Source organism: Egretta garzetta, unplaced genomic scaffold (assembly GCF_000687185.1).
Source record: "Egretta garzetta isolate BGI_Z169 unplaced genomic scaffold, ASM68718v1 scaffold1038, whole genome shotgun sequence".
NCBI lineage: Eukaryota > Metazoa > Chordata > Aves > Pelecaniformes > Ardeidae > Egretta > Egretta garzetta.
In genome coordinates, this window is record NW_009260420.1 from 44,722 (window position 1) to 152,260 (window position 107,539).

The 107,539-nt window shown below is 40.7% G+C and overlaps 1 protein-coding gene across 1 annotated transcript; it reads left to right on the plus strand.

The window, feature by feature from the left end:
- The first annotated feature begins 31,115 nt into the window (after nucleotides 1–31,115).
- AMPH (amphiphysin) lies at nucleotides 31,116–98,782 on the plus strand. Its single transcript, XM_035899245.1, has 21 exons — nucleotides 31,116–31,190; nucleotides 46,332–46,386; nucleotides 53,058–53,152; nucleotides 55,726–55,821; nucleotides 57,211–57,318; nucleotides 57,717–57,802; nucleotides 59,745–59,820; nucleotides 60,717–60,799; nucleotides 63,399–63,537; nucleotides 65,051–65,179; nucleotides 70,062–70,169; nucleotides 73,341–73,364; nucleotides 75,008–75,031; nucleotides 77,664–77,696; nucleotides 79,071–79,121; nucleotides 81,186–81,302; nucleotides 87,870–87,926; nucleotides 92,061–92,210; nucleotides 93,466–93,732; nucleotides 95,494–95,595; nucleotides 98,675–98,782. The coding sequence occupies exons 3-21, from the start codon at nucleotides 53,060–53,062 to the stop codon at nucleotides 98,780–98,782; spliced, it is 1,851 nt and encodes a 616-aa protein (XP_035755138.1). The 5' UTR covers nucleotides 31,116–31,190; nucleotides 46,332–46,386; nucleotides 53,058–53,059.
- The last annotated feature ends 8,757 nt before the right edge of the window (nucleotides 98,783–107,539 follow it).

Below are 107,539 nucleotides of genomic sequence, written 5' to 3' on the forward strand. Positions count from 1 at the left end.
TTCCTGCAATCCTGTTGACCTCATCGTGCATGGCAGAAGAGACTGAATAAAAATGCCATGGTAGCAATCAAGTGGAAATAGTAAATATAACTGGAACAATTATGTATGGAGCAATGGTTTGTGTGGAAACACTGTGAGTCTTATGTTACTGTGGTGTGAAAGTTATTCAGAAGAGTTAATTTACACTGAATTACAGTGCTTGCTGCTTTCTTCCCCCCTTCTTTTTAACATCAAAGGGAAGTGAGTCAAACTGAAAGAGATCATCTGAATTAATGTAATCTTGAAACAACTATCTATATGGATATTTTCAAATGAAGATATATTTGCCAGTAGTTTAGACAACATCGTATGCCTCTCTTCAAATGTCCAGGTCTTCATTGATTTGGTTCATCTGAGTTTTCTTTCTGTTTTTAACTGAAAACACTAAGATTTCAATAGAAAATAAGCAGGAATAACAGGTCACTGGCAGGTATTGGCATTTTAAGGTACAGACATGCAGCCTTGTGTCAGCACTGAGCCTCCAGTGAGTTCTGACTGAAGCGTCTGGCTCTGGGGGTCTGGCATCTGGGGTACTGTGGCTGAAATCAGAGGTGTCAAATGCCAAGGCTAGAGCTGTGGTGTCTGTGGAGATAAGCTGAAGAGGAGAGTGTCACTTTCTACGCTCTCCTCATGTCACGTGCTTTCTCCACCTGGCATCGTGAAGTTGAAGTATCTGGCACCTTGCCACCAGTACTTTTCCAGGAGCTTAAAAACATCCAAGGATCTGCATGTGTCGAAGCATGTCTAGTAGGTTTACGGCTGGAAATCAGCTTTTGAACTGCATGCAGATGATTCCGTGGCAGTCTTTGTTCGACATCCATGTGCTTACTAGTTTCCAGAATGGGTGGTCCAAGGTGGCCCTTGGCGATATGTGCGTACCAAACATGGGAGTCCAAGCATGGTATTTCAGGAGTGCCCTCCTAATACCTGCTTGGCATTGCTTTTCAGTTCATTTGCTTGTTTTTCTTGATGCATTGTTGGGAGAGTTTTAACCCAAAACAGGTATTTTTAGCTCAAGGTTTCTTTTGAGGAAGCATCTGTGCTGGGAGAGCAGGTGAATGGGGCCATTTGGGTGTCTCCGCTCTGCGCTGTGCAGCATCGCGCAGTGGGATCCAGCTCTCTGAGCAAGTGTCTGGGCACCTGCAGTGCTGTGGGGATGAGACCCCATGCTTCTGGTCTCTAGGTTTGCTGAAATACTTCTGCATGGTTCTGCATCACGCTTGGTAGGTGCACCCTTTCTGTACACAGAGGAAACACGCTGTTAGGCAAATAAGAAACCTCGGACTGAAATTTGTCTTTTTGAGCAATTCTTACCATTTGTGGCTGAACAGATCGGACTGGAGTTACACAGCTGCTGGTATATTCTGGTTAGCATAATCCTTCACTGCTGAAAAAAGGCTTAAATTTTTACAGTATTGGCTCACATCCTCTATAAACTCCCAGAGACAAAAACTATTATCTGAAAGTATATAAATTTCAGTCATGGGTCTGGTTGTTTTTCCTACCATCTCTTCCATACTGCTTCAAAGCTTTGGACTCCAATGTGCACTGCCCTGTGAGACACTTCTCTCACCTTGCTGTCTTCCTGTTGAATAGCTTTTTTATTAGATTTTGGGTTACATGAAGGAAGAAAACATGCTAAGGAACCGTATATGCATTCCTCAGAAGAGACTGAACACTTAGGCCCTAAATGTAACTATATATAAAATGTTTATAAAAATACAGTATAGGAAAGGCTAATGCATAGATGAACTAGTCACATTACCAACAAACAGCAGTATTTTTATTTTCTATTTTAAATGGGTTAAGATAATCCTCTGTGTTTAATTTAGGTTGCAGTTATATTTAAAGAAATAAATGCTTTTTGAGGAGCAATTTAAGCTATTTAATGATGAGATAGTAAAATGTTGAGATGAACAGGGAGCTGAGATAAGTTAATTGGAACATTTTTTATTATTATGAGTTACTTTTTCCAAGCTGCTACTGACTGATTTGTACACTGCTAATAAACATTTCATGTGTTTAACTAGCAGTTAGTGCTTCATAAGTTGTAAATAAGGGTAGAAGCTGTATGTTGCTACCAAAGATTTGAAAGCATGATGAACAGCCAGCCTTCATCATTCTGAGGTCTGGTAAGTTCACATAAAGAGCTTCAAGCTCTGATTTTATTTATTCATAGTCCCATCTTCAGAGGAGGAAAAAACCAAAATGGTGCAGGAAATAAAAAATAATGCAAATCAATTCTTTGATTAAAGTTTTCACCACAACTTGTAACACAATTTCCAGCTCAGGCAGTTGTTGCTATTATTTGCTGCTGCTAGGAGTAACAGGAATATTGTGTACTGATTGTTGGTTGAGGGGGATGGACACTGAAGCCGTTTTCTTTTATAGTTGTCTCCTCGGTCCTACTCAAAAATCTGTTGGTTGTTCGACCATATGGCAAGAGATGAACAGCAAGAAAAGCACTAAAACAGGATCTTCCTCCTGAAAGTTAACCAGCTCAAGCAGTAGCAGGCTATTCCTGCAGAAATACAAGCCTCCTGTGGCTTATTCCCAGGAGAGGCCTTACGAATATGAAACTGTTTACCTCTGTTGCATAAATACGGGAGTGATTCCCAGCTCTAAGAGGCTGGCTAGTGCTGCTGTGACTGCAGAGGGAGGTCTCTGGGTAGTTGGAGATGATGATACCAAAGCATAAGGAGGTGTCCAGTTCCAGCTGAATGAATTATTCATGTGGAAATAATGTGTATTTCTGAATTTAATCTGATTTTCTTCTTCTTTTACATTTTTGAGCAGATCGCAATTTTTCCAAGTTAGTTATTGCTCTAGTGCACTTTTAAAATATCTCTTCAGTTATTTTTCCTTTGGGTTTGCTAACATCCAAATTGAACTTCTCTTAACTGTTGTATTCTGTGGTCATTCACTGCCTTGTCTATACATAGGCTGTATTTTTTTTAAGAACAAATAAAAAAATAATAATAGTTGAACTAATCATGCAGGTATTTTTATCATTATAATGTAGTTTAAATAAATTATTGGCACAAAATAAAAATATACTTACTTAATCTGGAAAGGGAAGCTCATTGGGCTCATGTGTAACTAAGAGCTAAAAAATTACATGTCTGGTCATGAGCAAGCTTCTGTTTATTTGAGGCAATGGATCTTAGAGGCTATGCCAAGATAGGTTGTGCAGTGAGGTTTTAGTTGGAGGTGAAGAGTGCCTAACCTTAAAGAAAAGGTGATCACAAAGATGGTGAGGGGAAAATGAGTTGAGGAGGAAACATCCTGAGAGAGAAAGGAACAAGAGTTGGACTAAGGACAGAGCAAGAAACCAGAAATCTCACAGATGCTGGTACAGAATAAAAGGGGAAAACAAAGAGTAAAAGAGAAAACCAAAAGGGAACATTTGAAAGGAAATGAGCAGTGATAATCAAGCTGTAGGTGGAGAGAAAGGGGCAGAGAGGAGAGCTGCACATCACTTGCACATCACTGATTAATGTCTGTATGCGGGTTTAATTTGGGGGAGTAGCAGTTGTTTTCTTTCAGAAATGCTGACTAGTTTTGTTGTTTTCTTGCATGATATACCTTGGGGGTTTGATGAAATGTTTCACTCTTGCACAGGAGTATTTATAAGGGGACAGAAAATCCTAATGTAGTTGGTGGGATTTTTAACACACGAAGCTGTGATTCACAGAAGCAATTTGACTGTCCGCTGTACTGTTAAGGGCTCCCTGAAACATAATTTTCAGAGTTAGCAAATGTTACTTAGCTAAAATCTCGGTCATCGTTATTGCCTTAAACCTGCTACAACACAGAAAGCCTCAATAAATTTACCCAGGTTTTTCGTACCTGGGTAAGGTTGCCCCTGTTTTTATGGCTGCCAGTCTTTTCTTCAAGTACTTCTATTGCTAACATTCAACCAAACTTGTAACCAAGTGTGCCTGTGTGATAAAATAAAAGACAATGCAGGGATACCAAAGCTGTGTCTCCAAGAGCTCTACAGCCATGTTAGTGTGCCCACCAGGGCTGAAGAGGGGTTTTGTGAGCCAAACTGGAGCTGCTACTCTAGCAAAGCCATGCAAACCCACCCAAGCCTGGTGTCTTTCCACACCCCTACGCTTATGCTTTTTGATAAGCCATCTGGTATTCATTTAGCTCTCGTATCTGCCTCCTTCCTTTGCTGTAACAGCTTCCAAATCCTTTAAGTCAAACAACAACTTTAGACATTTGACAGCAGGATAATTAAAATATCAAATGATAAGAAATTAAAAAAAAATTTGAGATCTTTTTTGGATTGTAGTTTTCTGCAGCAATCTGTTCTTTCCAATAGCAGAAATGAGTTTTGGGTGTTTTTTTTAATAAGAAAACCAAGGGCTCATTTAATAGGCGAATATAAACTGAATACTACATATTGCTAACAGTACAGCCAGTACATTTTTTCAGGAAGAAAATACTCCACGTTATTGCCAAAAGTCATTGTAAATATTGCACCCTGTGGGTCACTGGTATGCATGCCTATGTGTATGGAGACTCTGAATATATGCCTGTCTTGGCGCTCTCCCGTGCTATATTAAATAAAACCTGAAAAGCAGGTAACCTTCAGCGAGGACTTGAGCTAAGCTAAACTGCTCATAAGTTTTCTTTCTGGCAGCATCCTCTTCCCACAGCTTCCTCAAGCAGTGACAGTGAGTGTGTGTTTCCATTCCCATGCTCAGCCTTTTCCTGAGCTGGCAGCGACGGGACTCACCTTGCCCAGGGACGCTGTGAGTCAGCAGAACAGCTCAGCACAGAGGAGCTCAACCAGAGTAGCAGACCCCAGACGAGCGTGGTTGTGAAAAATGTGTGTTTACAAAAAGCCCTTTTCTTTTTCAAGAAGGAAAAACAACTGAACGGATGCTTCAGTCCCACAAAATTTCTTTTCCAAGAGTACATTTTTCTCAGAGAAGAGACAGCATCTTCCTATCAGAGACTATATCATTATCTGGAAAGCATTTATCTGATCTCTAAGGGAAAGATTAAGAAAATGAAGATACACTCTTCTGATACCAGCTCAACCACTACAGAAATATCAGAGGATCCTTCTAATTTGATGACTGCAAACAAGGTCATGTAAATTACCCAGTAAATGTTGAGAACACTTAATAGAGGCTTTATTGTGTACTCATGTGCTTTCAGTTTTTCCGTAGTGTTCTCCCATATCTATTTTTCCCCTCTACTGTGTGAAAAGCTCCTAAATTTGGGATAGTCTGGAGAAGAAAGAAATTCTAGAAATGACACAGTTGTTCATCACACTTCTCAAGGGTCAAGGGTCTCAATTTACAATTTAAAAAAAAAAAAAAAAAAAAAAAAAAGAAAAAAAAGCCACAAAAACTTTCCCGGTCTGATATCTTGGCGTACACAACCCAAAATCTAGGAATTTAAGTTCTTGCTGTCATATTCATTGATGATAAAATAGACTTTTCAACCAGAATTCCTTTCTCAAAGTCTGTGGGTGAATTTAATGTAAAATACAATCCAGTTCTCTATTGGCACAGCAATTCTAACAAAATGAGGTATAATAATTGTATTTTAAAGGCCAACATTAGACCCACTCCTTGAAAGGCATTGGAAATTGTTCTGCTAAGTAAGGAGGTATTTTTATATAATGGGTTTTAATCACACAGGAGCTGCACTTCTTGAATAAAAGGTCAATGTAAGCAGAAGTGGACTTCAAAAGGGCAAACCTTGTAGATAGACAAGAAAAAATAATTTCTGGCTTTGAATAGGGGAAGTCTGATTCTCCATAGTTATGGACTCTTGCTCAGTTTCTTGCTAAATTGTATGAAAGTGGTTGACTGAGCAGATTAGTTGTTCTCAAAAGAATTTAATCCCTGAATTGCTCATCTCTCACCTCAAATTGCAGTTAAAATTTGGAGAGGTCAGTGTAATGGCCTCTTTGTGCAGCATACAAAGATGAGGCTCTCTGGATCCCACAGAAGAAGATTAAAATCCACAGAGATGAAACAGCATGGGTTGGGACTGCAGGGCAGCACCGTGTCCATCATGTCTCTTTCACTTAATGAAAATTGTTCCATCCTTGTGTTTTAGAGACAGAGGAAGCTTCTTTCTTTGCCTGTGATTTGCTTGATATGTGACAGCATATTTATATTTGATCTGTGTAGTACTTCACAAGAAGAGAAAGGAGGAATTCTGGCTGCAAAAGGAGATCCAGGACCTGCAGGCTGAAAGAAATCTCAGCACCATTGGTGTACAAGAGGCAAGCTTGAGGTTCTGATGCCCTGCCCCTTGGTACAAGTAGTATAGAACACTTTCTCCTGACGTGGAGCCAATCTTGAGGAATATACATTTCCTTTAAGTTAGGCCAGGTACAAAGTGGCAACTCTGAAGAGTTGAATACTCATTGCCTTTCATGTCACAGTTATTGCTAAGGCTCGTCAGCTATTTCAAAGCTATATGTGAGTTTCCAGATTTGTGATTTGGAATGATACAGTACAGAAGGAATTTTCTCAGATAGTAGTTTTTTTGAAGGAAGTGTTTTAGACTGGCCCTGTTGGGTTCAGATTAACCCTTGTTAAAAATCTGTGGTCACAGACTATTAACTTTTTTCATGCCTGGTTATCTACAATAAGTCTTACTGAAGTATGTTCTGAATTGAAACTGGTAGAAAAATCTTTTTGAGGGTAATTTACCTCGTGACATAGGAAACTGGCAAAAGATGTTATAGCTTTTGGACAGGCTGCAGGTTTCCAGCTTACCCAAAGGTGAGGTTTTTCTGTCCATAAGTAGAAATTGAGGTACCTCACAATTTAATTTCTAAATATTTTTTAATGCAACTCCATTTTAGGGTCATTGAACTGTGGCCATATGAGTGTCTAATTATCGTTCAGTCCTCATCCCTTTCTGTTGGCATCTTTACTCTATTAGCATCTTTTTGGAATGTAAAATCTGCTTGGAGGAGAAATAATTGCATTGAAATTAACTGGCAGTGATTACATGTTTTTTTGGGGTAGAAACAAGATTTCTTAGGTTTGTGGGTAAAATGCTGTGAAGTTAAAGCCTTGCATTTTATGGCACGTTATGGAAAATACATTGTATTCCTCTTTTACCTGTGTAGTAATTCCTCCAGTACTTTTTACAGTGAGGGTGGTAAAACACTGGAACAGGTTGCCCAGAGAGGTAGTGGAGGCCCCATCCCTGGAAACATTCAAGGCCAGGTTGGATGGGGCTCTGAGCAATCTGATCTAGTCAGCAGTGTCCCTGCTCACTGCAGGGGGGTTGGACTAGATGACCTCTAGTGGTCCCTTCCAACCCTAAACATTCTATGATTCTATGATTCTATGATTCTTGGGCTTTCTGTCCTGTACAGGGTAAATTCCCCTGTGGCTACTTCAAACATTTCTCTAAATTATCTTGGCAGCAGAGTTAGATGTTGCATTCCTGTTCTTAATGTCTTTGATTACTTGATTGACTCCCTTCTGATATCACTTCAATTTAATAGTAATGGCTTTCCAAGTTGTCCTAACTTGGAGGTGAAGTTTTGCAGGGTCCCCTCTATGCTAAAAATAGGTTTGCTGGTTTTTTGCATTTCCTTTTAAGTTTAAACAATATCCCTTTGAGATTTTTCCCCCTTTTTTTGTTCTTTAATAGAATGGACAGACTCACTACTATGAAAAAACAAATATTCTTTTTTCTTTTTTTTCATCAGAAAGGGTGTATCAAGAAGAGAAGAACTCCTAAGCATAGAATAGCATTGAATGTGCACTGCATACTGGCAAGGGGCGGTGTCACGGTGGTGTGAAAATCCTCTCTGTCCAGAGACTAGCAGATTTCCTAGGGGTTATTCAGCATATCCGTGAATATACCCAGCACTTTCCATCTGCTCCTGAGCAGCACGGGCTGGGAGGTGGGACAGCAGAAGAGCCATTTCTCTCCCAAAAGAGCCCCTCTGACGGACAGGGCTCAGGCTGAGCCTGAAATACATAATTGCGGGAGTAACTATGACTCTCTTAAGACAGGCTCATAGTTGCTAACTGGGCCTAGCTGCCGAGGTCACACCTCCTCATGGTACGCTGGGTAGCCTTCAGGGTAACTAAGACGACCTCTGCTGCAGTATGAGGGGGTTATAGCTGCTTCCTCCCTATTGACTGGCTTCACCGACCACTTGATAGTATCTATAAAGGTGAAACAAATTCTGGCATCGAGTGTGTATTGTTGCTCAGAGCCTGTGCCCCTGGGTATAGTTGGGCCCAATCTGACAGCCTTGGACGGTGGTGCTGTCTGGCTTTAGCTCACCCTCACGTTAAATTGACAAAATGGTTCAGCCAATGCAGGTTATGTTCGTATCGGTGGCCACACAGATATGTCCTATGGACTTGTGTGATAAAATGGTCACATGTGCCATCAAAGACCACAAGAAACTGGTGGAAGAGAGATTAAATTTGTATGGATTGGAGTTTATTAACTCAAAGATTGATGGATTGCAATGGTGTCATCCTTCCACCTGGACTGATAGGTTGGCCATGTTTCCAGAGGTGTATAAGGTAACATACATTTGCTAGTCAAGCAAGGACTATTTTAATATATTAATGAATTAATTGTAATTGTATTAATTAATGAATTGTGAATGAACTGATTCTATCTATCTATCTAAGGCAGGAGCTGGACCCCCATCAGTGTCAAGGGCGAAAGGCGGAAGGGCAAGAGCTACAAAACCTTTTTAGAGGGTATTGATAGTAAGTAGGGACATTAACGGGCTTGGAGTTATGACACGTCGTTTGTCCTGTCAAAAGACATTAATTACCACTCTTTAGCTAGGTGGACAGGCCACTTTTACTTAACCTGGAAAAGGAACATGTATAATATTACATATGTTCGATAAATAGTCCAGGTGCTCTGGATATTGATGGTATTCCATAACCCAAATATGGTACAAAGACCAGGATCTATCTTTATTTATTAAAATTTTTGCATGATCACTCATATTGCATTTGAAGTGCAAATGCTTGTGGTACTGCAAAATCTTACTGTGATTCCTCATATATTTGAGGCTGCTTAATGCTATCTAGGATTCAGGGTCCGGCATTCTGCAGTAAATTGTTCTCATCTCCACACTTCTTTTCTTGCACTGTTTCTCGATGAATGTGGTTTACTCGTGGTGATTTTTATGCAGTTGCACAGTCATGAGTTTCTTCATCTGTCCAAGAGTTCTGCACTGAAGAAAAGAAAAAGAAAGGCAGGAAAAAAAAAGAAAAAAGAAAGGGGGAAAAAAGAAAGGAAGGAAAAAAAAGAAAAAAGGAAGGTAAAAAAAAAAAGGAAAAAAAAAACAAAACAGAAAAAGAAAAGTCAGCAGCTCTTGGGATCTCTCTTATATTTCTGGTCTGTTCCACTGATTCTTTCTATTGTTTCAGGCTATTAATACTTGAGTGTGGGTGCTGTGATGTGGCGGTCCTGGCTCAGCAGGATGAGGAGGAGCAGGTAGCAATGGGAAGGTCGCTGGATGCCTTATGTAAGGCTCTGAGCCCGCAGCAATTTGCATGCAGCAAAGCTGACTCTGACTTACACCATGTGAACAAGGAGCCCAGAGTGGTGCCCAATGTTGCCTGCAGCAGCAACGTAACCTTGTAGTGAACTGTCAGTGTTTTCCCGCTGTGTGGACAGTCTGGTGGATGCAGAAAGGTGGTTGTAAGAAAAAAATAGCTTTTTGGGTGACAAATCTTGACTCCTGTTAAGGATAACTCGTTTTTAGAAGGATGTTGCTTTGAGCAGTGTATGTCTATTTACTTGATTTCTGAACACCCAAGCTGGATTCTTTTGTGTCTTTCTCCAGGGGTTGAGAAATTCTTCATCTGGTCTGTGAATTTTTAATAGATTTCATATAGTTTCAAATAATACTTTCATACCTGATAAAAACCTTCCTTGTCCATATTCATAAGGAGTCTTATATTGCTGTGGTAAAACTGTCTATTTTTTTTTTACCTTAACATGACCCTGAAATCTCTGCAACATTTATATTTAGACCTGTGTTGTAATCCATGCACAGTGATTTCCCCAGGAATCTGCCACCGTGGCACTGAGAGAGATCTTCAGGCATTCACAGATGTGTATTTATTCTGAAACAAAATAGTAAATAGCTGAAGGTTAGAGAACGACAAATGCTGTACCAACATGGTACTTTGAATCTGAAAACCTTGCTTTAAATAGCGTCATCCTAATTTCAGAGCAGATTTAGAATCAATTAAGTTAATTATGGAAGGAGAAAGCAGAGGACTCGTATGTTGTAGCCCTGTTAATCACACTGACTTGCACTTAATCATGCAGTCTTACATTAATCACACATCTTTGTGTTTATACTGTTTTATCGTCCGGGAGGACTGCAGTGTTTTATGCAGAAACCATTTCAGGCACTACTGAAATGCAGCTTCCTTTTGAAGATGTGGCAAATGTCTCACAGCCCATAGCACTGCTGGAAACGGCTGAGGGCAGGAAGAGAAAGGAGAAAGTTAAGGAAGGTGGAACTCAACAACTTGAACCGTTTTATCCTTACTGCTGTGAAAAATATGCTGTGATCAATACCTGGGACTAACAAGATTTAGCTTCTCTACTTTTATGAAAATGTAGCATCTCTGATGGCCTCCTCACCATGTTCTGAGGTGCTGGGATTAATTTAAATTTGAGGGAGAAATGGCATCTACTGAATAACTAACATGATATCTTGTAGCATCCAGGATTTCCATTGTGGTTATCAGTTTTAGTAGATACCTATTGCATAAAATTCATCTCCCAAATCAAAAAAAAAGGGTTAAAAGTTATAAAAGGGCACAAAGCTAAGAATAATAACCCTGTCCTGTTAGTACTCTGCATATTATGAGCTTTTGATGTAGAGCCCTGGGTCTTTATAAAGGGGAGAATGTGGGTAACTTGACAAGAGCAACCCTCAGAGAAGTAGTGTCATTATTCAGGCAAACTTTGTTTTAGGTTGCATCTTGTCAGCTTTCATTGCCTTAATGCTGTCACAGATTAGGAATACCTCACATGATCACCTGCCTTTATTTTTATCTATTTACCTGCAGGCCCACAGGAATCATAGCAGTCAAGAGCATTGCATGGATGGGGTATAAATAGACCAGGACTGCTGATAGAAAAGTCTTGTCCTAGAGTTTTATTACTCAGCATGACATGAAGTCTAAAAGAAGTATCAGATTTTAATGTGTGTTTTTAGTTTAGATTGCAACAGGATAGGTCATAAGTAAATTTAAGGTTTCTGTCTTCTAGCTCTGGGATCGTTATTTAGAATTAGGAAATTACATCTGTAAAATTACACTCACTAACAGCAATTCCTTGAGTTTATAAAGTGTGTTTTAAAGTGCTTTATTTTCTGACAGTGTTCTAATTTATTAGTGGAGTCAAAAGAGCTTTGTGCATGGTACTTGATGATGTTACATTTCCTTAATGCTGTGGTTCGGATTTCGATACAAATGGAGTTCTTTGCATTGTAAAAGAAAGTCTGATACACACAACAGAATTAGACAGATTTTTGAAAAATGTTTTTCTCAATTTAGTGTATTGATTTGCACCATATATATTAGTGGATTTTTTTAAAATTATATATTTCAGGGAGATTTGAAAGAATAGTTTTAAGATTTTAATTATTTTATAATTATGCAATTTTATTATTTATATTTTTATTTAAACTATTTCATTTCTGTTGTAACATAAAGGATGAGTAAAAAAATAGTCTTTGAAAACAGGTGGGCAGCTAAATTGTGGTTATATGATCCACACTCATTTGCGATTTCTTAACGCTTTTAAAAAAAAAAAAACAACACCAAAACTCCAAAATTGGGCATTCATGGAGTACATGAGACCTGAATGGGGCCATACTGCCTACTTGTAGGAGAGGTGCTGTGTAAGATGGGGTTAAGTGATGCCATACCAACCAGATGTGCCCACCTCAAGGAGAGATTGGTCCCAAGACTCTCCCGTTCAGGATAAAATGGCACACAGTGCAATTGGTTTTGTCTTTACCAGTTCCCTGGAGGCCAGGACACGTGGGCTGTGTCTACGTTGGGATTGTGAACTGCTGATGGTCTAGCTCTAGACCAAAACAGTAGGTGTTTTGAGGACCTGGCACTTTACATGCTTCTGTTTTTTTTAACTTGGATTAACTCTAGTACCATGGATGAAATGCCTGTCTGAGGCTGCAGTGTACTGGAGAGGATATATATGTGTGTGTGCACAGATACAGATACGGGGTGTGTGTGCACAGATATAGATATGTACATGTGTGTATATATATGTGCCACTGGGCAAACACACACATACATATATGTGTGTGTACACATATATGCTATATATATATGGCTGTGTATATGTATGTATGTATGTCCCCCTGGGCAGTCTTACCCATGGATGCCTCATTGCCTGGAGTCCTTGCAGGCTTATAGGATTGCAGTGACAGTGGGCATCCCATACGCAAGGTCAGAGCGGTGGTGATACTAGTAGCTTGCTCCAGAATAAGGATTTGCAGTAGAGCAAGTTGACTGTTTAATGTTAAACTGCTCTTGTGACAGAAAATCAGTGTAACGGCCCCATTCTAAAGTTTGCAGACATACATATCTCTCTCTAAAGTAGCTATTGTTTTGCTGAGGAGAAAAGATAGTCTCTGCCTAAAGGCAGCAAATGCTGCTTATTTAGAAGGAAACTGGGTGCCAGAGTACTGCTGCAATACTTGCATTTTGTGAACAAGGCAGGGGTTAGTTAATTTGGCAAAGTCTACTCTACAACACTAACAACTTGGTACCTTTTCCCTCGTGGGGAAAAAGCTGGCCGGACAGCTTTTTAAAATCTCTGGTCCATAGTCCAAGGATGTAAACCACCTGCAGAGTAAGCAACTTGATCACTGCAAATATCTGGCGGGACTTTTTTCCCCATAAACAGGATTGGACAAAGGATATGCCACGATCACACTAATTGATGGATTGGGGAGGACTTTAAGGACTTTTGTTTCTAAAAATTCATAGATGTGGGTACCATTCTTCTTTTTTTACCTCTCATAGTCCCCATGGAGAACTGCAGTTATTTTAGCTCTATCAGCAATCTCACTGTCTGTGCAGAGATAAGCATTGGGCAAAATTTAATAGACTACATCTTATAGTGTGTAATGTAATACTCAGAGCTAAATTATAAAACAAGTAAAGTATTGACCAACCTCCACAGCTTCTAGATGTCAGCTATTATGGGACTTTTTGCTGTGGAATGCATTAAATCTTTCTGTTCAAGTATTTTGTTACTGTTATAGTAGATAAGAGGATTCTGAAAATAATCATCTATTTCCCCGGAAACCATAGTCTTTTTGGGAGCTGCTGCCTTCAAGTACCATCCTAATCATCTTGTAAGAAAGAAGTGGGGGGGTTGGAATTCAGCAACAGGGAGGTGCTGAGACTCAGACTGAAGTACAAGTACTTATCATAGAATCATAGAATGTTTTGGGTTGGAAGGGACCCCTAGAGGTCTTCATAGGTATGTTGGATCAAGGGCAGGGGGGGGGCCTATGATACTCCTCTCCTATATTATAATAATTCGGAATCATGTGCAGAAAAAGGATTTGCACACCATGGTGCAGGGCACATCTCCTTCCTTTTCAGCCTTTTTGTAGCTATACCTTCTTCTGTATACCTCAGCAGCCAGCCATAAATACCTTCTACCACTGAGCAGAAAGCTGGCTTTCTAGGGACAGATCTGATGCTCAACTATGGTATATACATTGCTGCCCTAAGTTGTGTGTCATACAGATATTTCAGATAAAAATAAGACTGATTCAGTAGCAGTCTTCACCTTGACATTTAAAAAACATTTCATCAAACTTCTCACAAATCCTCTTGATACTATGCTTCATAGCACCTGGAGTAAAATACCAGATGAAGACAGCAATTATATTTGGTTATAAAGGGTGATGCTTCCATCCAAGCTGAAGGGGACCTCTGGAGATCAGGGAGTCCAAACACGTTTTAGGCTGCAATCTGGGGAACTTTCCACACCACACAGGCAGGCAAAACAGAGACAGTTACAAGTGTGGATCACTTCCATTTGGTTTCAGACTATACTTTGCAGGTTCTAGAAGGAAAGTTCCTTCCTTTTGTAGAGTTGTTGTTTGGATCCTTTTTCATTGCAATACTCAAAGTCCTAGATGTTGTTTTCCTGTTACCTTGCAACAGCATAAGGCATCAAGTAATCAGAATATTCACCCTGAGTGTACATGCTAGAAAGTCTTTGGCGTCAGGCTGGATTTTCCAGAAGCCCTCCAACGAGACTGGCGGGCTTTGATTCTGCTACACATGGGCCAAGGCTTAAACACCATAGTATAGTTCCCCCTACATTATTAATCCCATTGGCTTTGAAGGGATTTACAACATTAAAGATATGATCTTGCTCAGCCAAGGGAATCCTGAAGATACTTGAGATAAACATTCCTGGGCAGACAATTTATCCCTGCAACTTTAGTTATTCCATTTAACAAGTTTCTGTGCTATTACAATGCATGAAGCAATCTTTGTTAGTCGGAAATAATGTCTCTATAAATTTAAATTAAAAAAAAACTAGTATTTTTTTTTAAAGACACCTAAGAACATTATCGTTTCCTAAAGTACTCCTGTCTAACATACTTCAGTACCTGTGGGTGACAAATACTTCTGTATTCCTAGAAAAAGCTCCTTTATATTCCTATAAATGAACAAAATGTTATGACTGTGGTGCCTTTCTAATCTGTTAGCAGCTGCCAGAGGTTAAATGTGTATTTATAAATGCCTACAGTTCTGCTTGCTGTTTAAAGCCATTATGGTTCATTATGTGAAAAGCATCCCTTATGAAAGCATAGAATCAAAATAACTTAAAAAGTGTCTTTGTTAAGAAATTACTTGCTGCAGAAGCTATTTTACAGAGCTGAAAATTTCAGGGACTGCATTTGATACAAAGGAAAAAAATCAGGCTTTACACTTACAGAAATATTCCCAGTAAGCTTTGATTTACTTCGTTTTGCATCAGTATCTTTGACTTTTAACTTTTTTTGCTACAAGAAATGTGACAGCTTGAGTAGGTATGATAGACAATATTAAGTAATTGTTGCCATATGTATCACTTTATTTTGGGGAATGATAGAGAAACTAATCCTGCTTGTCTTTCTCACACATTCAGATCCACAAATCTAATTACCTGAGTGAAATAATTGAGATTTGGACCTTTTCATATACTTGTACTCTGTTACATGTGCTTTTTTAGTTCTTTGTGTTGCTCAATAGCTGTTGAGAGAGGATTGTATAGGCATGGTGTTGATGCACAATATCTACATGTTCAGTTTAAAGCTCTCCTTTTGGCATAGTGCATGATTAATACAGGCTACTTAATCCCTGTGCCTCAATTTCCTCCCCCTAGAAATGGAAGTGTCATAATCCAATGCTGGAGTGATTTAAGAGGTGCTTGGGAGATAGTCACTTACTTTAGTGATTGTGGTAGATGAGGAGTGTTTAAACTGACTGTACCTTTGAGTTCAAAATGTAGTGAGGCACTGAGGAATAAATATCTTTATGATGAGAGATGTGCAAAGTGGTCTGTTTTCATAGGATTTAGCCCTGAATATCAGATTGTTGTAGTTTAATCTCCTTTGCTCCTTCTTCACGTATGATGCCATTTTCAGGTCCGTTTTCACATGTAAGCTGATTTTCAGTGCTCAACACATTGCTATCTACTACTAATTTTAAAATACATTGAGTGTTTTTTTAATTATTTTCCTTCATATGACTGATTTTCAAAGCTGCTGAAAAGATGGGAAAATCAAAGGGAATTCAAGGACCTGGAGTAATTTAAAGAAACTCTAATTTAGACATATTGCTAGAGAAGAAAGGTACCTAGAAGCTGGAGAGACTCTAGAGAAAAGCCAGGAGAACAGTTGAACATTAGAAAACTTGAACACAAGGGAAGGCTGAAGTCATGGTATTTGCTCAATGTAGAAGAGAATAGACTGAAGGCAGGAATTATATCAGTCTTTCCATTTATTTAAATAAACAATTTTTTTTTAAAGTTACTTTAAAGAGAATGGTGATAATTTTTTCCATCTTTGCCACTGGATGCACGACACCAGCACAGCTGATCTTCAGAAGAAAGACTAGTGTTGTTTGCCACTGTCCCGTGCTGTCCATTGACACTTAGCGTCCTCTTCCCTCCAGCTGTACCAGCTAAATTCAGCTATGTACTGTATTCCTGGTGATTTTCGGCAGTAGCTAGCCTGTGCCTGTTTCTTGTGAAAGAAGTTCCTTCCAACTTAGGTGCAATGATGATTTCTGTTGAGCTGTTCATCAAAGCGTGGCTTCAGCCTCAGTGAAAACAGTTGGCTTCTGAAGAGTTTGAGATGCCTCACAGCAGCAGGACTGGGTGATGAAGGTTACTCCAGCTCGTCTTTGCAGTGGTTGTTTTTCCAACATGCCTTGGTGACTACGCTAACAGATCATATGGCCATCACACGGTTATTTTGCTTTGTCTCAATTCTAGAAGTGCTATTTTCTAAATTTCCTTACACTTACAGAGTTCATGAATTTTTTTTTCTTACTTGTCTTAAACCTCTCTCTGTATTGAAAACATCCTTTGTTCAGAACCTGAGTTCTCTCTCCTTGTTAATTGTGCTCTTACTGTGGTACCTTCCTCTGACTTGGTGTTTGTCTAAGTAAGGGCAGAATGTCACTCCATATGAGCAGCGACCCCAGAAGAACATGGCATCCCTCACAGTAAATCAGTGCTTGCATGCCATTTTTTTTCCAGCATCAGCAGACAGGCTCCTTTCCCGAACATCTTTTTGCCTGGAAACCATGACTGTTAGAGAGATCTTAAATGTGTTGTTTTAACAGAAGCACATTGAGTAGAACGGGACTGCTGTTGGCTTGGCAAAGAAGGGACTTCCCTGAAAAGTGTGCCCTACCTGTGCTCTGCATGCTGCTGATCTGAGCAACAACACATCTGTTTCCATGTGCAGCAGCTCTGAGCTGCATCCAGAAAGGGCTAATTCTGGAGTCTCATCCCAGGCCCTATGGAGGAGGAGGAAGCCCTCTTTGCCTGCAGCATCTCCTGCAAAATCTAGGTGTCAAAGCTGGAGGACTGACACTACCACTGCTGGTAGTCCTTCCTCATCTCAGATTCAGTTCAGAGGTTTTTTTCCTGTTGTCTCTCATCCTAAAGTCCTATTTCATTTGTGGTGTTTCCCCCACCTCAGGTGTCTGCATGAGTGTGGTTTTTCCTTGCTCTTGAAATAAATTCTAAATAATTTATTCAATAACTAAAAGGCCATGACCTGGGGTGAGTGTGGAGAAATGATGCACATAAACTCCTGAGAACAGGCAAGCTTATCCTTAGCAGCAGTCAATGAGAAAAGCAGAAATATGCTATGTTAGCTGAGCAGCTTTAGAACAGTTTAATGCTGTGAGGTACTGTTTGACCTTCAGTAATACGCAAAAATGCCGAGTAGTTCTAAAGAGCAATGAGAAGGAAAACAGGTAACTTTCTTCAGAAATATCCAACTAGCACATAATGCTAGCCATATTATGCTGGTTTAATTATTCCTTTACAGAGCTGGTCTTGGGAATTTTGTCACTGTAATGAGATTATGCCTTCACAAATTCTTGCAATAAATCAGAAATAAATCTCTTGTGGATCAATAAATTTTTAAAAAAAACTATTTTTAAAAAAGAAAGACAAACCTGGGTGGCCTCAAAGATTCCCCGAGTTGTTAAATTAGTTGAACCAAGTGTGTATGCTCTGTCTAATATTTCATACTGTTGGGAGATAATTTCATCAATATTTTGAAACAAACTTATTTATCCTTCCATCTAGAGAGGGGTGAATTCACCTGGAAGTGTTACATCAGTGTCACTGTCTTCCTCTGGATGGGGAGAGAGTAGAAAGCTAGAGCACCCAAAGGTGAAGAGTAGCTCATTAGCAATCGTTGTCATGTCAGGCACATCACTGATATTTTGTGTGCAATATATTCATGATCTATGAAGAAACAGTAAATTCCTCCACAGATGAACATCAATCTGGAAAATGTTTTGCAAAGTACTAGACAGTTATCTTCGTGTTCTGCGTTGCTATGTGTGGCATGACATGAGACTGTCTTAACAGGTGGTGAAATATTCTGTTGGCAAGCCGTCAAACCATGCTGGAAACTTTTGGATTTGTTTCCCCGGGGCTCCACTATCAGCCTGTAGTGAAGATTGCCCTGAGTCTGCAGAGAGAAATCCCATCCTTGCGGGACGTGAAGGAGCCTCAGGGTGGCCAGCATCTGCACTCAGTGTGTGCTGGGCCAAACGTGGGCTTCTTTTTCTGGCCTCAGCCAACACCTTTCTCAAGAAGTTGAAGTATCTGTGGAAATGTCACAGCTCAGACTGGAGGAGGCAGTCAAGATTAGGCATCTGTATTGCTAATTGAGCATATGGATTAATTTAGAAGCCAAACTGATAAGACACAAAAATACTAGTAGCCTGTCTTGTAGATGTAACGGTGAAGTGGAAGGAAAGTAAATTCACTTGTTGACTCTTTGAGGCCAATGAGGAATGTGTGAGCTCTGTTAGTTATCCATGTCAAGAATGGCTGAACTCTTGTCTCTGTCATCATCTCTGCATGGCTACTGATCTAACTGTAATTTTGGGTCTAAGGATGTGGATTATAATCTCACAGGCAACCATTAGAAAAATGTATTAAATCAAAATCCCTCTTTTGAATCAGCTTTTTTTTCTCCCCAGCAATTCTGATTACTTTTTTTTTAAAAAATCTTTTTCTGGTTCTTCCTCCAGGTTGAAGAAATTTCTTTCATTTGTAAATTACCTTTTGTCTGCCTTTTGTGATGAGAAGTAACTAGAGATACCTATAATGCTATCAAATGGGACTTACCAACTTCATATCATTCTTCTGTGGGGATGTTATATTTTGTCACTAACACTCTTTATCTACTTAGTGCCAAAATCAATTTCTTTTATTACAAATTGGTTCAGTTTGAGTTTAATCAAGACCAATATTGTCACTGGATCTTGGAATTGAGTACAGAAAATCAGGTACCACAATGTGCATATAAGGGGAAGTGGCCTGAAAAGCATCACTATTTAAAACAAAGGCCTGGTTTCCTTAAGTTCTTTGATCTGCTGAAAGCATATCATCAGAGCTAAATAAAGTCAACAAAAGTCTGCTATATATATCCTGTGGAACTAGACAGTAGGAGAATGCATGTGCATTTTAAATTCAAGGTCAGTTATATCGAATGTGATCTTTATTTTGGCCTTGTGTCTGAAAAGCTTTTTGCTTGATTATTTCTTATTTGACTCCCAGCAGACAGGAAGAACATTGCATACTTGTTGGGATAAATCCAGAGATACAGTCAGTAAAGGACAAAGTTGTCTTTTTCCAGGTGGAGTTTAAGTGTTTAATTAAGAAGGTGAAAATATGGAAGTCACAGATAGCTTACAATTTTATATTTGATAGCTGTCTTCTTGGTCCAGGAAAAACTTGATTTAGACATAACAGATTGCCTGTCAGGTACCACTGCTGAGGACTTTGGTGGGATAAATTATATCAGGTTCCTTGTGCAAGGATGAGCTTTAGTGGCCCTTCTGGAGACAGATTTATTTATTGCATTGTGGCTGCTTCCAGCTTAAAAGATTTTTGTGCTAAATGTCTTTGTGGTTCATTTTAATGTTCTATTTACAAGATCTCAGAATTTAGTTTTGAAAAAAGTTCTATATAGGCAATCTACTCAATATTTTTGTAATTATCCAAATCTAATTTGAATACTTAAAAGTTTTGTGAATGGTAATTATGTTACAGTTAGTTCTATGCAACTTCTTATACATTGAAAATATGGTGAAAAAAGCTTTTCAAATGGATGGTTTAGCCTTTTTTTCCTAGTTTGTAAGGACTAGGAGTATCAAGTAAATAGCAAAAAAACTAGCTGGTCACTGGGTGAATGTGAACATCAGAAGAGAAATTATTATTAATTGTGGCTTTTTGGTAGGATCTTCAAACAAATCAAGATGGTGGTCCCCTTTTCTTTGGTGCTGTACATGGGTAAAGGACAAGATGGTCTCTCCTTTGAAGAGCTTGTCGCCCAAATAGGGCCAAAAGTGAATAGAAGATTGCGTAAACAAAGTTGTCACATGAACAGAGTGAAATGTTATCAGGGCAGTAAATAAGAGATTTCTTCCATTGTTGTTGTTTTTTGGAGGGTGCTGTATTAGGAAAGTGGAGGAACTGGTAAGAAAGAGGGAAATAAAGCGATGAGGTGTGAGTGAGCCTGGATGCACAGCCAGTTTCTACAAGTTTGAGATGCTCTGGTCACACTACTAGAAAGATATCCAGGTGCTTTTCAGCTGGATGAGTAAATTAAGTACAGGCAGAAGCAACAGCAACTGACGGGATTTTTGCTTAATTCAGCATAGTAGCTTTTTTATTTATTTGTGTTACAGTAAAGGGCACAGAAATTCAACCAGGGATGTTATTGCTAATTGTGCAGACAGTTAAATTTAGTTTGTGTTCAACCGAAACAAGTGATCAATCTTTTCAAGAAGTGTGAGAGCAACAAGAGCCAGAGAAGGGCAAAGATTGTCTTTCCAGTTCTTTAAGATGCCGTTTGTTTCACTCTTCCTCTTCTGTATAGCTCTGATGCAGATAATCTGAACGCAGCAGATTTCTGTACTATGAATCTCCTTTTCACAGGAGGATAGCCCAGAGGTTAAGATGCTAGTCTAGAATAATTAGATTTGGTACCCGGCTTGTCATTAACTTCCTCTGTACTTGGCGTAGAAGGTACTTGCCTTTCCTGTACCTTGTTTCCCCAATGGTAAAGTGAGCAAGGAAGGAACTATTATTACATTAAGAAATTTTGTGAGGAAAAAGAATACTCAAAAGTTCGAGGATTGTAGATGTTGCTATGATATTAATCGCTCAGTTCAGCTGCCCACACGTAGGCTGCTTGAGTTGTATCCTGCCTCGCCTCAAGCTGCTATACCACAAGACACTTCCATAGGTCCTGTGTCATACTTGCCACCTGTGCAGAGATGTTTGAGACATCCTGTGCTGTCTGAGATGCCTACGGGAAGGCAAATGAATCAAACCCATGTTTTCTGAAAGTCAATTCTTTGCTTTTGGCTCGGTCCCTTAATGGTTTTTCTCCCTCTTAATTCTTCCTTTGATTTCTGAGACTTTTTTTTCCTCTCTCTCTCTCTACATCTAAGCTTGGTCTATGTTGTTTCTTGTTTCTTTCCATTTTGTTTTCCTCTTTAAGCTACCTCCCATGAAAATAATCTGCCATGGACCATTCCAGCACCTCTACCTGGCTGTTGTCCCCTGTTATACAGGCTAGCTATACAGAGCACACTGGGGAAAGCTAGTCTAACAGCTTGCCTCTCTGTAGTTTATTTTTTGAAGTGCATGGCAGTTCTTCGAAGCTGTGCCAGGCTTTCACATCCACTGTGGATAAGCACCTTTCAGATTACATGCAGAGAGTGTCTGATGAGCCACCCTACCACGTGGGAGACCCCTATAGCATTAAACCCTGTGAAGGTCCCAAGAGACAAGCAGGAGAAGTCCCTAGTACATTGTCATAGCTGTTGGAATCCCTTCCCTTCTCACCAGCAAAACAAGGCCTTGCAAACTCCAAAGCTCATCCTTCAGTCTCCTTAAATTCCTACTGCCCAGCTAAGCTTTACTGCTGGGCGCCTTAGGAGCTCACTTGCGCAGAACGATAGCCAGCTACTATTATGTTAAATTTTACAAGGGTGCCGACTTCCAGTAGACTGAAATTGCTGGATGTGACAAGGAAAGGATGAGAAATGGTCTACACACTGTGGTACCCTATGACGTGCAAGTCAGTGCTCTCTGTGCAGTACTTTCTGGTATTAACCAAAGGACCAAGGACTAATGTAGAAGTCTGTGGCTTCATTCTGAGAAGAATCATGATCTTGTTTATTTTGTGGATCTCTCTAGAGCATTTTTACATCATCTGGGCAATGTTGTACAATTAGATTCTGTAATTTGCAGAAAGGTTATTATAATCATCTCTCATAGCATAATGTTCACATTTGTCATTTAGGCTGTGTAAAAAGACCACATTTCCTTCTTTCAATTTTGATGAAGAGAACATATCTTACAGTATTCTGTGCTTGTCTGGATATTATTCAGTACTCTTCTCATTTGTTAGCAAACTGTTTCCAGGCATCATGGTATTTTACAATACTCAAAGCATCAGCAAGCAAAAGCTGACAAAGAATTAACAAAAGAAAAGCAGCCATGAGAAAAGTGAACCCTCATGCTTCTTGAACAGCAAATGTCTTACCCGAGCTTCACAAGCATCAGGACAATCCACCAATAAGAAAAATCCATCAGGGCTATAAACTGTAAAGAGACTGTGTCAGGAATTCATTGAAATGCAGTTTTTTAAGGGGTTGGGAGAGGGTTCTGCAGGAGTGTCACTGCACACTTGTCGTGTATCTTCCCTAGGCATCTTCTTTGGGAGGGTGCGGAGGGAGGTTGGTAGATTATATGGACAATTAGTCTGACCTGTAGTCTTCCGTACCAGAGAGTGCCTGGTACCTAGCAGCTGCCCTCTTCCTTTGCTTGGGCCATATTTCATGCATTAATACAGTTCAGGATATGACTTCTTGTTTTCTTTGTGACCCTGTACAGCAGAAGTTGCTTCTGTCATATATTAGGATAGCACTTGTGGAGTTGCAGTCCTCCACTAAATGGTACATTCCCAAATTGCAGTTTACCATGATGGCCTTGCTTCTAGTATATGATCCAGTGTGTCAAACTTCAGCAATGAAATTCAACTGTGTATGGTGGGCAAACGAGGATTATTTTAAGAGAAGACCTAAATGGAAGGCTGGGGAACAAATACCAGTACAATAATAGAGATATATTACATGACAATGAAGGTTGGCTCTAATTTATGGAATACTCGGGAGTTCTCTATATCATTAATATTGCAAGTGTGCACAGAAAAAAGGGGTGGTAACTACAGATCACCTAACGTCGTTCTGGAAACGTGAGTTAAGTTTAGTCATTTCTTAAGGTCAGTAATCGAAACAATCTGGACTGCAGATTCTGCTGAAGATGAGGAATAAGAGAGAGTGCTCAGAGGAGGGTGAGAGCATAGGTATTTCTTGCAAGTCTTCTGTTTCCTTCTAGGTCTGACTGAGCTCTTGTAAATTTATTGGCCATCTCCACAGCAATTCTTTCTTTTAAAAAGAGTGTTGCGTGTTCTGGGTTGGAGGGCCATTGCTTGCTGCTTAATAATTTAAGGCATGTTTTTTTAAATTGTCATCTCTGTGTTTTACACACCAGTGGATCTTCTTGAAACTTCAAAAACAAGCCACAGCATCACCCATTTTGACTTGGCTCCCATCTCTGCCTGGTGGCCAGCTGCAGTCCTCAGGATGCCTGGAGCCATAAAACAGCACCGCACAAAGCAATTGCTTACCAGTGAAGAGCTTTACTGTAGTGTCTTTCTGCATTTTCTATAGCCTTCTTAGTAGAAAGCTCAGTGTGCTGTTTTAAACAGGTTTTCAGACTTTTAAGAGTCTGTCAATGACAAAGGGAATTTTTTTCCACAGCCCTCCAGCAGATATTAATGAGAATGGAGGCTTGGGCAAACATTTGTCTCTGTCAGCTGTTGTTTCTGCAGGAACGCAATGGTGGAATAGCAGGGGCAGCAGCAGTACAGAGGCAAGTTTTTGGAAAGTGTATAGGCTGTATAGCATGGAAAGTATGAGCTTCCGTCAACCTCCTGGAAAAGTGAAGCAATTGACCTTTTTGCATTGGAGCTATGTTGGAATCAAAATATTCATAGCAGAATTGAAACTGAGCAATACACTGTGCTATTTCAGATATGTATCTTAACTGTGATAAAATGGTAATTTATACTTATTGGGTATGTTCTGGTTGCTGATCTACTTACTTTACAAAATCCTAGTAATGTTAAATATAGTATGGTTTCTGGCTAGGCAAAAAAAAAAGGAGCTTGTTTGGAAAGCCAAGACTTTCACCCTAAAAAAAAAAGTGTTAAATACTGGATTTTTTCTCCCTAAAGTGTTCAACTGAATAACTTCTTAGCATGAAAGTCAAAGAATGTTGATCTTTTGCTCTATTTAGTCAGAAACTTACTTCAGCACTCTCAAATGGAAATTCTTGGAGCAAAAAGCTCCCCCAAACCCCACCTTGTTTACCCCATGATTCACTTTCCCCAGCTATGATAATAACAACTGCTTTGCACACGTACCTGAGACTTTAAGTCATATTCAATGGAAATTAATTTCTGCAGAAATTAATACAATACCAAAAAGTTCTTGGACTTTATATTTTTAAAATGCCTATTGCTTATATACAATTATAACTTTGCTCAGAAAAAAAGCCACCTAAAAACCAAAGAGAAAACAAAGAATGGCACTAGACAAAATCTAACAAGTTTTTAAAGAATCTTTTATTTATTTTTTTTCTAGTTAGGAAATTCCATCTAATTTTTTTGCAATACATTGCACATATTTTAATTCTACCACATAACACCTCTCTGCCCATCTTCTTTGATCATATTTTGAGAGTTCAGTGCTGGAGTGAAATGGAGGCCGGGTAAGACTGTAGACTTTGACATAATGGTAAAAGAAAATTTGTTTTGTTTTGTTTTTAAATGCCACCCAAGTAGATCTTGATAGATATGAGTCTCATCTTTGGAGAGGAGACTTTTTATTAGGTGGACTAAACATGTAGGTCCATCAGCTTTACACCTGCATATCTGTAATCCAATTCACTGTGTCCTCTTGCCCCACTTTGCAGGGGAATGACCAAGTAGCATCCCTGTAATGATTCTCCCTCTGGTTTCACTTCAGCTACCCATGTGCTAACGGTGAGGAGGTGGGAATCTCATGTGGCTTCAGTGAGTCTTGAGTTTTTGTTCTATTTCTTGTGTTTAGCATCCTGCTCTAGCATTTGAGTGAGAGTCGGCAGCTACGTTTTGGAATTAGTTCTGTTGCAGATTTTGTACTTTGATATGTTGTCTTCCAAGCCGGCTTTTATTTCTGGAACAAACAGGGTTTCTTAAACTTTGTTCTTACACTTCTCAAATACCAGCTGGGTATCATAGATCATGCTTAGCTTTTCTAATGTGAAACCTGTTTATGGTTTTGTGATGTTTGGATGCTTTGTATAGTATCCCATCACATGAAAAATTTTATCCTTTTAAACTTGGAGATGCCTGTGTGGAGGTTTTTTTTGGGGGGAGAGGATTGGATTTTGTGGGGGTGGGGTTTTTTTGTCTGTCTGGAATTACCATCAGGCTGTGGTAAGCTTGGGGTCATTATATGTTTGCCCTATAAGTTTTCATATACTATTTTGTAGTTGGGTAAGTTGAAATGCAGTCATGTTTATTTCAAACTTATCCATTTTTGTGTTTCTTTTTTTCACCTCAGATAAGTGTTCTTGTCGTGCAACTTCTTTCAAAGCTTCTGTTTTGTATTGAGCAAATACTTCTTTCAGTTTTGTGAGCATTTACTGAAATCCATATAATGTTTTGCACATAGATAACTCTAAAATTATTTCTCCTGAATGGTCTGCTTTCATTTTAACCAATTTCTGCCCAGAAGTACCATATTGAAAATCCTTTAGAAACCTGCACATATTACTTATACAGCCCTGTCCTGGTTGTGGCTGGAATAGAGTTAATTTTCTCCCTAGTAGCTGGTATAGTGCTGTGTTTTGGATTTAGAATAAGAATAATGTGATAACACACTGATGTTTTAGTTGTTGCTAAGTGGTTTTTATACTAAGTCAAGGACTTTTTAGCTTCCCATACTCTGCCAGTGAGGAGGTGCACAAAGCTGGGAAAGAGCATGGCCAGGACAGCTCACCCCAACTGGCCAAAAGGGTTTTCCATATGGTATGATGCCATGTTCAGTATATAAACTGGGGGGAGTTGGCTGGGGGGGCAGGGATCACTGCTGAAGGGCTGGCTGGGCGTTGGTCAGCAGGTGGTGAGTGGTTGCATCACTTGTTTTTCCTGAGTTTGATTGCTTTCTCTTTTAATTACTATTACTACTACTACTACTACTACTACTATTACTATTAATTTCAGTTATTAAACTGTTCTTATCTCAACCCATAAGTGCTCTCACTTTTACTCTTCCAATTCTCTCCCCATCCCACTGGTGGGGGGGATTGAGCGAGCAGCTGTGTGGTCCTTAGTTGCCAACTGGGGTTAAACCATGACAAGCCCTAGTATTTCTTTTACAGGTTGAAGAAAAGTATGGTATTAGAAAAAAAGTGGTGTGGAACAGTGTTGTAGGCGCATGAGTTTGCATCTGTTGAGATGTGGAGCACATCGCTATTTTCAAAAGCTTTTGGGCAGTTGAATCCATGACAAGGTTTTGGATTCTCACAAGTGTTTGTCTTGCTTTTCATACTAGGGTTATTCTGTAATATCCTTAAATAGTGCTACTTGTGGCAAGTTAGATTAGCTTAGCTTTTTCAGTGTTTTAACAGTCCTGAGAATTTCTGATAAAGTCTTGTCCTGGGTAGTCCTATCTGATCAGTCACGTCTTCCTGCCCTGAGTGACTTTGAACGTGTTGGTTGTTCTTTAAGAATACTGATGCATAATTGAGGATGGTGCATGTTGGGATGTCTGTTGAGGTTACTGTCAACTCCTGTCCACCCTGCAGCTGCTTTCCAGGGAGCTGAGCCGCTCTTGAGGCAGCTCCTGGGTGGCTACAGTTTACATCAGAGAATCAGTTTCTTTAGGTTTGGTTGTTTTTTTTTTTTTTTCTTTTTCTTTTTTTCCTTTCTTCCTTTTCAATGTAATTAATTTTACTCAAGCTCATATGTCATTCTTTCCATTATATTCCTTTCCTTTCTTCTGCATGTTGCAGACATTTAACAACATTCACTTCACAGTCATTGTACAACTGATCGTTTTAATTCATGATCAGCAAATTATTGATTTCTTTCTTCCTAACACTTCAGATCCTCATAGAACTTAACTGTATTATTTGATAAGTGAAGGTACTTAGATGCCTTTAAAGGGGGAACTGTTTAGTCTTATGTTTTCCAAAAGGGTTACTCAAGGTACATCTCCAAATGGAAATATTATTGCATTTTGTGTCTAGACATGCTGTTGATGACATTTATGAATGGTATCAGACATGCTTGATGTCCTTACTCAAATTGTATGTGTTTGTGTAGAATCCATCATTTATTTATCTCACTACAATGTTGCCAGACAATTTGTCTATACCTGTATTCACTCAACAGCATCTAGGTTTACCATCAGATCAAATTTAGCTTTTACTGCATTCTCAATGCTAATTGGACTTAATTATTTAGTTCATATATTCTTATTGACATGCTGGGTCAGCACTGATATTCATTTTAGATCCTTAATGTAATTCAGTGCATTAAGCAAATCGTATGCTGTCGTGTTTGAAGACCACATATAAATCAAGAAAAAAATAAAGCAGGTGTTTCAAATTCTTCTCTCTTTTTTTGTTTGTTTGGGTTTGGTGTTTTTTTATGGAATTTTAAGAGAAGACTTACTGGTTGATGATTTAGTCTAATTGTATGAAATGGCATAGCTTTTTACCTATTTCTTTTTTGGGTAGGGTGGTCATGTTCACCAACTATTTTATACAGTCTTCAGAAAACTACAGAGTACTTGTCTGTAGAGTATTTCTTGAGATTAATTTCATGTTTGTTTCTTTAATTTTTTAAAAATTATTTCATTTTATATATTACAGGCTGTTCATAAACTTTGATAGATGTTCCTCACCCCAAATATTATTTCTCTGTGTGGGCATGCTAAGGAGAAAGAAAAAGAAAATGCTAGCCACCTGCCTTCTCTGAGTCCAAGCCTCATTCTAGCCCTATGGGCCATTGAATGTTCATCAACAGCTTTGGTTCCTATGCTCTTTCTTTTTCAAATGCCTGAATCCAAATCCACAATATGAGTTACCTACCACATAGACCTAAAATAAAATACTAGCCCCTTACCTGTCCATATCTCCTTTCTTTGGCACATTGTAGAGCACTCAAATGCTGTTGTAGAACACTGCCCATTTACCCCTCTGTCCTCAGGGGCCACCAATAAACTGATCTATTCCTGTTACTAAATCTAATCCTTCTCTAGAAGGGTGGTTGAACTGAGGCTTAAGGGGGAGGGAGGTTAGGCACTTGCTGCTCCTGAGCACAGCCTTCATTTTACCTTTGAGGGCCATCAGATGCTTTCCAGTGACCTGGGCATTTTAAGTCTACTTTCTCTTGACCAATACTTAAACCTAATGCTAGTAGGCTGTCTACTTTCCTTTTCCTAAACCTAGCCATAAACCAGACCCTGTTCTAATCTTGACCCAGGTACTCTGTATAACAAGATGAACAATGTGTCTAAAGTTTATTTCAGCTTGTCCACAAGAGGGGTTGGAGTTGGAGGAACCTGTGTGTAATGCAGACAAGCCTTCATCTGGCCTTAAGCCTATCCCAAAGACAGCCTATAGGTAGGAACCAAACCGAGCAAAAATAAACTACAAACATAGACTTCTGTTGACAAGAGACTTCTACTTTGAGATAGAAGTGCACAAATAAGTGCTGAAGGGTAGATCAGTTTCTAAGACTTAAACTCAGTCTAGTCACCTGTCTGGTTAGACTACCAGTGGTAAGGTTACGCTTACAATTAGGAAAAGGTTGGTTGTAAAAGGCTGCGCTACTTGTTGAGTGGTCCATGGGGCTATATGGATAGGATTGAAGGGGGCCTATGAGGAATAGTTTGTTCTATCCCCTGTCTGCTCAACTGTCTCTATATAGGATTGTGGGGTTAAGGTTAGAATTAGGATTGCATTTAGGAAAAGAGCAAGTGAACCCCAGTTATCTGTTTGTGTTGCATGGGCTACAGGACTTCCATGAGGACGAGTATCATTAGCTGATGCCAAGCCTCTGGCTTGCAACTTACAGTTCCAAACACGTGGCATATCTATAGTGAATATTTATGTTCTGGTTTGGGTTAGGATTAGAAAAATTGGGAAGCAGTGGTATTAGTGGTTATTTAATGTAACCCTGGATTAAGATCAGGGTTGGTGTTTGCAGAGGCCAAGTTCTAACACTGCATTTTAGTCTCAGTTCAGCTAAATACCTGTAGAGAAATTTAAAGTTGGAGATAGGATTAAAAAAACAAACCACAGGAGGTAAGTCCTGTAAGAAGTGGATTGTCCTCCTCTGAGTCTTGTGCTATTGGACCTGAGTACACATCTGGAGACATGGATATGTGCCATTAATATTTTGGGAAAGAGGAAAGAGTTTGTCATGACAGCCTTTGTGCTGTGGCTTGTTACCTCTGTTATGAATTGCTCAGACTCCAATTAACTATTGGACTTATTGCCTGCTGCTTGTTCCTGTGAACATTGCTTGAATGTGTTGATGTGGTCAGGAGACGTACCTGGAAGCCGCCTCTTTGAAAAGGAAATGTTGGATTTTCAGAGAGCCACCTGGTGTGGATCAAAGTCATGCCACAGTCGGGGGCAGTCTGTTTGGCTCATTGGTGACAAGGAGCAATGTGAAGGCCTGTGATGAGTTGAAATGTTAAATTAAATGATTCCTTTGTAAAGCCATATGTGATACTTTTTAATATTTTATCAAGAGATTGGTGATGAGGGCATATGAGGTCTTTGGAAGTAGTCAGCAGGCTTAAAAGCAACCCAAAATGCCCAAAAGAGACAGGGGAATGAAAAGCTAAAACACAGCTATAGGTAGCAAAAGGCTACCCTTTCTCTTTTTTTCCTCTCTGATGTCATTCTTTCTGTCTTTCTGCTGTAAATACATCAAAAATTCCTTGAAGTTCCACAGGCAAGGTCCACAGGTAGCATTGTATCACCTTCATGATCATTGTGACCCCCGGTTTCCACTGTGGCAATGCTCACCCCACTTCCGTGCAGCCTGGTAGTATGGTGTGGGGCTGGCTGGGTTTGGGAGAGGCGGGTGGTCAGAGAAAACATGCCAGGACTGTCTTGAAAAGAATAGGAGGGGATGTTTATATGTTTATTCATAGTACCAGCTAATTGCTACTGTTTTGATTTTGTGGGGTTTTTTTCATTTGGTTTTGTTTTTTTCTTGCAAAAATGGAAAGTTTGGACATTTTGTCATGGGAGACCAATCCTAACGTCACTGTGTGAGATGGTTCATCCCCCGTACAGTACTCTGTAAAGGTTTGAGGGTTGTTTGACAAGAAGGGTGAAGCCTATTTGCAACTACATATAAGTCTTCAATATTAAAATGAATTAATAGTGCTGGGATTTAATAATAGGATGCATTTGTTGTAGTTAAATACAGTGTAAAGTGTAGCTGAGTCAAATTACTTTTGAGATTGCTATTGCGTGAATAGCCCTTATTGCTGACATACTGCAGTATATTTATTATCTAGTGGATGACAATCCACTGCTGAATTAATGAGGGGAGCAAATATGAACACCAATAGCAGTTTTAAATAAGCATCAGCTGTAACAACTTCTCATGCAGCCTTACAGTTCTTTATTCTCACTGTATGACTTGATGTTGAAAATCATGCAGATAAGGATAATGTTAATACTGTTCAACGTAATGAGCCATAAACAGAAGAAAAGCCTAATGAAATTTGATTGTTTTTTCTTTCTCTGTCTAAATGGGAGGACAACTTGCAGGGCCAGCAAATTTCTCTCATTCCTTGTTGCTTTGAAACCCCAGGGTTCTTTGCTAAAAGAAAAGTTGCTTCGTTAAAGAAACCACACATACCCCACAAGGACTCCATACTTTGAGGTGTATTTCCACACACATGCGCACACCGTACTCCTACTTTCATCCTTTTTTATTTTGACAAAATGGTTTCCCATGTGAACTTTGGAAACAGTAGTGCATGCAGCACCCACAAAAATAAAATGCTATTTAAGTCTAACAGCAAGAACAAAAGTGTTGAAAGTCACAGCGGTTATGTTTTGTGACATAAATGTTGAGTTATTCCTTTTTCTTTTTATTTTCAATACAGGTACTTCAAAAACTAGGAAAAGCTGATGAAACAAAAGATGAACAGTTTGAAGAATACGTTCAAAATTTCAAACGGCAAGAGGTCAGTTACTGTTTCAGTTTCTTTAATTGTGTCTTAAGAAGAATGCAGTGTATGCGAACTTGCCGATTTTGAAGACGTTACAGGGTAACAGGTGAAAAGATTTTTTTGGGGGGGAGGTATAAGATTTTGTTTTCAAACAAAGAACAGTTGAATTTGTGCATGCAGAGGGCTAAGAAATGCGATCATAATAAAAGAATGTATTTTAACTACATATAACACCATCATGCTCAAACCGCTTGGGTTCAGCAGAGAGACAGCACATTTTCCCCAGTGTAACTGAGAGCAGAACCCAACCCCGACTAAATACAGCTTTGTAGTTGCCTTCTTGCAATGAAGGGATGTATTTCCTTGGTTTCATTTTGTGGATTGTTTTCATCAGTGGTATGTGATAATACCAGTTTTATGCAAAGTGAATAGATGAATAGTTTCAGACTGCTGTGCGCTGTTACGCTCCCTGGGGGTGCAGGGGGCAGTGGTGGCAGCGCTGACGAAGCGCTGCTGGGGAGCAGCACTTGATGGCTCTCGGTGTTGTGAACACCAGATGTGAAAATGAAGATGTCCTGAAGAGTTTATCATCTACTCCCAATGCAATCCTAAATTCTAAGCTCAATTACTCCTTGCTTTGTTAGACAGATGTTTTGGCTCTGAGGTGATTAATTGTGATTAATTATATAGTAGCTTTCTAATACAAATTAAGGCGTACCATGAGCTGCATAAATGCCACCAAGAAAATAGTCTCGTTATGCAAGTATGAACAGAGGTATCTGTCATCTGTGCGAGCTATCATTTAGAGCTCCTATAGAAAGGCACTGGAGGGTGAGAGAACTACGCAGTGTAAAAATTGGCTCATGTCAGTCCTATCCACCACATGCACTTCTGTCCTTTCCATGTAAATACGAACCCTGCACCCTAACTGTTGGGATGCTTATTAACAATTTTGTATCTTATGGTCACTTAGCCTTTGTTTTCCTCTCTTGGTGTAGAAGGGAGGCAAGTTTCATGGGCCACTGGCCTGTTGTGTAGATCTTCCCCAACAATGACAATGATGGGAAGTAAAAGAACCCATTTCTCTGAGGAGGGTGGTTCCTCCCTCAAATTTCTTGAAGTCAGGAAAAAGGTGGGATTTAGCAGGCCTGAAGAAGCACCCAGAAGCTTTGAAATTCTGCAGAGATGTTATATTTTCCCTTACCCCCCCTTCCTCTTTTCCAAGTATTCTGGGATATCAATGGAACATTTCTTTCTTCTTGATTGTCCTTATGCTGCTGCTTATCCTTGCTGTCAATATCCCAGCTGTTTGCACAGCTAGTAACTGTGTTACTAGAAATAAGGGGCGTCTGTAAGGTTCTTATTGCATGCAGAAGGAGCAGCTGGAGCATTCCTGTGAAGAAACAGAGTTTTGTGGGATTTTTTTTTTTTAGCTAAAGGTTCTGAGTGAAATTAAAAGAGAGAGATGAAAGACAAAAAGAATCTTTTTAAGCAAAATTTTGTCTCAAGTGTTTGTTTTTTCTGTCCTTTGCCAAGAATTTTCTGTAATTTTCAGCTGAAAGTCTTGCTAAGGAGGATCTTAGCATTTTGTCCTTTTTATTTCCTCCTCCTTTGATGTGCTGAGAGGCAGTAATAAGCAATAAAGGACTCTGCAGGAACTGCCTGATGCTAAATCTGGATGCGAATGTGACTTGGAGCCAGGGGAGGAATTGGGTAGGGAGGAGCAAGTGCAGAGCGAACTACAACTCTCTTGAGGGGCACATGCAGATTAGGCTAGGTCCACTGGCACACCAAATGAAAAAGGTTGTATATTTATTCAACTAATCACACGTTCTTGCTGTTCGCTGCTGGGCTCACTCTGAGAGTTCTGTTGTGATCAGTTCTTCAAGTACAAGGGGAAAAAATGCTGCAAAAGCACTGTTTCTGCCATGTTCACCAATAAGAAGCATATAAATTGCTTAAATTTTCCTAGTTTTGTCCATGCCTTGATCTACAACTTACTGGCAATGCAAAGATCCAAAGCATTACTATGTGCATCTGAATGATCGCTCTTACTGATTAGTACCTTGCAGAACTGATCAGTCAGCCGTCTCTTCTTGGCTTACATTCAGTCCTGCTTCCAAGATTATCTCGGCAACTCTAGAGCCTTTAGAAAAAGAAAAATTAAATCCTAGGTATTAAAGAATAAAAAGGTAGTCTGGGTGATTGTTCCTTGTGCTGAGGTTCCACCAAACTATTGATGTGGGCCATTCGGGTGACTTGCAAGCAGAACCATCCCTGTCAGACGCTGTTCCATCTTTTACAGTTCCCTCCAGGATTATTTGTCTCCACAGTGGTTGCTGACCTAACCAGGCCTTTCTATGGCAGAGGCAGTTTGAGAGAAGGTCCAAACTTTACTTTTTTTCTTGCAGTCTCATTTAGCAGTGATTTGGCTTTTTGTGGCCATCTCATCTACCTACCTTCGGTTTTGAAGAAGGTTGTCACTTCAGTTCTGTGTCTCTTTGTAAGTTGTTTGTAGCCGCTGGTGCCATGTGGGCTCTGGGAATCCTGGTAAACTGAAAGCTGTGATAATGGTCTGTTGTGAAAATGGTCTATTTTTCTTGTTTTCCTACTTTATTGAGCCTGCAACACTTGGGACGTCAACTGGTGTTATGGGTAGAATGATCTCTTTATTAATACTCTCCAAAGATAATAAATGAGGACTCCCAGTTCAGCTCAGGGAAAGGAAAGAGCATAGTGTTTATTACCCAGGAAACAGATAACCGAGAAACTGAAATCTTAACATGCTATTCCTTGCCTGAATACCAGATTGGATGGTGGGTATGTACCAAACTCATCAGAAGGCTCTGTGTAAGGGTATGTCCAGCAGACCTATCTGCAGGAAAAGCTCATTTAGGCTCCCTAGTGATCCGTTCCCATCTCTTTCTGAATACAGCTGGATAAGAGCCCCTTCTGGACTTGATAACCCAGAGCTGAATTACCCAGATGAATCACCATGGAGAAACTGAGTCATCCCATGTCTGGAGAGAACAGAACCCAGTGGCTGTTCAGAGCCTCAGGGCTTTCCCTATCAGAAGCTGCTGCAGCTGAAACCATCAGGAAAAACATTTTGATTTTTAACAGTGAATGCAACTGTTACTCACCGTCCACTTAAGTTGTAAACTGGAAATGCCACTCTAAATCAAAACTTGTGGAACAAACAAAACATATATAAATTCATATATGACACAGATATTCAGTGTATTGCAAGAAATACCTGAGGGAATTGGCCGATGTAGTTGCCAAGCCACTCTCCATGGTATCTGAAAAGTCATGGCAGTCAGGTGAAGTCCCTAGTGACTGGAAGAAGAAGGGAAACATGGTGCTCATTTTCAAAAAGGGTAGAAAGGAAGACCCTGGGAACTACTGACCTGTCAGCCTCACCTCTGTGCCTGGGAAGATCATGGAACAGATCCTCCTGGAAGCTATGCTAAAGCACATGGAGGCCAGGGAGATAATTCAAGATAGCCAGCATGGCTTCACCAAGGGCAAGTCCTGCCTGACGAACCTAGTGACTTTCTATGGCAGTGTGACAACAGTGGACAAAGGAAAACCAAGGGACATCATCTATCTGGACTTCTGCAAAGCCTTTGACACGGTCCCCCACAACATCCTTCTCTCTAAATTGGAGAGCTATGGATTTGATGGGCGGACTGTTTGGTGGATAAGGAACTGGCTGGATGGTCGCATCCAGAGGGTAGTGGTCAATGGCTTGATGTCCGGATGGAGACCGATGAGTGGTATCTGAAAAATAATGACCTTAGGGGAGCTTTGTTCCTCCTTCTCATGGGTCCCTGCTAGAAATAGCCAAATAATTATAAAAAGGAGCCAACTCAATAAACACAGTGGGAAGTATTGTGGGTGAACTGAACTACTGAACTACTGTTTTGAGCACATAGACTTCCCTCTGAACATGCGGTAGGCCAGACTGGGTTTTGAGTGCCTTGGTTTACTAGAGTATTATGTCATGTTAGAACAGGTTTGTGAGTCCTCATTTCAGCTAGCAGAGTGTTAACCATAACTGGGTAATCATAACTGGGTAATCTGATAAACTGTTGGAATGGGTCCAGAGGAGGGCTACTAAAATGATCCGAGGGCTGGAGCCCCTCTCTTATGAGGACAGGCTGAGGGAGATGTGGTTGGTCAGCCTGGGGAAGAGAAGGCTGCGGGGAGACCTGATTGCGGCCTTTCAGTACCTAAAGGGGGCCTACAGGAAAGATGGGGAAAATCTTTTTAGTAGGGCCAGCTGTGACAGGACAAGGGGTAATGGTTTTAAACTAAACCAGGGTAGGTTTAGACTAGATATAAGGAAGAAATTCTTTACAATGAGGGTGGTGAAACACTGGAACGGGTTGCCCAGAGAGGTAGTGGAGGCCCCATCCCTGGAAACATTCAAGGCCAGGTTGGATGGGGCTCTGAGCAACCTGATCTAGTTAGCGGTGTCCCTGCTCACTGCAGCGGGGTTGGACTAGATGACCTCTAGGGGTCCCTTCCAACCCAAAACATTCTATGATTCTATGAAATTTCTCGAGTCTTAGACATCTCTCTTTGCACAAGTAATTGTGGATCTGCTCAGCCTCTTAATTGACCCTAAAGTTCAAAAAGGGGGAGGAGAAGAGACAGTTCCTGCATATTTCTCCACTGTGAAAATACCAAGTCCATTGGGGTTTTACCTGAAATTTCATCTCTATTCTGTTGTTCAAGCAACTGTATCTTACACTTTCTTTTTCTGACAGGAAGTAAAGTAGCAATTCCCTTAGCCCCAAGTATATTGTATTGACTCAGTGCTTGTCTCATTTTTGTAAGATCAATATTCTATTTCATGGCTATGAATATTTACATGTAGTTATTTTTCCATATGTAGCTATGAGGCTTCTTTCATTTTACAGACTACAATTAAAATACGTTTTAATGTTTAAAACCATTATGCATCATATATGTACAGACAGATATACCAGTTGCTACTACAAAAGCAGCTGCCCATGACATACTGTCAGAACAAAGTAAAATGTCAAGTGCTCTTGCTGCTAGTTTATAGAATTAGGTGAAAATGAAGAGCCTTTTTTTTGCTGTTGCTGAGTGAGAAGAACCTGCTTCTGTGGGCTGCTTAACTTAATGTGTGCCTCACAGTAAGAGCTGCTTATCAGGTGTAATTGTTAAGGGTCCTGAAAAGTTTCAGCCTGGCTAGGTCTTCATTTCACACAAAAGTGCTTAGCTACCTTACAGCTGTGGCATGACATTGACTTAAAGTTGTTCTATGGGACAATTAACATTCATCAAAGCGCTCTTTTTGCATCAGATGTGCCACTGACTTCTTACAATTCATTAATGACCTAAGACACCAAAGATGAGATTCACCACCTACACATAGGCACCAGAGGAGCCTCGCAATGTCTCACCTGGCCCTCAGTGGTTTCTCCAAACAGAGGCACATGGCTCTGCCTGCAGTCCTGTGTCATAGCTGCTGGCTCCCTGGTCCTCTTGAGCACCACATAACATCTCCAGTGGCAACAGACGCAAGTTTTGCAAGCTGAACCCTGCCCCTGGAGGGTCATCCAGTTCCAGATTAAAACACCTGAATGTGGGTGTCTCTGTTTGAGTTGGGTCTTTCCAGATGCTTGTGCTGAACTGGGCAGTGTGGTCCAGAGGGCCAAGACAGATACCCATCAGTCACCTGGGGGCATCTGTGGGCCTTAATGGCTCTGATCAGCCCCTTCTGGGACCCCTAACCCTGCACATGGGCCTGGGAGTCTCATTTTAGCTTAACCAGTCCCCCCCAAGCCATATCATAGGTGCACAGGCGCACATGCCTGGGGAACCCCCACTTCAGCTGCATTTCCTGCTGCTTCCATCTGGATCTCTCAGACTGACCCTGGACCTGGTTCAAACCCCTGCCAGGTCAGGGGATGTCAGTGAAGCCTCTTAACCAGCCTCCCGGCCCAGATCCTGCAGGATGGCACCCGTCAGTGAGGGCATGGCTTGTGCAGGGGTCACTTGTGGCTCCTGGCACAGCCTCACCAACTGAGTTGAGCAGCTGCCCATGAGGGTTGCAAGTGAGTTGTCTAAATGTTAACATCTGTTGCCACTTGTAAGGCCCTAGTGTGTCCTCCCTGGCTTCCAAATGCTGTTCAACAAAGCTGGCAGGGCCCTTAGGACAGGTTGTGTTTGCCATTTGTGGATGTCTTGCAGGGTATCGCAAAAGACACTAGACAGCTATGCTGAATGAATGGCTTTGGCTTTAGAGTCTTTTTAATTGTCCTCCTGACTCCACAGGTTTCACTGAAGAGATCTACATTGGCTCTAAGAGGAGGAGAGGCACCCCACACATGTAGACAGTCGTAGGTATCTTAATCTAGAGTTGAATGAAGGACATGATGAAGAAGGGGAGCTTCAGTATGTGTTGTAATCACATGAAAATCAATGTGTTTTGCAACACGTCCTTTCCTCTGGGAATTATTAGGCATCCCACATACATATTTGACCATCTTTAAACCTACTTATGTCCTCTCCTTAGGCCCTTTATTTTACTGATGTTGTGCGTGGGCTTGAGATGGAAAAAAGAATCCAGGCAATAAACAAAAAGTGTGAGCATTAAAATTACTCTGACTGGGAGACGCCCTTTCCCTTAGCGGATACCCACATTTCCTTGGCTGCCTGGGGAATCCCATCCTAAACCGAATGAAAAATCTTTCCCTTAGCTGATACCCACATTTCCTTGGCTGTCTGTGGAATCCCATGCTAAACTGAATGGGATTCTTGATATTTCTGAGACTCCTTTGCTAAACAAAATTGATGACAAATGCTGTCGCTGATAGATCCTCTGAGGTAAGCCAGACATAGGAAAGCTCAATCTAGCCTAGTGGGAGGGAGCTTCTCTATTGCCTGCCAAGAAGTAGTTGCAAAGTGCAATCAGAGGGACTACCTCTGACACACCATCTCTTCGGGGGCACTCCCAAAGGATACTTCAGATACTGGATGACCACTAAGCCAAATACAAGCAATACAATGTGCAAAGTATTTTGGGGGCTATGAGAGGGGTTTCTCTGCTGATTACCATTTCATCCAGAAATGTAATAATTATCTTATGTTTGAGGGGCCATTTTTCCCAGGATTAGACGAGACATAGCGTGCCATTAAATCTCATCTCAACCTCACTAATTTCTAGTCAGGCAGGATACCCAGGAAGGTGAGATCCTCTTTTTTATGCTACAAAATTATCTCTGCAGGAACAGCACGGATCCATTCCAACTAATTCCTCACTTCAAAGGAGAAAGCGCTGATCCGATGTTTCACTTTTATGATTCTACCTATTGATTGCTCCAAATATAAATTCTAAACTGTTGTCACACTGGGCTGGTTTTGATTGCCCCTTGGATATAAACCATTATGCCTCTGGAGCTTTAGTAACTGTGCTAACTCTTTTCTCCTGGGCAGTGCAGTTGAATGATCAAGTTATTTCTGACTATTTTTAAAGCAGATTGGTATATAGTTTCTTCAGGAGCCCTGTGGGATAACCGGCCCCGGATATAGTTGACATAGCCCAGCTCTGGGATTTAACACATGGACTGAACATGATCCAGTTCACAACAAACAGTTCTGGACACTTTTCTACCAGACCTGTTAATACATAGCTTATCTATGTTATTTAGGAATATAGTTATGGATATGAAGCTATAGGTATAAACAGAGGCCTAGTTACATGTTCAGAAAGTCTGGCTTGCCATTTAATATGTATAGATTACTTTTAGCCATAGACTGGTAGACTCTGCCCTTTTTGTCTTTGCACACCCCAAATTTTCATTAAAACCATAGTCTAGGTCCTACTTTGAGGACGAGTATCCTTGTAGGAAGATGGAATAGGCAATGAAAGTAAGATCCTAGCTTGGGGAGGGAGAGGTTTAGTTGTGAGACAAGAAGGTTGGGATTTCATTTAAGGAGGGTGCCAAGTATTTTCTGTTTAGTTCTCATCTGAAACAGACACTGTTGGTTCAGTAAAAGTGTTAGGTAGTTAAGCATCACTGCAGGCACAGAGAGGTGCCAAGTATTTTCTGTTAGGTAGTTAAGCATCACTGCAGGCACAGAGCTTTCTCACCTGACTACTGTGAGTCACTACTAATGTGGGGCAGAGCTCCCTGGTCTTACTTTTAAAGTTCATCCCTTTTGGATTAGTCCAAATTGTCTGAGGAGCCTGTTTGATTTGATGTGATTCAACTCATCACATTACCTAATAACTGGAACGATGACATTCTTACTCTTGAGCCTTCCTAGTGGCTGGACCACAAGTTTGGTGCAGTACTGGGATGCCAAAAACCTCTGTGTTTCCAGAGAAGGTTGCAAACTCAACTTCTTTCAAGTGATGCACCAGACATATAATTCAAAACCCAAGGCTCTTACAGCTTGTAGAAAGAGAAAAGCAGCAATGTATTTCTTTAAGAAAAAGATTCCAAAATATGGGAGGCAGTAATAAGGAGACGGAGAAATGGTAAAATAGGGTACCCTGGTATGCAGATATATTTCATACTGAATTATGGACTTGTCCCAGTAGCCTCTTATTTTGTTAGGCTTCACTTAATGCAATAGTCCTTTGCATTCATACTTCTGAGTTCCCTAAAAGAGCTACCAGTAAATACTGCCTAAAGCATTCACAAACAGAGAGGCAGTGCTGCTTGGCATTGCAGCTAATAACTGCACATTACCATAAAGGATGTCTTCCAGGTGATGCAGCAAATGCCTTCTTTTGAGCTATTTCCCTGACATCTTAGTGATGGAATGACAAAATTCCAGTATTAGTCTTAGAGCAGCATTAATAATTATCTGGTTTGCATTTCTATGGGGCAGGTTATTAATTAGCCTATGCTCAGGGTTCAGCCCTGACAGTGCTCTTGACTCTCGCTGAAGTGGAGTGATTTATTTGTTTTTGGTATCAAGCACATGCGGTGCTGACCTTTCCTGTAAAGATGTATTGTGTTTACATCCTGTATGTGGCATGATAGAAAAATCAAACTCCTCTGTTCTTCTGGAAAACTGTGAATAAATTATGCCTTGCAAATAGGTCATCCGATTCCAGCTTTCATGGAGGCAAGGTGGCCTTTAATTTCTGAGTGAAAGCAATGATTTTTCTAACACATCAGAAAACAAAAGCTGGTAAGACACAAACCATGCTTTTTATGGTTTTAGTCATTAAATTTTTGTAGGTCTCGTCAGTCTTCCAGCCAACTGTGCTGTGGCTCCTTCTGTCTTAATTCCAGTGCTAAGACGTGCTTAAATACTATTCTTTAAAAAGAAAACCAAAGCTAACCATGCACAAGAATCAGTAGTACTGAAAAGGCTTAATGCTGCTGTAAACCTGTGTAAGACCTGTGGCTGTAGGTGACAAGATCCTGAAACACTGAGCCTCCTTTACCTCACTGGGTGCACGTGTTCTTTACTGGCTACATGACGCTGGTCATGTTGTAAGACCAGAGAGTATAAAAGGGGAGCTGACAGTGGCACAGACTGTGTGCTACAGTGTTCAGGGTAATTAGTGGTCATTTGGGACATCATGGTGGAGAGCTGTGTTAATTTTGCTCGTGAGGGATGTTGTTTGGCGTTGTTAGCATGCCTCCCTTGCTCTTATGTGCAGTTTAACAGGATTGCCTGACAGGTTTCTGGAAATTCTGGAAATGTTGAGTTTGACCAGATGAGCTAAGAGTAGTGATTTCTGGTGCTGGAGTCTGCTGAGAATGTGGCCGCTGTTATCAAGCAACCTGATTGTGAGATGTTTGCTATTAAGTATGCTACTGAGATTTCTCTCCGGAGTTTTCTTGCATGTTGCTTGGGGAGGGAGAGGTTTAGTTGTGAGACAAGAAGGTTGGGATTTCATTTAAGGAAGGTGCCAAGTATTTTCTGTTAGGTAGTTAAGCATCACTGCAGGCACAGAGCTTTCTCACCTGACTACTGTGAGTCACTACTAACGTGGGGCAGAGCTCCCTGGTCTGACTTTTAAAGTTCATCCCTTTTGGATTAGTCCAAATTGTCTGAGGAGCCTGTTTGATTTGATGCAGTTTACTTCAACTCATCACATTACTTAATAACTGGAACGATGACATTCTTACTCTTGAGCCTTCCTAGTGGCTGGACCACAAGTTTCGTGCAGTACTGGGATGCCAAAAACCTCTGTGTTTCCAGAGAAGGTTGCAAACTCAACTTCTTTCAAGTGATGCACCAGACATATAATTCAAAACCCAAGGCTCTTACAGCTTGTAGAAAGAGAAAAGCAGCAATGTATTTCTTTAAGAAAAAGATTCCAAAATATGGGAGGCAGTTCTAGAAACAATAAGGAGACTGAGAAATGGTAAAATAGGGTACCCTGGTATGCAGATATATTTCATACTGAATTATGGACTTGTCCCAGTAGCCTCTTATTTTGTTAGGCTTCACTTAATGCAATAGTCCTTTGCATTCATACTTCTGAGTTCCCTAAAAGAGCTACCAGTAAATACTGCCTAAAGCATTCACAAACAGAGAGGCAGTGCTGCTTGGCATTGCGGCTAATAACTGCACATTACCATAAAGGATGTCTTCCAGGTGATGCAGCAAATGCCTTCTTTTGAGCTATTTCCCTGACATCTTAGTGATGGAATGACAAAATTCCAGTATTAGTCTTAGAGCAGCATTAATAATTATCTGGTTTGCATTTCTATGGGGCAGGTTATTAATTAACCTATGCTCAGGGTTCAGCCCTGACAGTGCTCTTGACTCTCGCTGAAGTGGAGTGATTTATTTGTTTTTGGTATCAAGGACATGCGGTGCTGACCTTTCCTGTAAAGATGTATTGTGTTTACATCCTGTATGTGGCATGATAGAAAAATCAAACTCCTCTGTTCTTCTGGAAAACTGTGAATAAATTATGCCTTGCAAATAGGTCATCCGATTCCAGCTTTCATGGAGGCAAGGTGGCCTTTAATTTCTGAGTGAAAGCAATGATTTTTCTAACACATCAGAAAACAAAAGCTGGTAAGACACAAACCATGCTTTTTATGGTTTTAGTCATTAAATTTTTGTAGGTCTCGTCAGTCTTCCAGCCAACTGTGCTGTGGCTCCTTCTGTCTTAATTCCAGTGCTAAGACGTGCTTAAATACTATTCTTTAAAAAGAAAACCAAAGCTAACCATGCACAAGAATCAGTAGTACTGAAAAGGCTTAATGCTGCTGTAAACCTGTGTAAGACCTGTGGCTGTAGGTGACAAGATCCTGAAACACTGAGCCTCCTTTACCTCACTGGGTGCACATGTTCTTTACTGGCTACATGACGCTGGTCATGTTGTAAGACCAGAGAGTATAAAAGGGGAGCTGACAGTGGCACAGACTGTGTGCTACAGTGTTCAGGGTAATTAGTGGTCATTTGGGACATCATGGTGGAGAGCTGTGTTAATTTTGCTCGTGAGGGATGTTGTTTGGCGTTGTTAGCATGCCTCCCTTGCTCTTATGTGCAGTTTAACAGGATTGCCTGACAGGTTTCTGGAAATTCTGGAAATGTTGAGTTTGACCAGATGAGCTAAGAGTAGTGATTTCTGGTGCTGGAGTCTGCTGAGAATGTGGCCGCTGTTATCAAGCAACCTGATTGTGAGATGTTTGCTATTAAGTATGCTACTGAGATTTCTCTCCGGAGTTTTCTTGCATGTTATGAAACTCTTGACTCATTTTGCTGCCTTATGTAGAAAAATAAAAGAAATTATGAAATTATAAAGGAAGCATCAGTGCTCTCTTGGGTAATCTCATTTCAGAGGAGCACAACATCTGCAAAATGACACCTACTTTTCATTCTCCTTCAAGAAGCTGCATCTCAATTAACAAAATTGATGGCCTTAATAAAGATACTTAGAGCAGTGGTTTCAGAGCCACCAGATGCTTTCATCTGTTAGACCAGAAAGGAGAAAAAGTATATCAGTAAGCATCGAGAAGAGGGAGTGTTAAATATGTAGCAATCTTAAAAACAGTACTTTTTAAAACTGCTGTGGTTTGCCATGGTTTGCAAGGTATGCAGAGCCAGCAATGCAGTATTTTCATGCTGTGAATATTAATTAGTCAGTTAGGTGAAAAAAGTGTATCTGCATTCACTAATAGCAAGTTTACTGTAGTAAAATGTGTAGACCAGAGGCATGTTTTGCATCATTCACAGGGCTTGAGGACTTCTGATGCAAATTTTTATTGCTGGTGGTTTATAGAAAGGTCTAATTCTGTTGCTATTGAAACTGAGAGATTTGCTCCCAAATGCAATGGGAGCTGGCCCTTGCCCATGGGTGCTTTAATGTCACGTGCCATACAATGTTTGCTAACAGGGGAAAATTCATATGGCTCTGTGCTGCTTAGATATTTCAGTGGCTTGTGACCTGTTAATAACTTAGACTGAGGGAGATTCGTGCTAAAATTATTGTTCTGAATGGATTGTCAGAATTTATAACAGCACATATGGCAAAATATTTGCATCATGCTTTATTGCTTTGACTTTTTCTTCTACGTTTCCCTGAGCAGCGATTGCTGATGACTCACGATGCTAACCAGCCACAATAGATCTCATAGTAGTTTAGGGTACCAGTCATAAAACTACACAGCAGTACAGTTATAAACATGGTGTTTGAGCAATGCATGTCCCTGACATGCCATTCATGGTGTGCTAGTTAGTGACAAAATGGCGTGTGTATGAGTAAATATAGGCCTTTTCCTGGACATGACGACATCTAACAGGGTTCTGAGCCTTCCAGCTGTGGTTTGCTGCTTCTGAAACATCATAAATTCTTCAATAACTAAAAATTTCTATTGTGTGGGTACCTCTTCAGCTGGACCACAATGAAGAATTGAGGCGCTGTGAGTATCTACTTCCCATTTTCACCACAAGCTGAGAGGCTATACTAGTTAGTGCTCAGGCCAAAGAAGATGTGGATTGGAAAGACGATTTCTATACTTTCATGTGGCTTCTCAGAGTACCAGGCATCCTCCCAGGAGGACACTGGCATGCATGAAAGAGGAACTTCCCTCCTCTTTCTGCTGCATGTTTACCAATACTCTTCTTCAGATCTTAGAGAGAGAAATTCTGCCCGCTGGTTCAATCCCCTTTCCTCTGTAGCACTGTTGTTCACTTAATGCCTTGCTCTGTGGAAAGCTGACAGCTTCTGTCATCTCTCTACCTCCCATTCTAGCATGGAAAGAAATAGAAAAAGTCAGCTTCTGAAGTGTTAGGGTGCTACCATGCTATGTAGGAAAATAAAATGCGTTGTTATGATGCGTTAGGGTGGTACTTTTTACTAAACAGTATGAAGATGTACATGTGTATATTTTCTTAAGGGCCACAGCATCAAGCTACCACTACTTTCAGAACTTTCTGTTGTGTTGTAAGTAATTAAGCCTGAGGTTTAATCCACTGGTTACTCAACTGGTGCCTGTCTGGCTCCTGCTTTGATATATAACTTTGATCCTGAACCAAGGGAAGGATTTGCCTTTCCTTGCAGCATCAAATATGGTCCCAAACCAGAGACAGATTGGTGGCCTGAGGCTGCTGTGTTCTTGCTGCTACTCAGCAGCTTCTCGGATAATCACCCTGGTGGGTCTATTCCTGGGCTCAGAATTTAGTTGATTAATGGATTTCGGTTCGAAAAGGAGTTTTGTTTCAGATCAAATTAGTGCAAAAGCAACCTTCTCCTTGTTGAATCCATAAAGTGAAAACAGTTTGCCCACTCAGGGAATCTTACCTTTTAAATTCTTCAATATTTCCAGGACCTTAAAACAGTTGTTCTCTTCTTACTGTGCATTGAAATGTGGGGGCTTTTGATCCAGTTCTAAAAGCCTCCAGTTCCCTGCAGGGAGCTGGGAGAGGCAAGTGAGTTTGGTGGATGTAATCTGCAAGTGTGTGTACTGGGGAGGCAAGTGAGTATTTTTTGAGCACCACCATTTGGATTTACGTGGCTGCAGGTAAGATGGATTCTAAGCTCCAGACAGTCCCTTTCAACCTGAATTTCTTATGATCCTCTGTGTCAGAATGCTCTGAACATCGCAGCGGCTGATGGCAAATCCTTTACTGACATCAGAAGTCCTTTGACTTAAGTGGAGTTACAACAGCTTATACGAGTTGAGACTGCCTTCTAAAGTATTCACACATGCAGCCTCTTGGGGTCTAACTTTCACACAAAAAATATGAGAAGAACTCCAAAGCAGTCAGTCATATTTTGCAGCTGATTTTTCCATATGGTGTAGCTGTATGTGAGAAAATGTGACTGCAAGCATCAGCATTCCTATCCTATGGTTTCCAACTGCTTAAATAAATAATTCGAAGGATATTGGGAACCGATAAATGTGGAGTGTTTCCAAAATCTTCAGGCTATTGAAGGTGTCCTGGACAACAGCTTTTAGCAATAAAATATGTGCTATAGTGTAGCACAGATTTTATTGCAAATCCTAGGAGCTGTGAAGTCCAACTTGTTAGAAATAAAGTAAAGCAACCCATTTTGTTTTGTCTATTCTGAGTTTTTGAAAGGCTATTGGTATAAGATAAAGACCATCTTGATGTATTTGCCAAAGAAACAGCTAAGATTTCACAGCAGACTGCAAGATGCACTAGCCAAGCTAACAAAATAACTAATGCTATTGTTTTTTATTAGTTATTTGCTTGCAAAATATTAAAATGTTAAAATACTTGGGAAAATGTTTGCAAAAGTAGTAAGCCATTTATGCAAGGGCATGGATTTTCTGTAAGTCTAGACTGGCCTCATTTGAGTGGTTTCAAATGGAGGTGATTTTACTTCTTTGTGTTTCAGGTCAGGACAGTGGCCAGGCTGACTTGAACTGGACCTTGACCATAAAATATACCTGTCTCTCTTTAGCTGGAATTCTTCCCTGTACAGATGACTGATAAAATAAAACCAGAAATTTCAGCCTAGAGAGTACGCTATGCATAGCATCTTGGCCGGCCCACCTTTTCTGTACGAAACTGTGTATGCTTGCAACATGTGACACTATTAACCAGATAGCTCCTGAAATTGCTTTTTGTTGTCAAGTTTGACATACTGTATGCATGTTTTAAGGCATAAAATATAACTGATACGTGTTTTCACTTCCTTTCTTTTTATTGTTTTTTCCTTTGCAGGCAGAGGGTTCCAGGCTCCAGAGAGAACTGAGAGGATATTTAGCAGCCATCAAAGGTGTTTTTTAAGTTTCACATCGTATTCTCATAAAGCAAACTTTTTTTAAAAATTGAGACAAGTAGGCTTATTTAAAGCACAGAAAGACAAATACAAGCAATACTGCTTTTGTTGTTAGTACTCCACATTTCTGCTTTGGGTCTGGCACAGGCTCTTTAGCCTGTTGCTAGGGATTCTGCATCTTCAATGTCAATTTATGTGCGTACAGTCTTGCATGCATGGCTGATCCTTGGCTGTCCTTTGTGTGCAGGACTCCTGCCGAGATTCTCATGTTGCATGCATTTTGAGCACCCACAAAATCTACGCATCTTGTTACTCATCTTTGTAAATGCTAGAAAATTAAATACCCCATGCAAAGCAAGGGATTGCTTGACCTCCACAACTGTAGCATTTCCATCCAGATATTATTAGTTGGATGATGAGCTCTTCCCTCCAAAACTACATTCCCTGTGATGACATAATTTCTCATGTATTTCTGCCTGCTTAGTCCATTTTTTTTAAGTTTAAAAATCAGATATGATCTCTTTTGATACTACATTGATAATCCAAGTAGCAGAAGCTCACTGGTCAGCACTTAAATATCAGAGATTAAGTAAACAGCTATTTAAATTCTATTAGACATCTGTAAATCCAGCACACTCAACTTAGCACCATACACAGAATGTTCTATTTCTCATGCTGCCTCTCTTTGGAGGATTTGGAGGCCAGGTGCTAAAGGGAAGGGAATAAGAGTTGGCAACTGACAGAGAGGCAGTAATGGCTTCTTGAGAGAGAGAGAGAGATGTGATAAACATATATATGTATATGTGTGTGTGTGTGTGTATTTTTAAACTGGCTCCAGTCCAGTAGGAAAAATGTTACAAACCACTATTAACATCCCTGGAAATCACCATGTCATAATAAAGCTTCAGCAGCTGTTGACAGGCAGGGAAGAAACCTCTCTTTGGTGGAATTGTAGAATGGGGAACAAAGCAGTACCTTAATTTCTTTGACCATTATTTGCTGGGTGGGCTGGGCAAGGAAAATCCTGTACCAGGCAAGAAGTATTTTGCCTTGTAGGGATTTGAAAAATGTCTTTTGTTCTTAGAGGAAATTTCAGCATCGGTCATTTTTTTGGGACCCACTGGATGCTGATTTTGCATTCTTATTTTTCAGTCATCCCTTCCCCACACTGAGAAGCAGCGTGATGAGGCTGTTTGTTGGCCAGATGGCTTTTCTGTCACGTAGGCTGACTGTTTACATGCTGCTTTGATTTCCGTGTTGGTGACAACAATCCTCCTCTCCATGTTTCATTTTCTCTCTCTTCTTTTCCTAGTACTTTGCACATCTGTGGTCCTTTTGCTGGTTTACTGTCTAGTGGGCTACTCTTTGCACCGAGTTTTGGTTTTAAGTTGGCATGAAATTTTTCATTGTGCAACTTTTGCCTTTTTAGCTACGCTTTTCTGTTCAATATCTTTCTCTTGTTGCAGCCTGTAAGTCCATATCTAAAAATAATTTGGACTGACTTCCTTACTGAGAATGAAGAGTGTTTGCTAACACCTTGGTATCTTCGTGGCTCAAAAAAGACCCAGTCATAAGCAGCTTGCAAAAGCCTTACAAATGTTATTCTCCAAAGCCAACAAGCCACCAGTGGGCATCCTTGGCACACATGTTGGCACACCTTCATGCTGTGTAGTGGGAGGACAGCCCAAGACAGTAGTCCACAAACACAGCTCTGGCTGGGGCTTCCCCAAAGCTGACTAACTCAGCAGCAGCAAAGGCCCTTCCAGATTTTGAAAGGCAGAAGCAAATCCAACAACTGCTACAGCCTATTTGTTGCTATTCTTTGAAGGACTGCCATCATTAAAACATTTTGGGGTGGCTATGCACAAAAGCATGGGAACCCTTGAATTTAGGCACTGGAGTGGGATTTCTACACCTAGGACATCTGAGCCTTGGAGCCATGCTGTCATCAGGGGCTCATTTTGCAGGGAAAAAGTTCATCATATATTTGGGAAATAATGCACTTGACATCCTTGTACTCTTACAGGTGTGACAAAAGCAGTTCATTTTAAAGGGTTTCAGGAATTGGCCTCTAAAGGTCTCTTCCAACCCAAACCATCCTGATTCTGTGATAACTAACTTGAACTAAAATCATTTTATGAAGCTGGTTTGTTGTATTATCAATAAGTTTCATTTTGCCACATGACTTTTGAGTTACTGGATATTGAAAGTTGGAAGTACGAGATCTGGGCATGACTTAAGCAAGGAGTGGTCAACTGAGCCTTCCTGTGACCCTCTATCCCTTCATTTTAATATACTTGACAGTTTAAAGTTTAGTATCACACATTCTTAAAATAAAAGAATTTTTGTTGTATCCAGACTCTTCCTTTCACTCAGGGGTGGTTCTTAGTCTTAGCTGGATCTTGATCTTTACTGCTGGTTGCTCAAGGACTTGGAGGTACCTTGCGATAAAGCTGTTGAATGGCTTTTATGTGCTGTTTTATTTCACCTGCCATGTATCAGTGGTGTTTGTACTGACAAGACTGTGTACTGTTCCCCATAGCTGTAATCATCTCACGCCTCAGTCTTCTGTCTCTTCCAGTCTCCTTGGCAACGTGTATCTGGGTTGTCTACTTCTTGATTTATTTTTTTAAGCTTTTGAGAGGTCTAGGTGACTTGAACAGTTTTATGGGCCAATTGTTAAAAGAAACCCTAAATCAGCCTCCCATTCTCTGCCCTGAGCTCTTTGCAAGTACCAGCACAGTTGGGGAGATACAGACCTGGATCTGCACACAGGTGGCAAGGTGGCAGAAGTGAAAAGGAATCCTGCATCATGAAAAAGAAGCACCATAATTTTCAGGTGGCTTAATGTAAAGAGAAATAATAACCAGTCTACAGGAAAGGAAGGGGAGGTTTTGGAGGTCTGTAAGCAGTTTTGCAGCCTAGTTGTCAATCTGTGGCTGACACATGTCTAACTGCACATGTCCTCCAGACACACACATCTTAAAATCAGTCATGTAATTTCTTAGAGGCAATAAAACTATTTGTCGTCATTCTGTAAAATTTAGTAATGAATTATGAAATGATTGAGTTGTTCCAGTGGAAACTCTAATGGATAACTAGCAATATCAGATACAACCCTTATGGCAGGATAGGTCATTTCTATGGAGAACCTCACATGAAGCTCTCTTCCCCACTCAAATAATTAAATATCAAAAGCCAGACCAAGGTGCCTCACTCCATCAGGAAAATGGAATTTTCACCATGATTCAATCTAGATTTCCCTGCCAGGGAGTGAGGAAACCCAACAGTACATGTGTCCTACAGCTGACATTGAGTCACAGGCCAGTCTCAATCTCCATGGGAGCTTGAATATATTGGAATTGTGATGGCCAAGAGTCACCTACCCCCTGCTGTCTCTAGGGCAGTGTAATGGGAACGTCTCTGCACCAACCCCCAGGATCCCTACCACTTGGGGGCCTCTAGGAGTCCTTTGGGGTTCCAGGGACAGGGGATCTTCTGCAGAAAAAGAGGGATGATTTCATGCAAGAGCCTCAGCGTTCAGTAACTGGATTACTTAGCATAATTTTTCTAAGCAATTCAATTATTTTGGCATTTTTAGTTATTAAATAAGTGACCCAGTTACCAAGAAGAAGCACTACTAAATGAAACAATTCATATTAAATATAAATTTCTAAGTGTTCATCAGCAGTAAAAATTCTTTTCACATTTCTTTGTACTTTAATGACTTGCCTGAAACAACTCATCTTTCTCAGTGATAGCAGTTAAAAACATCAGAGACAGCCTGCAGTCTGTGGCTGACACTAATCCTCTTAACTTTAGTGCTGAATAATGCATAAAAGGTATCAGTGCGTAAGAAATAATTCTATGTGAAAACCAGCCAAATAAAAAAACATTGGACATAGTAAGTTTATGCCCACAGGCATGAAAAAGAATGGTAAGCCTCCAGATTGGTATTACCTATGCACTAATTTGGGACATTGCAGTAAAGCTGGTATAGATACAGTTTTAGGGGAGTAGGACAGATGATCTTGATCTGTGAAAATTTCAGACTGAAGCCCCTGGTGGAGGAAGGCAAGTACTGTAATGCACACTTGCCTCATGCTGCAGCTGGCTTTGATTGATGTTTTTTACAGGAATGTGGTAGAAGGAAGGATTACCAGATTCTCAGAACTGAAACAAGTGTAAAAATTGGTACAACTTTGATATGACTCAAGCGTGGGATAGTGTGTCTTTCACTTATTCACTTAAGCAAATATATATGCCCAAGTCCTGTAGTATTTAAAAAAGAAAGTCTGTGTAGGAAAAGGTGCTCTGCCCCAGCCTGGTCTGTGACGGAGCTGAATGCAAGCTGCAGGGGGGATTAGCGGGCAGCCGTGCTGGCGTGCCTGCCACGGGGACCTGCGTGGGAGGTTTAGCACGCAGCATGGTTAAGGGCAGAAGTTCAGGTATCAGAAAGGATCAAGCATGAGCAGGGATGCACAAACCTTCCCAGTCTGTGTGTTTGCCCTGAGTGGACAGAAGCAGCCTTCTTAAGCATGGCGATGCTGTGCTGGTTTTGCCTTACCTCCTGAGTTGATTAATTTGGGGTGGCACTAAAGATTTTAAATGAGAGCTGCCTGGAAAAATATGTGAAGATCATCTATATTCTACTGTAATCTGGCATATTCTAGGCAAATAACTCCCCCTTTCATTCAGGAACCCTTTTCTCAGGTAATGATGCATCATCCTAAGCATTATCCACAAAGGAGAAAAGGAAGAAATGCATCTTAAGTTCTTGTGCTATACCAATTCTCTGAGCTGAGCTCTGTCATTAAAAAGCACCCCCAAGACAATCCCTGAAGAGAGAAATTACTCTGTTCTGGCACAGCACCTTTGCATTTAATGGTGAAAGCTTGCACCCTCTGAACACCATGGTTTTCTTTGCACTTATTCTTCCCCTTTCCCATGCCATTCTCTCCCTTGAACCGAAGGTCTGAGAACAGCCATCTACTTTCAGCTTTTTCAGTGTCTTTTTTCCTATCCTACCCATTCCATAGACCACCATTTTTATATTAGGAAGTGTGCATCATTGCATTTATTTTCGTCATATTTGAGTGTGTGTTTTGGAGTGCATGGTGGAATAGCTACCGACTAGGTCAAGCCTGCTCTTCTAGCATTCAAGTTTCAAATGAATTCTCCTCTTCCACTCCTAATTATTTCTTTGTGCAGAGTACAAGAATATCGATGTTATTCTTAAATTCAGCCACTGAGCAGTTAAATCTGAAGGTCATGCTAGAGATATTTTCAAGACAGCATAGATGTGCTGCAGCAAACAGACTTTGGCTGGAGAGAAAATGTGTTTTTTAAGAAAAAAAATAATGCTAGATAAAAAAATAGCAGTCAATATTGTTCAGATTTTGCAAAGAAATTGAAATAAAGTTGTCATTTTAAAATTGCTGATTCTGGACTAAGTCTTCGCATGTTAGGTGAGATCAGTTTTGTTTCCCTGGATTCAGAACCATATTCAACATCTAATGTATTTGTGCTCCATCAAAATGGAAAGGCAAACTCCAGGGCTTTCCCTGAGGGCAGTGATTTATTCAAACTGATCTCACTGAAGATAGATTTAGGCTCTTTCTTGTAATATCATTGAAGCTGCTTTACATTTAAGCCAGCTCCTCTGTGTATTACAGACTTAGAACCATCAAGAGTCCCTGTTCTTGTTTCACCTGTGGTAGCAAGAGGTCCCAGGGTGACTGATGCAGTTTGGCTCAGTGCACTTCTCTGTAGACACCACCCTGCTGCCAGTGTGAATAAGCACGGGGCTCCACATATTCTAAACCTAGTGGGTGAGCATACAAGATAATCATTCTTCATAAAGCCAGGTCCCTTGCGGCACTCTCTCCAGGTTCAGGCATCTCCTTTCCCTAGATTTGTGGACACTGCCTCAGCTTTTGCCAGTCCTTTGCTTCATTATTTGCATACCTTTAGATCACTGTCATTATTGTGGGCACAAGAATAACAAGCTTCCTTTTCTTAACCACTCACTTAACATGTGAAAGCTCCTGAGACTTAAATATCTTTGAAAACAAGGGAACTGAGAGATCCTAGATATGTTCTGCCTGTGTGTGACCTCCCCCATTCTGGGGAGTGCTTTTGGTTAGCTCAGACCCCTTCTAGCTTTTCTCTTAAGTCCATTTTTACAGCCAGCAATTCCCCAAAATCTCTGCCATTTTAACTGTGCCACCCTGGAGATGCCTCCTCTTCCACACAGGTGGGCATGGTACTTACTACAGGTAAGGTAGGAAACTGTTCTGTGGGGTGGAAGAGCTGAGAATAACCAAAGGCAGCTTTCTATTTGATTACCTTCTCAGTGACAGTCTTTCAGTTAGGACTACCCTCCAAATTCTTATTCATGTTCAGCTATGTTTAGTTCAGAACAGAAGATGGATTCCCTAATCTGATAGAAACTCATATAAATATGGGTTGATCCTTCTCTGAGGGACATTTCTTGTTAACCTGAGGGAGTTGGGTGAAAATAAAGGGTTTGTTTCAGTTCTTGAAAACAATATTCTAAACATGCCAGAGAGAATAGTACAGTGCGTACATGTGGGTCAAAATAAAGATATCTAGCAACTGTTTCTTGCGGTTTGCAGTGATATGTTCCTCCTTCTGTCTAATTACAGGGATGCAAGATGCCTCAAAGAAGCTTACAGAGTCACTTCATGAAGTGTATGAGCCAGATTGGTACGGACGAGAGGATGTGAAAATGATTGGAGAGGTAAGATATGTGGAAAGAGGAAAAAAGTATTTTGGCTGCAAATGGATTAATCTGAGCTGTTGAGTAGAAGTGTACATCTGAAATTTCCCTTAATTCTTCGTTGCATGTTAAATCCTGTTTTCTGGGTATAGAAATGATTTGCCTTGCGAAAGGCAGCCTGCTGACCAGATGCCGCATTTGCAATGTCTATTTTACGAACTAGCTGACGTAAGCTCCCACTGAGGTCAACATCAGCGTGAGCAGAATTGGTCCTGATAGCAACTGATTAACAAGTTTGTACAAGGTATCTTACCTGCAGTTTTACAGTCAGGATTCTCAATACAATTGAACATTAAAAATTATCAAATCTGCTTAACCTTGTGTTGTTGAGCCAGTGGCACTAAATGGGATACCTGATGGGACAAGAATCTGGAATTTAGGGGTAAATTAGGCTGCAGGGCACTATTAATTTTGGCCTTTTTAGCTTCCTCCGGTGATTAGAGAAGAACAGGCTTTTCCAGAGGACAGTGCAGGAATTTGACTTGAGGTGCTCTGAACTGCCTGCTTAAACAGCCTTAATTCTGGGGGAAGTCTGCAAGCAAACGTGCTGGTGGTGACAAGAAAGTGCAAACTGTTATCAGTGCAGCTTTTAACCACCTGGCATTCAGTTTGCAAGGCCTCCTGGATAATATAGTTAACAAGAAACTGGAAGACAGAGCAGTCTTCCCAAATCCTAATAGATTGCTTTTCTTCTCTATGGATGCTTTCCTCTGCCCTTCTCTGCTGCTGAAGGCATGATGTGGTTTTGATTTTAAAAGCACCCAACTTCCATACTACAGAAGTTAAGATACTATATCATTTATATTGTTTTATGTTAAATAGCTGCAAGACCTCCTGCTGCATCTTGCTGTAGCACCTCATCTTGTATCTGTAGACTATTAGATTTTACACTCAGAAATTTGTAATTGTGTGTGAAAGGACCAAAACTTGGCTCTTAACCTCTATTAGATATAGGGATAAATGTTAGATGTGTTGTGTTAATAAGAGACTGATGTGGGCAATATTACAAAATCTCCGCTTCTGATTTTTTTCCCTATGTAATCACAAATGTAGATGTATGCATCCCCCAACATAGAGTAAAAAAGAATGATATATTTGTGCAGTCCAGGATATAAATGATCATGACAAAAGGGATCCACCTAAATGACCTTATTCTGTATGGTAGGAAGGATGATGGCTTAAAGGACTCTTCAGAAAGCTTTTTTGAGCCCATTAACTTTCAGAAAACCTCCATGATTTTGATTTGTCCAAAATATGCATCACCAGGATACAAGGGCAAATGCAAAAGACTGGCAGTTGCTTCCTATGATCTAATGCTATACTGCTCTGTGGACCTCTGTGATTAAATATTGTATTAATAAATGAGGTATTTCTTTTAAGCATGATTAATAGGTTGTAATAATTCATTAGGGACTCTCTTAGGGTAGGAAATGAATGAACTGAATGCTGGCATCACACAGCATTTATAATATGCCCTATAGTAGTTCATGATAAAACAAACACAAGGGAATAGTTTATCAGACTTGCTGGTGAGGATAACAGCTCTGCAAAGCAACACTCACCCCCTTTAGCCTCCCTCCCATCAAAGGAGGAAGTTCAGTGATTTTTGAAATGTGCAAAGAAAAGGGGGATCAGGATGTGTGCTAATGACTTGTTCAGTTGAGAACCCGGGACCTCGAACAATATGTCTCTGTGTTACAGGATTTGCTTCTGGCAAGGAATCTCACCCTGCTCCCCACAGGGTCCTTGTCACATCAGCTGCATTAACATGTTCTTAAAAAATGGAAAACTACAAGGGGTGTCTCTTGGTGGCTAACCCAGAGCTGCAAAGGGGACTGGGGAAAAGCACTGTAGCTTCTGGGGGGGAGTTTGTTTATTTTGCCTGCTGATGTTGGCGTGTTTCATATCTGGCATCCCTGTTCTCTAGCAGTGTGAGGTAGAGTTCTTGTCTGTGCATCAGCCATTTCATCACATGTACCTTAATGGCACAAGAAGTATGGGATGGGAAGACCTTTCTTAGGGTGGGTCTCTACAGCTTGTATTTTAAAAATGACCAAGCAAAGCTAAGCTTACAAATCCTTGCAATTGATGGGAGACCCACTTTATTTTTTCCTTTATTTTATTTACTCTTCTATTTTTAGCTGTGCTTCTTTTCTCTGTAAGGAAGGCTCATCATCAGTGAACATACTTAGGCGTAAGAACTAGGGCAGCTTCAGATTCTGCATTGTTGACCCTCAGCGACCTGAAACCCTGAGGAAGACCTTGAATCTATGATATCCTTACTTTCACATAGCAGTGACTGTTTGAAAGAATGAAAACACAACCTAGTTATTAAGCTAAATCTTCTTTTGTTGTGAATTTAAACTTGCAATGTCAAGGTATTCCTTTTCCTTTAAGTGCACTCTGATTTATTGCCATAAAGAACATTTTAAAACTTCAGACAGATTAATCTTTACCAATTACATTTGTATTTGTCCCAGTCTCGGAGTGAAGTTAAACTGCTAAGTGCATTTTTCTCTTTTCTACCTTTACAGAAATGTGATGAACTGTGGGAAGACTTCCATCAAAAACTGGTGGATGGGTCACTGTTGACCTTGGATACATATCTAGGACAATTTCCTGATATCAAGGTACAGTAATTATTTCCTATAAAGGACAATTTGTAAAATTACTGTTGAGTCATAAAATAAATAGAAAATGAGATTACAAGCAAAGAAAAACTTAAAAAAGGGGGGGGGGACACGGGACGGGACATGGAAATCATTCTCTTCTGCAATGTAAAAGATGTGATTCTGTAACTAAATCCCTGACGTTATGCTGCACAGATTTTCCACATGAACAAAAATATTTTTCATGCAGTAGTACTTGGAAGTAAATTAGCCTCTGTAGATAAAACTTCTTTGTTTTTTTGCTGCTCCTGTTTATTTGGTATGAAATAATTCTCACCAAATTCAACAGGGACACATTAAGCTTTTCAGCTGTTAAAATGCCAGACAAATTACAAGATGAAAAGCAGGCCTTTTGTTATTGGCTAGATGCACCTGTGGGTATCTAAATATCTTTCTCTTAAGTAGGCCATGGTTCCTGTCTTTTAATTAGTTATAAAAAGGTTTTGTAATACACACCAGGAGAGACTGTTATACAGATTCTAGCCTCTCCCTCTAGCCTCTCCATCTCCTGTCTGACGTACAGTCCAGGGAAATGGTTGTTAAATGAAATGTGTGGGGATAAAGAATCATTACAGGTGAGAGGTAGATACTTTTATATTTGAATGTGACTGTAGGGACATAGCTGGACATTCTTTGTGATGGCTTATAATTGAGTGACACGCAGTCATCCCCTTAGTCATTTATATCAGGGATTAAAGCAAAAATAATTTAAAAAATCCCGTTATTACTGGTGCTCAGTCTCAAACTTGCTTGTAAATCAAACTGCCCTTATGCCCTCTCAGCATGTGGAATTTACATATAATATATATCTTTGTAAAGTCAGTATATATCAGAGGATTTTTGTTTAGTTTTAAAAGAATTACAGCAGGTAAATTAGAATTCCTATTGTATGCTGAACTCCAGTTACCTTAGTTATGTGTCAGAGCAACTATACTGAGAATTATATTTAAAGCATTTCTCCAACTCTAGAAAAAAATTACATTAATTATTTATTAATTTTTCACACTATATAGAAGGGAAAAAAATCATGTTACCATGAGTTTAACAGCTCCACTTTTTCTAGTGATTGAGACAAGACTTACATAACATTGATATCTCTATTCTAAGGCCTGTAAGCACTACACCCAGAAAAACCCCTTCCAAACCATCTGTAAATGGATTCCTTATTTAAAATGAGGTGATTAGTTTGTCTCTTTTACCTTGTCCACATTCCTGCATGATATAGTAATTCAGATATGAACAGCAGATAAGGGAGAATAAAAATTTATCAAAAGCTTAAATGACAACATAAGTAAAATTGCTTTTTAAAAAGTGCTGTTTGTGCTGACTTTCTTTTCTACCCCTGTACAGACTCGCATTGCAAAACGAAGCAGAAAGCTAGTGGACTACGACAGTGCAAGGCATCATCTAGAAGCCCTGCAGAGCTCAAAAAGGAAAGATGAAGGCAGAATTACCAAGGTAGCACAATTGGAAGGAGGCTGGCAGAAGCATTAGGGGCCTTGGGTGGCACTTGTTTCTGTGCAGAGACAGAGCACAAAGTTTCTCTTGTATTTCCTCTCTCAGAAACGGAAATAATTATATCCTTAAGCACAAATATGTATTGAGTATTTTGGTGCATGCAGAGGACACGCTCAGCCTCTTTCAGGAATGAGTCCCATTTGAACCCTAACTTTCTCTCTTGATGAGACTGAGGGGCCAGTACATCCTGTGTTGGCCTGCATGGTGTGGGACCGAGTCACATCCTTTGTAAACAAAAATTGTAAAAGACCCGCCAAAAGAAGTGCAGAAAAACAACTTTGGCAGGTTTCGTTATGTTGTAGTGATTGCAGGAGTCACCCTGTTTCATTTTTGTTTAGGCAGAAGAAGAATTTCAAAAAGCACAGAAAGTGTTTGAAGAGTTTAACACTGATTTACAAGAAGAATTGCCATCTCTGTGGTCACGGTAAGCCTAGGCAGATATTTTCTGGAAGGCTTAAAGGGGGAGTAAGGAAAGGGAACCAGGGGATTTTAATGAGCTGAAAGAAAACTGTTTGATGGCTCCCTGAAGATCCCATCCATTACCTTTTTGAAATAATAAAAGGGAAAATGCCTGTACATGATCCAAAATTATATAGTTGTATTTATGCTTATTTCTTTCAGTATATCTTGGCACATAAGATTTGTTATCATATCTTCATTCTGAGGTGCAAAAAGGTCTCCATTTTATGGGTGAAGGACTGTGTCAGAGCACAGAATAGCAGATTGTGACTATGACCCACTGCTTCCATAACGTTTCTCAGACACCTTGGTGGTGGATACCCAATCCTTTCAAAAAGAAGAAAAGCCGTTTGTTAATAAAATGGATCAAATCTTTCCACTGTCAGAAGTTACTGTACTAAGCAGCCACATGCTTTTCTAGATTTGCAATGGGTCTACTTATAGGTCATTTTTCTGTAAAAGGTATCAAAACAAAGAACCTTACAAATGTGTGAAGATTTTAAGGCAACTGTTGTTTCCAAGTTCCTATAAGGTACTACTGAAGCAGTAGAAGAAGGGAAATACAATGTTATAACTACATCAGAATACACATTTCATAGTTTTGCACTGACTGTCTGTGATATAAAAGCATCTGATGGCATAGATCATTCATTCAAGATGTTTAATCATGAATTGTGTTTATACAGTAAATGCAGACAAAATGAACGGCAGAACAAAAGCGGTAGAAAAAGAAGCAGCTCATTAGTGTGCTGTGTTCTTTAACAAATGACAGTCTGGAGTGGAAATGTGTTGTGAGTCACTGAAGTATCCTGTGTCTTCTCTGCCTTCTATATTAATTCCTGCTAAATTTCAGATCAATAGAGGGTTTTCCTGCTGTGTTTCTTCCTATTTTAGTTGAAAAGCTTCTCAGCACTTCAAGATATTTATTTTATGGGCTTACTAAAAGTAAAACCGCATCTGAATGATTTATAGTAAGGGCCTTTCTATTTTAATATGTGTATTACCCACCAACTAGTCTCAGGGAAAGGTAGAATTTAATTTGAGCAATAGGCATAATCAGAAAGCTATTGCTTTCAGAGTCCTTTTTTTTAGTTTTTTCAATTCTTCAGGAAGAAAATAATCCATTGAGTTGACATTTTGCAGAGTTATTCTTGTGCCAAAGATTATTTTTGTTAATAAAAGTTTGGAGAAATTACATGTGAAAGTTTTGAATAGGAAAAAGAATAATTCAAAACCTAAGAAAACACCTTCTTTTTTCGAAGCGTACAAGAGGTATGTAATCGCTTGCTCCAAGCAAGCAGATATTTCACTGCATGTGCAAAAATGCCTAGTCTATATCAGCAATTACTTTCTCTTACATACATATGCATGTGTTTCAGGGCTGATTTCTTTTAAGAAGGGCTGAGCGTGGGACCCCCACCCCCAAACACCTTAAAGCTGCCTCCAGGCGCACCTGCATCCCCTCTGTGCTGCAATTGCAGCATCTAGGGCGCAGGTGCTGGTGGCGCCAGAGTGGCACCTCTCTCCTTTCAGTCAATGGTTTCCTGCTGTCTGGTGGGAGATGGGGTGCCCAGAGCACCTTGTCTTCTGTGTGCTTGTGCCACACTTGTGCCAATCCTTTTCCAGTCTTCCCTTCTCTAAAGCAAGTTGAAGCCCCCCACGGTGGAGTAGTCTCAACTTGGTTGGCTCTGTGTGGTGTGAAATATGATGGTTCTTAAAACAAACAGAAATAATCATGAAAGAATTAGTCTGAAGTTTTGACATTCGACCAAATTATTTGCTTTGCTGAGAACGGTAGTCAAAAATGTTGCTTGTAGTCTGGAAAAAGAATTAATTAATTTGCCTTTGTGGCCCTCCCACCCCTGTCTTTTGTTCTCTTTTTCCTTTCTTTGTGCCATCCTCCGTAGACGAGTTGGCTTCTATGTGAACACCTTCAAAAATGTATCCAGCCTCGAAGCCAAGTTTCACAAGGAGATAGCTTTAGTGAGTAAAAATGAGTGTCTCATGTATAATGGATTATGTGATATGCATAACAGCAAGCAAATGTCTTGTAATGCAGCAGTGAAAATCTGGCAGAGGCACACATGAGAATTTGCCCTAGATCCAGATTTGTAGTATAACCTTTGTATTGGTTTCTACTTGCCATTTTTGTACTCTCCTTAAGGAAAGGGCAGCCCATACAATTTTGGATTACAGTGCATTATCAGTTGTAGCACTAAATTCACTTTCTATTTTGATAACTTCTCCATTCTTTTTAGCATGCTGTTGCCTTCAGTATTTTTTCCGTGTCCAATTGCGAAGCATCTCATTGCTTTAATCACTACATGAAAAACACGTCAAGCATTCCCTTCAAGACTGCTATATATATTGTCAGCAATACAACATTGTATCTGTGACTGTTAGGCAAATCAAGCAGATTTAGTGAGGATCTTTTGAATGTACCTTGCTAAGTGGTGGTGTATTATCTATAGTAACCTCCTAATAGGAACCAAAATTGTTTGGAAAACTCGCTTGACTGAAGTCCCACATAAACTGGGATTAGGTTCTTGAGGGGAAAACATGACTCTTCTTGGCTACCTGTGTTGCTTTAAACTTTAGGCCACTGCCTTCATCAGAGATCAGGCAGCAGTCAGTCACACTTATAAACTCGTTCTCTGAAAACCAGCTTAAGTTTTTGAAGAACATGTTTTTGGTTCTATGGATTTTGATAGGTTTCCACTTAGGTACTGAGTATTTTTGGAAGGATCTATATGCCATTTTAAAATTATGAGTTATATATTATCAGGTTATCATTTATCAGATCAGATTTGTCAGACCTGTGTTTTTAATCACAACTATAGTGCTTCATGCAAACTCAGACAAGTGTTTTGTTTTCTCAGCTATGTCACAAACTATATGAAGTGATGACGAAGCTGGGAGATCAGCATGCAGACAAGGCCTTCACCATTCAAGGAGCACCAAGGTGAATTTCCTGCTTTTTTTAATGAATTGCATTGCAGTAGGCTTTGTGGGTTTCAACATACGTAGTAATCACCTACACCACGTGTAGCGATTGCTGCACAATGCAGTCACTGGGCCTGTTCGTTCAGGATGGTACACAAAGGTACCTTGGATGAAGTTCTTCCCAAGGCCAGATTCTCAGCTGTTGCAATTTAGCCTAGTTAGTTCATTGTAGACTGTTACACGGGTCTGCACCAGCTAAGTATATAACTCATTTATTCTTAAATGCTTAGTTTACAGCAATGTTGATAACTCGCATAATTTTTTTTGAAGCCTTGAAATATTTAGATGTGTTTTCAGCTCCTTGACTAGGTGGGAATCCCAACCTTTGTAAGTCAGCTTTTATCTCTTCTGCTCATGGGAAAAGTCAAGAAATGTGACCTGAGAGTGCATGATAAAAGCTGAAAAGCTGAAGTAAAAATAATATCACAAAATACCATATTTTTAATGACTCTCAAGAGAAACCTGGTCTTAAAATAAAAACAAAAGCAAAAAATGTTTAAAATCAGATGGTGCTTTCTTAAAGTCAGTGGATGCTAGCACAGTATTTCTGATGTTTTGTTTGCAATAAATGTAGCCTTTCTGCCATAATTTGATCTCTCAGTACTGTAATAGTGATAGGCAGAAGAGCTTGAAATTATAAAACAGTGAGATTTATCAAAACACAATGATATTTAGAGTCAATACATAAATCCTGAATATTCAGCCAATCCTAGCTCATCAGAAGCAATCAGAACAATGTTATAGCTACTGCTAATTTGCCCTCAAGATAGACTCAGATTAGCAACAATTAAGATTGACCAAGCAACATAACATCTGCCTAAAACATATGGCTGATATTTCTACATTTGTTTTGATCTCACTCTGGAAGAACAAAGAATGAAATACCAAACCTTCTGATCTAATGCAAAACACAGAACTATTTTATTAAGCACGTGTCAAAAATTTTTGGTTTGGATTAGTTCAGGGTTAATCCACGCTCATATATACTTACACACTGCCTCTGGAATTGTTAGCTCATGCATCACCACTTCCAGCCCCTTTAGGATGAACTCATGAGCCGGACTATGTTTCCATAAAGGATTTGTAAAATACTTTTATGGGATGAAAAATAATGTAGTGTTGGAAAACTTCAGTTTTTGTAATGAACAGATATTGCATTTACCTGTGTCTCCTAGACCATATCCAGCACACACATGCTCATTCCCACTGAATTACTTGTTCCATCAATGAGAGAAAAAAAATAATTATTGCTGCAAATGAGTAGACATAGGTTAATGCAGTGTGATCTTAACTTATTTTAAAAATGCATTTTAAAAATACATTATTTTTCTAGTTACCATGTTACTCTCTTTTGCCATACTGTTCACAGAGCATTGTGTGAAAACCTGGATAGATTTTTACTTCCATTATTAGTTATGATGTTCTAAAAGACTACTCAGGAGTGGGTCTTTGTAAAGTAGAATAGCTTTCCTTTTTAGATGCAAGAGAAGTAGATACTAGATAAGTACAGTACTTTCCTTTAATGAACTGTATAAAAAGAAACATCTTAAAAACCTGTATGCTACTGAGTACTCTATCCTGAAGGCAAATATTGTACCTGGCAAAGAAATTTCTTAATAACTGCTTATTTTTTCTTTTTTAATATTTCCACAGAAAGAGGTGGTGAGTGTGAGCTAAGTCTGTCCTTTCCAAAGAAAGAATTTTTCTCGTGTTAGCGTTAGGAACATGTTTATGGTGTGGTCTCCTCAATCAGGTAGCGCTTCTGTTCTCCCTGAAGATGTGTAGGAGTCGCTCTTCTTTTACTGAGTACTGTGGTCGTTGAGTGCTGTAGTTTATAGCCTCCCCAAGTCGTAAGCTTTCAGCATTTCTAGGTAGCTGAATATGTCTCGGTGTTTGCACCAGGTCCTTTCGTGGGAAGGGCAGATCCTTTCTAAGGACTTCATCAGATCTTTTCTTAGTATCAGCAGAGCTCTGTTGAAGTCACTTGACTAGTGCTTGTTTATAGTTGTGGTGAGTTGTCCCTCTAAATAGTGATATCCTTATAATAATCTTGGTTATGTTTGATTTTATTGGAAACTTTCTGAAGTTGCTGAGCTTTTAAAATTATTTGCATTATTCATTGTTATGCCTTCCCCTGGGATTTTTATCTTTAGAGCCTTTTATTCTGAGAACTGTGTGAAATGAAGACAGTAATTCCATTTCACAATTATGATAGTTGCAAACTTATACATGAAACGTTATTTCAAATACAGAATCTGAAAAAATGCAAGTACTCTGTTTCCCTCAAGTTATAATGATCAGGTAAACAGATGTTCCAGAAATCAAGGTCACTCAAAATTAAAACTTCCTTTGATGCTGTATATCACTGAATTTTAATTGAATTTAATTGCAGTTTTAGTTTTAGTCATTATATAATGGCTCTGTTCGTCTCCAGTGTGTACTGCATTTTGTGGTCACTGGCATTGCATCAGGGCTGCAGCTCAACTATTGCATCAAACTGTCAAGGTAATAAGTCAGCATGATATGTATGTCCTCACTGTTGCTTTGTTCCCGTCTAGTGATTCAGGTCCACTCCGCATTGCAAAAACACCATCACCACCAGAGGAGGTCTCTCCCTTGCCTAGCCCTACTGCTAGTCCCAATCATATGCTGGCACCAGCATCTCCGGCACCAGCCCGGCCTAAGTCACCCACACAGGTAAGCAGAAACCTAACAGGAGAAACTGGCCTGTTGTGCAGTAAACGATAGCTGAGGTGATGTATATGGTGGGTTTTTCATTTAGGCTGGGACTTGAGAAATGACAGGGAGGCCACTGGCCCTGTTTCACTCTGTTCTATTCATTGGTTGTTCATCCCTGTCTCATGAGCATGGGTGGAAAGTGGTTTTTACATAGTGGGGAATGAAGAAAATTTAAGGTGCCCAGTGAACTGAGGGGACTTGTGATGACAAAGGAAAACATTTCTTAAAAAGTTGCATAGTCTCTAAGGACCCATATCCCAGCAGAGATTGTTTGAAAAACCTATTTAGAAAACCTCCTCATGAATTTCAGTACATTATGTATTTCTGCTCTTCACTCACCTTCAAATTTATGGTTACCCTGGAAAAAAATTAGCCAGTGGTCTGGCCAACTTCTAAAACAGTAAATAATAGAGGTAGCTTAAATACCGCTGTGATAATCACTGATGATTAAAGGCTTATTGGTTGTTATTAACACTGGATTTAGAAGTTTGACACTGTTGAATTCATGGGAGTCATTTCTATTCTCACCTGCATAGGTGAAATAAGGATCAGTTTCATGCATCTGTTTCTTCCATAGCATGAGAGTTGTATGTGATACTTTGTGAACATATCAAAGACTCGTGTTGATGTTTACAGATGTTTTCACAATTGGGATAGCTTCCATGCTGGTTGCTATTTCTATGGTGGGAGAATATCAGAGGAAATTTAATTTTGCATTTAGATACATGTGAGCACACTTGTTTTCTCTGGTCTCCCAAAATGTGACACCTCACTGCCTGAATATTCATCCGGTAGGACTCAGTCTAGTCTTACTGGTGCCAATGGTGTTATGTCGCTATGCCACCTGAGAACTTTTTGTGGATTTTTTTCCTTGGTATTTTGACAGATTATAAAATTATCCAGTAGTATTTGCTATTATTCCAAGCAATTAGTTTTTCATATTTATGTGAATCTCTGGAGAGCAGGGGGGATTAGTAACCTAAGCACCTTTGAGGTGGTAGTTCCCAGAGATGATATGGTCTTAGCAATAAGTAGGCTTTAAAGGTAGCGACTGGTGGGCAGGGACAAAATCCCAAAGCTAAACAGGAATGAACCTAAGAAGCCAAAAAGCTGCAGAGGCCTGGTTCTGTGCAGCGTTGCCTTTCCAACTATGGGCTGCATAGGAGAGGAAGTGTCTTGCACTGTGTGCCCACCACAGCAGAAAAAAATCAGCCAAGAAATGCTTTTGCATGAAACCTTAAACTTTGAGTTGGAATGAGTTTGAAGCATAGAGTTGTTTTGCTTTTCCCACAATGTTTATTTCAAGGCATTTGGTGGCAAAGAGCCAAACAGTTCTTTTCAACCCATGGCTTATTCCCACATTGAAGGTGAAGCAGCAGAGATAAAAACCTAACACAAATTGTTTAGGCCTAGCTTAAAGCTCTTTCTTTTATCCCTGAACTGATCTGTGACATTTTTGCTGTCTGCCCAGCTGAGGAAAGGTCCACCAGTCCCACCATTGCCGAAGCTCACACCCACGAAGGAGTTGCAACAGGAGAACATCATTAATTTCTTTGATGACAACTTTGTCCCAGAAATCAATGTGACGACCCCATCACAGGTAAACTTCAGAGGATGGTGTATCGTCCAACCTTGCAATCACCCTAAGTTCTCCAAGATAGCAGCCTTGGGGCTGATCTCTCTGGGGAGGGAGGAGGAGGGTGCAGGTGGAAGGCAGAGGCACAATATCCATTTTATGTTATCTTGAAAGGGTCACGCATACATGCACACATATTTGTCTTTGAATAGGCCACACATAATCACTCAAAAGGGCTAACGTTGCTAACATGTTAAAAAAAAATGAGAGATTTCCTAAGAGACCTGGCTAAAAATACCGCGAAGCAGCCATGTTTGAGATTTCTCTGCATCCAGGTTGCATTACAAGCTGGGACTTCATTTAAGATGCGTCTTTTCTAATCCTAAGTATCTCATGTGGCACTTTACAGTGATCCTTCATTATTTCTGATTCTTCCATCAAAATCTTTAAAAGTATTCCTTTTTTCTTTTGAGTGATTTAACAAAAAATAGAACTTGGCTGTTTTAATCAACTTTTTGCAGGTATAAAAGGCTGCTCCAGCTAGATTATTAATTCACTTGGTTTTGACTCATTGAAACATTAGTTTACAGAGTAGAAAAGTGATCAAAATTACTTTTATCTCATTTTTATGAAATTATGATTTTTTTTTTAAAATTTCATGCAACAAACAGAAAAGCCAGATTTGTGTAAAATAAGTCTGTATGATTTGTATTCAGTTACTCAGCTTTTATGCAGTTATGGTAATGGCTGGTTTTTCAATAATGGACCCTTTCTATTATGGTAATTACAACTCTGAAATCTAAGCCCGTGTCTGATTGACTGGGGAGAAACACACAGATCTGAAGCTTATGCAGAATGTTCATGAATTTTTATTTTCATGTGAATTATTGTTTTTGTACCAATTCATTTGACAACACGGGAGAATGTAGGCACAGCAATGAAAAACAAAATTATTTTAGAGAATTTGAAAATGCGATGTTTTGTTTTCTTGTGGAGGGGAGAAAAAGGCATTGCTGTCCATAGGGATCTATTTGGAAGAGAAAAGAGTTATTTATAGTTAAGTCCCCATGCAATTAAAGAATTAATGGCAGCTCCCAGTATGCAGCTGCTGCTGGGCCCTGCTGCTGAAGGGAGATTGCAGGTCCATCACACCAGTGTACCCTGACTTCGTGGGAGTTATCAGTCTGGCAGCATGAGCCTTGACATCAGTGGTAAGAGTCGGTGTAACTGGTGCTATATGTGGCCCCCTGCATTAAATGCTGTATCCACCTAACCTTCACCTGTCAGGCCAGCCACAGAAGCAGAAATGGAACCGGTTTACTTTTCCATTAAGAGCTGACACTGGAACAGGGCTTTAAATGAGTGTAAGTCACATTTCCAGAATCTTCACATCCTTTCTCCTGGAGATTGGTATAAAAATGGAATAGCATAATAAAGTTGGGGTGTGGTCCTGAGAACTGAAAACTGAGAACTGTCCTTTGCCTCTAAAGAAAAAATTGATCTGACTTCAGTGAGTGATTTATGTCCCTCTTCCTCCATAGTCAATGACCTGGGAATGACCTAGACTATTCCCTGGCCACCTTCTCATGAATCAGCTGCACTTCTCCCTCCGCAAAACCCACCCCCATCACTAGAGCATCCTTACTGAGATCTCCGAGTATGCATACCCAAATAGTGTGATGTGTAGGTTTTGTATCCTTCTGTAAGAGAACCAGTTATTGAAAATATATTGCATGAAATCCACAGGAAACATGGACTTATTCCTCTTGGTGCTTATGGCATCTCCTATACCCCCAAGACCCCTTCTTGGGCTTCCTTGGAGGAAGCTATTGAGCCTGCAGAGCCCTCCGTGCAGGACTTCGCAGAGGACCACCACTGGTGTCCCTGGCACTGTGCTCACGCAAAGGCACAAAACCAACAGGCTGATGAATAGAGCTTTGCTGCTTTAATCCCACGTTTCAGAAGGGATTACGAACAGGCCAAACACTTTTCCCCTCTGGAACACAAATAGCCTGTAATTGTTGTTGTTCATCTTTCTTTGCCAAGCAGTGTTGTGCAAGGCACTGAAAGACAGTTCTGCTTGATGCTGTTGACTATTTTGGCCCTGATTCAACAAAGCAGCTCACACTTCCAGTTTATTCATTGTCAAGAATGGATTTAATTATTGCTAAGTAAAAGAAAGCGGTGAGAAGATGTGATATCTGGGTGACCAGATGAAAGGATCATTTAGAAGTTAGTGTTCCTTGCTTTACTTCTTGTTTTCTTCACAACACATTGCTCCCTGGTGCCCAGTTACTAGCTTGGACATGTATAGTGTGCCCCCTCCAGGTACTTTACATGCCTGAGTGTGTTCCAACAGCTCTGAAGTGAACGACCCATATTTTAAGGCTTGTACAGACTGCGTGCAGGGAGGGGGTGGCCACTCTGGTGGTCCTTGCAGGTTTCTTGTGCCTTCTCCATCCCTTGAACATACATGTTGTCTGAGAGGTACAGCCTTGCTTCTGCCACAGCCACCTTTTTCAAATGTGGCATTTCTTCATGCTATGGTGGAATTAACACAGGGTGATTGGCAGGCCTTCCTGTCACAGCTTTGTCCCTTATCAAGGGATTTCCTGAGGTTCCTCTTTCTCCTAAATCTCCATCTAACATGATATCTCAGTTACTCTGTAAGTTTATTTGGGCCTTTGGTTCCTAAAGTTATGACAAGCATTCTCTTCCTTTTGGTCTGAGGGTAATGGGTAATGGTCATTTTGGCAGTCAGTGATCAGAACCCTGTCACTACAGATACCTGAGCTGTCATCATGCATGGCCCAAGTGAGATTCCTATTCATTTGATTCAGTCCTCATAAATAATGACTTCATTCTCGAACTTCACTGGAAGATAGTTTAACTTTTCCATCTGCATCCATTTCTGATTATAAGCTAGCTAATGTGGTGTTGTTTCATCAAGCTGTATGACCATATGAGTATATGTGCCTCAGGGGCATATATGATGAAATCTAAATGCATCTGATGAAAGGCATGACAGAATGAATGTAGTGCTGGTTACTGGTGGGGAGGGCTGTTTTGGTTTTGACTTCTTGAAGTGTGAGACCATAGCACTGGCTTCAGACCAGTTATCCAGTTATCCGTCATCACTGGTGGCCAAAAGCAGAGGCCAAGGGAAGAATATAAAACAAGGCAAGCAAAGCTGGTAATCCTTACAACCCCTTTTCGTATAGTCTCCCAGCCTCCAACCATTTGCAGCTCAGGGGCTTCTTCAATATAATTTCTACGTATTTAGTAATCCTCAACAGACTACTTGGCCACAAGTTTGTTCAGTCTTTCAGCATGTGTATATTTTTCATGTTCACACTACCTGATGGCAAGGAGGTCCCTAACTGAGCTCTGTGCCACATGGAGCACCACCACCTTTTCTTTATTCCACATCTGCCCCCATCAGCTTCGCTGCCACCTGCCTTCCTGCCTTGGAGGAGTCATGGAGCGGCCAAACCCCTGTGTCTCATGCTGGTGTAGACCCCGCTCACATCACCCCTAGCACTCCTATTCCAGACTGAACAGAGTTCCAAGTCACTCTGTCATTCTAGCATGGGAGCTGAGGAGCTATTTTGATCACATTTTCAGGTGACACAGAGACTCAGATGTCTTGTGGCATAAGGAAGCCATTAATTATCTACATTGGAACATCTGTTTACCAACAGTAAATTGGAAAGTTTACATTCTTAGATATTTTAATAATAGAAAGGGGGTTTTTGTTTTATTATTATTATCATCACCATCATTTTTATTATTATTATCTCCTAGTTTTGCTGGGTTTATGACTGCACTGCTGTAGTAGACTTCCCCTGGCACACACTTCAGTCACAGTCAGGAACAGGACATTGGGCTACGTGGTCTGACCCTGTGTTACAGTTCTTATGTAAGATTATATGTGAATATATGGGTACAAATAATTTCCTATGGTATCATTTCCAACCTGAACACTTTTCAAAATAGCATTCTAATGAATACTTTACTATCTATATACTCTGTACATCAAAAGACAGGCTTCTCTCACTGAAACCTAAACATAAACACTGAACAACTAACAGTAGGCCATACTAGCCTTGTTACCAAAACCAAGATTCTTGCCTAGAATATTTATCATTAACCATGATTAAAATCTCAGCTACAGTTTCACACTAATGTTGAAGCACACTAATTATTTGTTCATGTTACTTTACAGGGGGAAAAACCTGTAGCCCATTGAGCCAATCTATTTATTTATAGTGACCTCAGAGGCCTTGGCTAAATCATTAATTGCAAACAAAAAAAGGCTCTACCATGTAATCCAGTTTTGTAAGAGCAGATCAGTGTAGCAAGATTTAGTTAGTGTTATATAAGTTATTTCCTAAAGTTTAGAGCTAAGGACAGCATGAAATGTTAATTGGTATTCATGTTCAGAATTGAAATTTAATTCAAATGCATTTAGGTCTTTCTATATTGGCTTTTTGCTAATGTTTGTGTTTGGGGAGAGATACACATTAGAATGTATGGACATTGGATGCTGTTTATGTAGTTTTTAATTTTGCTGTCTGACTCAAAGCGCTTTAAAAGGGCCTTCACAGCCAAACAGTGAACACTCAGCACTTTTTCTAAAGGGCTGCACTTTGTTTAGCCTGAAAAGGCAAAGCTGCGTTACTCAGAAAACAAAGGCATCATAAGAGTGAAGCTCGTAAAAATAAAATTAAAAGTTACACTAAAGCTAAAGAAAGACTTCAGAGCTTCCTCCCCTTCTGCCTTGCACTGTTGCTAGAAAGTCTGTGATGTAATTTGGTTTTTTTTTCTTGGGACTCTTAATATTTTGCTGCACCGGGCAGCTTTTGGAAGATGAGTTCTTCCAAGCGTTATATTTCTCTTTTAATAGAATGAAGTTCCTGAAGCTAAGAAAGAGGAATCTTTGCTAGACCTGGACTTCGATCCGTTCAAGCCAGAAGTTGTATCAACAGGAGTTACTCATTCACCCATGTCTCAGGTATTTCTTTGCCTTGAGGTAGGTGAAGCATATAAATGCAACCTGCTGTTTGGTAGCAAAGATTTGCCTCATGTACTGATGAGCAGTGTATCTGCAGTGTCTGAAAAAATTGATCTTCCTGAGCAGGTTGTCAGCCATCTTATCTTTCCCCTTCAGTAACCCTGTAGTTGATGCTGTACTAGAAGGAGAGGAAATTGTCAAGTGGTAAAATGAGATGTCCAGTGGTTGCTGCTGCCTTGGCATGCTGTTATTTTCCATCTTTAGAATAACTCTTAGTGCCAACATTGTAATTCTCCAGCACCTGTTTTTCTGACAATTTTTCTGACCTGGCTTTGACTCTTCATGTCTGGAAAGATGCCTTAGGGGACCTAGGTTTCATGGAGTCAGCATGAGATTGCTTTGCTGTGACGGAGTTTCTGTACCAAGCAGGGGATATGATCTGAGTGGTTTTGCTTTTTAAATTGATTTTAGGCCTACCTCAAGGAAAATGAGAGGATGGAGTAGGATGTTTCCTTGCAGGATGTTGTGTTAAAGAGATTCTGCATTCGACGGTAATATTTGCCATGGTAGTTTCTTGCAGCAATACGAAAACAAGAAGAAAAGGAAAAAAAAAAGCTGATATATCAAATTGCTGATTTTCATTGACTTGCCGTAGGGAACCTGCTCTTTTAAGATCCAGAACTCGCCCTCACTACCCATAGGGCTGACAGTACAGTAAGGAGTTCTCCTGGCCAGCAGAGCTGGAACTCTATCTTGTACACAGAGAAGGAAACAATATTAACACACTGTTAGCAAAATCTTTTATCCCTGTGGCTATCGCTAACCTGGCTTGAACTGTGAGACATGAGAGGACTTGTCAGCTGCTCAGGAATGCAACAGTGGGAAAGGAGTGAGAAGACAAGAAGCTTTAAGGCTGAGATAGTCCTGGTTCTCTGCTGTTCTCTTCCTCAGTGAATTAATTTCCTATTTGGTGTGCAGTCCTGGTTATATAATGAGATCTGTAGTCATCTCTGATGGGTTATGCACTGTCAGATAAACAGTGTATTGTCAGCACTCTGTACGTTAGATGAAATTTAAGTAATTATAGCACAGGCTTTGTGCATCTTACTTATTATTTTTCTTGCTCCCTTTAAACAGGGAAGGGGAAAGAAATTCCTTGACATTCAGTATGACAGAAAACTCTAGCTGCGACTTCACTAACTCCACACTTTCAGCTTGCCTTATAATAACATTGATTAGAGCAGTGGGATCATTAAACATCTAACTTTTGTGACAGAGCACGTTTGTCCTGCCATCATATTGTACAGATTGTAGAAGAGTTTATTACTTTAGTGGAAAAGAGCTGGTTTAGATTTGACTGTACCATGAAATACGGAATATCATTCAGTGTAGAAAAGCACGTGTATTTTTTCATCTAAGTGCATAAGAAGCATTCACTGAGCGCCTTCAGTCTCTCCTCTCCTCTCCTTTCATCTTTCCTCCCAACATATATATATATGAGAAAGGATGGTCCACTTCCAAAAGAGCACGTGGATGAGTCAGAGCACTGTGGTTTTAGAAGAAGGGAAGATAAGCCTGCAGTCTGGGTCTCGGTCCCACTGGATGTGGCATTGCTATGGCAGCACAGACAGAATGAAGTCACTGGTCACAGTCTTTGGAGAGTCCTGTGCTACTTTGCAGGGAGATTAAGAAGAGAGCCTTAAGTGGTCTTTCTACATGCATATATTTTTTGCCTCAGTCATGGATATTTTCCCTTCAGCAAATTGTGCTGAAGCAGTGATGTGAAGACAGGAGTGTGTGCCCTGATGCCTCAGGAGGCCAGGCATGACTTCCCTATTGATCGTTTAATTAATTACCTCCCTTCACTGCTCTGCCAGGGTGATCAGATCACAGTATGTGAACCCCAGTCTGCCCTTCCTCCCTTGATTTTCTGTTTCTATGACTGCTTCAGAAGTGGCCTTTATAAACATGCCTAGCCCTTGCCTCCATTTGCTAGCTGTGGTCTTTCTCACCCTTCCCTCAGTATGTTCCTTCCCCCTCATACTCAAAGCCTCATCAGCAATGAAAGGAAAATGAAAAATGAGCAATCTCTCCTTCCATGGAAGTCTGTAGAACATCTAGAGTCTGCACCAGTTAGTGCTATAAGAAGAGACCTATCATTTTTCCTTAAAACTTGAATGTTCAGCTAATAATGTTACAGCAGGGTAAGCTGGTTCACTTGTGAATTACATCCACTGAAGAAGCACGTACCTGGACTGTTGATGTTATTTGCTGTAAATCTGAGTAGTTACTACTGTGTCTTTTATTTGTGAAAGCAGTTGTTCAGAGGGCCATTCTGTCCCTATGAAATAAGAAGCAGGCAAGAAGCTAAATGCAGCAATCCTTTCTCTTAGGCAAATGTTAGACGTCGCATTTAACATTTGCAAATATTTCAGGAACAGTTTTACATTTTACTTTATGAATGTCTTCAGTGCTTCTTTTTCATGGACTTTAACCTAGGTGTGAATATAGCAGATATGTTTTGAAGCATCTCAGACAGCTCAGAGTTCCTTCTCCTGTGGGAGGGACTGTTAATATTTGGCATGAAGTCTGCTTCTTTTCTTTCATCTGTCCATTCAGCTCTTGCTGAGAGGTCGCTAACATTTATTACTTAATGGAAGCATTCGTCAACTTCATTGTTTTCTTTCCCAAAAAGCATGCCATTTTACTTCACGGTGTCAGAGTTATGAGAAAACCCAATTGCTCTCAGTGGATAGCTGGACTATTTTTTATCTGGCTAAAAATCTGACCCATGTAAGCCCTTTAAAGCTTACACTTTGCTGAGACTCCTATACCTGTTGAAAGTCATTCAGTCACCAGCTCAGAATCTGGCTGTTACTCAAGCACGTGGCCATATGAGTTTGCTGGAAAGCAACAACTGGATTGAAGTGGAAAATGCCACAATCCATCACCTACTGCCCATCCCATGTGACCAAAAAGCATATTATGCAGATATTTGCACACACAAATGCACACACACGTGTGCTAATATATAAAATATGTATGTATCATAAATATGCATATAACTAATTTCTCTCTTTTTAGTTAATGCACACCATTACATAGCATGTTGAACATACAGTATATGAACAGTATTTTTCTAAAGCCTCTTTTTTCTACTCCTTTTTTCAGACATTACCATGGGATCTATGGACGGTAAGCCTGACATTTGTCATTGCAAACTGGGATATTTCTGTGCCTCTGATTTTGTTACACCCTGAACTCCGTTTTATAATGTTTTTACCAAAAGTCGAGATAAAGAATTTACAGACTGTCACAAACACTTTTGAATATATGAAGCCACTGGGGATCTTTTAAAACACACACCAACAAAAAATAATCCATGTTGCTTAGCCTGCAAAATCAAAATGATGTCAGAAATCTAGGCTAATGAGATTCACAATCATTATAGCTAAGGGTGTGTTGCTTTTATTCTCATGCCTGGATTACAGCTATTAGGGGGTAGGAATGGATGCTAGTCACCTGTTTTAATTATCTGAGGGTGTAGTTCCTCAGGACTTTAACACAATGGACAACCATTTTCTAAATATTGAAAAGTGAAGAGAGAATTTAACTTGTCTTTGTGGGCATACAGTGAACTGGAGTTATTCATAAAAGAAGCTGCTACTTCAGGAAACTGCATGAATCCTTCCTTCTTCCTCCTGGTGCCAGATCAGATACAATGATCTGCAGGAAGAAAACAACTAATTTTTGTGAGCTTTCTTTTGACTTTATGTCATGGAGATAGCTGGGTTGACTTGATGTGGAGCCTGATATACCCATTTTTGGCCTTTTGCAGCTTCAGCCAGCACAGAAATCTGTAGATGCTTCTCATGCATTCAGATTTGCAACACTGTTTTGTGAACACATGGTGTATATGATGTGTATTAAATGCTTATCTTTTTCTATGGGGAAAGGTTAAATAAAGCCTGAAAAAACAGTCACATATGTAGGCTAGCCAAAATTTCAAGGCTGCCAATATCTAGACCAGCTAAAATAACCCAGAAATGTTTCTAATTTATTGTTACAAACTTATATTAAATAGCTTTATCAATGTCTTCCTTGCACACAGTTTTATTTATAGCTGGTTAATACTATATATGTATTCTGTATTATAATTATTTTTCTCTTTAGTTTAAAAAAAAAGCAAGTAGTGAGCTTCGCAGCTAAATGTTTGAAATTAGGAATACACAGCCTTTTACTGAGTTTATTTTAATAAGTTGAGTGCGGAGTAGTTGTTGATCTTCCTTGCAGCATTTGTATCTGTTCAAAGCGGCAGTGTAGGCAGCAGTCTTTGTGACTTGATGCCTTACCCTGCATGGATGTAAATGCCTCTGCGTGGTGCAGGGTGATGGAGAATCAGAGCTGCACACTCAGAGCCCTCTGCACTGCCTGAATGATGCGGCGATGCCTCGGTGTAGATACAAGTAAGCTCCGCTGCCACTTGGGTTGCTTCCTTCCTTGTCTCACAGGGCAACCCCTCTTTTCAATTGAGATGTAATAGAGTATCTGTGATAAAAATGTCAGTGGCCCACAGAGGAAAGCAAGGTCTGAGGAATGTTCAACGTACATGTAGGACTTCTTTTATAATGTAATCCAGAGGCTGGAACTGTGGCTTAAATTCAGGGGGGTGTGGTTAGTCTTCAGCAGAGTGGCAGGAGAGGACCTGCTGCTTCTTCCCCATGCCAGTTTGGTAACTGCTGCTGGTTAGAGAACTGCTAATTAAAGAACTGCTGCTGTAAGAGAGTACATCATGTTCCTATTTTCTGTGGTTTATATGATGATTTTCTTCTATACAGACAAGCAGCGAGTTGGTCCAGCCGGTAAGCAAACCTCCCCTCAAAACCGCAACCACTCTAGAGACATGCTTTAATCACTGTCATGTAATATATAGTTTTCTGATTTTGTCTTATCAGTGCTGCTCTTTTACATTGCAATCTACTGCCTCCAAATGTTGCAAACCACATAGCTTTTCCTTAAATGGCTTAATTTAGTCACTTTCATTCTTTAAATTAAAATTGCTCTAGTAAAATATAAATTTTTATGTTTTCTCATCAAGTCTTCCTTTATCTTTTTCATCTTGTGTTTTTTCTTTGCTTTTCTGTCTGCTTAAAGCCTGATTCTTCAAAAAGTCTTTCCCTGTGTAACCTGGTCATGGAGGAAGCCCCAAACAGTGGGTCATCAGAAGATATTAACAGATCTCAAACTAATCTAGGTTCACTCAACTGGGGCCTAGATGTTAGCGCACCCAGTGTCAGCCAGGAAATTACTGCAGGTGGTTCTTTGTTTTTCCCTGGGGCAGAGCAAACCTCAAGCAAATCCATGGGTATTCTGCCTGCTAGTGTTTGGCCTGCTGTAGGTGATGCTGCACTAGGGTCAGCTTCTGTAAACAAAAGCCAGAGGACTTCACTGGAGGACCAGCTGGATGCCAAAAACGTCCCATGGGAAGATGTGGTGACCAATCAGCCTTTAGAGAACATAACCAGTTTTGAGACACCCGTCCTGGGAACCGATAGCTTGTTAGATGAACCCCTCCCATGTGATGTGCAAAAGGCAGAAGCAGAGCGGGAGGAAGAAGAGTGTGCAGGTGCCAAACCAAGTGAAAAGGTAGAGACCAGAGCTGTTAACTACAAAGAGGTAGAAGGTACAGAGGAACTGGAAGAGCAAGGTTGTGAAACCAAAGAAAACAGTGAGGCAGAACTTGACAAGGGTTTAGCAAAATCAGACCTTGACATTTTAGTCAGCACAGAGGTAGATAATGTATATGAGTTGGAAGATAATGATGGGGACACTGGGAGAGCTAGTGGTGCTAACCAGGAAAACGCTAGGGAAGAAGAATTTGAAGGGGTAAATGTTATTGAGGAGGCAGATGGAGAAATACCGTTGTTGAGCACAGGGCAGGAAGGTGGGGACAAAATAGTAGTGGACAACTGTAAAACTAAAGAAAACACTGGTGCTGAACCTGAAAGAGTCTTTGGTATCTGGGATCAGGACCATGAAAGGACATTTGAAGATGGTTTAGACCAAACTGACAGTGGTACTGGAGAGAGTACTTCCATGGAGTGTGTAAACATGACGGCATGTGTTGACCTAGAGGTAACTGGCCACACTGAAAAGGACCCTACAAATACTGGAGATGTTCTGTGTGATGCTGAATTATTCAGTGCAGAGGAGTCTGGTAAAGGAACTGAAGACAATAGCATCAACCTCCTCCCAAATGGCAGTGCTGCTGCTGAAGGTCAAGCTGCTGTAGAAAAAGAGTGGGCACTGCTGCCCGAGACAGCTGATGTTGCTAGCACAAGCTGCGGTGATCCTTGCCTAGATAATGCAGAAGACCAAGTGACAGGTAGGGCAGCAGCAGCAGTCACTGAAGAGCATCCTAGTAGCACTGGTGTTCCTGAAGCCTTGGAAACAGACCCCTGGCTGGCAAACTGGGACCCAACAGTTACTAATGATTCCTGGGGGTTTTCTAATCTGTCAGATGGTCAAGCCAATGGACTGGATAATTGGCCCTTTTTCCCCAAGCAGCAAGACTCAGGGGAAGTTAACATGGAAAATGTTTGGTTAGGTGTTAGTGATAAATGGTCTACCCAAGACCTGGGAGGGCCTGATAACAGCTGGGGAGAAGTAGGTGCGAGCACAAGCAATAAAAGTCAGGAGGCACCAGTAAAACAAGGCTTGCCTGAGGAGCAGGCAGGCATTAGCAATCCTGGACCGAGCAAGGAGATAGCTAGACCCTTGGCTCTGTTTCAAATGGGAAATTCCAGAAATGCTAGCACCGAGAGTTCAACTAGTCCTAAAGACAATGAGACCAACAACTCAGATTTATCTGAAGATGAAATTGCTAACCGGAGATATGGATTGTTGTACCAGGAAATTGAGGCTGATAAAGAAGAGGTACCTACCCCAGTGTGTAGCCTAGTCTAGACAAAGAGTTCCTTAGGCCATGCATAACCTTGTCGTTTAAAACCAATCCGTTTGTGTGTTTCCCGCTGCCCCTCCTAAGCCCGTGCTATTGTGTTTTTTTGGAAAATTGCCATGCAACTGTTCATAGTGTGGTGCCCTTCAGCCATGTAATGAAGCAGGCTGACAAAAATGCATTTCAAAACGGTGAATGAAGCTTTGAACTGTGAAGGCACGTTGTGTCTCGCAGGTTTTGTGTTTTATATGTATAACTTTAACTGCACCTAGTCTTTTTTATTATTGTTACTTTATAAAAATACTTAAGTTACTCTGCTTTTTCTTTTTGTTTTCTTTAAGCCTGTGACACCTGTTATCAAATAGCACTGTCGTCAAATTTCTTGCTGCCTTACCCTTCATTTTATTATTTTTTTCTTTTTATTTTTTTTTTTTAATGTCTGGCCTACATTTTTATTTTGCAAATAAAAATGTTTTGACTCATGTTCTGGTTTAGTAAACAAAAGGTAATTTGTTCTGATCTTCACTTCTACTTAGGCATCCAGCACAGCATTTAATGGATTTGCACAGGTAAGAAATAAACATGTTTTGAGATTATTGTTTTTTCTGTGCTGTTAGGAAGGGATTAGGACTGGCTGTACAATTTCAGGAAATCTGGTCTACAGACGAGCTGCACAGCAGTGGCATACTGACTCAAATCCAGACCTTGTCTGTTCTCAAAAATTATTCCTAGATGTTACTAGAATGATGCTAATACTCTTGGTACTCTTGGCCTGACTAAATTTAATAGCAAAAATTTGACTAATTTAGTGGGACTGATTTTTTTCCTCCTAATAGGACTGGTTTGGAGTTTTTATTGTGCAATTTTGTGGATTTTTCTCACAATCCCAAAATCCTAGAAGCATGGTTTCCTCAGTTTCATGTACTTTCAGTACCTCTGTGTGTGTATAAAATGAGTTTTAATTGTTTCTGCTTCTTTATTTTCTTTTAAGATGTATTTTAATCTGAAGGTTAAACCTAAATTATTTCTTTGCTGCTGTGCTGACGGTGAGACTCTCTGTTAGGCATCGCAGAGATGCAACGCATGAAGATACCATGCTTATGCTTTCAAATTCCAGGGCTGTGCCAAGAAATTTCAGGTGGATAACACGGGGCCTCATTAATTTCCAGCATCCTTTTAGAGACTGGCTCATGCACAGCACACCCTGTACATCATTTTTTAAAAGCGCCCAAAAAGGCTGAGCTTATACAAGTATGGAAATGAGTCTTCCAGGATGTTTAAATTAATAAAGGATCCAGAAGGAAGGGGCAAAGCACAAGGCTACCGACCCTAATAATAATGTTTGCCCTGAGGAAATCAAAATTTGATGCCCCCACTGCAGTAGGAAGAGAATTTAGCCCATCAGTATTTTGGAGATTAATTGGTTCTGAATGAGTAAGATGTTGGAAAACATCTCAATTTTTGTACCTTCTTAATGCAGGTAAAATTTTGTATCTGTAATTGCTATAGTTACTATTCAAATAAAAGCCCAGAATCAAGAGGATGTGAAAGTAGCTTAGAGCTGGTGCACTCCCCAGGCACGGGCACGGGTAGTCTGCAATAAAGATTCTGAGTTTCACAGCTTAGAAGTACATGGTGCCTGAAGCAAAGTCCTTGCAATTCACATGTATTTAATGACGGGTTTTTCACTGCCTTTAATAACATTGCACGGTTTAGAAGCATAGAATATATAATTGAAAAAGGAATGTCTTTAATATTAATAGTGCTTAACTAATAATTATTATTAATACCTATTTAGATTATCTATTTGTCAGCTTATTCTATGTGAATTTATTTATGACTTTACCTGAATAAACCATTAAAAAAATCAGGTCTTTGATAGGCGCCTGCAAATATCCCGTCTCAAATATTTTTGCGTCATTGTTTTTCATTTCTATATCTAGGATACCTCTGCATTTACAGTGCAGTCAAATGAGAATGTGACAGAGCCTTTGGTAAGTGGTGGCTGTTGCCTCTTTTCTTTTGCTGCCTTTTTAAATGCCTTGTAAAAAAATGGCACCATTTTTCCTTTGTGCAAAGATATTTTCTCCTTTTTTGTGTTTTCCATCCTCTAAATCACAGAACCTTAACCTGCAAGAGTTAGTGGGTGATACCGCTGTAGTTGTAAATCTTTACTCACTGACACAGTCTTTCACAAGGATAGCCCAGAAAAAAAAGGAAAACCAGGTTATTCTAGGATATGTTTACTTTTCAAAGGTGTAGTCACAGTTTGTTCATTTATTGCATTTAGGAAATTACAAGAATTGGTACTATGTACAGAAAGCAGGTGATAATATATGATGGCTGTTTAACTATCTCTAATATTGCTGCAGTTTTACCCACTCTCCACATACTAATAATAAGGGTGGAGAATCTTTTTGGAAGTGACCATCTTGGGTGGCTTCTTAGTTTCTCTTGCAGCCTTTGGTTAGCCTGGAGTAAGGATGTGGAATAGCAGCATTGCTGGGTGAGTGCTGTAGCTACTTAACAGCAGCAGATTGATACTCAATATCATTTAATGTGGCTTTTGTATAATGTCTCTGGTGGTGCTTGTGTTCATAACGGTTACTGAATACGGTGAGAGTATTCTCACTTGTAGCTGAAACGTGGTAACTAGTCTGAAGACTGCTTGTCCACAAGTGACTTGAAGCACATCAGTGCAGTCTGTGTTATAACATGTTACCTGTGATTTTAAGCCTAAGAAAGTTTCTTCCAGCGTTAAACCTCAGGAAACTCATTAGTCATCTTACCTGGGATAAATCTACTTTGTGTTTCTCATTTCAGTCCTATTTCTTCTTTGGAAAATTCCCTAGAGGTGGCATTAATACACTACACAGAGAGATTTCTGCACAGCATGGTATAATATAATGAATGTTTGTTTGTGCTGTGCCAGATCCTGAAGGTCTTGCTTAGGCAGACTTCTGTGTACCTCATTAAAAATCAGTCTGCTTAAGGAATATGTGAGAAAAGAAGTGAGAGGCTATGGGTTTTTTCCTGAAAAATATCATCAGGAGAAGATTTTAGTATCTTTAAGAATTTCATGGAAGCTGTCTCTTCATCACAGGAGACCTTCTAGCCAGCTGCCTGTTATCATCTGCAAAGCAGCTAAATAGCTTTTCAGTTTCATATTATGCTGTTCATGTAATTTGTTCATGGCAAATTAATCTACTGGGGTTATTTTATCTGGTTGAGTCAGCCATCTTTATAAATGGAATATGCTGAGTACAGCTTGAAGCTCTCCCCTTGTATGCGGGTGTATTTGCAAAGTGATATCTTCGTTGGAGATCGCACTTTTGCTGGGAGCTATTTTGCCATGGGACTAAACGTGTTGCAGGGCTGGCGACATTTGCTAGATCCTCTTGCTAAAAAACAAGCTTAGGCCAGAATTGAAAAGGGTGGAAATCCCAATAGTGGGTTGACAAATGGATGCCTTGTCAGTGACTGAGAGCTCAAGAGGGAATGCGTTTTAATAAGAAACCAGGGGTGTTTTTCATACTGCCAGAATTCAAGCAGTCAGTGGTTGCCCTTGTGCATATAAAACTTGTTGAGTCTCTGCTAATTGCTTCTTACCTTCACTCGAGAAGGGACTACATTGTATTTTGGAGAAGGGACTATACTGTATTTTGAAAAACTCATATTTGAAGCCCAGGGTTGGGACACGAGAGTGCCAGTTTCAACTCCTGGCCTTGCCATGACTTTCTGGAGCATTTCTGAGGAACCTGAGTGCCTTCCCCCAACTTCCATTGCCCCTTTCGGTAACTCAGGAAGCTGATGCTTTCTTTCCTTGCAAGGGAGGGATGTAGGACTGGCTCGGTTTACATATAGAACATTGGGGATGAAAATGCCCTTTAGATGCTGTAAGGCCAAGCACTGATGTCCTTTCCCTGGCAAAGCCCAGCAAGATTGAGCCTGAAGCAGTACTGTGCCAGGCACAGTTCCCATTCCCCTCCTCCCTCCCCATTATCATGTGCTCCTCAACAATTTTTCCACTGTCTACTTAAAAATCAATAAAACAAAAGACTGAGGCTGAAGAAGCTCCACCTGGGGAACCCAAGGTCGAGGAAACCCCTGCTGCTGCTGTTGCAGAAAAGGAGGCCATCCCTGCTGAGCCTGCCGAACCAGCAGAGCAGGCTGCGGTGAGTGACCTGTCCCCCACTGTCACCTCCCGGGCCGCATCCGAGCCACCTTTCATCATGGTCAATGTGCCTGCTGCATTTTAGCCATCCTTCCCATTCTTCACCGTCCATCCATGGCTGGTTGCCCCAGCACCTGGCTGTGTCACAGCATGCCTCTCCAGCACACGTCCTCCTTTCAGCCCTAAAATGTCATTCCTCTTACGTTTGTCATTTTAGACTGAAGTTCACCTGAGTGATTGTGGTTTCGCAGATTGTTTGATTCCAGATGAACTTCAGAAGGGGAAGGAATTGATGCCATTTTTAAATGACCTCATTAGCAGTTTTCCATTTCATTTCAAGCTGAGCTGTAAGCACTAAGCCAATGTACATCTTGTATGGTCCTTGCTAGACCATGAAAATACCAGAAAAAAAGTGATTGTGATATAAATGTCTACAAGGCTCATGATTTTAGAAACCAGCCGTGAGCTGAAGAGGGAACTCCAAGTGCCAGTTTGGAGATTTTTACATGTCAGCATTCAAGAAGCAGTGGAAGGAGAAGGAATGACAGCTCCGCAAGAAGAGCAAAGCAGGGCACTCGGTATCACTACAAATTAAGAAGTGGTCTGAGATGCTAGGCATGGGGTTTTTCTGCTGACTAGCATCCCTTTTTATAACAGGTATCCTAGTGAATATCCTTTTTATCCAACAGAGGTTCTTCTACGTACTGCTGTCAGTCTTGGAGGTGGGTGATACCTGCAGGCTAAGAAAACCTGGAGGAAAAATGCATCTGGTTTTGTAGACTGACAGTTTTCATACTTTCCTTGAGACAATAACACATATCGAAGTCTCTAATGAGTGTTTGTCACTGTTAGAACATACAGATTACTACTTTAAAACTGAACAGAAGAAGGAGTTGCTTTGTGGGTCAGTTCCTTTGCCACAGAAGCCAATGGGAGCTATGTAGCTGTGCTTTTTGACCATCGAGCATAGTTTGGTGCTGTAAGTGTTCCCAGAAGAACAAGGTTCAGCTTGCTGAACCACTCTTGGCCTTGAGTGAGTCCCTGTGTATCTTCATCTGTTAAGTAGGGATGATGATACCCAATTCATCATAAAATTAGATGTTTTTCAGTACGCATTTGATATACTGCCACATGGGAAGCGATATTAAGTAGGCTGACATAGATGCAAATTAGCTGAAGAACATGGAAGTAGCTGGCACCTATAGATGTGGCAATGCAGAACATGGACAGAAGACTTCTCAGATATGCAGCTACTGTAGCTTCTCATGGATCTGTCTCTGGAGCTGGTCTCATTTAACATCTTTATTACTGGCAATGGCTCAGACTCTATGATCCTGATGGTGACATTTATCGATGACTCCAGGTTGTGTAGTGTCATTAACTTTAGGGGATAGCATTAGGCCCATGAGCTCTACCTGGCGGGTGTTAGACCCATGCAAAATTCACGGGTAATGATACTAAGCAAACTGCCTTCAGCAGAAAGAAGGAAGAACTAGTGTTGGTATGCAAGGCTCCGGAGTACAAACAGTTTAATTCAAGACCATCTTAAAGGTGAGTTTGCCTGGGTGGTTCCAGCTGTCTGTACCATGGGATTAAAAAATGATATCCAGCATGAATGCTACAAAGAGGAAAGTTGAGCTTTAGCTGTAGCACCTGGCTAGTTATCATTCCTCCCTTACTTCCATCTTCCTAAGAGAGGAAAAACAGTTTGTTGTGGAAGGAAGGGAGGGCAGAGCCAGATGGGCTGTTCTGGAGGGCTTTGGGGGAAAGGGAAGATAATTCCTGTTTCAGTCTAACCCTTCCCGTTCTCCATGGACTCTGAGCAGCATCACAGCTATGGAGGGAAGCAGTCTCGGTGTGTTCCCCAGAACTACGTTTAGGGTTTAATTCTGATTACACTGGCATGAATTTTGAGTAGTTATTTCATTTTTTAAAAAATTCACTTTTTCTTCAGTTCCATGATACACACTGGAGCAAGTGACTTCAGGATCATCCCCTTACAACAACATAACTGAACTAAGAAAGCCCCCTGGTCTGTGAAGATCAGGCTTCTCCCCTCCTGTGTGTTTTTCTTTTCATTGATATAAATCACAGTAATAACTTGTCAACTCTGTAGTAAGGCAGACAATGAAAATGCCTGTCTGAGGCACGTCATTTTGTCAAACTCTCATCTAGTCAGAGTAAATCTGAGTTTGGAGTAAAGAAGGAGGGAGGAAAGGTGGAGAGAGGGGGGAATGGGAAATCAGTCATTGGTCTGGAGCTCTCCTCTTCAGGTGACGGAATGGCAGGGAATGATGTGAAAGAACAGATATTAATGAAGCTGAAAAGATTGTTTCATTTTGATTATGTGTAAGGATTTAATGAAGAAAGAAATTGTAAAAGAAGCTCACCATTTTTCTAAAAGGAAGCCAGCTCCTTTTTACCTTGCACTAAGACAAAGCGATGGTCTGAAGCTTGTTGCACGTCTTAAGAGCTGATGAAATGACAGGTTGTGGCTGCAGCACCACGCATCTGCTCGTCGGCCAACACGATCTTTTCAGATTATCTGTTTTGCTGCCTGACTGTCCATGAGGAGTTCTGGGTCCACGGTTTGTTGGCAGCTGCTCTAGCCGAAGCACGGGACTGCAGAGCTTTTGGGAGAGAGGCAAAGAGAAATGCAGAGCAAGAGCCAGGCAATTTAAGAGCAACCCAGGAGGGAGACCGTAGGCACTGAATAGAAGTTAAACAGTTTTTATTAGGTTTGTGCTGGGATTTTTGTTGCTTTTTGAATATGAAGTTGTAATTGCTAATTTGGGAAAATAAGCTAGAAGTGTTGATTTTAAAAATGTCTGAATTGGAGTCATTCTGCATTGGCTCTGAGGGTTTTTTATTTCAGGCAGGGCTTTCCAGGACTTGCAAAGAGGAGTTTTGAAGATTAGGATTAATGACAAGTATGATCAAAGCTAAGGAAAAGTACACTGAGTTGCAAAAGATGAAAACATGTCATTTCTCGACAGCAATTCTGCATTCATTTGCTTTGTGAGTGACAGTTTACTTCAAAAGTGGAGTTGTAAAATATTGATAGATACTTGCTTATTGGGAATCCTTTATCAAGTTCAGTAACTTCCAGTTTGGAGTGACAGCCACTAATCAGTTTAATTTTTCTGTGGTAAGTTTCCTGTCACATCCCAGTAATCCAGAAAATGTATGGCATGCATTCTGCATTATAGGAACTTTGCAGTAAATTTTCTGGTGGGGTTTTCATTTAAATTAGGGATAGGGTACTGCTTGCCACTTCGGGAGTTTTGGATTCAGTTTGCTTGCTGTTTCGTAGTCTGCCTGGAGAAGATTGCCAAGACTTCATTACAAGAGCTCATCAGAATTGCTGCCTGGTATCTCATTACGTATTTTTGGTGTGGTCCTTCAGGTCTCAAATGCCATAGAACAAATAAAGTTTTTATTAGTAGCTGCCAACAGTTGATCCTGTTCGGGGAGAAGATAAAATGTTTGGTAATTAAAAGGACAGAATGACCATGTGCACCAACAGAAGCGAAGTTAACCATGGTAAAAAGTCTTTGCATGGACTTCTGCACACCGAAACAGTTGTTTCCCTATTTCCATACCATCCCCAAAGGCATCTTTAAAATCCAAAGGATACAGTCTAAAGCATATAATGCATTAACTGCTGATTTACTTCTTTTTCAAATAACACTACCCCTCTTGCCACATAATTTTTTCACATTCAAACAAAGATGAAATGAGGACATTATAATGAAGTGAAAGCTTATGAAATCTTGTTATTTCCCTTTCTTCTTTTCCTACATGTGAGGTATAGTGCTTGGAGTTGAGAACCCTGCTCGGAGATCAGCTTTTTGACTTCCGTCACGCTCATTAGTTTGGAAAGAGCCTTCCAGTGCTTTGGGTCTGATGCCTGCCTGGACCTCTGATGTTCTCCCATTAAAGCAGTCAGACACTCAGCTAAATACTGTGGTTTTCAAAGCTGTGTATAGGCATATATGAAACTACCTCCCAATGAGCTCTTTGCAGACGCTGAGCAAGTACAGCAGAGGCCAGGGAAAAGCCTGCAGCTTAGGGGGTATCTAACTGTGGTTGAATCCCACTGTAGGTACAATAGGCGGAGCATGCCATTTGGAAGAGAAATACAGTGGTTAGACACAAAAGAGCGGTCAACTGTGTCCAAATTCTGAGTGTGCAGCTAAGTGCAGGTGCAAAGTTGGAGCATGAGGCCATTAAAAATATATGGCTCTCGCATAAGGGAAAGAACTGATATACAATAGTGTCATTCTATTGAAGTCTGCAGAAGCAGATTTTTCTCTGTTAATGGAACCAGGGTGTTACTTTACTCAGATGTTATTTCAGTCATCCTTTTTACTAGGCTTTCATGCCCTAAAACTTGTTCAGTTTATGCTGCTGTGCCTCTCTCCTCAAATCTCACTATTCACAAAATCCCAAGTTCCAGCTGATTAGGTGGAATTGATTAAAAATTTTTTTATTTAAATTTTTTTTATTTAAAAGGCCAAATGCTACTAATTTGACTAGTGCACTGTAGTCAAATTAGCTTTGGGAAGCAAGGGGAGCTCTCCTTACTTTCCCCTTTCCCACCAAAACTGTGCTTTCAGTTAGCCTGGAAAACAGTTCTCGTTTAAAAATATGTGTGTGTGTGTATGTATATGTATATATGTATATATATGTTAGATTCTTCTGCAAAGAGGCCCAAAGCTGGGCTGATGGGTTTCTTACCAGAAAATATTGCCAAGGTATTATTAAGAGAAGGCCAGAGGCTGGCATGTTCCTGACTATAAAGTGGAGGATGATGCTCATTTCTGAAGGCAATTTGGCTTGTAAATAGTGCTGATGGCAGAAATTCAGCACTTTTTAATAGTAAAAGTAGGGAAGGCATCTATCTACCGACTTGCAGTTGGACATAAGGCTTTTATGGGCAATAGAAACATTTGTATACATCTGTACAGAAAAAAAAGTAAAAAAAAAAAAAGAAAAAAGAAGAAAAATAAATGAGACTTCTGTGGGTGGCTGTGTGCATGCATGCATCGCTAGAGTAAGAAATAATATTTTGCTGTTGATATTTGTTTTTTCTACCGAAGACCCTCTATGGTCTCCTCAAACTTAGTATAAAATCAAGGACTCCAAGGGAGAGTTTTGGTAGCTTCAAAAAGAAAAAAAAAAAGAAGAATTAATCATTTTTAAAAAGGTTATATAACACTGTAATTTTAACGGGATAAAGCTGTGAGGTTTCTATGGTAATGCCACTGTCAGCAGCTGCCTTGCCTTGACATCTGGACATGTTTGGGGCTTATGAGGTGACTGCAGGCAATACTAGAAGATTAGATTAGAAAAAACCATGAGTGATATGAAGTTTGGATATAACTCAGCATCCTTTTATTAAAAAAAAAGAAACATGCAACCATTTCAGCTGAAACTTGCAGAAATTTTGGAGTGACAGTTGTGGGCGTGTGAAGGCAGTTAGCTGGAGCCTGAGTACTGGAGGTCTCCTAATTTCTGATTGCTAAAGTGGAAGGTCCAAGCTGCCATGCCCTCCCATAGGTTTGCCTAACTTGTCTTAACAGCTCTTCTGAAAAATCTGACCTATCTGTGTTTGCAAAGCAGCCTCAACATTTATTAGCAAAGTGGATTTCCATAACAGGGCTTTGATTTGCTTTTCCTCAGCAGAGCGTCTTTAGAAATAGCCTGTGTCTGCAGGGAGTCAAACCTGAACAGAAAAAAAAGGCTTCCAACTGTTCCACACCAGGCCTGAATTTTAGCGGTTTGGACTGTTGACCTTCTGTAGAAAAGGACCTAAGAGTTAGATGGCATCTGTGCTATAAACAGTACTATTTGGGGGGAGCCCATTGCCATTCAGTGCATTCAATCCCTTGAACACCTGAATGGGTGTCAGATTTGGAAAACCACTGACACATGTCTGATTTTTTAACTGTCAGGCACCTGCTGCATGTACCACTGAATATGGACCTAGAGAAAGGTGATTCTGAAAAAAAAAAAAAAAAATATTAACTTTGTGACCCATCTCTTTTGAACAGCCCCTTTAAATGTGTTGCAGTCCAACATGAGTGGAAGAAGTAAGTGGTTTAGAAAGTTTACCTTCAAACTCCCGTTGAGCTGCAGGGGCAGCAACAGGTTATAGTGGGAACAGTTTGGGTCTTGGGTGGGAGAGATCTGAACTTGCTGGAAACTGCAAGGTCAGCAGTGTTGTGGGTTGTTGCTTACTAAAACATTCTTCAAAGCTGGTGCTGTTATGAGAATACTGATAATAAGATTAAATAAAATTGCCATTAGCACTTACTGTGTAATGATGATGGCATATGTAAAAGGTTTTATTTGTTGGGTTTTAGCCTGTAACTACTTTCATCTCAGATTATATGTGGCAGCAAGAATCTTTCTGCTTGCTATATATTATCCCATTTAGTTCCAGCCATTCATTTCATTGCATCCCATACATGCCGTGCTTCCATTAAGCTTGATTAAGACCAATTTCTCTGCAGCCATTGCCTCAGCATGAGTAAGGTGATGACCATCTTTCCTCTTTATACAGGACAGTGTCGAGGCAGGGGATAAGGAGACAACTGGAGTTGCTGAGAAAGAAAGCGAGGTACATATGAACAGCCGCAAGAGCATGGTTGTGCTTTAAGACCTTCGAGAGAATCATGGCAAAAAATATATTTGTCATTTGCATGTCATCAATATGTAGGCCAATATGATGCAGCTGTGACATAGCTGTGTAGATGTAGATATATCTGTATCTGCAGTAGATACGATGCAGCTGTGACATAGCTGCGGTATCTACTCTAACACTGTGTAGATGTAGATATATCTGTATCTGCAGTATATATTGTAACACCAGAGCACCTCACATTCAATGCAGGACCTGCCTTAGAAACTGCCTGTCGCAGCAGTATTGTGTGATAAACATCTCAGGGCAGCAAACAAAGCAGCTCCGTGGTAGAAGGAGGCATAATGCTGTTTCTATTGACATTTGGAAATACGTTGCATAGATTCCCAGTAGCTTTTACACTTCCCATAAATCTGGTTGCCTAGCCTTCCTGCAAACATCATTATAAAAAGAAAAAAAAAACCCACTATGATTAATCATTAATTTTTCCTAGCACAATATGCCCTGAACTGAAACAGTTATTTGAAAATAATCATGTTACGAGTTTGTTAGCTAAAGCACAAATCCAGCATCAAGTTAGATACGGTCAAAATCAAATTACAAAGCAACTGAAAAGCGCAGTGACATACTTTAGGCTGTGCTTGTGTGGACTCGAATGATTGCATTTTGTTTATATTTCTTCAGAGGTGATAACGCTGCATACCCTGAATCCTTCTATACTAACATGAAACTACAATGTGTTCAAGCATGCACAGAGGGCAGCGCAGGAGGAATGGCTACATATTAAGTGCAGGGATAGAAGTAGGGACTGAGAAAGAGATGGTAACTCTTAGTTATTAATCACTTGGGGTTTGTATCTTGAGATGCTGACAACCTCCTTTTTTGTCGTTACCCATTTTGGTGCCACAGTGTGTACAAAAAGATCGTGAACTGGTCTCCATTCACTTTGGCTTCAGAACACGGTGTCCAGCTGTCCAAGCTTGGGTTTGTTACCCTGCTGGAAAACAGCATTAGCTCTGCTAGAGTTGAGGGTGCATCTGTGGCTCCAGAGTATCCCAGTGTCACTGGGAAGTGAGTTTGGGGCTCACTGGTGCTGTACTCCTCACCAGCGCTGCCACATCTGCGTAGAAATCAGTGGAAGTGCACTAGCAAGAATGTACAGGATGGGAGTGGTAGATCAAGGCCGGCTTGGTGCTGGCACAATGCAAGCAACTCTTGCGTTGCTTCTCTAGCAGTGGCTTGTTACTCCCAATAAATCTGGCCCAAGAAGAAACGTGCAAGGAATTCCTCACTATCCTGTGAGCACCAAGGCTAATTCTTTGAAAATCTTTCCCCTTTTTTTCTAATACCACTTGTCCTTATAAAGTTGAGGTCTTTTATCTGGCGAGTTTGACCCTGTGTTCTGCTTAAAATAGCAGTATTTCTATATGCAGAAGAGCTGCCATAAGAGATCAAGCTATTTGCTAAGCTGATATCTGGCCGCCTGTGGAGGGTGGTAACTTGGCATAACAAATTCTTCAGTGCTACCCCAAAAGTCATCCAAGGCTTTGCAAGCAATTGATGTGTTCCCTAAAGCATGTTGATTAGTTCCTCTTGACGTTATATTAGCTAGCTTAGCTGCAATTATAACCGTCATAAGAATTACCCAGTCCCTTTCTAAAGCCAGCCATGGGGCGAGATCTTTAGCTCTGGAAAACCGGCCATAGCTCAGGGAGCTCCACTGGCAGAGCCCCAGCAGCAGGCTCAGTGCCCCCCCTCCTTCTCCTCTCCCTGGGCTTGTTCTTGCTGCTGCTGCGTCTGTGGCCATGTGTTGGGCTGACAGTGACATTGAGGAGAGGAGAGGGCAGCCATGTGAATCGGCTGCATCCTAGGTAAAGAAGTATTCACTTCTGTGGCAATTGAGTCAAGTGGTTCTTCTAGCACAGCCCTCATTATACTAGATGACCCTTTCTTTGGCCCTTGTGTGGTTGGTGTAATGGGACGACTGTCCAAATTTCAATAATACTGCTAGAGGTAGCTCATTTGGCATACTATTAGACTGTCTAATATTATTGTTGACCTACAGAACAGAGATTTGTAGGATTGGTTTTCAATATGAAGTAAGGTACTACGGGTAACTATGCCTGCAAGTATCTGGCTCACCATAGCTGGGTATGAATTCAGTGGGGTGAGCCTCCCTCTTTTTTTTTTTTTTTTTTCTTTTCTGTACTAATCAAATATATTTGAGGCTGATAGTGAGGTTCATTCTGTGCTACCTCACACACATTTTTGTAAAAGCTTTTTTTAATCATCTAGCTTGCATTGATGATGATGAGGCAGTTGTGAGCTGTGGTATACATTCAGTGACTCACGGCTACCGGCTGTGAGAGCGTCACCCTTTCACTGCAGGGTATCTGGGAGCTGATTCATGTAAATTAGTATTCTCTTCCTTAGTGAAATAAAATGGGCTGTACAAATCCAATAAACAGAAAAGAACTGTTGATCTTAATCACAACAGACGGCAAAATCAATTTCTGCAGCATGCTGTTAGAAGCGCATGGTGTAAAATCAATCTGATACGCACTCTGTTCCCCCTCTTTCCTACCAGCCTCTTCCAGGGCTTTACCACTCAAGATTTATTTGAATATCTTCTTGGGTCAAGGCTGCTAAAATTGGTAATACTATGAGTGGCAGGCTTGCGTGCCTTACGAGTCACGGGAGAAGATGTCAACATCTGCCCGTGTCTTTTGATGTTACTTCTTTTTATGATAGTAAAAGAAGTCGGCAGCGTTTTCAATTTAAACTAAAGCTTCTCCAGTGATTTCTACAAAACCCGATAGTATTTGCTGCCTTCAAGGACTCCAGAAATATTTCTCTATCACATCAGTTAACAGCAGCGAATAGCAGTAGTGCTGAATATTAGATACTGCTAAAAAACAATGCCTGAAGCGTGCCCCCGAACAACTGCAGGTCGTTCAAGCTGAGTTCAGGTAGCTGAGTCAGCCTCAGCCATGGAGGAAAGATCAAACTGAGGGAACAGGGAGTATGAGGCTGCTAACTGGAGATCCAAGATATTTCTGCTAACTGTACTGGTACCTCGAAAACAATTTTTCTTCAGTGTTTTTACTTTATGATGGTGCTTTCTGCCATACGTTAAAAATTCCATATTGAATTTAATTGGATTACAAAATTAATTTTGTCATTTACCTTCCACACTCCAACCCTTAAGATAATTCTGCTGTAAGAATACATCCAATATGCTGCTGTAAGTACATACCAGTATATACCAATACAAATATTAGGGTGATACACAGATTACAGCAATAGTCTCTGCTGGATGAAGGATTCAAAACTGATCTTTACACAGGTACTTTTCCGTCCACCTTTCAAGAACTGGCACAAAACACATTAACTTTTCCACATGGACAGATCACAAATGGTTTAGTCATATCCAAACTGAATGGGCTTTTATGTATGTTTATTTTTTTCCATACCGACCTAGCTATAGATCTTTACGGTTATATTTTTTTCCGATATATGATGTAATCTGAGGATTTCTGATCTTTATCCAGCTGTAGAATATATTTGCTTGCTGATATAGCCCAATTTGCAAGTCTCTCTATTAGAAAGGAGTGTGTAATTAAGGCAGTATTTTTGGAGCCAGCCCAGGTCTAGAGGTAGGTGATAGTGGCTGGAGAAGGTTTGGAGCCTCTTCCCAAGAACAGACTCTGCTAGCAAGGTCCTGTGGACCCCTGGACAACTTGTAAGTTCCTTCTCAGCAGAAACCTGTGGTGAATTTCTTCCACCATACAGCTTGAAGGCAAGAGAAGGGAAAAATACTAGAGCCTCGGCAAACTGTTACTCCACCAGTAATACCTGAGGACTCTGCTAAATGCGCCTAGGGAGGTCTCATAAATGTCTCTCTCCCACCTGTTAATCATCTCCACTGTGCAAGCTCATCCCACGCAGTGCATTGGGGCAGGATGGCAGCCCCCAGCGCTGAAACCCCAATGAAACCACGGCCATGGGTTGGCACCACCCAGGGAGGTCGTAGAGCAGAGGCTGGTCGACGGTGTCTCCAGCAGATACCTAGAACTCTTATCCTGAAAGGTCCCTCCCTCCTGTTGTTTGTAGGGGGTACCTGCCACCGAGGGGGCTGCGGCAGCGGAAGACGGTGTAGCTGTGGCAGCGGGAGCTGGTGACGGCGCTGCTACCGCTGAGCAGGAGGGTGTTGCTGAAGGTGACAAAGCTCAGGGAGAAGAAAAGGAGGCTGACACGTCTCAGGTAACTCACCTTGGTGCGCAGGAGAGTGCGTTAGGGGAGTCAGGACAGATCCAGCAGCCCGAGAGAGGCAAGGCTGCTGCAGCTCTGTGCCCCCAGCTCCAACCAGTAACAGGGGTGAAGCTCTCCTGCGATAGCCCTGGGAGGGGCCCACACAAGGTGTCCCTTCTTCTGAGTCCTTCATTTGGGTTGTGCCTGCCTCTGTGTCCCTGTGTTCCCCTGGGCTTGAGGAAATGGGGCTTGATGGGCTGATGGCTCCTGCGATGGGCATGGGAGCAGCATGGGCAGGGTGTTGCTGGGCTTCCCCTCCTGCTGCTGTCTCTCTCTGCTCCTCTGCAGAGACGAGCTTTATCACATAACCTAACAGGGCTTTCTGGAGAATTAGGCAGAGAAAGTGATGGATTTTTCTTGTGTCCTGGCACCATGTCCTATCAATAGCATTACTTTGTTTTATGTAAATCATGGTGGTCAAGCTATGTATCTGCATCTGGCCTGCTGCCTTTCCTTCTGAGACCTCTGAGGAGCTGGGGAACAGCTACTAGAGCAGCCCCTGCAGCTGGACGGCCAGCTGCCACCTCCTGTCATTACATGCTGTATTTCTTCTGTGCACCAGAATAGGATGGTCTGGCAGAGGATCGATGAACGTTCTTTTCAGGTTGGATGCGCCAAGAAGTTTCATTACATGCTTTTTGTCCTAGGCTTCATTATAGATCTGACGTTACCTATTTAGCCTTTTTGCTTTCTCTGTTCCCAGTTACATTGCTGTAAATCAGGATAAATCCCCTCAATCACTCAAAAAAATAGGTTATGTTTCCTTTTTATCATTATTATCCTGCCAGCTTGAATTCCCAAAGAAATATAGGACAGCGACTCCTGGAACTTGTGGCTTTACCCAAACCCACCTAAAGTTAAGAGCAGGGTGGAAGAGAAAGGTCTGTTAATTTCCATGCACATTGAAAATAAAACCCAAGCTACCTAGAGAGCATTTTTATTATTTACTGCAATAATTTGTGGTAATACAGAAAGTAGGCTTAGGAGGACTAAGGGGAACAGTGAAAATAGGGAAGCGATTACTCCTTTACATTCTTGCACAAGTACTGTTTTCTGTCTTAATGTAAGAATCCACTGTGGAGAAGAAAGAAATCCCCATTCCCATAATTGCCCTGTGCAATGAACAAATAATTGTGTTTTCCTGCTTGAAAAAAAAAAAACCTAACTACTCTTACGGTGCTTTTGTGGTTTGATTTTCCCCCCCCAGGAAAAGGTCAGCAGCATCCCTTCAGTAGTAATAGAGCCAGCATCAAACAATGAGGGGGAGGGAGAAGAACATGAAGTCGTCATGAACGAGTCCAAAGATGCTGCAGCAGAGATGGGCACTCAGGGCACTGACGCTTCTCCCAGTGAAACTTCCCAAGTTGGAACTGAGCAGAAGCCCACTGAAGAAACGCCAGCTGCACCTTCTCAGGATCAGCCTGTTCCAGCAGAAGATGCAGCTTCTGCAATGCCACCTGGCTTTCTCTTTAAGGTCTGCTGCTTCATTCTTCTTTTAGACATCCCTTTCAGATCTAGTTTCTGCAGATGTGTCCATCTGCGCAGGCAGCGTGATGATTTCTTGAGGCCAAAGGACGCTCAGTTTAACAGCCCCACATACGCACACACAAATACAAACAAACACAACTTCAACGTTGTGTTGTTGCTTCACACGTGAAGTCTGAGAAGATACATTTTCTGCACACTGTTGTTACTGTGCATGTCCTTATGTAGCTGTAAGACTCACTGAAGTACAAGAACGCTTTCATCTCACCAAATTACTACTGGCAATGAATATATTCAGTAAAGTGCACTGCCACAGAGTTAGTCAGCAATATTGTATGATATATGCTAATGATATATCTGATAGACTAACAATATATTTGATCTTTAGGGTCCCTTCCAACCCAAACCATTCTATGATTCTCTGATTCTATGACTATTAAAAAAATGGCATTTTTTCTGGCCTGAAAATCTATAGTGGAAGTTTTGGTTCTATTGAAACCCATGGAGCTTCTACAATTCACGGTAATGAAGCTAAAATGTCATTCTGTGACTTTAGTAATATCATAGTTATAAACTGTTAGGATAATCAAACAGAAAAGTTTAATGAGGTGTTAAGAGAAATTCTCTCCTTGGCTGGCAAGACCCACAGGGTTTCCTGGTTCACAGGATTCTTTGATAATGCTTCTCACTTCAGAATCACTGAGCAGCAGCAAAGCTCCTTGAGGATGGATGAAATTTACATGCTTCCTATTATAATTTGCATAGTTCAGACTAATTAGTCCCCTAGCACTCCATAAACATGCCATTCTTCTTGGTCTGTTCTCATTGCTTAATATTTTCAGCAAACTTTGAGAGTAATGGTAAGGTGAGGGTGAACAGTAGCATGGAACTCTGACTCGGACATGCTGACATAGTTCATCTTTTGTTTTGCCTCACACTCTCTGGGGTCAGATGAAAATAAGGAGAAGCAGAATATATGACAGCCATCTGGTTCTTAATGCCATTTTCTTTCATTATTGCAGAGTTTTCATGGAACTGGCTGTGCTTGGAGAAAATTAAAATAGTGTATCTCTTAAGGAGGTAGAACCATTTAGTTAAAATGGTCTGTTCACAACAACGTGCTGATCCTGCCAATATTTTAATAATTCGTCCCTTTGAAAGACAGATATTTTTGGCATGCCTATCTGCCAGTAAATGGGAGCTCTTTTCAGGGCAAACATAAAGTAGGGTTGCCATTACTCGCCTCATTGATCACCTGTTGAAATTGGTGCTGTACGTCCCACTCAAATTTCCACTGATGTTTACTGCAAGAATAATATCCAGTGGCCACAACAAAAGAATGAGTGAGAGTCTGAAATATCGGTTGCTCGTAGTCTTTCCCAAGTTTATTTGCAAAATCCTGCTGTCCCTCTCTCAGATCTAGTAATGACAGTGGGAAATGAAAGCAAATTCCTTACATGGAAGAAATAAGGGTGGTAGGACTTTTCTGAGAGGCAGAACTTGTGGGGTGTTGCAGTGTCACCTGTCCTTGAGATCTTGGTTTCCTTCGGTAGTTTCAGGTAGCTTTGCTTAAACTGTCCCTGCTTCCAAGCATATGAACAGATACCTTCGATGTGAATCCATGTCCAAGTTAATGATTTGAATGTACCTACCTATAGCCATATCTTTGCATAAAAAAGGCACAGAGAATTTTCTTGAGAAAATGCGTACATTTAGATCATGCCTATATGTTTGGTGTTAATTTCTTCAGGTTGAAGTTCTACATGATTTCGAGGCAGCTAACAGCGATGAGCTTAATTTAAAACGAGGAGATATTGTACTAGTAATTCCTTCCGAGACCACAGCTGATCAGGTAAGAACATGTGGTTCTTTCTTTTGTTGACATTTTTCTTTGTATCATTTTATTTCTCACAGATTATAGTTAATGGGAAATGTGTATTCAACATGTCATTACTGTTAGAAAACATGAAGATTCTAATTTTTTCTTTGTACTTGGTTCCGTTTGAGACTAAATGGCACAGTTAGCTACAGCTAAAGTCCCAGATACATGCTACTGACAGGATCTGACCTCAGCATATTTTCTAGGACTTTTTAATGCTACTTTGTAGTGGATTTTGTACAGGCACACATGCACATAAAGATTTAATATGGAAGATGGAAGCAGTCTGTTTGCAGTGGTGTCCTGCGACAGGACTAGGGGCAATGGGTGCAAACTGAAACATAAGAGGTTTCAGTTGAATATGAGGAAAAACTTCTTTACTTCGAGGGTGACAGAGCACTGGAACAGGCTGCCCAGGGAGGTTGTGGAGTCTCCTTCTCTGGAGATATTCAAGGCCCGCCTGGATGAAGTCCTGTGTAGAATGCTCTAGGAGAGCCTGCTTTAGCAGGGGGGTTGGACTAGATGATCTCCCGAGGTCCCTTCCAACCCTTGCGATTCTGTGATTCTGTGATTCTGTGAAGATGAATTAATTAAAAATTGTACATTATGTTGCTATACATTATCTTGTCTTAACATTGCAGAAGAAGTGATTACATGGTCCCTAGCTGTTCAGAGCTTTTATGTGTGGATTTGGAGAATAATACAAATTCACCCACAGAGAGCAATGAGACTGCACACAAAATGTGGTGCCCTACAGCCAAAATGTATAGAGGTTCTGCTATGCGTGCTTCATGCCTCTAAAACTAATTCTGGAAGCCTGAACCTGAATTAAACCACAGTTTAATTTCATTTAAGACATCTAATTTTGTTTTAACAGCGCATTTCAGGTGAATTTTTTAACAATTGTATTCCATGCATTAAACTGAATTGCAGTGAATTGGTTTTAGGTCACTGCTTTAAAAAAGAAGACCATACTGCACACTGTTAGCACCAGCCGCTTCGTGGGCATCTGTTGGTGCCAGTAGTGTTGGTGAAAAGTCTCCGGTTGATTTGGGGGTTGAGAGTTGGGGACCTGGATCCTGCCTAGTGAGGTAGCTAAGGGCACTGCTCTGAATGAAGAATATTTCTTAAAATAGGCCTAAATACTAATGCCCTAAGCACATATGAGTGCTGGGGACTGCACTTGAAATTATTTTGATGGTTGATGCTGTCCACGGGTAGGTAATAACCAGTGCTCATCATCTCAGCTGAGCTTTCTTTAATACAAGAGACAAGCAATTGGTTTTTGTGTTTGGAGGGGTTTTTATTTCAGCATAAAAGATTTTTCTTTCAACAGGGCACTTTGCTCTTTTTATAGGGATAGATTTTGTTATCCTTACTCAAATTCTGCTGCTTCTTACCTCATGGGCAGTTCAGCTGATTTTGTTATCAGTATTTGCAGGGTAGGATAGGACACTGCTGTAAGGATAGCCAAATCTGCTCTCTGTCTTCAGTCTGTTTTTCTTAGGTATTAAATATGCTTAATCTTCACTTGGTGAATCCATGAAGTATATTCTTCTCTTGTGGTGTGCATCGAAATTCCATTAGCATTAACTGAAGTAAATTGTGTGCAATGATGGAGAAAATAAACCTTTATGTATTCATGTTTCTGAAACCGTTCTGGTCATATCTTTATTACTCAGTACATACTTACCCTTCATGTTTAACATCACCATAAAGCTTAATCTTTTTGTCTTTTGCCAGATACTTTGTTGATTTATATAGAGTCTTTTTATCTTTGTCATTCTTTATTCTCCTTCAAAATCGACCTGTCTAAAACCATAATTCTAATATAACTGGTAACATCAGCCTGCGTTCCCCGTTTGAAGCAACCCAGTCCCACCCAAGGGGCTTCCATTTTTCCATCTGGCTTGAGCTGAAGTTATTATCCAGTAAAACTGTTAAGTCCTTTGTACAATCTGCTCTGCCTGTGCTAGAAAGCTGTAGTTCCTCACTCCTTTCTCTCAGATATCCTGCATGCTTCAAAAATGTGTCCCCAGTTACACATACCCAGCCAATGTCATACATAAGCTGCATCCGCTTCAGTGATGCGTATTTGGGGGCAGAGAGCCAGTACATCACCACATGCAGCCACTGAGCAATCGTGACTTGGGGTTGTACGTGCAGATCCTTTCATGCTACTCTATCTCCTCGTGTGCTCTCTGTGCAATGATAATATGGCAGCACTAGAAATTCCCTGTTCATCATGGCTTTGCTCTGTCTCCTGTTCTTAAAAGGACAAGGCACAGCATTCGTGAGATGAGAGGAGGTTGAACTTTTTAAAAGAAAATACTGAATTGATTTTATTCCAGTAGAATTGATAATACTTAAGAGAACCCAGCACTTTCTAATAAGAAATCTCTCTTTCAATTTCTTGGGCTGAGGGTTTGTTTTGCAATTTTTGCATGTCTGATTTTGGTTTAGGTTTCCAGGAATTTTTGGAAAAATAGTTGAATATCAACTAAGTTTGAGCTTCTAGAGATCATAACTCCAGAGGATGCAAGAACTGTTATTTCTTCTGAATGCAGATACATGAATGAGACAAAAGAACTCTCAGGAAAAAAATTCTGATTGAAAACTAGTTCTTCCCCCCATCTATGGTATTGTGTAATGTTTCTGCACACTGCACAAGCACACCAATATTATTGTGGGAACTTTGAAAAAGTTTCAGCCGAGATTCACACACAAAAAAAAAAAAAAAAAACAACGGAGATTTGCACAAATGCAGATCTGGTATAACACTGGGTGACCTGGAAGACTGATAATCCAGGTTTGAGTTCAGGTGGGGGTTAGATAGGCTACAGGCCGTACAATATGTTCACAGCCACTCGGTCTTGTACAACTATGGTCTGGCAGAACAAAGAAAACAGTCTGTGCAAAATCAGAGGCTGCTTTTTAAGCAAAGCACCAAATCTTTTAGCCATGTGACTCCAAAATGTCCGAGGGTCTGAAGCTCGTAGCAAGGAAGGGGGGGAGACCTGAAGTTTAAGAGACTCTGTCTTTTTCCTTGCAGGAGGCTGGCTGGTTGACGGGCATTAAGGAATCCGAGTGGCTTCAGTACAGAGATGCAAATAGTTATAAAGGACTTTTCCCAGAGAACTTCACACGCCACCTGGAGTAGTTCTCCGCTCAGGCAGACGACCGTGGTACGAAGCTCAGTCAGTAGGTTTTTAACCTCTTTGAAACACAGGAGCCCACCTTTTTGTAGTTTAAGCTGTTAATGGTTTACAGACTGGTGCCAGACAAAGCTTGTTGAAACATATCAAAATGAGCATGAATGCAAACAGTTAAGCTAGCAATTTCTGAAGCAGTACATGAAAAAAAAAAGAAATAAAAAAGAAATGTCCTTATTTGTTCACACGTACGTGGCAACGGGTTTGTTTGTGCTTTGTCAGAGCTATGGTGATCCCGTACTTGGTCCTTTCCCATGAAATCTGAAATTAGCCTCCTCAATACCAAAACCTTAACTTCTCTGCACTAAGTGTATTGTATTGAGTTGCACTGCAGACGATTTAATTAGTTATCCTGTAGTAATGAGGTCAAACTGTTATAAGTTTCATGTGTTTAAAAAAATAATTAACTGCTGCAACATTTTTCAATGTTATTTTTGGACATGCATAATATATATACACACAAGAACTTATATGTGTATATATAAGTGCATATGGATATATATGCATTTTCACAACTTCATCGTAGTTCTTTGACTGCGTAGTATCATCAGTACATGCATTGCTCTTTCACTGTCTGGCATTACAGGAAACGGTTTTGTTCCAAAGCAAAACTAGCTGCTCCATTGCCAAAACATGATACAGTATCTGTGTTCGTAATGTGAAATTTTCATTCTGAGATGATGAATAACATCATGTTCAAAGCTGCTAAACCTTTGAGAAGGCATGGCTCGGTCTCCCCTTCCAGCTGCAGTAGTTAAAATGAGATAATCTGGAGGGGGAGCTGTTATGATGCTAATCTATAATTTTTTTATTTAATTGGCTGAATAAATAAATAAAAGAAACAGAACTAATCTCTGAGAAGAAATAAACACAATATATTTTCACTATATGTATTTATGCAGCATACCTTCACAGATCCTTTTAAAAATAAGATATATAATGTATCCTGTATCAAAAAGTCATCTGTAACTTATGTTTTCCAGTGCTGTGTCATTAAAAATAAACCTTTGATCCAGAGAAGCTGTTTCATCTGTGGTGCTTTTGAAGCTTTGTAACACTGAAGTTCGTATAGTCTATATGTTGTATTAGAGAATTCAATCTTAATTTAATACCTCTTTTTCCAAAGAAACACGGCATAATGGGTGCACCATCTAAATCAGTGTTCTCAACACTAGTCGTGGCCAGAGCTGCAAAAGGTCTGAACCCCAGCTCAGCACAGCTCCTAGCTGCTTCCCTTGTTCCAGACTCCGACCGCCAGCTGATATCTGTCCACAAGCACCAAGGGAGCTTGTCTGTGCTTGACCATCACTCAGCTGAGGATTGCTACTTCTTAGTAATTTTTCGCTTGTCCATTTATTTTGTGTGGAAAGAAAGTTCTCCATGAATCTGCTCTATTGTGTTCGCTGATGCATGGAAGCTGCACATATTTAGGAACATCTGTATTTTCCTAGCAATTCAGTTATTCTTCATGATATTTTGGTTGGGTTTGTGTGCAAATGGTATCCGTTTCCACTCTAATTTGTCAGATTTCAGTTGAAGAAATAGATTTTTTTTGTTGGTCTGGAAGAGGAAGAAAGTTGGTTTCTCTCTGCTTTGCAGAATACAGTAGCTTTCAAAAGCAAGTCTAATGATAGCTGTGTTTTGGGAAGAAGCTGAATGGCTCAACTGTGACAGCTGGGATTTGGGCTTTGAAATGTCACAATGAACAATCAAAGTCTAAGGAGGTTGCAAGAAAGCTCTGTGGTTTTCTGTTCATTCCTTTAATAGGTTTGGTGGTCAGTAGTGATCCAGGGCCAAGAATCTCACCAGGGAAACAACTTGCTTTTGGTTTTGGTGCGTTACAATAAATTCCAGGCTCCAGCGCACCACTTTCAGTTGGCCGTAACAACCTATTGCACCTGATTTATGGCAAGACTCTGATGATCTCCAGGCCAGTTTCCTGCTTAACTACAGCTTAACACTTGCATTTCAGTAAGAGCTGCTATACAGATCACTGCAACAGACCAACACTGGATGATGGAGCCTCAGTTTCCCTGTGGACACCATGTGGCCACTTCTTTGACTGGGGCCGACAATGAAGTGAAACCGTCACGCGTGACAGCTGTAACCCTAAGGAAGTAGAAGACACTATGTTCAGCCCAAAGCATTTCTTTACCCAGTGCTGATTGTGTGCAGTTGCCCTCTTGGGTGCTAGAAGTGCCCAAGTCAAAGCGAACACCCTTGGCCTTGATTCTTCTAATGTCCTTGGTACACATCATTGTGCCAAATCCACTGGGTAAGGGGTTTGCAGCACACTCGAGGTTGTAGATAGATAGGAGGTCTCCAGTCTACAGCAAAGAGTTTTCATGATTTCTTCTGACATGCTCTTCAGAAATACCTCTTGACTCTACTCTTCATTTCTTAATTCCACCTCAGTATAAAGCAAAATATAATTTTAAAAGCCATCAAATGTCCACACCTCGGTGCAAGGACTGTCATTAATGGCAATAAGAAGACGTACTGATAATGTCCCAAAAGCTATGGTATTGCTCACGATGCCTGTGTCATTTATGTGCTGCAGGTTACTGTGGGTATGGCATACCATTCTGACATTGAGTATGTCTTCGTATCTCACACATGCACCCCAGAGACACAAAGCAAATAGATGCCTTGCAGGAAGAATGAGGAGAATTATGTTATATCTTTAAAATTTCTTGCAAATTTTCATATACTAAGATGATAGATGCTAAAGGAAGGACATCGATAGATAGGAGTTCATGTAACATATTTATCATTTTGCATTAACAACAGTTTCTCATACTCAATTTCTTATTACTCTAGTTTCCTTAGACAATCAGACTTAACCTTTCAGATACTTTTATGCCTGCAGCTCCTGAGATGAGCAGTATAAAATAAGTGTATTTCTCTGAGATCTGTAGAAGCTTGTTCTAGAGAAAGCAAAGGAAATTCTTTCCAGTATGTACTGCTGTTATGTACCAGTGTATGTACCCTCCCCCCTGGAGTTATATTAGCCCAGAATTATTTCCCCTTTTTCTTGGATCTTTCTGTTAACACACTGCATTGGACTGAATTCCATGCTTTCAGGGTGACTGTAAAGCAATAACCCATTGTATCTTGGTTTCTCTTAAGACTTATTTATGCCTAAGATGGCACACGCTACTAACCTTGTACAGCAGCTATAATTTCTAATTCTACATCAAATAAACCCTTGAAAGATTTAGGGACCCAATCTCCTGATTTCGCAGGCTGATTATGCCTGGTGTGGCCTTGGAAGTAAGACAACCTACCTGGAGATGGAGGAACATCTCTTGTGAGTGAACTAATAAATTGTGTATTTGCAGCTCATCTATCTGGTTTACAACCTTCGTGAATAATGAAAAATGCATAAGCTGAATGACACGTCTGTCCCTTTTCTCCTCCTCCTCCTCCTCCTCCTCTCCCCACCCTGCTCCACCTCTTCCAGACCTCACAGCTGGGTGCATCTGTCCCTGCCACAAGAAGAGGGAGGGGGGGGGCTGCAGGGTAGGGTCCTACTCAGATTGCATTGCATTTGATTCCAGGATGCTCTGATGCCCTAATGCCAGAAAGACGTAAAGTAAATCATAGTCTCATTAAGCTCATGCTTAATGAAAACGTTGTACTGTCTTGATGACACGGGGAAAAAGGCATCAGAAGAAAGTCACCGTGATGGGTAAGTTAGATGGATGGGGTTGGGAAGGAGCAGTCGCTGGCAGTAGGAGCAGTTTACAAGGCTGTCCCCTCTTGCACCCCCACGTGCAGGCAGAGCATGTGCATCTGTTACAGCTGTAGCAGCCAGAAGTACCACAGCAGCCTCCAGAACACCACAGTTTGCAGCTTGAAGGACAACATCAGATGTTACTGTTAGTTTTTAAAGCAGATTTAAAAGATCTGTCTTTTTGTATTTAAACCACTAAGGTGACAGTTGATGAAGTACCACCTGATAAGCCAATCCCCAGCTGCAGAAAGTAATTAGTTCAATTAATTAAGCACAGTCACGTTTCTGAAAGCAGCTCAGAAGAGTGTGAAGGTGTTTCTCCAGCCGGCTGTAATCAGCAGTGTCACTGGTAGCTCTGATGTGCTCTCTGGCGGCGAGATGTTTGCTGCGGACGAGAGGACGGCAATGGACATGGTGCACAAGATTCAGTCACACTACACAGCAGACGCGTTGCTTCTCTGTTAAACTCCAGCTCTTTCTGGGGTAAAGAAATCCTATTTATTTAAGAAGAGGAATTTTAGGAAATGACGCGTTCTCAGCCCAGGTTCAGAATTAGAGAATATGAAGTGGGCTGTGTTTTCGGACTCGGCATCTCTCTAAATGTATAGATGTATGATGAGATAGCAACTTTTCAAAGATTCCTCTCCTAGCTCTTTACCTGTGTGATTTCAGCCCTGGTGCTATCTTTGTGTGTATCGCACCTCTGGCAGCACTTCAAATACGTCTGTGTTTCTCTTGCGTGGATGTCTTCAGTCTGACCTGTTCGATCAGTCCAGAAGCATCTTATGGGAAAACAGCAACGCTTTCCAAACGGTGTCTCCCATAATCAACAGGAAGACCTCGCAATTAACATTAATTTGGCAAGGCTGAAATCATCCCAAAGAGAACTATGCTGCATGTTCAGATGCTTAATTGCATTTAAAGGAAATTTTAGCGAAATAAAATACCTAGACAGTAGTAAAAGTACCACTCTATGTGCATACAGGATTTCTGCCCAGCCACAGGCACTAAATGCAATGCAGGGAACAAGAAAGCAGCATGTAGCCATCAGAAATAGGGTCTCCAGCAATCACTGGGACCCATATCTGCTGAAGAGGGTCAACTGATGCAAGTGTCCTATACATCCTCAGCCTGGCTTCAGAGGAGAAAACAGGCTGGGGTCTCTTTTGGTGCCATAGGAGCGTAGGCTTTGGTGCAAGCCAGGCTAACCCCAGGTGAGTGATTGTGCCTCTGCATTTGCCTAGCCAGGCTGCTCGTAGTACATAGTAAAACTGAACCAAGAACATCAAAACACTGTAAAGGTAAGTCATTGTATACTTAAATTATTATGTTTTGCAGGTTACATGCTACAAAGGAGAAGGTGAAAGTACTCCAGGCTTCCTATATTTCATGTACTTCAGGTAGTTATTCAAAAGAAGGTCAAATTCTATGTAAAAGTTTTGTAATTGAAACACATTTAGCTGTAATAGAAGGAAGAATCTGTGTGTTGGTGAATGAAAAAAAAAACACAATGTAACCTTGAGGAGTAAGCTGTGCAGGTTAAGACAAACCAAATGGGAAGGACATACAAAATTCTCTCTCTTGGTGGCCAAAATCTGACAGACACCATACCCGGCACGGTGCTGTCACTCCCAAAGTCCTGTAGAGATATAAATGAAAGTGGAAATTGCCCATAGCCTTTTGCAGGATTCAGAACACCGTATTTTAAGCCTGTAAAGGTGTATGTTTTACAGGAGAGGCTTTATGAGGAGGATTTCATGCATCTCCTAGCCGAAGAAAGAACATCACACTGCTTTCCACTTCAAAAGGGGTCATGAAAATAAAAGTGACCGATGCGCAACTGTTTTGCTCAAAAATTGCAGAGTATTGCAGGAATTCTCAGTGCTCATCCATGCTTATGGATGCTGTATAGCTTCCACAGAGCTGCTCAAAAAGGGCTTCTGAGTGTTTTACTCCTTCATACCCAGCAGAGGGCGGTAGATGCTAGAATTTGCATTTGCCAAATTAGCTGTCACTCAGATCAATCTTCAGCTATGAGTTTGTTTCATTAATATCGCCCATTATCTGAAGTCGGCTCATACCTGCAGACACACGGGGAAAATTCAGTACAATAACAGAAGCAAAACCAGTTTTATGTATGCAGTAACTGGCTACTTCAACCTGCAGGCAAGCAAAGACAGAAAAGTACATTATCAAGCTGCACCATAAGTCATTGCAGCAACATATCCTTGCATCTCACACATATTAAAATGTAAATATCAAACATGGTAAATCTGCACCAAGTAACAAGTTACTCAGCTGATTCAATTCAAAGAGACAATGCCTACCTGTGTTTAAATAAATAGCTAAATTATTAACTGTGGAAAAAACATTTTAAGACAAAAAAGTTTTCATTTCCTATCTCTTTCACACAATGACCTTGTAAAGCCAGTTTCCCTCATAATTTTCTTCAATGTCTCCTCCAGTATCTGTCTCTCGCTGTCCAACCTACCCATGGTTTGTCCTGGTTTCGCTGGGGTGACTGAAAACCCTGCTCAACTTGTGGTTCTTACGTGTTAATGCTGCAGTATTTGACTTTCAGCCATAACAGCACTGATGAATGAATGTTTGCAGGCTTTTAACACTGAAGTGCTGAAAAAACCAGCAAGCCAGTCAGTCCTCAGTTGCCCGAATATGGCTCTTGAGGCTACAAAAATACTGCACCAAACCACCTCTTCCCTAAATGGAGTCCTTGAAACAGTACAGGAGGTAGAGAGAGGAAACTTGTAGGGGTAACACCAGTAAGTAAAATATGCCACCATTTTTCTATACTGCCTGTTTGATTTAGGTCTGTGAAATAGCATACAAATTCATAGTATTCCTACCCTTTGGTTTTGCCCTTTTCTGAGAGGTCTGGGGAGATAAAAAAAGGTACTGCCAGGTTTCTAGATAGATCGATGCAGGGTATCTGGCCAAACCATGCTGCCTATCCCATGATCGCTTCTCCTGCCCCAGCTTTTTCCCGGAATAAGGAAGAGCCCACACATGGTTCTCATCATTCTCATAGGGTTTCCTCTCGGAGATGTAGGCGAGTTAAAGCTGGGATTGGGTGTCAGTAGGAGGCAATACGCAAGTCCGGTGGTGCAGTGCTGAGGGTCAGAAATGAATTGAACGCAGTGGTCCCTTTGCACGCTTCTCGTCTGCCTTTCAAGGAAGTACAATGCACAGTCTTTATGCTTCGAAGACTGTTTCGCTTTTCCAATTTACCAAATGGGAACTAACCTGACATTTTTTCTAGGGTTTTTCCCCCTCCCAAATACCAAACACTTTATAGAGCTTCTTTTCAGTGGAAAGAGTCACCCCTCACCTTCACAGACTTTCACACCATGATGGCGTGACCACGCATCCCCTCTCAGCCCCGGTGAGTGTCCATGTCCCCTTTCTTTCACTGTCAAAGCCAGAAACTTTCCGACAGGCTTGAAGCAACAGCAGCTGGTGACCCTCCTTATTTTCTTACCAGAGGGTTTAGGACTTTGTCTCTCATCTTGCTCTTTCAGCCCTGGGGTACTCCTTGCCTGGGAGCACACAACACTGCTGGCCCTTGAGGAGCAGCAGCAGGGTACTGAATCCTCCTGGAAGCCTCCTCAGCTTGTCTCTTTCCCAGTAAGTACATGTTTCTTTCCATGTTTTTAAATGTTTTTAAAGGTCCTGGTCATTGTTTATATAGGGCCACATGCCTGATGCCCCGCAAGATGACATTATATTCCAGAGATCAAAAATTGCTCAACTGTGCAGAAACTAGGGAATAGAAGAGAAAATTTTGGTCAAGGTGGCCAGAGAAGTATGGATGTGCAACAAGCTCATGCACTGATTTGCCAAGGCTGCAGCATAGCTAGGCACCCCTCAGCAAGTGTGAGACGTCTCTCCTCTGCACCATCAGTGATGAGCATTGCCCCAGAGACAGATTGACTTCCTGTGAACCCCACCTGCACAGACCCAGCCTAGGGGTGGACATTGCTGCTCCCACGTGGGGGCATATTTCTGACTGTGGCATTCTCATCACTGCTTTCTTTTCACTTCCCAGATGTGCTGTGGGCTGTTAGCCTGGAGCAGGACCCTGTTATAAACCAGGCATACGAGGACAGCAACGCTGAAGTCTCTTGCAACGTGACGCCAGGTCAGGGGGAACCTACATCTTTCAGCACTGAGTACTCCCAGGCAAGGCCCCGGAGAAGCGGCTCCACCTTCATCTCTCAGGCTCTGACCTCACTGGGGGAACAGCCATCTCCACAGAGAAAAATGTCGGTCTCTGCATGAGAAGACACCTGTGTCCTGCTAGGATTCAAGTGCGAGAAGGAAGGCAACAAGTGCTGCTCCCATGCCATGTGGGAGTGGGCATGAAGCCACAGGCCTCTACCAGTTTGCAAACCCTACTTGACAGCAATGGTTTGTGGTGCATCGTCCCATCGTCCACCAGGTTTCCTCCCCCTCAGCCTGGTCATTAGACTGGCCAGGGGAACTGGTGTAGAGATTGAGCAGGAGAAGTATTATTTCAGGATGGAGAAATAAATTATAAACGTTGGCACGTCTTTGTAATAAAACAATATGTTCTCAGACAGAAGGTCACTGCAGCTGTCTGTGAGATGAAATTCAATGACAGCATATAGGAACAAAAGAGAAGAAATGAAGAAAAGGTACAGTACCCAATTCAAACTGAAGTGAACACAGGGAACCAAAATGACTGGGCAATATGGAACAGGAAGGGCCTAAGTATAGTAATGAATGTTCAATGCCCAGGCACACTCCCCATCAAACTGCGATTATCATCCTGAGGGAGGCACCAAATGATCCTTCAGGATCTCTGTAACGTGCCCTGCCTCTGCAAAAGGTCCCACAAATATTTCAGTATAGTAAAGTACCCGAGGCCTGCATTGCTCTGCATTTCTTACGAAGGAAAGAAAGAGCAGGAGAGGGTCTGGGAGCCAGCAGA

Coding starts and splice junctions, on each gene's coding strand:
- AMPH (XM_035899245.1), top strand. CDS start 53,060: ATGCAAGATGCCTCAAAGAAGCTTACAGAGTCACTTCATGAAGTGTAT. Junction 59,821..60,716: donor TTCACAAGGAGATAGCTTTA/GTGAGTAAAAAT, acceptor TTGTTTTCTCAG/CTATGTCACAAACTATATGA. Junction 63,538..65,050: donor GGCCTAAGTCACCCACACAG/GTAAGCAGAAAC, acceptor CTGTCTGCCCAG/CTGAGGAAAGGTCCACCAGT.